The sequence below is a fragment of the Chionomys nivalis genome, chromosome 14 (assembly GCF_950005125.1).
Source record: "Chionomys nivalis chromosome 14, mChiNiv1.1, whole genome shotgun sequence".
In the NCBI taxonomy this organism is placed as follows: Eukaryota; Metazoa; Chordata; class Mammalia; order Rodentia; family Cricetidae; genus Chionomys; species Chionomys nivalis.
In genome coordinates, this window is record NC_080099.1 from 9,520,903 (window position 1) to 9,665,081 (window position 144,179).

The 144,179-nt window shown below is 45.8% G+C and overlaps 2 protein-coding genes across 5 annotated transcripts; both read left to right on the forward strand.

Moving 5' to 3' along the window:
* The first annotated feature begins 19,432 nt into the window (after positions 1–19,432).
* Positions 19,433–72,380, forward strand: Slc14a2 (solute carrier family 14 member 2). The gene is made up of 19 exons (XM_057788801.1): positions 19,433–19,606; positions 21,437–21,617; positions 22,622–22,811; positions 28,808–28,936; positions 32,815–33,007; positions 39,851–39,998; positions 41,174–41,308; positions 41,653–41,702; positions 42,216–42,390; positions 57,321–57,446; positions 59,685–59,767; positions 60,398–60,557; positions 61,248–61,437; positions 61,616–61,744; positions 62,819–63,011; positions 65,487–65,634; positions 66,233–66,367; positions 68,539–68,588; positions 72,180–72,380. Exons 1-19 carry the CDS (start codon positions 19,433–19,435, stop codon positions 72,378–72,380), a joined length of 2,790 nt encoding a protein of 929 aa, XP_057644784.1.
* A 20,504-nt stretch (positions 72,381–92,884) lies between these two features.
* Slc14a1 (solute carrier family 14 member 1 (Kidd blood group)) lies at positions 92,885–115,919 on the forward strand. Of its 4 annotated transcripts, none has more exons than XM_057789324.1 (10): positions 92,885–92,995; positions 95,715–95,800; positions 99,159–99,315; positions 99,798–99,987; positions 101,986–102,114; positions 103,814–104,006; positions 106,255–106,402; positions 106,600–106,734; positions 112,342–112,391; positions 113,544–115,919. In XM_057789324.1, the coding sequence occupies exons 3-10, from the start codon at positions 99,174–99,176 to the stop codon at positions 113,715–113,717; spliced, it is 1,161 nt and encodes a 386-aa protein (XP_057645307.1). In that variant the 5' UTR covers positions 92,885–92,995; positions 95,715–95,800; positions 99,159–99,173; the 3' UTR covers positions 113,718–115,919. The 4 variants fall into 4 exon arrangements, with proteins under 4 accessions (XP_057645307.1, XP_057645308.1, XP_057645304.1 ...); XM_057789321.1 differs by lacking the exon at positions 92,885–92,995 and adding an exon at positions 93,158–93,212 and having other exon boundaries at positions 95,590–95,800; XM_057789322.1 differs by lacking the exon at positions 92,885–92,995 and adding an exon at positions 93,186–93,212 and having other exon boundaries at positions 95,649–95,800.
* Positions 115,920–144,179: the final 28,260 nt, after the last annotated feature.

The following is a 144,179-nucleotide window of genomic DNA, read 5'->3' on the forward strand; positions in this document are numbered from 1 at the left end:
GGGTGACGAAGGACAGCAATTGGAAAGGAAATGGCACTGCCTTTCCAGGTGCATCTGTGTTTGCAGGATCCACATGGAGGCTCCGTGACAATCCACCTTCTCAGCCCTGAGATAACTTGTTTCCCAGTGACAACAAGTGGAGATTTGAGTATATTTTCATTCAAGTCCAAGTCTTTTTTTTTTTTTGTAGCTAATTTTTTTTTATTCTTTTTTAATTAAAATTTCCAACTGCTCCCCGTTTCCCATTTCCCTCCCCTCCTCCCACACATTGCCCCCTCCCCCCACTCCCCTCCCCCATCCCCACTCCTCTTCTCCTCCCCCCAGTCCATTCCCCCTCCCTCTCGATACTGAAGAGCAGTCCAAATTCCCTGCCCTACAGGAAGACCAAGGTCCTCCCACTTCCATCCAGGCCCAGGAGAAAATACGATCCTTAGTGAGGTAACCCAGACCCAAAAAGAAGAACATGGGATGTACTCACTCATAATTGGTTTCTAGCCATGGATAGGGGCCACTGAGTCTATAATTTGTGATCCTAAAGAAGCTAATCAAGTCCAAGTCTTAATTAAAACCATATCCCAGTCAGCTGGAGAGCGTGGGAGCCGAGAAGGAAGTACCAAGTGTGGAGAAACACTCTACTCATTCCCACTTGGGATTCTCATCTGTCCTTCTGAGATGCTTGAAATCTATATTCCTTCATCCTAGAAAGTGCTCTCCTCCCCAAGTAGCTGTTTGTTTTGTTTTTTACTCTTTGGGAGCCAGTTACACAGCACCCAAATAAATACACAGAGACTTATTCTTACTTGGCCTTAGCTTGGCTTGTTTCTAGTCAGCTTTTCTAACTTCAATTTTCCCATTTCTCTTTAATTGCATTTTGCCACTGGACTTTTTACCTTTCTTTATTCTATATATCTTTCTCTCCTTCTTACTCTGTGGCCAGCTGGGGGCTGGCCCCTGGCATCCTCCTCTCCTTCTCCTTTTCTTCCTCTTAGTTTGCTCTAGATTTCCCCTCCTATTTATTCTCTCTCCCCCCGGCCCGGCCTGTTTCTCTTGTCTGTCTTGCTATTGGCCATTCAGTTCTTTATCAGACCAGTCAGGTTGTTTTAGACAAGCAAAAGAACACAGTTTTACAGACTTAAACAAATGCAACAGAAAACAATGTAGCACATCTTTGCATCATTAAACAAATTTTCCACAGCATAAGCAAACGTGACACATCTTAAATAGTCCACAAAATCCCCAGGTGCCTTTCTAATTACCCTTTCCTCCCATTCATCCCACAAAACACTCTCTGGTCCCTTCCTTGGAACTGACCAGTCGGGATTCAGCATAAGAAAGAGAAACTTCTAAGTATTATAAGCAGAAATGGATTCTGGGTATTTAAGGGCTTCGAAAATTTGGAACAGGATTGCAGGGAGCCAGCATTGGACTACTGTACTTAGAGTTCAGCCAGTGGATTAGAGACTGAAAAGCAGAATCGCTTTCCCTCAGCCCCATGGACCCGATGACCGTAGTGAGATGCAGAGATGCAGGGAAAGGTCGTGTATCCATGGGCCTCGTCTGCTAAGACAACAGACAGCACAGGAAGAAGCCTTCCGCTTCACCACCACTTTCTCAAGTGTTGCCTAATGTCTACAGTCAGGGCTGGAGAGATTCTCAGCTGTTAGAAGAACTTGCTGCAGAGAGGACCAGAATTTGCTTCCCAGCACACACACATCAGTAGGCGCTGGTGCCTATAACTCAGCTCCAAAGGATCCAATACTCTCCATTGGCCTCTGAAAGCACACACACACTTACCTGCACACATGCACACACAAACACATGCACAATACACATATTCATGTGTACACACACACACATAATCAGGCACATACACATATACACACAAACACACACAAACACACACACACACTCACGCACACACACTGAAGAGAATCTTTACATACCTATATTAAAACAGCCTGATTTTCTTCTTAAAAGCTACCTAAAAGGAAGCTAAGAAATGAACTTCAGAGGCCGATACCAGAGCATTGCAATATATCCTAAAAGGAGGTCTGAGTTAGTCAAGAATCTTTCTCTTTTTAATAGTTTTTATTGAGCTATATATTTTTCTCTGTTCCCCTCCCTTCCTCCCCCTTCTCCTTCTACCCTCTTCACGGTCCCCATGCTCCCAATTTCCTCAAGAGATCTTGTCTTTTTTCTACTTCCCATGTATATTAGATCCATGTATGTCTCTCTGAGGGTCCTCTTTGTTGTCTAAGTTCTCTGGGGTTGTGAATTGTAGGCTGGTTTTTCTTTGTTTTATGTCTAAAAGCCACTTATGAGTGAGTACATATGATATTGTCTTTCTGGGTCTGAGTTACCTCACTCAATATGATGTTTTCTAGATCCATCTATTTACCTGCAAATTTCAAGATGTCATTTTTTTTCTGCTGCTGCTGTGTAGTACTTCATTGTGTAAATATACCACATTTTTCTTATCCATTCCTTGGTTGAGGGGCATTTAGCCTGTTTCCAGATTCTGGCTATGACAAACAAAGTTGCTATGAACATAGTTGAGCACATGTCCTTGTGGCACAATTGAGCATCCTTTGAATACATACCCAAAAGTGGTATTGCTGGGTCTTAAGGAAGGTTGTTTCCTAATTTTCTGAGAAATCACCATACTGATATCCAAAGTGGCTGTACCAGTTTGCACTCCCATCAGCAATGCAGAAGTGTTCCCTTTACTCCACATCCTCTCCAGCATAAGTTGTTTCTATTTTGTTGATTTCAGCTCTCAATTTGATTATTTCCTGCTGGATAGTTCTCCTGGATGAGTTTGCTTCTTTTTGTTCTAGAGTTTTCAGGTGTCCTGTTGACTCACTAGTATGGGATTTTTCCAGCTTCTTTATGCAGGCATTTAGTGCTATGAACTTTCCTCTTCACACTGCTTTCATTTTATCCCATAAATTTGGGAATGCTGTGTGCTCATTTTCATTGATTCTAGAAAGTCTTTAATTTCTTCCTTTATTTCTTTGACCCACTGATGATTCAGGTGAGAATTGTTTATTTCCAAGTGTTTGTGGGCTTTCTAGAATTAGTGTTGCTGTTGAATTCCAATTTTAAACCATGGTGATCCGATAAGATACATGGGGTGATTTCAAATTTTTTTTGTATCTGTTGAGGTTTTTTACCTAGTGTGTAGTCAATTTTTGAGATGGTTTCAGGAGGTGTTGAGAAGAAGGTATATTCTTTTATGTTTGAATGGAATATTCTATAGATGTCTGTTAAGTCCACTTGAGTCAGAATATCTGTTAGTTCTTTATTTCTCTGCTCATTTTTTTGTCTTATTGACCTGTCCAGTGGTGAGAGTGGAGTGTTGAAGTCTCCCATTATTAGTGTGTGGGGTTTAATGTATGATTTAAGCATCTGAAGTGTTTCTTTTACATATGAGGGTGCCCTTGTATTTGGGGCATAGATGTTCAGTATTGAGGTTTCCTCTTGATGGATTTTTCTGTGACTAATATGAAATGTCCTTCTTTGTCCCTTTTGGTTGATTTTAGTTTGAAGTCTATTTTGTTAGATATTAGAATAGCTACACCAACTTGTTTTTTAGGTCCATTTGATTGAAAAATTTTTCCCAACCCTTTGCTCTGAGGTGATGTCTGTCTTTGAGGTTGTGATGTGTTTCTTGTATGCAGAAGAAGGATGGATTCTGTTTTTGTATCCAATTATATTAGCCTGTATCTTTTTATAGGTTAGTTGAGTCCATTTATATTAAGGGATATTAATGACCAGTGATTGCTAGCTCCTGTTATTTCAGTTTTCATTGTTGGTGATGTTATTGTGTTTTTTCCTTTCTTTGGGATTTGCTGCTGTGAGATCATATATTGTCTGTGCTTTTGTGGATGTAGCTAACTTCCTCGGGTTGGAGTTTTCCTTCTAGTACCTTGTGTATGGCTGGGTTTGTGGCTAGATAGCCAAAGACTCTTTCTGCCACATGCTATGCCATGCCCATGTATCTAACTACCATCAATACCCAAAAGTCAGGGGCCATGGACATCACATCTTTCCACCACAAGCCTTGCAAATGGAAGAGACTCACTAAAGATAAACAATTAAATGGAAAAGCATTTCGTTTTCAGTTCTGTCTTATTTTCCTTTTGATTTTTTTTCATGTGCCCTATACATTTTACCTCCTTGAAGGCATTGTACATTAATATTACTTGGCAATGTTCCCAAAGGGGAGCTCTGGGGTGGGTATACACTTACGTCCCTTAATTAGAGAACTGAATGTATATTCCAAACTAATCACCAATAGGTTTTCTCCTCCCAAATGGTATCTCTATCCCATGAGATCCAACGAATAGACAACTAACTTCAAAATTGAGAAGACAACAGTCATTTCTTACTTTATCATCCTATTTTAGCTTTATAATGTCTCCAGTGGGCAAATATTTTTTGTACCATTTTCAATTATTAATCAATATTATTATCAATATTATTGATTAATAATTGAATATTGGTAATTAATCAACTAATATTATTACTAATCAAGAAGATAAGTGGCCATATCTACCTCATAGTAGGTATTCAATAAATAATAGCCACTTTCTTCTCCACCAAACTCTCTCCTTTCATTAAAAAATAGACAGGCTGGAGAGATGGCTGGGTGGTTAAAAGCACTGACTGCTCTTTCAGAGGACCCAGGTTCAATTCTCAGCACCCACATGGCATCTCATAAGTGATTGTAAATCCAGTTCCAGGATGATCTGACACCTTCACACCATTGCACATAAATACATCACTAAAAAATAGACATATCTGGGTTCCTGCTTAGAGATCCTCCAATCTAACCCTTGAGGGGGTAATAGCAGCTTCTCTCTTGTCCTCTACATGTGACAGATTACTGCTCTTAACAGCTTAAAGCAGCAAACAGTCATGTCTCACTGTGCTTGAATGGAAATCCAGCAGCAGCATGACAAGATCGCGAGGGTTTAGGATACCCAGGGCAACTGCATGGGCATGTAAACATGACGACCAGGGATGCTGCCGCCTGTCACTTAGGCATTCGCTGTCAAAGTGGCTCACACGGGACTGACGAGCTGTCATGGGCCCCAGTAAAGTCCCCAGTTTCTCTTCATGAACTCAAGAATCTTGACTGTGGCCATGACCTGGAAGCAGCCTCTGCCAAACCCAGTGACCGGAACACACTGCTAAAGTGGAAATGTCTTTCATAATTTAAGTCAAAGTCACCGAATAGTCTTCCCACCGTTTCCTGCTAGCTACAGAATTCAACTCTATGAGCACCAGAAGGCAAGTGGAGGGAAGGCCACCTTGTTGGCTGGCTGTCATGTCTAAAAACAGCCTAAATTGACTCTTCCAGGTATGCTGTGGGAGAGAATTTGAATTTTTTTTTCAGTTATTTTTCAGATGGGTGTTGAATTTGTTATCCTCCCGCCTCAGGATCCTAAGTTACTGGGATCGCAGGTGTATGTCACCACGACAGGCTCTGGCTTTAAATAATTTAATTCAACAATGTGAGGCATCATTGAAGATGCTTTTATCTTTGTCGGGAGCTCAGCTCTAGAGCACATGACTCGTCCGAAAAACTATAAATACTAAATAATTTTATCTTTAAAGTAACTCATACTATGCCCAGAAATGGTTCTAATCAAACATAGGATCAGTTCTTTCAATGATAGACATATATGGGGATGTGTTATATATACATATATGTGTAATAAAATTTTGTCATGTATAAAATAAAATTATGTAGGTATATGTAAGGTCTGATAAAAAAGAACTGTAAGGATGATCACTGAATTGTTTTACAAACACATGTAAATCTACACATGTACACTACGTGTGTGAGAGAAAGAGAACTGTGAATTATAATGCTACAAGAAAATTATATATACCTTTTCAAAAATTAAAATAATAATTGGACTGAAGGTGTTTCTTTTCTCAAAATTAACTTTTAAATGACCATCATTAAATAATAAATTACTAAATAATTTCTTAATAATTAAAAAGTAATAAATCATTTTATTTTAATAAACAAAATAGATAATAAATTAATAAAAAATTTTAAAATATAAGAAAATTATTTTTGTTTTTCTTGGTATAGAAATTATCATACTTTTTTAAATATAGAAATTGAATGTTTTATACAAGTATCAAGTTCTCAATGTTTTTCAAAAATTTTTCTGTTTTCCTATCTTTATAGGGTTATAAAAACTAAAACTACTGCTATGAAGAAATAGAAATTTCTCTAAAGTTTTGCAATTTCTTTAGCTTCATATTAATTCATCCCTCTTTAGATAAAGTCATGTAAAATTAAATATAATAATTCATATATTCCATATAATTCATATAAAAGCTGGGTGTGATCGTTAAAGCAGGAAGCTCAAGAGTTTAAGCCATCTTTAGCTATACAGCAAATTCAAAACCAGACAGGCTACTCTGTCTCAAAAATTAAAATTAATTTAAAATAGTTCATAAGTTGCGCCCCCTTCCCCCCCCCCCCCCCGGTCTGGAAGACTATTGCCAGCCATCCACCTTTCCTGCTGCGTGGATTATGAGCAAAGCACAGTCTGTGCTCTCCCCGTGTCCACAGCGGCCAATTCTGAATTCAGAAAACTGTGATGGGTTGCGTTCTCTTTGTGTCCTCTTAGATCTAAACAGAAGAATAAGAATACGCTCCCTTGGTGGGCTGTACTCTCATCTTACCTTCCATGTGCAACCCTTAGAATGTCTATACCTAAAGCCACAAGTGTCAGCAGAGATGTCATAGGTGAACCACTGGGACTGAGTGGAATACTGCGTGCCCTGCTGAAGGAGAGGTCTCCCTGAAGCCAAAGATGGCAGGTTTATATCTAAGTGAATTGCATGTCTCCACTGTTTCTGTGACCCCGCCCCGTCCTTACTCTTGGCCATAAATGGAGTGCTCACGGAGGAAACTTGTGGATCAGTGGGGTTCCCTCCAAACTCCTGATCTTTCACTCTCTTTAGCTCAGAGCCAACTGCCCCAGCCTTAAGTGTGAAGGAATTAAGAACATTATCGAAATGACAACAAAGTCAACCCTTAGGAGAAAAACGCCCAAGGAGAAGAATGTGCCAGTCAGAACTGAAAACTATAAAGAAATAGAACGCAAGAACATTTCCTAGCCCATCCAAAGCTCTCTTAAAAGTTGGTCTTAGGGAATGATATTAAACATCTTTTTAACAGATGTCTTCATGACTGTTGTTTATTCATCCATTAATTTTGCCAAGTTGATTGCTTTGAAAAGTACCCAGGAGACGAATGAAGCACACCTCCAATGTGTCTGCAAGGGTATTTCCAGATCTTGAGGACTGTGGCATAAAGAATGGTGTTATCCTCTGATGGGTTCAAAATCCTACAAGTCTAGTGGGAGCTGTGGAAATGTGGAAGGTGGGGTCTGGTTGGAAGAAGGGAGCTGCAGGAGCTTGTCCCTAGGAGCTGCATTGTCGCCTGGCCCTCCCCTCTGCTGCTGTCTGCCATGAGGTGATGTCTACAGCCCTCTCCAGTCACAATGCACTGTGTGAGCAAGATGCATCCTTCCTGCTCGGCCATGTTCCTGTCACACACTCTGTCACTGTGACACAAGTTCTGACTAACACACTCATTCAGCATTTTGAGTGGGACAATCTTTTGTTGCACAGACATAACCTACACATTGCAGGATATTTGGCCTCTCTATGTTCTACTAAACAAATACTAGTGATATCTCCTGGGCATGGCAACAATTAAAATGTCCTACCCCTATCTCCTACCCACTTCCATCCACCTGTGGGAACCATTGCAGCAAAGGCGATTTTTTTCTTGCTCATTTTTTAATTCCTTGTGATTGGTACACTTAATAGGTATTCATCAAACCCTCTTCAATGACTAGTATCCAACACAGGATTTATTGTGGAGAAATCGGTGCTTTAAAAAGATTAGCCTCCCTAAATATTTATTCTAGCAAATCCTCTCATTAAATCTCTGTAGTTAGAGTCTTTAGAGCTGGTGAGCAACCCCAGAAAAGGCTGAGAGGAAAGTGGCCAGAGCTGCCACGTGCTGACAGTTGCGAGATACCAGTGTGCCGGTCCTCCACACACTTCCTTATGAGGCAGTTTTCAGCATCCCATGTGAAGAGGGATCTGAGGCCAACATTGCTCATAGCAAGTGATAGGGCTGAGTTTGACTGGACTCTTGGTCCCATGTCTTTTTGTCTCACTACCATGACTATCCCAGTGGGTTTTGTTTATCAGAACTCACCCTGATTTTAACAAACCTGTGTTTGAAGATTTTTAACACTCGATTTATTTTCCAGTGATATCCAGAACAACTCCATCTTTTCATAGTCTTTGATATTTAAACACAGACAACTTAGAGGTCATGTGGGTGAGGCTAGATGACAAACACATTGGCAAATGTCTTTAAGGACCTCCAGAACATAAACAACCCTTCATACACAACTCCTGCAGGCCAACCCTAAATGACTCTTTTGAAAATCTGAAGGAACACATTTTGGAAACCTGGTTAGTTAGGCATAAAGGAGAAGGAACTGATAAAACTGAAATTGCTAGGTCCTCAGTTCCGTCCCTAGTCTTTGAGTTTACCTCTTGGGTAAACTGGCCCAGATCTCTCTATTTTAGAACCCCGCTGGTTTTCTGGGAACCACAGGGCAGTGGGAACAAGGACTGACTTTTGCTTTGTCCTTAACAAGATTCCTAGAGAAAAGGGCAGATGAGAAGGGGCAACTGCCCAGGGAGTCTAAGCCTGAAGGATGTTGCCCATTAGAGCAGGATTCAGGGCTTAGGGACGGTCTCCTGTGTCCCTCTGCATCCCTTCTCAGCCTGTCCTTCAGCAACAGCCTTCCAGCTTCTCCTCTGCAGCACCTCTCCATTGCCTTTCTCTCCTGTCTTTTCTATTCCTTCCTCTTTATTCTTCTTCCCTTCCTTACTGGAACTTTCTGAGTCTCCCATCCCTCCTGTCTGTCAGTTTTAACTATACTTCTCACCAGTGCACAACATCCATTTCTGCTCCGGGTGGGCTTCCTTTCTTCTCTCTTTGATATTACACAAACTCTGTTTGATTACTAATGATCTTGACTAATGTTCTCCATCCAAACTCCCAGCACCCTGCCGAACTTGATAGCTATACTTCATAAAATCTCTGTGCTAGCCGGGCGGTGGTGGCGCACGCCTTTAATCCCAGCACTCGGGAGGCAGAGGAAGGCGGATCTCTGTGAGTTCGAGACCAGCCTGGTCTACAAGAGCTAGTTTCCAGGACAGGCTCCAAAACCACAGAGAAACCCTGTCTCGAAAAACCAAAAAAAAAAAAAAAAAAAAAATCTCTGTGCTGGTTAGCTTCTTGTCAACTTGACACAAATGAGGGTAATTTGGGCAGAAAACTTCTCAGTTGAAAAAAAAAAAAACGGCTGCTAACTGGTTAGGTGGGCATTTTCCTGATTAATGATTGATGTGGTAGAGGCCCCGCCCACTGTAGATGATGCACCCCTTGGACAGTGGTCCTGGGTTGTGTTTCAAAGCAAGCAGGCTGGACCAGCCATGTGAGCATGTCAGGAAGCATTCTCCCACGGTCTCTGCTTCAGCTCCTGCCTCTAGGTTCTAGCCCCGAGTTCCTGCCATGACTTCCTTCCTAATGGACTATAACCTATAAGTCAAATACATCCTTTCTTTCCCCAAGCTGCTTTTGAGCAGTGCTTTATCCCAGCTCTAGAAACATCACTAAGGACCCCCTACCAGTAAACTCCCCAATCTTGAGTCACCTCAACTTAGGTCCAGGGGCCTGTGCATCTGTCTTCCTCAAGGCTAAGAGTGTCAACAAACCATCTGTCTCCTCTCCATGATTGCCTCTGGTTTGCAGAGCAAAGGGTGGTCCGTTACGGAAGATGTGAAATTACTGAAAGAGTTCCATTTCCATAAGCCACACACACTCTTACGTCTGAGATTGCATACTACCTGCAACTGGCTTCCACGGGAGCACGCTGTTCGGGTGTGACCCCCAGAAGGCTGTGAGGGAAGCACAATTGAACTTCCATGGGCCATGGCACACTCTGAAATTGCTGGGGTGTTGGCATCTCGTTTCATCTGGAGATGGAGGATGCAAATAGTATTTACAGCCATGAGCCGAGCTTTTGTTGTGTTTTGGTTTTGTTGTTGCTAAATGAAATCTGGTTTTGCTTATTTTCTGAATGATTTGACCACTAAGCATAAATTGTGGAATCCATGAAGATTGCTTCCATGCCTCTCCCTTCACCCCACTTCCTCTTGCTTGGTGGCTTTCGGTGGCCAGGATCCCAGGTTTCATCTCCACACCTGTGTGAATGAGCTGAGGGGCGGTCTGACTCCTTCACACACAGACCCTGCTTCCCAGGTAGCCCTGCGAGCCTGCCTGCCTACCTACCCTCCCAGGTGAAGCAGGTGCTCAGCACTCACCTGGAGTGGGCGGGCACCAAAATGTACGCGGCCAGAACAAAGACAGACCTAGGGCAAACTCTTCAGACTTGATTACACATTAGCATTACCTGTGGTGCTTTTAAAACTCCTAGTGTCCCCGTGTTGGAAGACACATTAGTTCAGGATCTGTGGAGAAGAAGACCTGATAACAGTAGGGGGGGTTGGTTTGTTTTGCTTTGTTTTATTTTTCAAGACAGACGTTCTCTCTAGCCCTGGCTGTCCTGGAACTCACTCTGTAGACCAGGCTGGCCTCAAACTCAGAGATCCGCCTGCTCTGTCTCTGGGATTCTGCCCTGAGAGCTGGAAGTCAGGAGCAGTCACGTGGAGCTGGTGAACTTGCACTCTCCGTCACGGGCCAGCAAGTGGAGTCCTGTAGTTCTCTCGCTCCCTTGTGTGGCAGGCTGGCTGTGGGTGGCCACGCACAGCTGGCATCTTTCCCCGCAGGTCTAATTTTCTCTACCTCTGACTTCTCAACACCTTCAGATCATGATTAGAGTCACAGCCTCTCCTCCTAGTCACCTACTGTGCTTGCCACCAAGTCAGGCTAAGCGATGATTCAAGAGCATAGAAAATGTCACCTGTAGCGATTTCGAAGAGCTGTGGGTTTCGTGGGAAAATTCACTGCCTAGAAGGACTCCTGCGGATGTCGTGTCATGCTGAGACACGCCATACACAGGCAAGGAGGAGGCTCAACCCCTGGATGCTGTGTTAAGTTAATCAAGCCCTGGGGTTCCTTCTGCTGGTACTTAAAAGAAACCATTGACTGCCTCCCCTAGCTCACCTAACGTGACTCTAATGCCGTTATAAGCACCGCATGCTCCTGCAAGAGAACCGTCAATAGTCTTCTCTTTGGTGTTCTCTGAACTAGAGGGTCCTGGAATGGCACCTGCTGAGCACTGTCCCAGGTCCCACCCACCCAAGCTCAGTCCTGCCTTCCCACTCTGCCTCCGTGGTGCTTTTTAAAAACAACTGTGTGCAGAAGAAAGGATCAGCGTTTGGTTTGGTTTGGTTTGGGGAAATAAAGGTGGCACTGTTTTGTGACAGATGTTTTCCCTAGAGGAGATGTCACACACATAGTCTACTCGCCCCAGAAAGGGAACCCTTGACAGACCAAGTCCTGGTTTCAACAAGTTTCAATGCAGTGGACCAGCGACACTTTATTGGCTTATTAACGGGAGTATGAGTAAGGCATTGCTTACAAGCAGCGGTGACTCAAAAGCAGCGATGTCACTGGGAAGCTCATCCAACATGATGGCTCTGGGAGCTGCCCCTGCAGACTCTACAGCATTTGCAGGCAGCTCAACAGTCTAGGGCTCCTCTGCTTCCTATCATTTGGCTGCCCAGAATCTCCTCCCCAACAGCGGCTTGCTACTCTTTATGCTGCTGGGGAGTTGCCCTCCAGAATCTTGCGAGTTTCTATTCTTGCAGACATAACACCTTTGATTACCTCCTGCATCTCAAGAACCCTCACCCCACCCCCTCGAGGGGATGCTTCTCTTGGAAGGAGAATACTGTACAAGTACTCAAGGATGAACAAAGTCCTTGGGTCGAGTTCAGAAAGGCTGGAGTGAGGTAAGGGGCCGTGGACCTGAACACAGCAAGCCGTCTTCTCCCCATAGTGAGAAGGAGATGTGCTCTTACACATGGAATCCAGGGTCACCAGTTTCAGCTACACAGAGCTGGACTCCAGAGAGCGTTAAAGACTGAGCAGCCCATAGTCCCTGTGTGAAAGAGAGACATCTTCAGGGAAGGGTCGAGGACCTGCAGCAAAGGAGTTGATGATGGCATTGTAAAAAGGGGCCCAGGGTTGTGCACGAGGATACTGGGTCAGTTCAGGTCCTGGGTCTGCTTTCTATGTGTCTTCATGCAAGCACTCTCATTTCTCTAGGCCTGTCAACTGAAAAGAACAGTGTCTCCCCGTCACCGCTGCCTCTGCCGATATGGGGATAACCTTAGGAAGCTGCTGTGGGGGCGGAGTGGGGGTAAAACATGGTGTCCATGATGATCTAAGACATTCCAGAGTTTGGAGTCACAATCTCCTACCTCCAGGCATTACTTCATTCATTCAGCCAGTAAAACCTATTTAATAAGTACCTGCTATGTAGACAATGCTGGCTGGACTACAAGGAAACTGTCCTTCACCGTTTCCTATCTATCTATAAGAGACGGCATATAAACAGCAGTGGCAGAGAGATAACCCATGGCATAGTCACTGATTTTGTCTATGCCTCATGGATGAAATAACCAGAGACAGAGAGAAGATGGGGAACTTTCCCAAGACTTGAACCAGTAAGTCTGACTCTACATAATCCCTATTCAGCAACATCAACTACCCAATGCCACCAGGGTACAGTTTCATTCAAGTAATGAAATGAGGGAAGGGGGAAGGAAAGAGAAGGAGGAAGGGAAAGAGAAATGAAGAGGAGAGAGAGAGATTCCCAGGCCAGGGGAGAATTAGGAGTGCCTATAAGAAGTCAGGCCCTGTGGGAGAACCCAAAAGGCACAGCCACAGACCCGCTGGTCACCAGCTGTCTCTAAGTCCAGACAGTCTGCAGCTGGCCCAGGAAGACTATGCTGCTTCTGACCCTGTCCCTCCCAGCCTGAACCTCTGGCCAGTAAGTTAACCTTTCTGTCCAGATTAGATTTGGTGAGCTGGAGCTGCCAAGAAAAACTGAGCATCCCTATAAATGATGGACCCTAGCCAGCCTCTTACACAATCCCCGCTGACAAAGGTACAGCTCACCCTGGCCCAGTTACTAAAATGTTCACTTACTCTATCTGCCTAATGACTGACCAGAACAGCAGGGTCTGGGGCCTTGTCTAGAGCCAAATCAAAGGAAAACCAAGAGGGTTGCCGAAGAGAGAGTAAGGCTAAGGATCAATCAACCTTTAACTTACCTTTAAAGTAGAAACGTTTGTGTGTTGACATGTAGGCAGAATTCGAACCGGAAAGGATGAAAGCATTGGGCGGGGGGCTGTGTTAGCCTCATAGATCCAAGGACTTTCACTAATGTGGCCTGTTCACTTTAAAAAAAAATCAGCCTCATGGGACCTGTGGAATCTTCACCAGTAGGAGTAGCTCACCTATCCGAAGTGCTAGGACATGGAAGGGCAACAGGAACCCCCAGCCTTGGATCCTAACTAAGGTTGTAAATGGAACTCTTCCCTTCATTAGTTGCAAAACCAACCAATCCAACACATATCCTCAAGAACCCATGAATCATTCTTCCTTCTCCAGAGCAGCGGCAACCTCAGAACAGCATAAATGGGCTATTTGAGATTCAGCCCATATCTACACTTAAACTAAGAGACCATGATGGCAGGAGAACCTTGACTCCAAGTAATCCTCCAAGGCCAAGTCCAGGCCTGCTCAGGGCAACAGGAGTATGCTGGGTGGAAGCTAGCCTTTCCCCTTTGGCCATGGGTATTTGTGGTTCTGTGAGGGATGAACTATCGTTTAGAGAAAGGAGCCAAGATAAAATTTCAAAATGAGAGCAGCAGAGTAGAATCACATTTTCCAAATATTGGGAGAAACACTGGGGTCTCTATCTTGTCTTTGATGGGGACACCCTCCCTATGTGCCACAAGGATCCACAGTGAGAATTCTGGCATCATTCTGGGTTGTATCTCAAGCTCTTTGACCTGGAATGTGATTTCTCTTACTTGCCCACGGATCTGAGACCTGCCGTGAACAGTGGATCTCAGTTCCTCCAGCACGAGAAGGGCAAGCTGGCCAGGCGTACCTTGTGTTGCCTCGTTTACTCTCAGTGTCCACTACCCATTGTCCTGTCCCTGCCATCCAAACCCAGCTCTTCTTAGACAAGGGGCCTTTCCACTTAAGGGAGAGCTATGAGTCACAGTAGGTACCCAATAAAAAGAGCTCTTGCAAGCAGAATGGAGAAGCCAGTCTGTTTGGGATGCCTGGCTTTATGGAGAGATGTGGGGCTGGTCCAAACAGCCTTTCTGTCGGTACTTCTGAGGGAGAAGAGAAGGTGAGGGGCAGCCAAAGAGAAAGAGAACACGCCAAGCAGATCATTATGTGTTCTTGGAAGCCAGTTTAATGGACTGGCTCAAAGCAGGGCTGGGAACGGGCTCTGAGGCCCTCAGTCAGGACGTGGCTGGGGCAGAGAGCCACATTCACTTCTACCAAATGGAGATGCCTTGTCGAAACTTTGCTCTTTGAGACTCAGAAGCACAAATATCACTTGTTTTCTCTCAGATGCAGAGTCTTGATTTAAATATAGCCATGAAAAGTAGAAGGGAGACTATGATGGAAGAGGAAGAAAGGGTAATGGGGGAAAGGAATACAATGTCACGTTTTTCCTTCATATGAAACCTAGGGGTGTGTGTGTGTGTGTGTGTGTGTACGCACACACATGTAAAACAGGAAAGCAGAAGGTAAACTATTTGTGGGCAGGATGGGAACTGGCAAGGGGCGAGGAACAGGGGTAGGGGAGAATATTGGGGTGGTGAAAAAATAAGCCAAATACTACAATACATATGTATGAAAAGGTCATAATGAAACGATTTTATGTACTAAATGTAAGAGAAAAGAGGAAGGGAGGGGATGAGGGAAGAAGAAAGAGATTGGTTCTGTTTGAGATCAGAATTCTTGTCCCTGATTATTCTAGCCATCTTTCTCATCGATCTGGAAGCACTAGGGGGAAAATTAAAAGGCACAAACTGACTACCGTGTGCCAGGAACTAAGTCAGCACTTTTATCGTCCTAAGTTACCCTTTGAAGAGGGGACATGGAGGTCCGTACTGCGTAAGCAGCTGGGCACTTTCCAAGCATAGAGACCTTCTCTTTCTTCTCTTTACGAGGCCGTTTTTTTTTTTTTTTTTTTTGCCACACATCTCACCACCGCCCTCAAGCCAAAATTCCCCTTGTTTTCACAGGATAAACATTCCCATGGCAGAGGAACACTGTGTTCCCGAGAGGAGATGCAAGCACCTCGTTCCTGCAGAGGCCATGTGGGCTTATGAAACCGAGTGCTGGGCCGAGGTCCCGGACAGGGGCCTAGGGCTCGGCATCACATCAGCTCTGCAGACCTCAGCTGGGTCCCATCAAGGCAACGAGAGTGACAGGGGAGCTCAGGTTGGGGTCTGGGTCGAGTCCTGACATAGCAGCAAACCGGCAGTGCTGTGGTCTCGTTCTCGGGGAACTTCTCTGGCAAGTACAGAGAGCGCTACTGAAGGTGCCTGAGAAAGCCTTGCTCTCTGGTGTTCTGCACCTTGACTTTCTAGAACCCTGTCGGCATTCAGCAGGGTCTGGGGCAGAAAAGAAAGCAGCGTCTTTGGAGAGTCACACTTCCCTTACATGACCATCAATCAAGAAACATATAAAAAAATTTGATTGGCAGTTTCTTTTCTCTTGGTGGTATACAAAATGAACAATACATATCTTATAGTTGATAGCATCTTAGAGTCAATAAGATATAAGGTTTTAAAAAACAAGCGTTGTCATTATTCTTCAATGAGACCATTGGTGGATTTTGCATGGATCTTTTCAAAACATCCTTAGTCCACCCAGATGCATGAATGCTCTCAGGTCTGAATATCTGTCTCCCTTGCTATTGTTTCCGTTGAAATGTTTACCGAGGACCCAGAGATGCAGTATCAACTTTGGGCCACTAGAGGGGGAGAGACCATTGAGAGACAGATGCCCAATCTCCTCCCGCTGTGGCTTCTGCTTTCTCCTAAATCCAGTATGCCCCTCTACAAAAGCCTGTCTGCCTCTCACTGGAACCCCGCCTGCAGGGTCAGATCAGGAGAGGGACCCCGTTCCACATGGACAACATGGTCGATGCGGACTGAATTCTAGGTTGCAGAGCCACATAAAACTCAGCCCTAGTTTAATGAGCTGATCTTGCGAGCAGAGAAAGGTACTAGTCATGGCCAGGGCTCTGCCTGCTACAAAGGCAGAGCTGAGGGGTGGCCACCTTATTCGTAAGCCATTCGGAGACTCCCAAGATCCACAAGGATTTGTGACGCTTTCTAAAGAAATGTATTCACTTTTGCTGTCACCTGGAGCCTTCCTTAAAATCCCTTCCTCTTTCTTCTTTCCCTCCGTCTGTCCCCCCACCCTTCTTCTCTTCCTCTCTACACTTAGTGGGAATTATTGAATACTTACTATATGCAAAGAACCGTGCCAGGAGCAGAGACATCGAAGTAAGGAGAACTAATCACTGTCTTTATGAATATTGGTTCTGGGAGATTTAGACAAAATCCACAAATCAGCTATAAGGAAAAATAGTGGCCCCAAGCAGTGCTTGTTTCTATATCAAACTTTGCAGATCCTCTAGGGTCTCAGAGGTCTCCAGCAGGCTTAGAGTGGCCACTCCCAGCTGTGTCGTCAGGAGGTAGATCCTTCTTGTCACGACTAGGGGCTGTTCCCACTCCACGGTGTATCCAGGAAGGTTTCTCTGACGAGGTAACTGAAACAAACCCCACCAAAAAGTGAAGGACCGAGCTTCCAGACCCCAGACCTTCCCTCTCAATGCTGCCACAATAGAAGGAAAGCAACACCACCCACTAACCAACAAAAGCCTGTGGGAGCCCAGAGCCACGGGCCAGAGATGCTTGGGACAGCTCCATCTGTGGTAATTCATAGCATAGCATAGAGCCCTGCTTGTGCGCTAAAGATGTGAGTTTTGTTCTGAAGGCATCTGAAGTTGTTTTGAGGGAGGAGGGCCATAGGTTCGTTTGCTCGGATTTTGTTATTGAGAATGATCTCCAGCTGGTCTGGTCCTGGTAATATAACCCAAGGTCAAAGTTGCGGGGCTCCTCCTGCCTCAGTCTCCCACATGCTGGGATTGCAAGAGTGCATCACCATGCCCAGCTTCATTGAGGCTTTAAGTACAGAACCATCTTTGGTGGGTTGGCACTTTCTTATAAAACTGTATAGACCATGACTTGGAGAATCAAGAGGCTAGCAGACATGTCCAGGTGGTAAAGACCAGAGAAGAAGCAAAGAGGATGAGAGCAAGCTAATAGTGACTGTCACCATAAAACTATTTTTTGAGGACAGAATTGCTAAGTTTGAAGAGTGACAGAGGAGGGACCAGTAAGTCTGACTCCAGGCTTTTCGATGAGGTGGCTGAAAATGAGAAATCGTTCAATAGGGGCCCTTGAGGAGAGTAGGATTTGAAAAAGCTGGGGTTTCACTACACAAGCATAAGAGAGGAACAAGGGAATCAAAGAGGTAAGTGACAAGCCATGAAACCTAACTTGGTCACTAAGGAAAGGTGGAGCCAGTGGGTCAGAGGTCTCTAGAAAGTCAAAGGGCTGGGTCATAAGGGGCACTTGGGCAAATGAGTTGAAAGAACAAGAGATAGGCACCAGAAGAGAGGTACAACTTTGAGAGTTCATATAGGAATAATTCCAAATCCACGCTTCGACTGGACAACTGTGACTGGAGAGATTAAATGGAAACAATTCCCAAAGATGAGAAGCCAGAGAAGGAGCAATGGGCATTGAATTAGCATCAGGAGGAAGATGCCTGGTTGGACCACCTAAAGCCATCCTCAGTAAAGGCTTTTGGTGCTCCAACCAGGCATCTTAGTTAAGTTAATAAGAGCAATGAGCAGCTAGAAAGGAGATGCTCAGCCTGAGCCACAGGGAAGACGGCTATTGTGCACACAAGGGAAATGGTCGTCTGGAAGCAACTGTAGAGGGCGAGAATGGAAATAGCCAGGGAAATGATGCTGATGCAAGGACAGACATGTCTTGATCCCTTCCAGAAGGGACTTGTGCAAACCTGGAGCAGCACCTGTGATAACGAGTGTGAGGAATGGCAGCGCACGTGTTAGAGATCTGCAGTCTGTGTCCTGAGCAGATGTCCTAAAACTTGGATGAGGCAATGAAGAGCAATGGGGAAAAGCTAAAGAATAGCGAGAGGCGACTGTGTTCAAGGCCACTCTCAGAATACAGGAAAGTAAAGTAAATAAAGACGTGCAGAAGGTTGAGGATGTCAAAGAGGAATAGACAGAATAATCAAATGGGAGAAAGAGAGATGTTATGTGTGCCATTGCCAGAGGCAGCGAAATAAAACAAGAAACTGGAGGCCTGCAGCAAAGGGCGTTTCTGGAGCAAGCCACGGTACAGCCCCGGCCTTAGCAGTGAAGGAGAAAGGAGGCCCACATGGAATGGAAAGACCTTTATCTGGGTTGACCACAGCTTCCAATAGAGCATGCCAAGGCTTTGTCTCTGTGTGCTCCGAGGAAGGACAAAAAGAGACAAGAACAGTCACAGGGGACACGGGGGAAAGTAAGGGGACTAGAGACCAATTGAAACAACATGGTTTCTCTAGCAACACAGAAAATGAGTTCCATTTAGACCCCACTGCTGGATTCTGTGGGCACTTGCCAGGGTAAACAGAAATCGCCAACTGACTACCACATAAAGATAGCACAATGGACCACATGAATGCTGGAGAAATATATATAAATATATATATACATACATATATATATATATATATATATGATAAAAAGAAAAGAGACTTGGCCTAGATTCAGGTAAACCTTTACAACACAAAAGGACTTTGTTCTGGACATTGGAAGAATAGGAATAATTTTAAGGTAACACTATTGTGGATGGAGCATTGGCCTCAGGACCTTCTGGAAGCACCAGCTATAGGCACATGAAGCCCTACCTGGGTCTGGGGATCTAACTCCATTGGTAGAGAGTTTTACTAGCATGCTCAAAACACTGGATCATGATCCCATAATCTCACAATTCAAAGGGTAGAAACAGGAAGACTCGACCCTCGGCCAAGGTCATGCTTGGCCAAGTTGAAGGCCAGCCTAGGTGACGTGAGAGTCCATCTATATTCCATTTCTGTAGCTTCTTACCACTCCAGGTCAGATGCGAGGCCTCCCCCGTGACTGCCTGACCTCAGCCAAGTCCCCTATACCCATCCTCATCCATCTGTCCTTTCTCATTCTCTCTCTCCAGGAAGATGAGTGACCACCCGCTGAAGGAGATGTCTGAGAGCAACAGGAGCCCTCTCCTGCCAGAGCCTCTTTCCATCAGATACAAACTATATGAGTCAGAACCAAGCAGCCCTACCTGGCCTTCCAGCCCCCAGGATACACACCCAGCCCTTCCCCTGCTGGAAATGCCTGAAGAAAAGGTAAGCCTGACCTCATTACCCCCGCTAAGATGGTTCTTGAGCAGTCAATCAGAGAGCAAGGGAGTGAAAGATGATTTCAATTCTGGTACATTTCCATATGGATTTTAGGATTATAGTTTCCATTTCTAAAGGAAAAGAAAAGATGACAAGCTTCAATAGGAATTATATTAAATCTGTAGATAAATTTGAAAACTATTGCCATTGTAATAAGACTAAATTTTCCAATCCATGAACATGGACTATCTTTCCATTTATTTTGAGCTTTATTTTCTTTCATGGAGTTTTCAATGGGTATCACTTGCACATTTTTTAAGTTTATTCACAAATACGTTCTACTTTTTATTTTATCATGAATAAAATTACTTTATTAATTTTAATTTTAGATTTTTAAATGCCAGGGCATAAAAATAAATTTGATTTGTATCTCTATTCTGTAACTTTGCTAAACTTACTCAGATTTCTAATAAGACCTTTGCAGGTACCTTAAGAATTTTCTATACAAAAGAACAGGTAGGGATACAACCTATGTTTAACGTTTTTCTTTACAATCTGTTCCTTTTGTCTCCTTTTCTTTGCCTGTTTGCTTGTGCTAGAACACAATGTTGAATAGTCATGGCAAGAGCAGAGTCTTTGTTTTGTGTTTGATCTTAGAGAGAGATTTCTAACCTTTCACTATTACATGTGGCATCACTCAGGGTCTTTAGTAGATGTCTTCCATCAAACTTAGAAACTTTTCATCTATTCCTAGTTCATTGAGAACCAACCACATTTCAAATGCTCACTAGATGCTGTCTTAAGAATTACCATATTGAAAAGCATGACTTTAAAGGAAGAAGCCTCCTTGGCCAAGCATTACACATGTGAAACTGAGGAGCAAATGAACTGGGGTGAGGGAAATAATCCATCATTATATCTACCAATCCCCAAATGGCATTTACCTCAATTACAAATAATATAAGCAAGGAGTGGTAGTCACATTAGTAGTACCTGAGATTTCTATCCAAGCTGACACAGGCCAGATTCCCCAGGAGTTGGACTTTGACAAAAAGATTTAGAAGAAAGAAGTTTCCTGGGGTGTGCCTTGGGGAGCCACACTTACAGATGAGAAAGGGCAGTAGGACTAGGCCAGAGGAGAAACTGAACTATGCAATGGCATAATAAAGACCAGAGTTGCTCTTGTGATGGGCTTTGGATCTGAGATAGCCTGAGATACAGAACTGCCCTGAGCTGGAGGGGGAAGGTCCCACATACCCACACATCACTGATTTTAAACTTTATAGCCATTAGATAGAATGTTTACCTATGGATCACAATTATTTTAAATACTATAATCACTGCATTTCAATATAATTTTCTTTGTACTTATTTTGTTTTAAACATTTCTAACTATTCATTATGGAAAGAAGCCCATAGGCATCATTAAACTGCCAAGAGGAACCCCTTGTCACAAATCATTAAGAAAACCTCGTGTGCAGAACCTGAAATAGTCTTGGGATGGGCAGGTTCATGTTGGGTATAGCTTTAGGCAGTAGGTGTAAGTCTCATCTTTTCCCTCATGATCCCACATCTCTATCAGAATCCCTGACAGTGCCCTCTGTTCCCAATTTCCCTACTTTCAAAAGGACATCGTTTAAAACTGTGTTTGCTAACATGTGCTCACAATCCCAGCACTCAGGAGACAGAGTGGAGAGGATTGAGAGCACAAGGCAGCTTGCTGAGCCTTACAGTGAGTTCAAGGACAGCCTGGGCTACCAATGAGACCCTGTCTCAAAGAAAGATCAATACGCGAAAGGCATGCCATTTAATAGTTTCTCCTTTCTTTCCATAAAGGATCTCCGATCACCTGATGAAGACAGCCACATAGTGAAAATCCAAAGACCCAATGAAAGGAGCAAAAGGAGAGAAAGTGAGGTGCCCCACAGGGCTTCTGCAGCCCAGGGAGGCTTCAGCTTCTTCCAAACTGTGGGCTATCTCACTGGTGACATGAAGGAATGCAAGAGCTGGCTGAAAGGTAAGCAAGTGTCCAAGGGAGAGCAGGGGGCAGTTCAGAGACAGCCTCTCCTCCAGCCTGGCCAAAGAAGCTGTTCCCTCTCTCTCACACAGCAGGGACAGACACAGTGAAGGGAAGCTGAGTTGACCCCAGGTGGGCATGAACCCAATTAGCCTGCCCTTCCTTCTAGAATTAATACATTTCATTGATTTCAGTCCTTTGCCAGTCATTCACCCTGTGCGGAACTGATAGAGGGAAACAAATTAGTGACATACGATCCATTTCCCGAATGAACTGCCTGGCCATTCCTCCACTTCTCCCACACCGTTCATGATGCCTATTGTGTGCCAAGAAAAGACCGGCATCTCCCTCCCCCAGCTCCAGGGTTCTTTCCTTCTCACCTCTTTCTGAACTTTAATGCTTTAGCAAACACCACACTCTCCCCTCAGTCCCTACCTGCCCCCCACCAGCATGGTTGTCCTGGAAACCACACCAGAGGAGGCAGAACGCATGTCCCCTCTCCTACACCTGGCTTCGTGTAGGCCCCAATTCAATAATGATTTTCACAGCTGGGCTCTAACAATTTCTTTGCCAACATCCCTTCTTGAAGCGACTTTCTCTGCTGCTCAGATACCAGCCCTCAACTGAGTCACACAGCACTACACAATGTGGGACTTTGCTTCCCTCCCCACCTCTTCCCCTGGACCAATAAATTTCCCATGGAATGCTCCTGGGGCTCCTTGCCAACCAAGCCAATGGCTGGAACTCCTTTAAATTGGTCTCAGCGTGTTCCCTCAGTTTGTATGACAAAAACTACCACCCGCTGGAGACCAATTGCTGGGCCACTCAGAGCCTTGGGCTGAGTGCCAACACCCACTCCCAACCCCTTCATTCCCCCACCTCAGGCCAGGATGAATGAGGAGAAATACCCTGGCTTGTGCATCTCTGTGCACCTCTGTTCCCATGCCAACCAGCAGTCTGATACACAGATACATCCTGCTGATGACACTGTCTGTCTCTTGCAGATAAGCCCCTGGTCCTCCAGTTCCTAGACTGGGTCTTGCGGGGAGCAGCTCAGGTGGTGTTTGTCAACAACCCCCTTAGTGGACTCATCATCTTCATAGGGCTCCTGATCCAGAATCCCTGGTGGACAATTGCTGGGGCCCTGGGGACAGTGGTCTCCACCTTAACTGCCCTTGCCTTAAGCCAGGACAGGTACGTGCTCTCTATGGACCTAGTGTATGGTGCATGGCAGATAGGCCAAGTGTTTGATTTAGTTGTAGTCAGAGACTGCGCTTTCCTTTTCTGGCCACCCAGACCTGAATAATCACATAGAAACTATAGTAATTACAACAGTTTGGCTGATGGCTCAGGCATATTTCTAGCTAACTCTCACATCTTAAATTAACCCATTTCTATTAGTCTATGTATTCCCATGTGGCCATGGTATTACCTCATTTTCTACATGTCTTGTTTCCTTGGTGTCTGGCTTGCATCTTGTTTCTTCAGCAACTACATGGGGACTGCCTGACTCTGTCTTCTTTCTCCTTGCATTCAGTTTAGGTTTCCCTCCTACCTATATTCTGCCTTGCCATAGGCCAAAGTAGCTTCTTTATTAACCAATAGTAATAAAACATAATCACAGCATACAGACAGAATCCCACATCATCTCCCTTTCCTGCCTAAACAAAAAGAAAGGTTTTAACTTTAATATAGTAAATTTACATATAACAAAACAAGTATCAAGCAAGAATTACACTTACAATATTTATTCTATTTGTATCTGGAAAGTTTCACATCTAATTTACCTTTTATCATAACTAAGGAAAACTATAAATATCTGTCTTCAGCTCCATCAAAGACCCCAGAAGGATATAATATTACCTAAGTAAACAGGAAGTGCATTGTAGGCAACTTCCAAAACTCTAGAATTGACAGAGACATCTTGCTTCCTAGACAGTTACCCAAAGTTCTTTTTAATGTTGGGGCATCCATCTTCGACCTATAGGCCCATAGTATCTGGCAGACTTTTCCATGAAGCAGGAAATTTGAAAATCTGTTCTACCTTGTACTGGCAAAGTTCAAAGAGTGATCAGCCACCTAAAACCTCTCTTAGTTACTTTTCTACATGCATGACCAAAAGCAACTTAGGGAAGAAAGGATATGTGTAGTCGACTATCTAGGAAGTCAAGGCAAGAACCTGGAGGCAGCCGCTGGAGTAGAAGCCATGGAGGAACACTGCTCGCTGGCTTGCTCTCATGGTGGGTTCAACCTGATTTCTTAAACTATCCAGGATCACATGCCCAGGGCTGGCAGTGCCTCCAGTGAGCTGAGCCCTACAGGCATGCCTAAAGTCCAATCTTATGGAGGCATTTTCTCAAATATAATTGCTTCTTCTTGGGAAAGTTTAACTTGTATAAAGTTGACAAATAAATAAATAACCCTGGCAACTGTTCTAATGTCAACTTTTGAGCAGGTCACTGGAGACTGCTATGGAATTCCACTGTCCTAGCCCAGGACAGCAATTGCATCACATTGAGCTTGGCTATGGAACCTTCTGGAAATACTCCTTCTGAAGGAGATATAAGGGAATACTTAACCTATTGCTCTCAGGGAGGTTCACAAACTGCTTTTAGGAGGCAAGATTAATAAGTAATAACAAGATAGCATATAGTGGAGAGCTTGAAGAAAACAAACATCTCCAAGTACTGGGAGGAGTGGAGAGATGCACGTTTTGTGTGGGGGATGAGAAGGGAAAGGGAGAATGGTATGGGAGGGGAATTAAGGATTTGGAGAAACAGAAGCAATGGGAAGACGCATGGAGGCAGCCTGGCTGGTGGGAAACGAAGTAACACTAACAAATAGCATTTGACTCTCTTCGGACTTTGTTAGATGTTGCTCTGACATTCATTCCCCCAAACTTTCCTGATGTTCAGGACCACCTGGGGCATGACTTGAAGAAACACTCTTCAGTCCCACCTGCTTCCCTCCAACCTGTAAATATCTAATGAAAGACAATCTTTTCTTGCTGCAATGACTGATTTCTTATTGAGCACTTACTGTGTGCTAAGCACATATTTTATTACATTTTGATCTATTTGAACCTTAAAATTTATGTTCTTCTGGGATAGGCATATAACTAGCAGGAATAACTAGCAGGAAGCATTGGTCTGTTCAGCTTTATTAAGACCTATGCAAGGAATATGTGTACCAAGAAATAGCATATCCTTCACAGAGGAACCCTTGATGTGCCCATACCCATCACAACAGCACCATATTCCTCTGGTGACACTCACCGGGACCACCCCCCTGCATCTCTTTATCCTCTCTTGCTCTGGCTAGAACATGCCTTGAAATGTTTAATCTATCGCAAATAACGTGACTGGGAGCCTTTTGGGCACAGATTTTGGTACATATTTGCTCCATTTTGGGAAGAGACTATTCAGTCTCCCAAGAACTTCTTATGATTTAAGAAATCTGGAAAATAAATACTAGATTATCCCATATCTTATGCTTTTCAATTTGGGGTCTGCAGATCATGAGCCATCAGTAATTTTTTTTAATTAAACCACTCAGTAAAATACAACAGATTAAAGTTATTGGTGCGGAGTAGAAGTAAATATAAATTTTTGTTGTATTTGTGGTATGAGAACTAGATCATACTATAAAATAGATTTCTTTACAGTGGGTTTCTCAAGAACAATTTTTACCAGTGTGCCTGGATATTTGTGACTCTCAACATCACAACCAGAAATAGCCAATGGGTGAAACAGAGACTGTATTTTATAATTGAGGGACAAAGGAAGAGCAGACACAAGGTCCCGCCTAAATTACTGTGTGGGACTGATAGGACACAGGCTGACCCACACCATAAAGCTCGCTTAGGCTCCAAGCCACGGGGCTGTTGTCACTGCACCTGGACAGTGTGGTCCTAGGCCTAGAAGAGTGGCGACCAGAGATCATTAAGCCATCAGCACATCCTGCTCCCTCCAGACCCTGCTAACCTTCCACAGTCCACTGAGGTCAATGCATCAATCAGCTTGTCTCCAAGAGGCTGTCCCCACACCTCCAAGTGACCTTGAAGGACGGCTTCAATCCTAGCAGCAGTGAGGCCACTAAAAGTTGTATTCTTGAGTGTGCAGGTCTGGTGAGCTACTTGATAATATGCTCCTATCAAGGTGCAGCGTCTGCTTCAGCCAGTGGACCTCAGTTCTCCTTCCAATGTACCCACCATTGTATGGCCGGCTAGCATAGAACCCATTCCTTACTGATTGTGCTGCCTAGTTTTATGTCAACTTGACTTAAGCTAACATCATTGGAGAGGAAGGAGCCTCAGTTGAGAAAATGCCTCCACAAAATCAAGTTGTAGCAGGCCTGTAAGGCATTTTCTTAATTAGTAATTGATTTAGCAAGGTCCAGCCCAGGGTGGGTGATGTCATCCCAGGGCTGGTGGTCCTGGGTTCTATCAGAAAGCAGGCTGAGCAATCCATGGGAAGCAAGACAGAAAGTAGACCCTCCCCAAGGCCTCTACATCAGCTCCTGCCTCCAGGTTCCTGCCCTGGTTGAGGACCTGCCCTGACTTCCTTTGATGATGAGCTGTGATGCAGAAGAGTAAGGTGAATAAACCTGTTCTTCCCAACTTGCTTTTTGGTCATGGCGTTCATCACAGCAGTAGAAACCCTGACCAAGATACTGTTTTACCAAAATTCGCTGGAACTGACCTTGAGGCCATTCAGCCCATTGCTGTCCTCATTTTGTAACCTCAGACAAGCATGCCCAGCTTAGCGTCATCACTCTTGCCTGTAAAAACCTATGGCTTATGGTAGATGAGCCCAAGTTCCAACTCCCGAACTGTTGCAAGAGTCACTTCATTCATTACTACTTCCACCAGAGGAGGCACACACTGGGCCCACCTCATCCCCCAAAATACTATGATTAGAAATCATCAAACAAATAAACATCAAATAGAAACCCAAGCCCTGAACGTGACTTCTAAAACCTTAGGTAATGTCCCTTTCCTACCAAGAGTTTGCTTCGCACCAGTTTGTCTCTGTCATTCCTACTAACTCTTATTTCCCTGTCTACTTCCATCATTCCTCCAAGTCTTTCTCCTCTGGGATGACTCCCTAATTAGTCTCCATGAACTTTGAACCTTTTGTCTCTGAACAACTACACAACATATGCAAACTATCATATCATCAGCAAATAGTGAGAGTTTGACTTCTTTTTCAATTTGTATCCCCTTGATCTCCTTTTGGTATCTTATTGCTCTAGCTAGGACCTCAAAAACTATATTGAATAGATATGGAGAAAGTGGGCAACCTTGTCTTGTTTCTGATTTCAGTGGGATCGCTGTTTCTCTCCTTTTAGCTTGATGTTGGCTGTTTATTATGTTTAGGTATGTTCCTTGTATCCCTGCTGTCTCCAAGACCTTTGTCATGAAGGGATGTTGTATTTTGTTGAAGGCTTTTTTTCAGCATCTAAGGGGATGATCATGTGGTTTTTATTTTTCAGTTTGTTAATATGGTGGATTACACTGACAGATTTTCATATGTTGAGTCATCCCTGCATCTCTGGGATAAAGCCTACCTGATCATGGTGGATGATGGTTCTGATGTGTTCTTGGATTCGATTTGCCAGTATTTTATTTAGTATTTTTGGATAAATGTTCATGAGTGAGATTGATCTGTAATTCTTTCTTAGAAATGCCATTATGTGGTTTGGGTATCAGGGTAGTTGTAACCTCATAAAAAGAGTTTGGCAATGTTCTTTCTATTTCTATTGTGTGGAACAGTTTGAGGAATATTTGTATTAGTTCTTCTTTGAAAATCTTATAGAATTCTGGCTGAAACCATCAGACCCTGGGCTTTTTTTTTTTTTTTTTTTGAGACTTTTGATGACTGTTTCTATTTCTTTAGCAGTTATAGGTGTGGTTTTTTATTTTTTTTGGAAATTTAAAAGACATATTTTTAAGAGGATAAAGTAAAACTACTATGAAAAGTACCAGAAAGGGGTTGACTCAGGGGAGGTGAAGAAAGAAAACTGAATAAAAAAAAAATGAAGAGTTTGGGTGGCTTTCTTCTATGTCCTTGAAAATTAGAGACTGCCGTGTCTATGCAGGGGTAGGAGAGCCGGGTGGGTCTCAACCCTCTTTCATGTGCTGTGCTCTGTAACCGTGCTGAGCCTGTGTGGTGTGAATGCCATCTAATGTCTGCTGGACCTGTCTCCATTTTAGAAGTCTCTCTTGTTTCTGTATCTCTACTAGCCAAAATGAGGTGTGTAGCCCATGGATTACACAAGCTCTTTTCACCTCTGAGAGTCCCCAGTTCATAGCCCCTGGGGAGGCTAATGTTCTGGCTGGAAGGTGTCTCCCTCGTATGCTGAAAGTAATGGAAGCAACTGCAGCCTTGGGTCCTACAGAAGCAGGCCTACCTTTTGACTATCGGAACCCACAAGCAGCAGTGGTCCTGCTAGAGGGGTTAGACTAATAGAACTCAGTGTGCTGGAGCATCAAAATGCTCCACTAGACTCTTGCAGCAAGCCACACCGCCGACAGGTGTCAGCCTACCAACTGAGACTCAAAGGCCAGAATTATTCTCAGTCCATGAGGTCTGCTCCCAGACAGCATGGCTGGTGGACTTCCTTCCCCTAAACAACACACTGCCTTGGGGGAGAGTTCAGCATGTCGGTGTCAACTCCTCCCCCTACAACTGTCTCATGGGACTGGGGTTAGGATAGATTCTGTACCGGCTTTCTGACTTGTGATTTCTTCTTTTTATAAACCAACACACACACTCACTATTGTGAAAAATAGGTTCCCTTTCAAGATGGCATCCACTACAGCCCCAAGCCAGAGAAATTTCTCTACCACTGATTCTGTCCTGCCAGAGAAGTCATTGTCAGCAAGAACCACAAATTATCCTCAGCCATCTTGACACTTCGTTTTTTGGGTTTTTTTGTTTTGTTTTGTTTTGTTTTGTTTTTATTTCTGAAGTATTCCTCTCTTTCTCTTTGGAAATGCTTTATTTTCTACTTTACCCTGACACTTCTCCTTCTGGGCCATCTACACTTCTAGTCCACCATCTTACCCAGCGTCTCACTCTCCATCTGTTATTAAAGGAATCATCTAAGACATGCAGATTCTAGAGTTTCAGTGAAAGCTGGACATGCACCACCAAATGCTAAAGCAAAATAACTTCCACCCCACCCAGGTCCACCATCGCCTCTGGACTCCATGGCTACAATGGGATGCTGGTGGGACTGCTGGTGGCCGTGTACTCAGAGAAGTTAGACTACTACTGGTGGCTTCTGCTTCCTGTGACCTTCGCCTCCATGGCCTGGTGAGGTGCCTTCCTATTTCTGCTCACAGAGACGCTCACTCGGTAGGGATGGGACACATGTACTTGTGTAGCCCAGTGTCTCTCCATAAGCAAATGACTTTGTCTAGCAAGATACCATAATAGTCCATAATAAATTCATGATTTCAGAAGCAATACAATGGGGTTAAGTAGAGATATGGATTACCAGAGACCCTGTAGAGCAATAAAAGACCACATGTTTTATTGAGTTGTTAATCTTCCTTCATAAATAATAAAGGCTGACATTTATTTAATAGTTCGTAAGCACCAGGCACAGTGCTAAGCAAGGTGGGGTTATATTTGGTCCTAGCTTGCAGAGAGAAGACTAAGACAGAGAGAAAGTAAGTAACTCATTCCAAGGTCAGACAGTCAGAGGTTTTGAGGCTGGCTTTCTGAATCTAGAATCTGCATTATTAAACTCCAGCCTACATGGGAATCACCCACTGTGGGGCCTAACTAAGCCTTCAAATCTGAAAACTCATTCATGATAGAATCAAGAAGCCTTCTTGGAACAGGAGGTCGGGATGCAAAGCACAGCCTTTGAGCTAGAACTTTCAGTTGAGAGCTTTTTCAAGAGGGAAGAAGTAGGAGCAGAGGTGAATGCAGAGGGTGCTTAGCCATTCACACAGACGATCTTAATTCTGTCTGAATTTGAAGAGGGTTAGTAACGTGTCCAAATGGCCCAATAGCAGGCCAGCTGCTGTGTGAGCCTGTGTCTCCAACTTTTCACGTGACAGGTCTATACGGCCCTGCTCTCAACCCCTCTCAGACATGGTGATTTATTCCTTTTCTCAGCAATAAATCAGACGTGGTGATTTATTTTTAACATCTCCAAGAAGTAAATGTCTTTCTTAGGTTTCAAAGTCTGGAGTTACTAAAACCAGTTAGTTCAATTTAGCTTAAGTACTGTTTCATTGCTTTTCAGTGGCGCTCGCAAATAAATTACTACATTAGGCATTCTGGGAGATTTATTTTTCTTCTTGGGGTTTCTATCTTCCTTGATGCACTGGGACAAAAGATAAGATGGTCATTTCTGTGGGGGGTTTTCTTAATGCTCCCCACATGTCCTCCAGTGAGGAGCAGAGCTCATACTCATTTGCATGCATTTGTTTTTAAACTACAGAGATTCAAGCCCTCAACACAGCCTCTCCACCATATGGCACCGGATGGCTGCTTAGACTTCAATGCCCCCAACCCCCATTTTCCAAATTAAAAGGCAGAAAACACTGACTCCTGCTCCGGGCGGAACTCTGAACCTTCTACTCTGGTGTATTCATTCATCCATTCAAGCAGCCCTTGGAATTCAGTTCTTCTAGCCTGGGGATCATAGCGCTATTTTCAAGATTCATCCAATAATCTGAGTGCCTGAGATTATTCACTGAGCACAGGGACTGTTGATAAGTGTGGATAAGGAGGAACCTCTATTCTCTTGGGTTTATGTTTTTTCTTTATTAACTAGTTTATAGGAGGTAAACTTATTAACTAGCAAATAAAATTCCTTCATGATGTGTTTAGTGCTTTGAGAGAAGCGAGAGTGACTCCAGACATGGACGGTCAGGGAAAGACACATTGCAGATGCGAAGTTTGGCTCACCACTCTTACGACAGGAAGGCACGTACCAACTAAAGGTCTAGGTGAAGGATGCCTCAGATAAAAGACTCCAAATGGAGAATGGGATGCATCCAAGAAATAGAGGCAAGACCAGAGAGACTGAGGCCCTGAGAGGGATGGAGATGTGGCAGGGGGTGAAAAGAGAGTAGATGATGTGGGGCCCTAGCACAATATGCATCCAATAAATATTCTGGCTTTTATTACATCTGTGATAAAAATGGAACACAGTTACAAGGTTTGAATTAGAGCAATGATGTAAACTCAAAGCTAAATAAGCTTCACCACCTACAAAATGGAGAATGGATTTAGACAGAGCAAGAGTGGTTTCATAATCATAATAATTTGCTAAAAAGATCCACAGAGACAGGAGTGCTTGGACTAGAGTGAGGTCCATGAATGTTGCCAGAAAAGACTGGGTTTCTGGTTTATTTAAGGAAGACAAAGGCAACAAGACTTCCTAAAACGATGGCAACAGGAAAAATTCGGGGGAGAATATCCAATACACAATTGTAACCTGCTTGAGTACATGGGTCATGGAGATGTCTAAGAGCAAAACAGGGAGACAGAAGCAAACTTCTTTCTAGACACAGAGTGTGTTAGACTTCCAAGCAGAGGTGTTGAGACACCAACTGGACACACAAATCTAGAAGCTAATAACAGAGTCAAATTTGAAAGCCAGAAGTACATAGAGGGTGTTTCATTTAGGGGACTAAAGAATACCACCCAAAGGAGAAGACGGAAGAAAGAATCCAAGTCAGAACCAAGGAATCTCCCAGTTGGATGTCTGGCAGAAAAGAGGGAATGTCATGGAAGGGAACTTGAGAAGGAGTAAGCAGGCAGCATTCTAAGAGAGCGCAATGCCGTAGTAGCCCACACAGAAAGTATTTCCATACAGTGCAAGATTCCAACTTCAGATTAAGAGAAGGGGGGGACTGTGAACTCGCCAGGTGAGATGTCATTTGGTGAACCTGATGAGAGTCATGTCTGTGCTGTAATTGAGAACACACACCTGACTGGATGGGGTGCAGGGACGATAGGAGCAGGGAGGCTGGGATGACAGAGCAGTCGGTCTGAGGAACGCTGCTATGGAACAGCAGGCATGGGAAGGAATGGGTGCCGAGTCAAAGGGAGACAGCATCTGGATTAGACACTGCGAAAGTGTACCTACCATAGCCTGACAGGAACGGTCTGGAGAAAAGAGGTCTGTGCTGCAGAGACTGTCACGAGAGTGAAGCCCTTGAGATGAATCCAAACCAAAGAGCAGGGGAAGGAGCTGATCTGATGAAGGAATGGGGACACTTCCATCAGATGTGGGAGGCAGAGAGGCAATGTGGGGCAAAGCTGGCAGGGCGTGGGTTTCTATGGTTGAGAAAATGAACTATTTCCCATCCCATCACTTTTTTATGAAGTAAATAAAACCTTGCGGTTAACCCAGACAGAAAGGGATGCAGACAGTAAGAATTCAAAAAGAAAAGCAAACACGAGGCAGCTCTCAGCGTGTTAGAGTTAGTTCAGGCAGGCCTGACTGCCCACGTGAGAGCCGTGGCCACTAATTAAAGACAGGCGGTGCTACCAGGTCACGGAGCTTTCTGCCTTCTCCAGCTGCCTCTGAGCTGAGAGATGTGTGGGGTATCAGGAGTGGCTAATCCCTTCCAGGGAAGGCTGAAGCTGGGAGAGATTCATTTCTTAGCATTGCTCACTTAGTCTCTGCTTTATAAGAGCCTGGATTTGCATTCAGCTCCATCCGTGTCCAAGATCCACGCTCTTTCCCAGGAATAGGCCAGAGGCCAAAAAGGCAGAGTAAGCAAACAACTCAAGATTTTGTTTTGTCTAGCAGTCCCCAGAGTGGCTCCCGGAGTCCAATCCCGCTCATTGCCTACATGTCCTAGTATCATCCATCTAGAAGGTCAGACCCAAAAAATGCTGCCACAGCCCCAGGCGACAGCTGGTGCACATCTGGATGAGCCAAAGGCAATAATGGTATTTTATAGAGGTCATGTTTTGTTTGGTTTCCTCAGTTGAGGAAACAAAGACGTATTTAAATCATTTCAGAAGGTATTCCATTCAAAGTATTGTGTACTTTGCTTTCTTAAACTGGGAAGCTTATTCCCAATCCTACCTCAGTGAACCACCAGAATCCCAAAGGAAGCACAGAGATGGAGATGGTAGATGGTCCAATGGCCAGAGGTAAGACAGAGTCAGCTTAAGGTTAATCAGGGTGATGAATGCTTTCTCTCTTCTCCCTGCAGCCCAGTTATTTCCAGTGCCTTGAGCAGCATCTTCACCAAGTGGGATGTGCCAGTCTTCACACTGCCCTTCAATATTGTCTTAACGCTGTACCTGGCAGCTACAGGCCACTACAACCTCTTCTTCCCCACAACGCTTGTCAAACCTGTGTCTTCCGTTCCCAATATCTCCTGGACAGAGATTGAAATGCCTTTGGTGAGTTTCCCAGTGGCAATGAGTCGAAAACTCTGGGCTGTACTGTGGACCCTTTCACTTGCCAGCTGATGTGTTAGCCAGGTTCCATCCTTCATTAGAAAGCAGATGGGGTTGGTCATGGTGATGCCTACTTTTATTTCTAGCATTCAGAGGAGGTAGAAGCAGGTGGGTCTCTATGAGTTTGAGGCCAGCCTGGTCTACATAGGGCTCTCTGGGCCAATCAGGACTGCATAATAAGAACCTGTCTCAAAAAGAGAGGAGGGGGAGAGAAAGAGAAAGAGAGAGGGAGGGAGGGAGGGAGGGAGGGAGGGAGGGAGGGAGGGAGGAAGGAAGGAAGGAAGGAAGGAAGGAAGGAAGGAAGGAAGGAAGGAAGGAAAAAGAGACCAGATGATGGTCTCAGCATAGACCAGAATGGCTTGCAGCCACATCCATACATTCAGCAAGTCTCTATTAGACATCTAGCTCATGCCTGAAATTTTCAGATTCCAAGAATACACTTGAAAGAAGCCAATTATGAGACCTACATTCTACACAAGAAAAGAGACAACTCAACCATGAACTATAAGTGTGAAGTTGGCAAGGCAAGGTTGCTGTGGCTGAATGAAAAGCATCAGATGAGATAGCCGATTTGATAAAACAGTAAGGGACTAACATAAATACTTTTAAATAGTGTTTAATTAGGTATTACCTGTAGAAGAAGACAGGATGGATTCTTTTTTTTTTTTAACATACTCTCTGTATCAATAATTCTCAAGCAAAGAGTAATTTTACTACTCGGGAACTTTAGTCAATGTCTAGAAATGTGTTTTATTATCAAGCATGACCAGTGGTTAGTTTGGCTCGGTTTGCAGAGGACATGCCAAGCGTATACGAAGCCCTGGGTTCAGCCCTCAGCACCATATAAAGCTAGTATAGAGGCACATGGTTGCAATCCAACACTTGGAAGATGGAGGCAAAATGAGCAGGTCATCCTCAACACCATATCAACCTTGAGGCCAGCCTGCATAACATGCCTTTAAAAAGAGAAAGGAAGGGAAGAAGGGGAGAAGGAGGGAAAGGGAGATTAAGAAGTGAATACTAGACCAGCGAGCTAGTTTAGCAGGGGGAAATGGTTGCCATGCACGTCTGATAATCTAAGCTCATATGAGTTCAGCCCTCAAAACACATACTGGGGGAAAATAACCAAATTCCAGTGCTTGCTTTCCTCTGACCCTCACACATGTGCTGTGGCACACACACACATACACACGCACATACACACACACACACACGTGCACAATGATAATAATAGAATAGAGAATGATACTGGCATCCACTGAGTAGAATCCAGAGATACAATTAAAGATCCTACAGTGCACAGAACAGCCACAACTCCCCCAGCAAAGAATTAGACAAACTGGGATGCTGGTAGAGCCAGAGTGGAGGGTTTTCTTTATAACCAGCTTACAAATGCGCATGCTCATTGACTTTCCTGATGTTTGCACATAAGGATATAGGAACATGATAAAAATCTACCGTAAGAGTCTAAAAGTATGTAGAATTATAAAACCTTAGCCTTGTCACTAAACATAGAAATAGCCACCAGCTAATACTTTTGTATCATGTATAATACTTTCATGTGATATAAATGCAAACTGATTGTGATTATGTATCAACACTCTCCTACACCCTTACTATAGTAACTCATTTCACCCTGCAGGAATTACAGGGTGATACCTGGTTAAGTCTTTTACCATTACTTCCGATTTACAGATGAGGAAACTGAGGCACAGAAGCAGCTGTCCAAAGCCAACCTGTAGCTAGCACCTAGCATAACACCTCAGTAGGTGTTGCAGAACCCTAACTTTGAACCACCATCCCTTACTCCAGGGTGGATATGTGTCTTCAGCCTGGGGCAATCACATGCTAAAACTTCCTGCTTCCCAGCATGCCCACAGCATGCCCGGAAGCTTCACTGCTTCCCGGAAGGGTCCGCCTAGCAACAGGTCCCTTTAGGTATAGACTTGCCACCCTGGCCTTGAAAATCCATCTCCCTTTATATGTGACCCACACTTCTGGTTCTACTTCCTAGAGTGCCTCAGATTTGCCTCTGTCATGGTTTTTTCAGTGTTTGAAAATAACCCAAGTCCTCAGCTAGAAACAGGTTTGCCATCCAGCCACGGCTGTGGCTTCTGCTGGTGCTCAGCTCCATCATCCCTGGGTCTTCCAGGGACAGTCACACAAAACCCTGCCTTTGCAGGAAGCCTCAGCTCCAGAGGCAAAAGGAAAAGGAGCAGGAAGAAAAGCTAGACCCATTGTCAATGTTCAGCCATCTGACCGGCAAGGGGAACACACACACACACACATGTGAGTGTAACACGTACATGTCTATTAGCCCCAGGCTCATGGTGGCACAACCTAGAAAGTAATGATAACCAAGGAAGGCCTCAGCCCACATGCAAGGCCAGACACCTCAGTGCTGTGGTAGCCAGTGTGGTATGGGTCACAGAGAAAAGAAGCCTGCCTACACACAGCAAATGGTTGAACACAAATCTGGGTACCTCGACACCCAAGTTCACCCTCTCACCTGCCAAAATCTACTACTCTTGACAACCAGCAAATTCCCCCCCCCACACACACACACACAGCGTCTTGAAAAGTCAATTCCATTTTGCTTTTACCCTGCAAGAGAGGGGAGGACCGGCTTCTTACTTGGCTAAGCAGCCCGTGGGTACCTGAGAACCACAAGAGGAAGGTGGATGCTCGGTAAATTTCCACTGTCCACCTGACTGCCCTTTACCTCGGGTGTCTGCTGTAGCAGGGAGCGGCAGCAGTGCGTAGTTCACAAGCTAAAACACGGATCCCCGCAGTGGAGGCGCTTCGCTCCGAACTCAGGCCCTATTCCAGGACATCGCCCTCTCAGCCCCCTCATTCTTGACCGTGTAGGCTTACAATGTGTGTTCCCAGATGGATATGTGGAAGCTGGGCTCAGCATTCCACATTCTTCAGGTGCGGCCATGTCATCGGACATCCGCTGACACTTCCGGTTCACATCTTCCGGGTCCTTGGAGACAAGACTGGGCCCCAGGCCCAACCCACCATCCCTTCCAGACACTTGTGACAAAGTGCAGCTGTGAAAAGGCTCTCATTAGGAAACAAGAGATTCCAACACTTGAAAGTTCTCTGTGAGAACTTTTTACTCCCTAAAGAAATCAGACGTTCTAAAACCAAATCCTGTAGCTGACGACAAAACCCCGAGACGGACAAAGCAATTGCCCACATGTGCAGCGGGTGATCTATGAATCCAGTAGAAACCAAACTGCAGCTTGCAGCCAGGGAAGCCCTCTGGCTTGTCATTGGATGCCCTGTGGAGAAGCCAGGCTGACTTTATTGCTTAAAGCTCCCCTGGGTGCCAATGGACACAAAGTTTGAGAATCACTAGGCAATCGGTGTATAGTTATTAAACACCTGTTGTATGCTCAGCCACAAAGGGCTCTGGTCTCTTAGACTCATACAACCTAATACAGAAAAGAACTACAGAATCTTTTTTCTTCTTTTTCCTATCAAAAATAGGATTTTTTTCCCTCACATACTATATTCTTATTATGGTTTCTGCTCCCTCTACTCCTCCCATACCCCCCACCTCCCCTCCCATCCTGATCCACTCCATTTCTGTCTCTCATTAGAAAACAAGCAGGCTCTTAGGAGATAATAATAAATAAAATATTAGATAAACAAATGCATCCAAATGGGACAAAAGAAACAGAAGGAAAGAGCCCAAGAAGAGGCACAAGAATCAGACCCACTTAGGAATCTCATAAAAACACTAATGCGGAAGCCATAATATGTGCGCACAGGACCTGATGCAGACCCTGCAGGTCCTGTGCATGCTGCCTCAGTCTCTGTGAGTTCATCCGAGCTTTGCTCGTGTTGATTTAGAAGGCCTTGTTCTCTTGGCATCCTCCATCCCCTCTGGCTCTTATATTCTTTCTGTCTCCTCTTCTACAAGGTTCCCTGAGCCATGAGAGGAGGAAGTTGATGGAGACATCCCCTTTAGGGCTGTGTGTGCCAAGGCCTCCCCCTCACTGCATAATGTTGAGCGGTGCATTTCTGTGTTTTTTCATCTGCTTCAGGAGGAAGACTCCGTGATGATGACTGAGCAAGGCACTGGTCTATGTGTGTAGAAGAATGTCATTAGGAGTCATTCAATTGCTATATACATACATACATACAGACGGACGGACGGACGGACAGACAGACAGACAGACAGACAGACAGACAGACAGACAGACAGACAGATAGATAGATAGATAGATAGATAGATATAGTAGAACAATGGTATTTGGTTTATTTGGTTTTACCCTAGTCTCTGGGTTTTCTAGTATCAGGTTCTTGGTCACCCAGTCAGTGTCAGGTATGGGTTTCCTCTTGTGGAGTGGGCCATAAGTCCAATTAGATATTGGCTGGTTCCTCTCACAAGCTTTGTAACACCATTGCCCTAATATATCTTGCAGGCAGGACACCATTGTAGATCAAATGATTTGTGGCTGGGCTGGTGTTTATGCTACTCTTTTGGTAGCATGCAGAATACCTCCCTTGTCAAAGACACTAGAGTGTGTGGTGAAGGCTCTGTGTAAGCACCAGCTCAGCTTTTCCATGTTCAGTGGGTTGTGTAGATGTTAACTTCAGCAAAGGGGCATTGCCGTCAGTTCGTGCAGAGCAACCTATAGTCTTTCCAACACCCAGGGTTGTTTGAGGATTCCCATGGGATCCCTTTGACCAACAGTTCAATTAGATGTAACCCAATCCTGGTACTGGAAGCTTCACTTGGTGCCAGGAAAGGGCCAGTTGGGGCTCTGTCTCCCCCATTGTTTGATTATTTTATTTAGATCACCTTTGAGTATGTATATATTTTAGGAAATTTCTACTGTGTTAGGCTTCCAATACTACCCCTCCAATGGCTGTTGGGGAATATTCTTTTAAGGTGTGTTACTTTTGTTTATGCTGCATTTAACTCCGTGAATCTGTGTTACTGTGCCTGCCTAAAACACCTGAGGGCCCTAATAAAGAGATGGACAGCCAATAACAAGGCAGGAGTAAGGATGGGCGGGGTTGGTGGGCAGAGAGGATAAATAGAAAGAGAAACAAGGAGGGAAGCAAGGAGAGAACAAGGAGAAGATGCTATGGGCCAGCTACACAGCAGCCATGGAGGAAGAGCAAAAGTGAGATTACAGCAGTCAAAGAAGGAGAAAGCCCAGAGGCAAAGGTAGACAGGATAATTTAAGTTTAGGAAAGCTGGCTAGAAATAAGTCCAGCTAAGGCTGGGCATTCCTAACTAAGAACAAGCCTCCATGTGTGATTTATTTGGGAGATGGGTAGTGCCCCCTCCAAAAAAGAGTAAAAGGCCAAAAGAGTAAAAAACTACAAAAACCCTTAAATTTTAGCTATTTCTTTCCTAATTCTCTGCCTTTCCCTTCCCCCTCCCCATTTAATCCTCCCGTCCCATTACAGCCTCATTTATCCATAACGATCTATTCTATTTTCCTTTCCTACCAAGATCTATCTGCTCCTCCCCCCACCAGTCCCTTACTCTGTACCTAACCTCTGTGGTTCTGTGGACTACAGCTTGGTTATTGACTTAACAGCTAATATCCACATATAAACAAATGCACGCCATATTTGTCCTTCTGGGTCTGAGATAGTTCGCTCAGGATGATTTTTTCTATTTTCATCCATTTATCTGAAAATTTAATGGTTTCAGTTTTTCAATGGCTAAACAATACTCCATTGTGTAAATGTACCACATTTTTCTTTATCCATTCTTCTGTTGAGGGACATCTAAGTTGTTTCCATTGTTGGCTATTATAAATAGAGTAGCAATGAACATCGTCAAGCAAGCTTCTCTGTGGTAGGATGAAGCATCCTTTGGGAATATGCCCAAGGGGGTTGCGGCTGGACCTTAAGGTAGATCCACTCCCATCTTCCTGATCAATCACTACACTGATTTTTGGTAGGGCTATACAAGTTAGCATTGCCACCAGCAATAGATGAGTGTCCCCTTACTCCACACCTTCACCAGCATGAGCTGTCACTAAAACTAGAGAATTGTTCTAATTATTTATATGTATTCATCTTATATGTGTGAGTGTTTTACCTGCATGTATGTGTATGAACCACAAGCATGTCTAGTGTCTATGGAGTTCAAAAAAGGGTACTGGATCCCATGGAATAGGAATTATAGACGGCAGTGGACATTATGTGTGTCCAACAAATACTCTTAGCTACTGAGCCATCTCTCCGGTACCCTAGAATTTTAAATTTGCAAGGTCATTAGCTAGACCAAGCTCCCTCAAACAGGACAAGCCAATAGCGTCTTGAAAAGGTTTAGCCTAGGAGTCAACTCCAAAGGCTCTACATGCTACACTCGTCATTTCTCAAATCATTCGTGAGAACAGCCTAGAATACTTGCAATATTTCCAGAAAATTCCTAGGACTTCCAGAAGTCTATAGGAAATACCCAGGTGCCTTATACCGTGGTGGCAATCTAGGAAGGAAGTGCATTCTGGCCTCCTCCAGGTTCCTCCCCTCAGAGTAAAAGCCGTGTGTTTCCCAGAATCAGTCATGCCCAGCACTGTTAGGGGCTCCACCTGACTGCGTGATGGATGCTGGATGCCAGGTAGGTGGTGGACTGAGGAAGTATTTGTTCCAGCTTGTGCCTTCCTTCTCCCATTCTCTCTCATGCTGGAGGGCCCAGCCATCCTTCTGTTCCCCTTCATTACCCACTGGCCTGGTTTTGACCTTAATGCCTAGGTTTTGCATTATCTGCCCCGCTCTCCAGTGACCTGCTTTCTGTTGACTTTGCAGCTGTTACAAACCATCCCTGTTGGGGTCGGCCAGGTCTACGGCTGTGACAACCCCTGGACAGGAGGCATGATCCTGGTGGCCATGTTTATCTCCTCCCCACTCATCTGCTTGCACGCAGCCATAGGATCCATCGTGGGGCTGCTAGCAGGTAAGACAGAACCCTGGTTTTGTAGGAAGATCTCTAGGGTTGTCTATTGTGGGGCTGCTAGCAGGTGAGACAGAACCCCGGTTCTGTAGGGAGATCTCTAGAGTTGTTACCCTCGCCCACTTTCCTCAGCACACAGCAACTGATGGCGCAAGTCATAAACAATCCCACACCAGTCCATCCCAGACTTGTCTTTACTTGAGTTTAAACACTGTCAGGGGTAGGGTGTCTATTTTTCTCTTCCTTGAGCATCCTCCAGAGAGAGCAGATTGAAGTTAACAGAACATGTGGAGAAATGCAAAGGCCCTCGGTATAGAGCCCAGCAGCAGAGGGAGCTGGAGGAGGGGAGCAGTGATGGCCCAAGCTGGGGTACGCATGGTCCAGCACTTGGAAGTTTTGGGCAAGCTAAAGGAAAGCTTCCCTAAAATTGGACTGGCATTTCTGAAGTGTAATTCCATATTCTACACATATGTATGTGTATGCACACACATTTATATATGGATATGCTCTTTCCCACAATAGAGTCAGAAAATGGGGAAGGGGGCCCTGGGAGTCAAGGACTATTTTTGAATTATTCTAATGTTTTGCCAAGACCTTTGGGAACAGAACTTTCCAAAAAAGAATTGTAATTGGAAATAATTTTAAATTCATCAAAATTGCAAAACGGCAATGCAAGAAGCACTCACTCTTTACCCAGATTTACCTGCTATTCCCACTGGCCCCTGAGGCTCTGACATGCAGAGCTCTGTCTATGGCCATCTACGTGTCTCTGAACTTATTTGTTCCGAACCCTCTGAAACATAATTGAAATTGCTGATGATGCAGCTGCTTGGACTGAAGGCGGGTGCTAATGTCCCTTCCTAGGCTGCTCCTTATCCCAGATGTCATCACACATGCATGCATGCACACGCATGCATACCCACACACATGCATGCATGCAGAAACACACCTGTGTGTACATATACACGCACACAGGCACACTTCTACACACCACTGTGTGAACCCAGGACTCCCTCACTGTTTGATTTCCTGTGATTACTGGCTATTTACAGAGACCCCTCTGATAAGCAGAGCTGTAGGTCTATGACGAAGGCCACCTTGAGGCCTGGCAGCGGCCATGGGAAGGCCTTTCTTCTGTGGACCAAAGTTACCCAGAAATACCACACCTTCTTTCATAGCGTTGACTGTGGCCACACCCTTTGAGACGATCTACATGGGCCTTTGGAGCTACAACTGTGTCCTCTCCTGTATTGCGATCGGAGGCATGTTCTACGCCCTCACCTGGCAGACGCACGTGCTGGCACTTGTCTGCGGTAGGTTTTTAAGAAAATGACAACCAAGCCCCTCTGCTATTGGTTGTATGCCTGTGCTAACTTGTTAGAATTGGTGGAGACAAGATGAGAAGGGACTATCAACCCTATGAAAAGTCACGATGAAAGTGCGGAGAGGATCAAAGGATACACAAGCTCCAACTTCTTGACCTCAGAGAATGCATAGTCGGGAGAAATAGTTGCAAAGTAAAGACTGGCATCTGGTAAATGCTGGTGTTGGCCGCCAGGGTTGTAGCAAAGCCAGCTCTGGGTCTGGACCATCCTGGTTTACTAGGCAATGGCTGAAGGAGAAGGATGCTGACTCTGCTGGTCTTCTTCCTCCACAGCCCTGTTCTGCGCGTATATGGGAGTGGCCATCTCCAACATGATGGCAGTGGTAAGTCTGGGCTAGCTGGATACCTGCCTAAAGTATTCCTCCCCATCAGAACTTCTGGGCACTTGGGGGCTTAGAGAAGACTGGAAATGGTATAGGGTTAATAGAATCTGGTCCTTTACCCAGTGTGTGTGTCAAGGTTTATCCATGATTCATCCAAAGGAGAATTCTTTGCATGTAATTCTACAGTATGCATGTGTGTGTGTGTGTGTGTGTGTGTGTGTGTGTGTTTGTATGTTGAAAGAGCAGTGGAGAACAGGGACAGACAGATAGCACTCTAAGGCTGGGAGTCAGAACCATTCAAGCCCAGCATTAAAAGATTCTGAGTTTACCCAAAGAGAACAACACCTCAAATCTTTGACCAGCTTCTCTAACACTGAGTCCAGAAACACTAATGCTTCACGTGGCAGAAGGCAGGACTCCCCGTGCTCAATTCCTATCATATCCATCTCCCCAGGTTTCTGGCCCAACACAGGAGCCTGGAAACATTCTTCTATCTCCTGTTTGAATTTGCAGGTTGGCGTGCCACCAGGCACCTGGGCCTTCTGTCTCTCCACCCTCACCTTCCTTCTCCTGACGAGCAGCAACCCTGCCATCTTCAAGCTCCCGCTCAGCAAAGTCACCTACCCCGAGGCCAACCGCATCTACTTCTTGACCCTGAAGAGCAATGAGGAAGAGAAGTCCCCCAATGGTGACTAGCCCAGCTCCAAGCAGAAACACGCTTGCCTGCCTCCCTGTGTTCTCAACTCTGGGCCAATCAACTTAGCCCACTTCCTTTGCCTCTCCTTGCACCTGCATCAAATCAAACACACCTAGCCCTCCAAACCCTGAAGCTGATTTGCTCCCTCTGCTCAGATCTTTATAACAACCCATGGTGCAACCATAAAGGAGGCTGGGACACCCTTGCTGGTGTTGGAAGTGAAGAGTCTGATTTAGATGTTGTTGGCATAAAACAAAAACGTTGCTTAGTCTTTGGAGAGAAGTGGGAGAGGACGCTGGCATGTCTGAAACAATAGATGTTACAGGACCGGCCTTGCGGAGGGGTTCCTAGACAGGCAGAGCAGAGACACGTGAGAACATGTAGTAAGAAGTAAAGGCACCCTAGTTTAGAGTTGGAGTTGATGGGCACAAAGAGCTTCCCACAGAAGAGGGCTTTCGTGGTAATAAAATAGTCAAACATGAAGAGCTGGAGCCCTGGAAATATGCATAAGGCATCTTGAACCTTCAAACTTTCCCTGCCGCTAGCAGTTAGACAGCTTCCCCGGCACTTGAGATATAAGCCTATTTCTTCATCGTGTATAAACAAAATACCTAATGACTAATCCTAAGATGTTCCACCTCTCCCAGTCTGAGACCCTAAAGCCTGTATAGATAGCCATTCTCTCTCCCCCTTCCCTAATGCTCACTTCTAAAAGACTGGTGTTTGGAGCTAGTCATCATTTTTAATAACATGCCTCTTGTTTTTGCTAGAATCCTAGTCAAGCCCATGTCATGCCTGTCCCTTTGAGTTCCCTGCCAATCCCAAACATTGACTTCTGATCATTCCTTACACCTATATTCACCATCCTGTCTTGCAAACGTGTGGTCGTCCATGTGTTACTTCTTTAGAAGGCTTCCTTAGGGATCTTCTTCAAATAAGACCTGAAAGAAGACAGGTTATAGGTTCTCCAGCTCTTCACATGACCACATCTAGACATGGGATCCCCAGTTGTCCATAAATGTCGTTTCATTTCCTATCTCTATTCCAAATTAGAAACATGATTCCTTTTTCTTTGATAACCTTCCTTCCTAGTTGTGTGCTCTGTTTATAAACTTGAGCCTACATGTCCTTTCGTATCAATCTGCCTTTCAGCCTGTAAACCCAGGTCTCTCTTCCCCTCAGAGGGTTGCTCCAACCATTGGCGTGATCGCCCCTGGTATCCCCTTCCTAGCTCTGACTCGTGTTTTTCCCCACCCCACTGTTAATCCTCCGTGACTGCTGTTCCAGGCCACTTACCTCCCCTTCACAGTTTTCAGCACTGGTCTTTTGCTCTGTTCTGAGGTATTTCTTCCCCATCAGCTACCAGCCATGGGTTCATTCCTGCAACTTAGCAGGTGCACTGAACTTGGGATTCAGAAATCAAAGTTTGGATTCTATGAAACCTTTGGGGTTGGAGATGCACTCGAACTGCCATGTATGTTCATAATTTTTGGTTGTCTGTTTCCCTTTCCTTGAAATCTATGTGACCCCAACTTCATCCCATTCCCCCTAATCCCATTCCAGCTGGGCTTTCATGTTGGTGACCGTATACGATCTGCCAATGCTCAGAGCCTGAGAATTCTGCCTTGTGGTCTGACCATATTTGCTCATTCACCCAGATTTTTTTAATACGGAATTATTAATATGTTACTCAACCTTGAGCTTGACAATAAACCAGGAGAGAATCAGCCCCATCCCTGCCTTCAAGGAATTTGTTTTATGGGGATTTGCCTAGCCAGCTGAATAGCATTACCTGAGACAAGGATGCTGGCCAGACAGTCCGAGTGCATTTAAGTTCACAGCACCCGTTTTTATAATGAGGCATTTACCTGATCGATAAGGACTCCAGGAAAATTTCTATGCCTCTTCTCCTCCTGCCCCCAATGTTTCCCATAGCTGCTACCCAAGCATTCCCAGTCATCCCTAAGGTTTGGAACCTGTTCAAATATAAACAGCCCTGGGCTAACAATGGCGTAAGCATGGTCGGTCACTCGCATCTTAGGTGGTTGGTGTCACTTCTGAGAAGAGGTTTGATTACAAGGGAGGGGAGAGTACCATGAAAACACAGGCAGCATATTCTGAACCTGTCTGTGATAGAAAGGAGCACGCTGATATGAGGCCAAGTGGGGTGAAGAGGGGCCAAAGCATCCCTATCCCGCTGGGCATGGTGATAGACATGCCTTGCAGAAAAAAAGCAGACAAGAGCCTTAGCTGTCTGCAGTGGGAGACTCCGAAGCACAGAGGTAACAGAGAGCGCAGAGGTAACAGACAGCGGAATTAGTGAAGGAAGTCTCTTTGTAACAAGGCAACTCACCTGAGCCATGGTGTCTGCTTAGACTCAGTTTGCCACCCAAGCAATGCAGAAGCAACTGGAGACCTGCAGAGTCACTGTTCAGTGGGCAGAAGGCTGGACCAGGTGACCATTGCAGTGTTCCTCTTTCAACTCCCAGTATCCATGATTCTGGGACCCTGAGTTCACCCTGAAGAATAAAGATCACTAACGCGGCAGAAACATCAGAAGACAGAGATAAGAGTTACCAACATATGCTATTATTGCTTTCTAGATTTTTCTAGAGTTTCTCAATCAGTCATCTGGCCAGGTTCCCAAAATCCTCACCTTGGTTACTTGAGAGAACACGGTGGAAGAGTGAGCATCGGTCACCTGAGCTTTCCCTCACTCTGCCCCTCCCAGTACCTCTTCCCTCTGAACTCTAAGACCCAACCACCACTTGGCCTTCTCAAACTGCATTTGTGACTGCATCAAGCCAGTGTTTCCCCATAAGCCAGTGTGCTTCCTGTATGGCTCTGAGCCTTTGTTCCCTCCGATCACAAACCTTGTGAGGGACTGGAATCATTTGCATCCAAAGCCAGGTGGGATTGGCATTTTCACTGTGGTCAGGATTTCCACCCAACAAAACCACACACAGTCTTATCTGGAAACTCCTTTAAAAGAAAAGAATCCACATTTTGTGCACGTGCTCATGTGTGTGTGCATGTTCAAGTGCGTGTGTGCTCATGCACATGTGTGTGCATGTGCGTATGTCTGTGTGTACTTGTGCACATGTGTGTGTGTGTGTTCTACTTGTATTTCTTCTGCCTCTAGCCATTGCAAGAAGATAGAAGAATCCATAGAGACCCTTTCTGCCTCAAGAGGAACTAAGAGTTCTGAAACCTCAAGGACTGAGGTGGAAAGGAGGATAGCAAGTCCCCTTGAACACACCCGTTATGAGGGATAACTCAGTTTCCCCAGCCTGTTCTTACAGTCAGGGGTAGGGGCTGCTGGAATGTGGAACAATAAAGCAAAAGAGACCACAACTTTGAAGCCCAGAGAGCTTGAACTTGAATTCCCTCCACAAGGAGCATGGCCCTTTCCGCAGAAGAATCTGCTTACCACTTAGGCCCTGGTATTAGCTTTACTCTCCTCCTTCAAATACGGAAATGCAGAGTTGTAGGAAGCTGGAGCACTCTGAAGAAAACTTCATTCTGAAGTGACTTCCGATTAAGGGCCAGTCTAGTCTAAAGAGCTCCAAGTGCCCTTGGTAGTGCTGGAACCTGTTAGACACAAGAGTCCACAGCTCGTTCTGCTTCCTAGGACAGCTGAATGCCTCGTCCTACGTGGGACCATGTGTATAACATGTGTGGCTGAGAGATGCAGGGCTACGCCATGGTTCTGTTGTCTCAGGAACCCTGTGTGACCTTCATGGACAGCTTCTTCATGGGTGGCTTCTTCTCTTTCCGGCTTAGCTGGCCTATCCTTGTTTATGAGCAGCACCTCCATATGTGTCTGAGTTAACCAGGATGGATGCTGGAAAAGCAGGACTGAGCTCACTACGGAAAGTTCGGGAGCCCTTCGGAGAGGCCGGGGCAGGAACACAAAGGACAAGCGTCTAAGATGGAGCTGAGAGACAGACAGGCAGGGGGAAGAAAGGGTGGGCTTAGCTATGGTCAGTAGCCTGCTGTGTAAGCCTGGAACTGGCCTACTCTCCTACGGCTCCCTTCCTGTCCCTGGAATGTGGGGGCACCTGGGCGCCTCCCACCCCTTCTGTTTGCTTTTCACCCTCCTTGATCAAGATCCGTCTTCGGGAGCCCCAAACACCTGGGGTAGGAAGGGACCCTTTGACGTCAGCAGGAGAGTTTGTCTACTCATGTGGAGCTAATGTCCTTGGCGTGAGGTATGGTCCCGATCCTAGGGAGGACGCCACCTTCCACCCCTAAGTGTGCGAGTGTGGCGTGCTGACCCATCATGCCGAGGCCAAACAAAACATGTTTTGATAGTCCGCCCCTGCCAAGTCATCCCAATCAGATCCATGGCTTCATGGGACTTTCGAGAGCCAGCCTCCCTGATATATAGACCTCAGGGTATGTTTTGGCCACAGTAGTTAGGTCATGCCCTTCTTAATCTGAGAGGGTCCTGGTGAGCGACCAAGAGACCCTGGTCAACAGGTGTCAGGAGGAAAAACTCGGAATTTTTCCACAGAAAGACATTTAGTACTAGGCAAAACTTTCCATTGAGACACAGGTGCAGGCACCTAGTCCCCAGCCTGTGTCCTGCCTGTTGGGGAATTAAGTGCACTTATTGGGCTTGGAAGGCAAATTGCCCCCCAAGGAGAAAACACTGAGGTAACTGCTTAAAGAAAAATGCTGGAGCCAGAGTTCTAATGAGAGGGGTAACGCCTGAGGAGAAAACAAAGAAGCAAGAAGACAGCTGCCAGGGCTGCACTTTAAGGAAAGTGAAGCTGCCTGACCCAGCTGGCGTGGAGACCATGGCAGCTAGAATACATCTTCCCTGGGACGTTTAGGAAGCAACTTTAGTCAAGAAGGCCAGGGTGCAAGAGGGCTGCTGAGAGGCATTTGTCTTCTTCCTCAGTTGGCAGACCCTTGCCAGGCATGGGCTTGGGGATCAGAATGACTGGATTTACAGGAAGTTGTCAAGAGGATGGGCTGAAAGATGCAGGGAAGTGAGGGGATTCAGGTCTAGGAGACAGCGCAGCGCCCGGAACTGAGGACGAAAGCCACTGGAGAGAAGTTCCTCTCGAGTCTGATGGTCTAGATTCCTCCAGCCCTGTCGAGGAATCAAAAGAAGCCCAGGTAAGAGATGCTGGGGCAGAAGTGAGCCAGGTAGATGCCAACCTACAGGACCACCTGGCTTTGCAAGAGGAAATCTGGTCTTTCTTCCACTGAACTGTATCTGTCACGGGAGGGGAAACTTATTAAGAATTTGGGCAAAAAAAAAAAATCTAGTTCTTGGAAACTTAACATTTAAAAGGCTCTTAAATATTTGCAGTGCAAACCCCTTGCTTTGGCTAGTCCAGAGACTTACCCCAGTGATGAGTGAGCGTGGGCCAAACTTCAGGTGTGTGAATTGGCAACCTGAGCTGCCTGTCTCATGCACCTCGCGGCAGAGCCAGGGAAACCAATCAGCCAGCGGATCCCCTTTCCCATGAGTGAGCCATGTGCTTTTTGTTAGCCAATCCACGACTTTTCAAACCTTATAGCTCTGACATCATAGGGTCTCCAGGGACACACTGGCTAATGAGATGGTCTTGAACACCTTCCTCCAGGGAGTCATTACCTGCTGTTTGCAAAGACCAGCTACCTGCTCCAGGCTTCACCTACCTCTTTGTATCCAGTTCCTTTTCGTAGACACACCAGTAGAACTGGGTCATCCTAGTCCTGGTGTGTCTACACATACCAGCTCCTCAACAAGCTGTTTCCTTGGTACCCTCATATATACCAATTTCAATAGTATAGACTTATTCCACATGGTTATAGAAAGGAGTATTTCTGGAGGCCATACCATAAGAAGCATTATTCCAGGATATTGAAGCTATCTGATTGAAACATGAACAATTTTACAAAATATGTGATTTGTCTCAAGACCAAAGCATGGGGTAAAAGTATTTATCAGATATGAATTGAGATAAAAGTATGTTTGTGTTCCACATGTATGCAGTTGTACGTGTATACATGTGTGTAGAGAGCTAATGTTGACATTGGGTGACAATTATTCTATATTTACTGAGGCAGGATTTCTCACTGATCCCAGAAATCACCAATTTTAGCCAGTCTGGCTTGACCTGATCCCCTTTCCTGCCTCCCAGCTGCGGGAATTCCAGGCTCCTACACCCTTTGGCTTTTCTGTGGGTCTAGGGATCCAAATTCTAATCTCCGTGCTGTACTGTCAGTGCTGTATCTGCTGGGCCAGCTTCCCAGGGGCCAACACGACAGTTTTAATACAGCGTTCTAAAGGTTTTACTACACAGTGAGTAAATTCTCAGAGGAAAAGAATCGCCTCCCTGGGAGAGAACGGGGTGCAGTAATATCAGGTAAGAAAAATGACCCGGACACCCCTCATGGGCCATTTTTATGGGGTCACATGTAAGTGGATAGGAAGCTGGCAACTCACTCTCAGGGTAGATAGTAAATTTTATGACTCCTTTTGTCCTTCCTGGGACTGTTCATTCGAGATGGTGGGGGGGGGCACTGGGAGCTAGGCTATCTTTGTTTTTAAAATACAGTTCACCGGGTCAAGCACTAAAAAAGCAGTTGGGATCTGACCATGAGAGTAAAGAATTTTTAGTTTTATTGGGGGAGGGCTTATTTTTGACCTTTTTATTTCTACATTTGCCCTGGCAGATCGACACGGTCAAATCATTAACAAAGGGGGAAAAAAGTCTCATTTCATCTGGAATTATTTGGGAGCCGCAAAAGAGCAGCCAGGGAACCCAGCTGACATTGCTGGTCTGCCGCATATTCATAGGCCACATGACATAAAAGGCTCGAGCCTTGTTTTGAAAGCTAGACTGTGACGTCATCTGGAGGTCAAGAGGTTCCCAGTGATAGAAGGTGGGTACGGCAATGGTCGCCATCCCGAGGCAGTGTCATCTGGTGCCTAGTGACCTATGATCGGGGAGATACCAATTACACCAGAATGTGAAGGAAGAAGGGGTGGAAGACACGGAGTAGAATTAAAACACTAGGAAAGGGACTACGAGCAGGAATGAGAGAGAAAGGAAACCTACGGGGCTTGAAAGCAGCTCCACAGAGTGATTTGAGGGAGACAGATAGGAGTTCAAGAGTGATTACGAGCATGAAGAGGAGCCCTGTGCCCAGTCTAGGAGACCAATAATAATACTGGGGTAATAGATAAAGGCAGTAGTTACCGTTCGAGTCACGAGCCGGGTCAGTTAATAAACTGGGCTCTGGAGGAATCTGGACGTAGATCTCAGCTGGAGCTGGATGCACACAAGATGGGGATTCCCAGGTGGCTCAGGGGAAGAGGTGAATTTTAGGGGGCAAAACCTTCTAGACTCTGATGGTTGGATTCACAATGGCAGGCTTATAACTTGGTTCCAGTTGAGGACATGACCGAGTCAGGTGCAGACAGCTTCAGATGACTTTCTATCCTGTGGTGGGTTAGAAGATGGACTCAGTCTCCCAAGTTAATGTGACATGATCCTGGAAAGACTTTCCCAGAAGATGGGGGTCACCAGGCTGCATAAAGAAGTACTTAATTCTGAGAGCCTTGCTCATTTCCTAACGGTATTGGAAATGAAAGTCGGGCCAGACTGCAAGGGAGCCCAGAGTGGAAATACCGTGTTCTGTGGCGGCTGGCTACCTCTGAGGCCCTTTCCATTTTTGTGAGGAGTGCTCCATCCGCCCAGCTAAGGTATGCACTAGAGCTGGCAGATATATCCATCCTTGCACGAGGAAGGATGTCAGTGGAATCTGTTCGCCAGTCTACCAGCACTGTCCCCGACTCTGGACAGGCTATAAAAGGAGACGGAGTCTAACTGTTCCTCTGGGATTGCCCTGAAGAGTGGGGTAGACTTTGGAAATAGACTGTGTGCAGAATGTCTGAGTCTGTGAGCAGAGGCCTGATTAGGATTTGGAGAGCTTTATCCCTCAGATGTGCAGGCTGAGGAAGATCGTTGGGGGACCGCCAGCTTATTTTCTGGGCTCTGTGACCATCCCTCTGGGGTGGCTATAAAGCCCTGGTCTGAAGTCTGTTGAGGCTCTTGATGTGTTGAAAGTGGGGAGGGGACACTGAGGCCCAAGCAGGATTGAGTGGAAGCCAAGATTCCTGTTTGGCTTGTCAATCAGCTCAGCTTTTACCCAGAGAAGTGTCAAAGTGCTGCTTTAGGTGAATCTTGCAATGTATGTAGTATATACATGATGGCCACCTGAGTTCAAGACCAGATAGCTCCTAGAAGGCCCGTGACGTCAGGGGCATGTTTAATTGGGTATCATCAACAGTGAGAATAGCTCTTTGTTTCCTGATGGCTGCATGGGTGTGGGTCACGTGATAAGAACAGACCAAATCTGGGCCGCTATTTCCTCTGATTTCTGACCATAAAAACTGTCAGGGTCTTTCAGAACTCTGTGACCAGAGTGGTTGTTAATGGGTGCCCAGGAGTGGAAGTATTCCATTGTTTACTAGGGACTTGCTGGGTGGTGATGGCAGGGAAGGCCTTTAAAGCTATAGATGATTCTGGACCGTGATGGGGTAGGGACTTGGTGTGGGGCACAAGGGTCATAGAGCATGTAGAATCTTGTTTATCATACAGATTAAAGGGGATGTGAACCAGGCTGGTGGTGTTTGCCATCAGTACCAGCAAGGGGGACGGAAGACCGAAAAGTCAAACTGCAGACCACACTAAGGGCTGAAAACTTAGCCCCCACATCAGAGAGAAGAGTGATTTTTCTCCCTGTCACATATAGACTTCTGCAAGGGCCATCACAGACCTCGAGAACACAGGAGCTTTCAACCCCAGAGCTACATATTCCTCAAGGAGAGGGTGGGCCTCCTTCTTTGTTTACGCCTCAGAGTCAAGGACCAGAGTCAGGGGCATTTGTCCCTCCTTGGACTCGATCCCTCACTGGGAAAAGAGAGACTCTCTCACTTTCATCCGGCCTCTACTTTGCAGATTGGGCATGGCCTTGCATGAGGCCTGTAGCCTGGTAGCCTTGGGCACTCTCGGATGAAATGGCCTGGCTGGCCACAACAGTAGCAGGAAAGAGTCCTTTCACTGGAGACTAGGCTAGTTTCCTTAGACTAGGTCAGGTCGCTACAGATAGAGGCCTAAGATGTCCCGCTGTGGGCAGGGAAGACTATTGTCGTAAGTGTCCTGCCTCTTATCCCTTTCTTCGGCCAGTGTGACCTTTTGGGCCAAAGGTCTCCTCCCAATTATTAGAGAACTTAAAGGCTGCGCATGTCTAATAAGTAGAGGATGGAGTCTGCAGCCCATGGTCTTGTGTCTGAAGCTTTTTAACTCCTGTTTAGAGAGTCTTAGCTTATCCAGCTATGGCCGGGATAGCTTGGCCCTCTGGACTCTCAGGACTAAGGCTAGTTTATTTTCATAGACACTTCAGTTATTCTAGAGAGCAGGGTGCTCAGAAGCCCCTGTGTTGTCCTCCACAGATTATAATTAACAGCTGTAGTCATGGCCCTTTCCAGGATGGAGATATAGCTCAGCAGATTAGGGTGCTCGCTGTGCAAGCACAAGGATCTGAGTTCGAGCCCCAGCACCCACATAAAAACAGGTATGGCCATGCATGCAAGCAAACCCAGTACTTGATGGGAGACAGAAACACAGATGGGAGGCTTGCTGGGACTTGCTATCCAACCAACCTGCCCCCCCCCACAAAAAATAGTGAGCTCCAGGTTCAGTGAAAGGCCTTAAGTCAGTAAGGTGAAGAGTGACATAGAGAGACAGTGATGGCCTCCTCTGGCCTCCACACTCCCACCAGGCACAAACACACACTCACCTATAGGTACACATTCACACCACCCACATATACACATGCACCTCTATCTCTCTCATGTGCACGCACGCGCACGCACACACACACGCACAGCCTTTATCACCATCTTCAATAGATATATGATTATGTGTTTCTATCAATCCTCCCTCTGTCATTCCCTACACCAGTGGCCCAATATGACCAGCATAAAATGATTAATAAAAACCCAGAGACAGATATTGGGGTTCAGCTTGAAAGTCAAAAAAGCAAAACATGCAGCCACCGGCTCTTACCTCTGCCTCAGTTCAAAATGGTGACCCTGCCTCCAGGAACCCTCAGAATGAGACTGTGTATGAGAGCTGATTTTGTCCCTGAATCACATGTTGAGAGTGAAGGAGGTCCCAAAAGGAAGAAAAGCAACCCCTTATTACTGAACAAGTGAGCCAAAGTGAACTCCTTAGTTCATACCTTAATGGGTGACAGCTGTGTGAAGTCTCAACCCAGCTCTCACTGGAGAACAGCCTCAGAGGATTCTCAGGTGCCCACTGACCACTCTGCCAACCACCATAAGTGAAGAGCAGCAGAAAGGGAGGGAAGATTCCCTGGCTGAGCCACTGAAGTATCCTGCCAGGAAAGGAAGCCCAAGGCTCGGAGGGACAGCGTTTACCAGACCAGAACCCACCAAAAACTTTCAACCAAGAGTATATGCTATAGACAGGAACACAGCAGCCAAATTCCGAGAGACAGACTCGCTCCCCTAAGGGACAGTGGGGCACTTTAATGGCAGTTAAGAGAAGTTATTCGGCCTTTTCTCATGGGTCATTTGTCTCATGAGTCATATCTGAGTAGATAAGAGGTGGGCAGCTCTTTATCTTGCTAGGTAATAAATTTTATAACCCCGTCCTCCTTCCTGGCCATTTATGGAGAAGCTCCAAGTATCATTAGAGAGGGGTTATAATTGTTTATATAAAATATCACAAGTCCACTGGGTCTGGTTCAAGTAGTTAGAGCCTTATTAATAGACAGGAGAGGATTTTGCCTTTTTTACGGCCTTCTATCTTTGGCTTTTTGATCTCTCTACTGGGAAATGGCACTCTGTGACCCTTAGATATCTCTACCTGTGGCCTCTGCCTACTGTCAACACCACACCCAGATATACACCCACTGTCAAGGATGTACCCCACCGATACCTTCCATAATGTTGGAAAGAAAAAAAATTTTGCCCTCAAGGGCCAACTCTGATTAGTATTAGATGTTTGGATCATCGTGTTAAGGATTCTGAGGGTGTGTCTAAACTTACCCGCAAAGGTCTGCAGTCAATTAGCTATGTCTTCCTAAGGAAAAGGGGAAAGGCACGAAAGGCCTCGGTGTGTGGAAAGAGTACGGAAGCTTTGCCTAGAGAAGAACCTATGACAATGACCCAGGACACTTTGTTCCCAATGGTGATGCTTATTTTTGTAGCTTTTTTGTTATTCTTTCTAATAGAAGAAATAATTTTTGCTTTCTTTAAAAAAAAAAAGTCACAAGCCGATTGATTTCATGCGAAAGGTTCCAGCTAACTGTAAGACTCCTACATTGCTGGAATAAAATTCAAAACGAGGTCATACCTGGCTTCATAACTGACCAGCTATGTGGCCCAGGTGAGACACTTCTCTCTGAGTCTCAGTTTCTTTCTACCAATTCTTAGACTCAAAGGTCACTTGGTTATGGAAGAATTGGTCACTCGGAGTATGTTAATTAGGTTGAAAATAATTATCAAAAACATTTCACATGTGTTGCAACTGTGGGTGTACAATATGAGCTGATGTGGTTGGTGTGTGTTGATAACCTCAGGGTGCAGAAGGCAAATGCAGGACAACTGTACAATTATGCTCTTCCTGAGATACATAAAACAAAACAAAAAAACTCTGCCACAGCCTAAACTCCAAAAGGCATGACCTATAACCCTTTGTGAAAACTCAGAGAGAATTCAGAGAATGGATGGACCCGTGTGAAAAAACTAAGGCAAGGGGAGTTTCATGGAACATGTAGAACCCAAACAAGACAGAAGGGCTGGGTACAGCTTAGCTGTGGGGTGGAGGAAACACTGAGAAGCCATGAAAAGCTAGCATGTCACAGCAGAACCTCTGTTAGAAGGAAAAATATGAAGTTGGCTAATAACACTTGTCCTATTAAAGAATATCTAGAAAGCCAGGTGGGGGAGCTAGGGCATTATGGAGCTATGTAGAGTATTGAGTAAGAAAGTGGAATTTAACATACAGCTTTAGTTGGAATACAGAATGGATTAGAAGAGCACAGATCAAACTCAGAAAGACTGGCCTCAGACCACGGTTCTGAGGGTGTAGATCGGATGGGAAGAGAGCGCAATGTCATTTTGAGGCAAAATGAGCCAAGAATTACCCATGTTATAGTTGACCTTTCGACTCTCCAATCTCATTTATGAGATTCTCATAAGATTTCATGAGTTTAAGTGAGGTGTTAGCTCATTTACACGTATCAATATCTTCCACGGAGCGAGACAAAAGAAATCAAAATTTTGGCATGTCCATTGGCCAACTAATGACCTATATGGGGAAAAGAGAGGAGTTCAAAGTCTCAACTGTTAATATGAGTCTTACTTACATCATTATTACAAAGAGTCATACATTCCCCACATTCATAAAAACTGGACCGTCGGTCATGTGTTAAGAGACTGGTATCCCAGATAACAAAGTACCCTCATGAACAAATCCTCCTCATCCAATCTGCCTTTCCGGCCACTGCTCAGTCCAGCAGTGTTAGGAAGTTTAGGAATGTGTTTTCTTGAGAACAGGGAAGAAGCAGCTAAAAGAATAATGGATTTTAGAATAGCCGTAGTAGGCCGCCACATCTGGAAGCAGAGAACGGGTAGAGGCAAATTCCCAGTCCGTAAATCTGGAAAAATCTGGAAAATGAGAGGACCTGACCAACGGATTTCAAAATTCTACTTTTTCTTTTCCAATTCTAAGATTCAAGCCCTCTATAGTGTATAGCATAATCTTTGAAAACATTAACTTCAGTTTACATAGCCTCAAAGGGAAAAAAAGCAAGAGCCACCAACTACACCAGCCGTAGGTACTTACCCAACGACTTCAAGTCACAAGCCACCAGCTACACCAGCCCTTGTTAATTTATTCACCAGCACCCTGAGCACTTATCATCTGTCTCCAGGATGTGTGCTAGATGGTGGCAGTGCTGGAGAAAATCAAGTATCTCACTAGCCAACAACTCTGCCTAAGGCACAGTTAGGTAAGAGTCTGTGCAGGCAGATGGAAAATGGAGACTGTTCACCAAGGAGAAGGAACCATCCTGCCTGGAGCAGAGGAGCTGGTGCCTTCAGCGGGAAGTGTCCTCCCTGAGGAAGTGTCTGGGGTGTGAGCAGCTATAATTCCTTCCAGAGTGTTTCCTGAGCGTTATCTGGTTTTGTTACAGCATAGGGAAGACGTGGTAGAGAAGGGTTGAGAAGGTTGGCCCTACAGGGGCTGTATATTTCTTTCTGGAAGAATTACATACTGCAATTAAGGAAAGTGTCAACGAGGTTACGAACGAGTTGCAAAATGCCAAGCATCCTAGCCAGTGTTTCTAGGCTTTCTCTCATACTGCACGGATGGTACATCTCATTTCTACAGCCGTGGACCCATGTTCTCGATATCCTTGAAGTTACTGTTATCTGCCCAGAGTGTTCTGAGAGTGTTTCCTAGGTGCCCAGAGTAATCTTTTGCTCTGAGTGTTCTCAAGCCTTTGGAAGTCGGTTGGTTCATTTTCAGGCTTCACCACTTTCCCACCTCTCTCTCTCAACTCTTGGCTGGCTCTGCTAAGGGCTGTGGACCCCAGGATGCTCCTTCAGTGTCACCGACATGAGAGAGGTCCTCCTTTTGCTTTGCTGTGATTGAGCCATCAGCTCCACAGTTTGACCCTGCCTCTGTGTCAGTGCAGAATCTGAGTTACTCAACACAAGAGCCCGGATCATCATGGGATCTGCCTGGTAGATGAGCCCGGTCTCACTAGGCATCTCTTAGCCACCCAACCCCCCAAAACCTCTATCAACAGCTACCTCCATTCCTCTGGCGAAGTGTTTAGCCTCAAAAGTTGGATATCTTAACAAAAACTTCCCTTTTCATATGGAGCCTTGGTTTATTAAACATATGCACCCTCTTTGTATATATGAAAAATACTACAGGTTGATGTGTGTTTTTGTTGTGAGCTATGATATCCAGGATCAGGGCCAAGCTAAGAGGAAAGCCCTTTTCTTATACCAAGCAAGCCTGTGCTGTACCCAAAGCCTCTGGTCCACAGACCTGGGGCGGGCCCAGGGAGCCTGCACTTCCTTAAGCAGCCCACGTGATTCAATCCCACCTGTTCCCAATCTACACCCTAGAGGTCTTATTCCTAATTCAAGAATATTCTCCCCATAATGTGATGATGAAGACGGTGGGGACAGTAAAGGATCTCTTGCAGCCAGGAATGTGTCCCAGACTTTCGGCCTCTCCTATGTGGGGACTTGCAAATTTTTAATATAACTCAAGTAGGAGGGCCTATTGAAATGCAGATTCTTGTTCTGGGGTTAAGGCTGGAATCAGGACTTTCCAACAGCTCTCGACTGATATGAGGGCTGCTGCAAGGACCAGACTGAGTAGCAAAATTCGCTATCAACGGTTCTCAGCCCAAGCTGCATACACGGCCATCTTTTACCTTTTTCACTGGTCTGGGGTGGGGAAGGCTCAGACGTTTTTTCGAGACTCCAGGTGATCTAATATGCGGCTAGTTTGGGAACTCCATCAGAAAGGTCCAAGTCATTTGCTGAAGCTTAGTGAGTGACTGTCCAGTCAGTCCAGGGTCTGCCTTACTCCCTCCAGTGTGGTTAAAAGGGCCGACTCCTGGTTCGTTCATCCCTTGACCAGATGTAACTTAAGTTTCTGTGGAGAAAGGAAGTGGACGTTGTAAAGGCAGGAGCAGGGCCATGGGGCGTTTTGCACAAACTCAAAAGCAGTTGCTCCTCCAGCATCAAGCTGCGTCCCTCACATCTCTCTGGCTTCTGTGTTCTTCTCGCCTCCACAGCTGGGCTCTCAGAGATGCAGACAAGGTGGCATACTGACTTGTCTCTTCTCGCCCCTGGCTAGGTGGCAGAGGAGAGCAGACCCCAGGAGCAGGCCAGTGGAAGGCAGAGGAGGGCTCCGAGACTGTGCTCCTGAGACGGAGGAGTGTGTTCCACATCGAGTGGTCATCCATCCGGAGGAGGAGCAAGGGTGTGTACATTGTCTCACACACAGACCCAGCTCCTTGTGTCAAAGTAGACAACCAGGCAGCCTCTACACAGTGACAGTACCCACCGCACAGTGACAGTACCCACCACACAGTGGCAGTACCCACCACATGGTGACAGTACCCACAGCACAGTGACAGTACTCACCACACGGTGACAGTACCCACCGCACAGTGACAGTACCCACCGCACAGTGACAGTACCCACCACACAGTGGCAGTACCCACCACATGGTGACAGTACCCACAGCACAGTGACAGTACTCACCACACGGTGACAGTACCCACCGCACAGTGACAGTACCCACCGCACAGTGACAGTACCCACCACACAGTGGCAGTACCCACCACACGGTGACAGTACCCACAGCACAGTGACAGTACTCACCACACGGTGACAGTACCCACCACACAGTGACAGTACCCACCGCACAGTGACAGTACCCACCGCACAGTGACGGTACCCACCGCACAGTGACGGTACCCACAGCACAGTGACAGTACCCACAGCACACAGTACCCACCACACGGTGACAGTACCCACCGCACAGTGACGGTACCCACAGCACAGTGACGGTACCCACCGCACAGTGACGGTACCCACAGCACAGTGACGGTACCCACCGCACAGTGACGGTACCCACAGCACAGTGACAGTACCCACCGCACAGTGACGGTACCCACAGCACAGTGACAGTACCCACCGCACAGTGACAGTACCCACCACACAGTGACAGTACCCACAGCACAGTGGCAGTACCCACAGCACACAGTACCCACCACACGGTGACAGTACCCAAAGTAGAAACACTTAGTCCTACTTTGGGTCGGACACTGCAAAGTAGAGAACTGGCCCCTTGGTTGGTGACCTTCATGTCTCGTGCCTCCCAGAAGCTTCCTCAGTGTCTGGCTGTCTTTCTGTACTTTCTCCAATCTCATCCATTCATACCTAATTCAGCCAAGTTAGAGCAAGCAGCCTAGAGTTGTTATGGGAAAATTTGCGCGTAGAGAGAGTTGTGCAGGTCTTTGAGAGGGGCCCTGTCCATGGGGGCCCAGGGTAGTGCAGCCCTGTGCAAAGAGGCCTGGGATGGGGAAGTCTCTGAGAAAAGCTGAAGCCTGGCAGGCTGCTCCAGACAGAAGCGGAGGTCAGAGCCTCAAGTTCAGGGGCATTTTCTGTTTCCTACCCCTTTTTCCAAAGCTTTTAAAATTAACTCATCTCCAACTACGTCATTCCAAACCACACTAGTGTTTGTAGCCGCTGCTTCTTCACAAGTGGGAACAGGGTACCTTAGGTACATCCCTTCCAGTGCTTAGATACCCTAAGGGGAACAGCGGACTGCAAACAGAAAGGCAGAGTCCAGCCTGCCGTTCTCACACTTGACCACAGGAGGGCACCAGAGTACCAAGTCCAAAGCTTCAAAGGGCCTGCTGTTTCCCAAGAGTACTTAACGGAAAAGGATCATCCTTAAAAACAAGCCAGCCTACCAATGACAGATGTTTAGAGTCACATTACAAGAGCTCTATAGAATTACTAAAACACAAGGACATCTCAAAACCTATTTAAAGTGACAGCATGGATGTCACGTGCCCTGATCCAACCTATTAAAATGCCAAAATTCAGACAAAAGCTTGTTAAAGCATTTTCCTTATTTTCTGAGTGTAATTAGTATTTATTTCCCAAGCGTGGTGTGAGGTTATTTACCAGAGGAACAGAAACGTATCAATCTTGGACCACAGAGCAAAAGTGTGGTCACCATTAGGTTAAAATCAATGTCATCGTCGCCAGGCTTGGCGGCAGTCACCTTTAATCCCTGCACTTGGGAGGCAGAAGTAGATCAATCTCTATGAGTTCAAGGCCAACTTGGTTTCCATAGCAAGTTCCAGGCCAGCCAGGACATGTAGTGAGACCTCATCTCAAAAACAAGAACAAATGCCATAATCAAAAGAGGGAGGTTGGGAGGGAGGGATTTTAAAATCCTCTGCACGCGGACAATCATTTCCAAGTTCAAACATGACAATACACACACCCCCAAAGAGAGGCCCTAAATGGGCCTGACCCTTAAAGGAAAAGAAGGACTCTTATCCATAGACTGCAGTTTTACGCTTCCTCTGTGGAATAGAAAACAACACATGGTATAACTCGAGTTTTTGCAGAAATTACTGTAAAAGTGTCAAAGTTCAGGTGTCTGAACTGATGACTCTCTCTTTCCTCCCACCTCCAGTGTTTGGAAAAGGTGAACACCAAGAGAGACAAACCAAAGAGCCGCTTCCCTACCCATACCGGAAGCCTGCAGTGGAGTTGCTCGTGAGTGTGGTGATCCCAGACCAGAGGCGGCAGCCTGCAGCCCACAGGAGGGTGGGGAGACGCCGTCCATCGGGGACGCTCGGATGGATACAGTGCATGGATAGAAATATCTCTCTTTCTCAGTTCACTTTGGGAGCTGCCGTACCTTCGGCTATGATTGATCTTCAGCTTGCATTTAGGAAATAAAATTGTGCCAGTGTGCTTTTTGTTTTTGTTTTTTTTAAGAGTCTTTTCATTTAAAATTTGAAACCTTGATTGCCAGGTGGGGATATAGTTTCTTTTAGGTAGAATGTAAGGCGTAGCTTTTAAGAAAATCAAGACAGGTGTGGCTGTATCTTCATCCTGCTGTTTGATGTTGATCCTTGCAATAAGAACTCCTGCATGCCTGAGTCCCCATCCAAAGGCAAGGGTGATGGTACCATCTCATTCTACATCCTTGAGGTTGAATATATCAAAAATAACAACGTGTCCAACAAAACAACCTAAAGAGACAGGGAGCTGGCTAAACAACAGTTTAACAAAATCTCAAATTCAGACCTTAGTTTGGTCCTCCGAGAGACTTCAGATGTCACCTGGTGTGGAAACCACAGCACTGTGGACAATTCTCACCTATTTCTGGTCCCTGGACAGGATATGGACACCATGGAGGAGAGCTCTGAGATAAAGGTGGAAGCCAACATGGCCAGGACTTCCTGGATTCAGAACTTTATGACTGCTGCAGGGAAGCGAGTTAGCAAATCCTTGAGCTACATCACTGGAGAGATGAAGGAATGCGGAGAGAGACTTAAAGGTACAGTCTGTGACATCAGCCCTTGACAACCCCCAAAGCCTTGCTTGCCCCATGGAAACACGCTGCGGGGATTCTCTGTGGGCCAGCTGGATATCTCTTTTGGGGGCCTCTCAGAGAAGCTCCTTCTACCATTAACACGGAGGGTCTCTTGGGACATAAACACCCATATTTGTAACTGTACTGTGAGGATGGATAGTTGTATGTGTTCTTTTGTTTGTCAGTAGCAAAGTTCTGCTGACCCAAATATACCACCTAATGTTTCAGACGAGACTGGGATTCTGAATCCAGCATCCTAGACAAACAGGTGCTGGATGGCTCAGGGGAACTGTGTCTACTGGGGCTGGGGATTCTCTCTAGAAATCTCCACATTGCTTGGCTCATGGGTTTCATACCCTCTCTGTGGCAATTTCTGGAAATTTTACACCACTCTCATGGGAAGCAGAATTAAGCTCAAGGTAGGTACCTGATTTCCCACCATGGGAAAAGCAACCTAGAGACGAGCAGAGACTGCACTGGCCTAGCAATGGCTGGCAAGTGCTCTGGGCATTCAAACGCATCCTGGTGTTCTTTGTTTAGCTTTGTCCCTGACTGATGACAATGTAGGCTGGGCCCCTGAAGACCTCCACTTCTGCTGCTACCTGAGGCCCAGCCCAGGCCTGAGTGTCCGCCAACTTTGCCCTATCATTTCAGACAAATCTCCGGTGTTCCAGTTTCTTGACTGGGTACTTCGAGGCCTGTCCCAGGTGATGTTTGTGAACAACCCTCTCAGTGGCCTCCTCATCGCCCTAGGCCTCTTCGTGCAGAATCCCTGGTGGGCCATCTCGGGCTGCGTGGGCATTATTACATCCACCTTGACCGCCCTCATCCTGAGCCAGGACAAGTACGTCCCAAAGGCCCAATGTTGACCAATAAAGACTAGACAGGTTATCTTTGCTTCTTGTTCCCTGCTCCCCAAAGTGTAGCTTGTTTGAGGATGGGTTGTCAGGCCCCAAGTTAGGAAGCTGTGATTCTAAAATCACAGGGGTCTCCACTCCATCTGCTCATCCTTGTGCCCCCAGGTCGGCCATCACAGCAGGACTCCATGGTTACAATGGGGTGCTTGTGGGACTCCTGATGGCCGTGTTCTCAGACAAGGGCAACTATTACTGGTGGCTGCTGCTCCCTGTCACCGTTATGTCCATGACTTGGTAAGTTTGCTTCTAAAGTCCCCCGTGAACACACACACGTGTGTGTGTGTGTGTGTGTGTGTGTGTGTGTGTGTGTGTGTGTGTTCACCTGTATGGTCACAGTGGAAGCCAGGGCTTGACTTCAATTGCTCTCAACGTCATTTCCTGAGAAAAGGTTTCTCACTGACCTTGGCCACTGCCGCGGTGGGGCTAGTTGGCCTGCCAGATCCAGAATTTTGCCTGTCTCCACCCTCAGAAGTGGGGTTATAGACACATGTTGCCATGCCCAGCATTTTACATGGGTGCTGGGAATCCAAACTCAAGTTTGCCTCGCACTTTGCCGGCTGAGTCATCTCCCCATCCCAATCAGTATCTTCTTAAACCAAACCTCAGAGCACCTTTTTTACTTCCGTTTTCAAGCATTTGTCATTTGGCTTGAATGCCAGAAGCACCCACAGGAGGCAGTTCCTAATGACCTGAGAGCATCACCATCACGCCAGACCATCTGTGTACAGGGCCTCCTCAGCTACCGCCCTTTGTCTGAGCTCTCAAAGGGCCTCTGGTCCTGCCCTGGCTGAGTACAAAGCAAGAAACTGTTGGCCACATAAGCTAAGAGCTGCAGGGCCCTCCCCGGGTCTGAAATCTCATCCCTCCTGTTCCCACGAGATTTTCTCCTTCCTTTAGACTACTGACCAGATTGAGATGCTCTTTCAGGGTGGACTGAAGGCCACCCATGAGGCAGAGACCTCCAAGTACCAGACTTCTCCTTCATCTCCAGAAAATGGAGGGTACTCTGTCCACAAAGGCAGAATTCTTGGCCACTCAAACTATATCAATGACTATAATTCACACCCAGTCTTCTCCAGACCCTCCCTCACTCCTCCTGCCAAAACCCTGAGGCTCTCCTAAGGCCATCCTTCTGAGGCTGAGTTTGAACCTTCCCCGGCCTCTGTGTCCCACTCAAGAAAGAATCTCAAGCAAAGGCAGCCAGGAAGCTACTTATCTCTGGGAGAACCAGGGTTCTCTGCCGCCGTGTGGTCTAGTGCCAAAGCAGGCGAGAGCTGATTGATAGGTTTCCCATGTCTCTTCCACCAGCCCCATCCTGTCCAGTGCCCTGAGCACCATCTTCAGCAAGTGGGACCTCCCAGTCTTCACACTGCCCTTCAACATCGCAGTGACCCTGTACCTGGCAGCCACAGGCCACTACAACCTCTTCTTCCCCACGACACTGTTACAGCCTGCAGCCGCCACACCCAACATCACCTGGTCAAGCATCCAAGTGCCTTTGGTAGGTGTCATGAAAGAAGAAAGGATGGTGTTTGTACAAATTCATGTGCTCACTTTGCACATCAGAAACACAAGAAAAAAATAGCTGTTCACAAGTATACAGTACGAGGCATTCTACGTATGTAACCTGTGAGATCCCATCCTTGTCTCCTCGGGGCTAAAAGTTCTGTTTCTGGCCCCCACCCTATGATAACACAAAGGAAGAAACCAAAGCCAAATTAAAAGACCCACCCAAGGTTCCACAGTGGATTAACGGAGAGCCAAGTCCAGGCTAGAACTCTGACCCCCTGATACGTGGTCTGGGATCTTGGCTTCTTTCCTTCATTTGGAAGCCTTTTTGGTCCTTAAGCCCCATTTAAACATACTAATACTGTGTATTTTTTTTCATTCATGGCCCGGAACCATTAAAGTATACACACCACACCGCTACCCACCAGCTTCAGAAGTCGTGGTAGCCTATTCTGTTCTCTCCGTGAGCCTTGTTCGTGTTTTAAAACACCAGTTTAACCTCCATTAAGAAACAGAGGTAGAAGAGGTTTTCATCTTTTTAAAGTATTTTATGTATGACACTGACCTCTGGAAGCCTGCCAAGATAGTGAATAAGAAGCAATATTAAAAATATTAAACAAGATGGGGAAGTGTGGCCATTAGGCTTCTTAACTAACTAGGCACTTTTTTTTTTTCTAAGACCTCCTACTTTCCATCACACTAAAGGACTTTCTGTCCCAATCTATAGCTCAACCTGGAGCTTCATTATTGGCGACCCGCCGCCCCAAAGTCATTGGGCTTGTTAAACAAAGTTTCAGAAATAATGACGCCCAGTGCCTCTCAGCATTCCATGGTGTCGTTGGCATAACGTGCAAACACACTGAGAGGCGTCATTATTCAGAAAAGACTTTATTCAGTCAGCCTCATCCTTGGCCATGGCCAGGCGGAGGAGGGACATTCATGGGCGAGCCGTGAGAGGAGGGGCTGATTTGGTGAAAACTCTCGGGAGTTTTCCTGCTCATGGGATTTACCCAGTCCCTATCTTTTGGAGGCAAAATTGTTCTGCTCGATGTGCTATGCAAAGATAATGTTAGAAATCACAAGATAAAGCTCATTATATTCTCAGTTAAAAATAGTTCAGACTTTTCTAGAAAAAAATATTTTTAATTATCTTATACAAATGGTTAGACCACTGCCCAAAGATTCAGGAAAAAAATCAATTTTGGGCAGTCATTCTTGAAGAATAGATTTCTGGACTATGATCGGGATTCATGTGTTGGGTCCTCTCCTAATTAAAACGTGTACTTTGCAATTCAAGGAAATGAGCAATAAATGTCAGAAAGAAGGTCTAGAGATTGCAACGGTGCTGGGTGATCACCGAGGAGATGCCCAGAGGGCACAACTGGGGTGTGTGGGAATAAACAGCCATGTGTTGTTGTCTGTGCATACTCTCATGCCTGTCCCCTCGTCCTGGCAGGCCAAGGCTGAGCCCTGTTCTGTTCTCTGCCCCGGCGGGGTGGGAGATTGGGCTAACCCTCCGAGGTTACAGGGTGGGAGATTGGGCTAACCCTCCGAGGTTACAGGGTGGGAGATTGGGCTAGCCCTCCGAGGTTACGGGGTGGGAGATTGGGCTAGCCCTCCGAGGTTACGGGGTGGGAGATTGGGCTAACCCTCCGAGGTTACGGGGTGGGAGATTGGGCTAGCCCTCCGAGGTTACGGGGTGGGAGATTGGGCTAGCCCTCCGAGGTTACGGGGTGGGAGATTGGGCTAACCCTCCGAGGTTACGGGGTGGGAGATTGGGCTAGCCCTCCGAGGTTAGCCCACCTGGCCTGGCCTCCCATCTGTGTAGCAGTTCTTCCCCTCACTGTCATCCTACCCAGGACCTTGGGGTACTTGCAGGAAGACCTGAGGCAGTTCCCAGACTCTACTGCCCCTGCAAAGCCTTTCCGTAGATCCCAGACTCCAGCTCCTCGGCCACACAGGACTATCGCCACAGCCAGACATGAGCATCTTGGAAGCACAGAGGACCATTTTCCTCCTGACAGGCTTCTATCATTTTGTTTTTAAAAATATGAGAGTTGTTTTATCAGATATATATTACATTTCTAATAAATAGTAAATGCCCTTCTGAAAATTCTTCAGTTTCACTTTACAAGAGAATAAATCCCCCACATTGATGTCTCTGAATGAAAGAAACTCAACATCCTAACTACTTAATGCCCCGAGAACTCAAAATTGAGAGGATAAAGAGGATAAAGCCCTTGCTCCCTTCAGCATTAACCTACGTGAGCAGGAATGTCTTCCGTGAGTCCTGTCGTAAAACGTTAGTGTACACTCAAGGGGCTGAGGCAGGAGGATCGAAACTCCAAGGCCAGCTCGAGAAACACAGTAAGACCCTGTCCGAAAAGCATTCGCGTGGGACTTTGGTGTGGAGGTGTGAGCTGTCTGTCTACTTCCATAACCAATGCGTGACCCTGTCGTTGTACAGCTCCTGAGAGCCATCCCGGTTGGAATCGGCCAAGTGTATGGCTGTGACAATCCCTGGACCGGAGGAATCTTCCTCATAGCTCTGTTCATAGCTTCACCTCTCATCTGCTTGCATGCAGCCATCGGATCCACCATCGGGATGCTCGCAGGTCTGTCACTGCTTTGGATGCCATCCTCCTTATGAGCTGTAGGGGGCAGTGCTGGGGCCGGCTTCAGAGTCATCATCCTGCTGATTCTGGAAGCCTCCTCTTCCCCTTGCTCCTGTCTCCCTCATTTTGGTGCTAGTGCCCTCATGTTCTTATAAGCAAAAGCTATCCACAAAAAAAAGACTTGGTCATCAGCATAACCTCAGCACAAATTTAAAATCTGGGAGAGATTTTTCCAAGAATATTTGAGTGATATCCAATGACAAAAATTGGGACCCTGTTTACAACTAAGATTTATATGCGTGTGGCAAAGGATGTACTCGGTGCTGTTTAAATCAGAACTCAGAGTCCTTACTCCAAGGATCTCTTCAGCTCGTAACAGCTTAGCCACTACTGTTCTTGTGGTCCTGCCCACTTATTTCCTTTACGTGTATTTTCACTGAAAGGCTGAAATTCCTCTCTGTGAATACCTGCCTATGATACCGGTAGCTGATTCTGGCTTGAAGATTGGGTTAGGTGTGAGTACACCTGACAGGCGTGTCTCAGGAGGGGCGGTGAGCGCCCCACGACCTCACTCAGTTCCGATGCTCTCCTTCCTCAGCACTCAGCATCGCCACACCATTTGATTCCATCTACTTTGGCCTGTGCGGCTTCAACAGCACTCTGGCCTGCATCGCCATCGGAGGCATGTTCTACGTCATTACCTGGCAGACCCACCTGCTCGCCATTGCCTGTGGTAGGTACCACTCCCAGAATACCCTCCCAAGCACAGGGAAGGCCCGTGTGGACCCCTGCAAAAGAAAACCACTCGTGCCAGCTCTGCCACTCCCAGAAGACGATAGGGCAATTGTTCGCTTTACAAAAGCTGTTGGTTGGCACTGTGTTCTGCGTCTTCAATTGCGTTCACTGTGTACATGATGTTTGGCCCTCAGAGGCAGGTGTTCTTAGGTGATAGTTTTTCATTGATGCTCAGGGCTGTCTCCCGGGGTTGCGGCTCTCCTGCCTGGTGATGGAGCTGGGAGAGCAGCTCCCTAATGTTAACCGTTCCATGCAGAACTGGGCAACGCACACCATACACAGTGACCAGAGCCACTGACCGTGCACCATTCAGATGACCGTGCACCTCTTGCCTATTTCTTCAGCATCACAGGAAGTTAGGATGTCCGTCATAACTCACTGGATTTATATATTCTCGACTTTGGGCATCTTTCATGTTCTATGAATGAAAAAAAAAAAACCCTTTGACCAAAATATTTAAAGTGGAGTTTCTATTTCAGTACAGCCATGGATGCTGAAATGTTAACAAATAAGGTTTTAAAAAATAAGTTTACAATAAAAAAAAATTAATAATATGCTTTATGGGATAGAGAAGTTTTCTGAATCATATATAGTCATATATTTGTTGATTTCAGATAGTTTGGAAATGTATTTCTAATCATTTTATGACCACCACTGTTCTACAGTTCTGGGACCACACATGAGCACTCGAGAAGCTTTGGGGAGGTCTTCTTGATACAACAGACCCAGTTAGGTTAATAAATAAGATAGCAGTGAGGCCAAGGGAGCACAGGAATTCATCCTTTGACTGTCTTCCCCACTGGGCCAGTCGGGTAGGTCTGGCTTCAGGAAAGGCCACTCTCTGAACCCCTGCTCTTAGCAGACCAAGCCTAGAGCCGCCCTGTGGATCTTACATCCCCCCAAATTCTGGAGTGTCTGTGGTACTTGGGTTGGCCCCTCTCCTCTCATCTTTCTTTAATATTTATTTATTTATATACAATATTCTGTCTGTGTGTATACCTGCAGGCCAGAAGAGGGCAGCAGACTCCATTACAAATGGTTGTGAGCCACCATGTGGTTGCTGGGAATTGAACTCAGGACCTTTGGAAGAGCAGGCAGTGCTCTTAACCTCTGAGCCATCTCTCCAGCCCCTCTTCTCATCTTTCTAACCGCATAATATCCTGAGGAGCTGCAGTTCTGTGTGTTAAGAGTGCACCCTAGGGATCAGCTGGTCAGGGCTCTGCCCAGTCAGACGCAGTCCCCAGAAGTCACCTCACACCTTGATGTCTGACACAAGCAGTTGTAGGACTGTGGTCAAAAGGAAATCAGGTGAATGACTGATGCAAGAACGGTATTAACATCTAGGAAGAGCCTGGAAGGTTCAGGTCTGCTTATCTGTAGTCAAGGGAAGGATGTTGGGGGCTCCAAGTCCTCTAAGAGGATTTATCATTTGGTGGTGGTACGTGTAATCAAGACAATAATACTTCTTACTTATAAGGAATGATGAAGGATATGGTTGGTGAGTAACACTATGACTAATATTTTAGGGACAATTGGAACACCCTCTTTGGAAAATAGGCCCAAAAGCCAAGCCCAATTTTGTTGGCCCACTTTAATGCCTTCCATCTTCTTTCAGTGCTTGGTTCTTCCCAGCATGCAACTTGTTCATGGCCTTCTCCACCCAGACTAAAACACAAGGTGGTAGGAGGTTTGGTCTCCCCCAAACTTACAGGATGCTGTTTCTCCCTAGAAACTCATGTTGTGCTAATAGCTCCTGATGGAATAGTCCAACAGGGAGTTCTGAGACTCGCTTGCTTTTGCTTTATTGTACAACTTTCATTTATGGTTTATGCTATTAAATGTTCCTTTACTGGAAGGCGTGATGGCGAGACCCAAGGGAACTGTCACAGCTGAATGCTGGCCCTTCTAATGAAGTGCATCTGCTCTCTTAGCTGCGCTGACATTTCCATGGAATTTCATGCTTTCAAAGCTGCAAGACAGAGGAAGTGCGACTCAGTGTGTGCAAGAGATAGCATTTGAGACATAGCATCAACCAAGAGGGCGCGAGTGCACTAGGCTGAGCTGCCGTTAGACCTTTACTGAGCTGTTCACCTTGGTTCTTTCTTCCAGCGCTGTTCTCAGCCTATCTTGGTGCCGCCCTGGCTAACGTGCTGTCCGTGGTAAGTTGTGTGGGCTATAAGCCACATGCCCCACTTTCCAAACACTCCATCAAATCCCTCTGCCCATTGGCTCACATCCTGACACCCGCCTTAATACTCACAGGAAGGAACTAGGTCTCAAAAACTTATTATGTCAACTTTGGGTGGACCAAACCCATCACCGGCGGCCAATGGTGCACTTTAGAGAGAAATCTTTCAAGTATAACTCCGTTCTAGTCTACCATCCTATAGAACTGATTTTTAAATCTTTATCATTTAACTTGCGTTTGCATGTAAATTATCTGCCCACCTGGAATGTGGACAGTGTACAGCTTTATCCCATAGCAGATAGTATATTCACTGAGAGGGGTATTGGCATGGTTTCAGGGAATGGAGAGAGTTGTGATCTCCTCATCCAAAGAGACTTCAGCTCCGGAGTTTATGGGCACACATTGTCCCAGATCCTCTTCTTTGCCTTGGGCCCAGTTTAGGGTGGCGTGCAAAGCAGGGGCTGCCACTTCGCTGAAACAGGCCCCCAACAGAGTGCCCAGGGCTTACTGAACAAATGGCTGCACCCAACCCCACCTAAGCTAAGAGCACAAGGGAAACTGCTCATGGGTAAGGGATGCTCTATGTGGGGTCACAGTCTATATACCAAGAAGTCATTCTTGAGAAGTGAATTTAAAACAATCAAATTAATAGTAAAAATCAGGAAAAGGAAATGTGTTCAATGTGGTCATGATGGAGAGAGGGGAAAAAGATTCAGTGGCACTCCCGCAGGTCCATCTTTCGGGGGTCCTGAGGTGAGATGGGAGTCTCCATAGAGGTCAAGGGGTACATAGATCCACGTAGTCCCAGGCAAAGTGCGCTCCTCCCAACTATTGGCCCGTCACTGTGTGGACGCTGGCCCCCTTCTGGAAGGTGGCCCAACAAGTTGTGAATCTCTTTCCTGACGACAAGGCACCACCCCCATCCCCAGGCCTGGCGTCTTTTTCAGCATGAGATTCTTAGGGAAATTTCCATTTCTTGAGGTCCTTTTTTATTTAAATATCCCAGCAGAATGGGAGGTGTAAGTGTCTCTTTAGAATATATTCAGTTCTGCCAAGCCTGTTATACAAGCAGGAAAAGCCATAGATCCAACATCTGCAGATGGAATAGATAGAGAAGGTGGCACTTAGCATAGGGCACTGTTTTCTGAGCAGCCAAGTTGGCCTTTTCTGACACTGTTCTGTCTCTCCCAGCAGACTGAGTCCCCTCTGCTTCTCATCACATGCTGGGTATACCCTCACTACAATACTTTTATTTATTCTTTTTTTAGATTGATTTTATTGAGCTCTACATTTTTATCTGCTCCTCTCCCTACCTCTCCCCTCCCCTTCAACCCTCTCCCATGGTCCCCATGCTCCCAATTTACTCAGGAGATCTTGCCTTTTTCTACTTTCCATGTAGATTAGATCCATGTCTGTCTCTCTTAGGGTCCTCATTGTCATCTAGGTTCTCTGGGGTTGTGATTTGAAGGCTGGTTTGGTTTTTGAACCACTTATGAGTAAGTACATATGATAATTGTCTTTCTGGGTCTGGGTTATCTCCCTCAATATGATGTTTTCCGGATCCATCCATTTGCCTGTTCACTACAACACTTGACACACATCCATCCGTTTGCCTGTTCACTACAACACTTGACACAGCATCTGTAACAACTTCAGTCCCCATCAGTCCACTTCCAGCTTAGCCCAGGGACTGCACGAGAGGGCCCTTCCACAGCCATATTTTAATCCTGGAGTTTTATGACAGAGGAGAAAGTGAAAGAAAGAGATAATGAGGGGATGGAGCCTGAAGGAGTGAGCACACACAGCAGGGAATAATAGAACTAAGCAGAGAGGACCTCAGAAACACCAGGTGGAGGCAAGAAGCTGGATTATGACCTCTCGGGGCCTCATCCATCCTAGGCTTTTGTCATCAGTTCTGGCACCAACAACTTACCTGATCCGTCATTCAATAAATATGCCAAGTGCCTATCTCGGGCAAGGCACTAGAAGAGACGCAGGAAGCTTTTGTTCCCAGATCTAGGTATACACAGTGCTAAGTGGTCTTCCTCCAGGTGCTGAGAGCCTGTAGGTTAGGCCATTCCATGTAGACATTTCTCCAAATAAAACTACTTGTGAGGGTGATGATTGTCAAGGATTTAAAAAAAAAAAAAAAAAAAACCTACAACTTACTTAGGAGAAGTTTCCAACTTCTTTGAGGATCACAATATGAAAGCATTGAACTTCATTTATAAAACTTCATTCAATAACTCCTTGGAAAGGCCCGAGAAGCTGTTATTCTTTGTCTTTCTAACCAGAATATGTGTATGTAAGTCCTGGCCTTCAACAGTGCTGTTATCCGCTTGATAATGATGGCTGGGCCCTGAGGACCATTTACGGGGTACTTGGCATGCACTAAGCAACAACCAAGTCTCTGAGTAGGCGGCAGTACACTGTTGAGAGAAAAGGTCTCAGAAAGATGCAAAATCCATAACGAGGTAATCAGAACTGAGGTTTGTCTACCATGGGGCTTCTACGGATGCTTCCCAAAACACTTTATTGCGTCTTATTGGAGCTTTGGGAAGACTTGTTGAGTGGAATCCGTCACTCATGAATATGTATCCCTTCCAGCCTCCATCTGGTATTATTCCGGCACTTCCACGTCTTGCTAACAGTGTGGTCTTTGGGCTTCCACACGACCAGCAGCGTGATGCCCTGGCACCAGCTGAGCCCTCTACTGGTTATAGTAAAATGCTGGGAGGCTGGAAGGATGGTTTGATCTGCCTCATAATTGGATCTGTAGGCTCTTTGTAAACCATTCACTTGGCTGTCTCAGTGGAAGAATGGGGAAAAGTGTAAAAATGGTATCTCCAGGAATAAAGGCCAGGTCAATGTGGTGAGAACGAACAGGACGGTAGGTGAACCCTTGAGGAGAGAGGTGGCTGGCCATCGCCTCCAGCCCCAGGGACAGACCCAGCACTCCTCGGCTTCTCCCCCTGTATGCTCATTTCCTAGGTCTCTCTACAAAGGACTTCTGTTCACACAGCTTCTAAATCCCCAGCTACCACCTCTTGGCTCCTCTCCAGTCCTTTCAGGTCCAGAGAACTATTGACACTGTCTCTGTTCCTTTCAATTCGCATTCTCAGAAGAGGATTCTATAGGCTCATGCCATGTGCCTATTTTGAACCCGGGTGCCGCCTATCTCTAGGCCAATTAACCACAACTAGGTCTTTAGCTACGAAATGGACGCCAAACGCATCCCTTCAAAGGAGGCTGGTAGAGGAAGGCATACAGTGGCCATAGTTCCTGGAGCTGTAAGCATAGACTCACCAGGTTCCCCAAGACAAAACAAGTCTTGTATGTAAAAACCACATTTGACACCTTTAGAGTTCCAACGACTGTATTTCAGAAGGTGTGTGCTTAACCTGTCACAGAATAAACTAACGGCCTGGTTTTCTACATATTGGCTATCAGTTAAGAAACACCCTCACTGATTGATCAGCCCTTCCTCTGCCTGATAAAGACTATTTAAACAAACATTCACATCTGATGTAACAGAAATTTCTCTTATCTCCTCCCCCTCCAGTTTGGATTACCACCCTGCACCTGGCCCTTCTGCCTCTCTGCGCTCACCTTTCTTCTCTTGACAACCAACAACCCTGCCATCTTCAAGCTCCCACTCAGCAAAGTCACCTACCCCGAGGCCAACCGCATCTACTTCCTGTCCCAGGAGAAAAACAGAAGGGCTTCGACGATAACCAAGTACCAGGCCTACGACGTCTCCTAAGCTGCCCTTTCGAAAGCATGTCAATTAATGCAGCCTCCAGCACACAGTCTGCACCCTCCCTTCTATCTGATGTGCACGTGGTCACCAGCTGGGACACTGCCCACCCCCCACATGCTCACTAAGATCCACAGTACTCATCAAAGCCTTGTTAGTTTAGACAAACACCCACCGATGATTCTTTGGGAACTCTCTTTGTGGGGAACTTACAATCACCCCCTTCAGTTACTTAGTGGAGCAAAGAATGAAGCCAGGAAATGTTTATTAGCTTGCAAGGCAAGAGGGCCTGGTCCCTACCTGCTCTGCCTCAACCAGTCCTTGTCCAATCTCAGTCTGTTTTCTCATTGCCAGAGATTTCTTTATGACAAGGAAGGACACCAAAGTCCTTCTACCTGCAAAATGTTTATTCTTTTCCATTTCCTGTGAACTAATCAACTAATTATGAGCAGCAAGGAATTGTCCCGAGCTGAGCTACTTATGGGAGGGCTCCCAGAGGAGAGAGGATAGTGTTCTTGTCATGGAAGTTTGGTCTTGATCATGAGAGATGCCCTCCAAACGTGGGGCTAGCAACTTGAATTCATTGAAAATGCCAGTGTGCCCTCTTTGCACCAAAGAAATATTTCCAGAAGCATCAGAAGGTAAAAACTGATTTTTCCAACATCCAAATCATTGTATAAACAAATGTCTTTATTTGCACAATATTCAAAATCATATTCTCATTAAACTTGAAATTTGCAAGTTGGTATCTGGGTTTTCTTAAACTGGGACTTACCGACATGCTCTAAGAGTGCCCTAAGTGTGTGTGTGGGGGGGGGGGTTCACACTCAATCATGTGTCTGGAAAGAGGAAATGGGGGGGGGGGACGGTCAGAAGAGAAGTCAATTTTCCTGTGGAGAGGTTTGCAGAGACGGCCGTGCACTTTGCTCCCTGCGGTGCTGGTACAGATGAACAGCCCCATCCATGTCAGCATACAGTCAGTCCTTCAGCCTTATGTACCAAGATTGGTAGCCCAGCCCTTCCTGCGTGGCCAGTCCCATGTAACCGAATGTGGCCCTACTGTGCTCCCAAGTTACCGTCATCCTTCACAGGAAGCCACTTGGCCCAGCCTTCCAGCCTTCTCCAGAGGAGCTGAACCTCTCCCAACAGCAGAGAGACCTCCACACACACATTTCCAGTTCAGCATGATGAGGCGCTGAGATCACAAGGGGCCGGGGCTGGGGAGATGGCTCAGCCAGTAAGCACCTGATGCACAAACACGAGGGTCTGGGTTTGGATTCCCGTTTAAAAAGCTAGGTGTGCTGGCATGCACCTGCAACCCTAGCTCTGGGGAGGCAGAGACGGGCAGATTCCTAGAGCTGGAGGTCCAGCTAACCTTGCCAAATTGGTGAACACCAGAATCACCATACAATGATAAAGAAAGACACCCAACTTCAACCCCTGGCCTCCCCATGCACCCACCCACACACATGTAAGTATGCATGCATACATGGGGTGACAATGAGAAAACAGACTTATAAATGCCGGATAAAGGGAGCATTGCCCTTTACCAACATCCATTTTTTAAAAAGAGCTCGTTTCTACATTTATAATTTCATTTTGCTGTATGCCAGAGATCCCAGCCATCGTTTAGATCCACCAACTCAAGAGTTCAGAGATGTATATTTCCCTTCCAGACCCTGTCCAGCCTTTTATGACTTTTCCAGGAAAGTAGAACGCTTCTCCGAGCAGAAAAGTTCTGCACAGAGGAAAAGGAAGTGACTCACACTCCGGAGCTACCTCTGAGCTTGTGATCACACCTCGAGGCCAAGGAGGTCCCAGGCTGTATTTTAAAGACTGTGGAGTTATGGTTCTCTAAGGATCAAGCGTTCAGGAATTTCACCCAAAGGCTGTTTATGCTCGAAGCTCACTCAGCTGCCCCTCAACCGCCACGTGATGACGTCTAAGCATTAAAGAAGGGGTCCCTGTGTGTTTCCACCAAAGCCTTATAATCTGATTCTAATGAGCGTAGGAACCCCTCCATGTGTATGACATTCTGATTACCAATCACTAATAAAATCCTTCAGCTGCTCTGAGTATTCCAATAGCCTCACCTATAAAGCAAGCTGAGCTGGCCCAGAATTCCAAGCAAGGAGGAAACAGATGGGGCAAAAGAACTCCTGTGAAAATATACGAGGTCTGTGGGATCCCAAAGTGGGCTGTCAAGTCTCGCACTTCAACGCACGAGCCATAGAGAGCTGGAGCCGGCTTCGCCAGCTCCAGGGAGACAGCAGTCTATGTGAGCAGGTCTTTTCCAAGCCATTCAACAGCATCATCCTGAGCACGCGGAAGCAGTCCTGGTTTTAAGTTCAAAACACTTGAGTTTTATTGAAAATAATGAAATACAGAAAAACCAAATTCTCATTTTTAAAGCAAAATTGACACCACCTTCCAGAATGTTTTCAGTATTGTCTGGTAAAAGTTTTATAAAAAAAAAAAAGAAAGAAAGAAAAGAAAAAGAAAAACAAAAATGGCAAAACTCAACAAATCTGAGCATACACACAAAGCAACACCATTTGTAAGCACGAGAACAAACAAACAGCATTATTGTGATACGGGAGAGGAAGCATGGTAAAGTATACAAATAAAAAATATGCACACTTTTGTTCTTTCATGAGACAGTCCTTGCATGAACAGTGGGGTTGATTTGCCCAAGGCTAAGCCACATGATTAACTCGAGTCTCTTAGGAAACAGTTACTTGGGGCGGACGCTGCTCTTTTCGCTGTTGTCTCTGTTTCCTTTAAACCTGCCTGTTGGTGCCATGTCCTAGCCCTGAGCCAGTGCTGATCATTGACTGACACATGTCTCCACTGCCTTGCCTTTGACAGCATCCATTTATCTGTCCTGGAGCGGATTTGAACTCTGTGCTGCACACAACAAACACTTATGTGCACACACAAGTCTTTCCAGCAACCAAGCCTATGAGTCTCACTTCCAGAGCTCACTGCCCTGATCCTCCTTCCAACACTTACATATGGTGTTCAGGCAACAACCTACAGAACGGTCCGTACCAGCTAACCCCAAGCTTGTGGTCAATTCATGAGCAATAACTGTGAGCCCCTGTGCAGCCTTCCACAACCATCCTTTCCCTTCAGAGCCACAAAACAGGGTGTGACTCAGTGGTTGAGCACTGCTTCCCTCACGGTCCCCCATACCTCAGCCTCCTAAATCTCAGGAGAGACAGGTAGGTGGTATATCGGGGCAGTTGGAGTTCAGCGTGTGCTGGAATTGTTTGGAACTGTGTAATTAACAGAGATGACCCAGCAGCCTGCAAGGATTTGATCTGGTGGTAGAGGTGTGGGAATTGGCCGCTCTGTTAATTCCCAGGTAAGGGATGCTGTGGATCTGGAGCCACGCTTTGAGAAGCTCTCACATAGATTTACAAGTGAGACACTGCCTCCAATAAATCCTTTCCCTTTCTGTGCACACTGCGAATCACTCCTGGAGACTGTTAAGAATTCAGTCCCTATCATCATGAGGCATAGTGAGGAACAGAAACACTAGGTACCAACAGGCAGGAGGAAGTAAGAAACTTCCAAAATAAAGTCTCTTTCTCAGTAATAGTTGGGGGCTAGCTCTACACTCTAACGGAAACCAAAGAAAGATGAAACCACTAACCAGAAACATCCGGCTCAAGAAGTCAAACAGAAGCAAAGTTTTGCATTGGCCCCAGAAGTCACTGAGTGTGCCCATTGACCCTAATGGAAAAGTACAGGAGTGCAGGAGTCAGCAGCCCCTCCAGCCACACTGCAGGGGCGCAGTGGAAGTCAGAAGAGGGCATGGCAGCCACTGAGACACAGCAGGTGCACCTGTGAGCAGGTAGGAAGGGAAGGTTGTCCCAAAGGTGTGGCTAGAAGATGGGAGAGCTGTGGGGTGGTGACAGCAGCCACTGTAGCAAAAGGAGCTTGCCCCATGAACACAGGCATGCAGGAAGTCCCAAGTGACATAGTTTGAGATAAGAAGCCAAGGAGATGGAGAAAAGCAGGGCACAGGAGACAGGAGGAAGAACTAGAGGTCTTGCCTCTGGGTGTGTGGTACCAGAACAGGAAGGGGGGTGTCATTAGGATGGGAAAGTGAGGGTGTTCCAGTCTCCTGAGAGAGGCCTGGTTCACTGAGGTGCAGCCGAGGATGACAAGGATGAAGGTGGATCTCAATCCTTTCCCTGGCACTTCTTGGGGGGTCTGACCAAACTACGAGGCGCAATGCTGCAGGACAGTCTGCCGTTCTTTGACCGGGCTGAGCAGTGCAGAAAGGAGTGTCAGGAGACAAAGATGCAGGCAGCTCTCGTGGGGACCACGTAAAAACCCTGGCATTCAGGTCCCAGCCTGGCCCCATCAGGATCTCTAGGGTGTGTCCTGGCGTGAATGGTTTTCAAAACTCCCAGAATAGGCCCATGGGCAATCAAGGTTGCCGCACACTCTTAGAAGGTGAGGACAAACCTCCGTGTTATCAGCATTGGGAGGGAATCTTCCAGAAAAAGGATCCCAGGCAACATGATTTTTTTTAATTGAAAATAATTTTTTCAGACAATATATTCTGATCACAGTTTTCTTTCCCTCATCTCCTCCCAGACTCTCCCCACCTAATGTAGAAGCAAAAGACCAGTAAGATTAAGGAAGTATGCCCAAAGAAAACATGATGAAACAGAAAAGGAAAAAAACAAAACACCATTGAGTCATTATGTGCTGCCCATCTACTGCTGGGCATGGGGCCTGCCCTAAAGTGTGGTTTGTATACACAGGAGACTCGCTTGAAGAAACTAATTTTTTTCTTTGTGAACAGTTGTCAATTGGAGATAGATTCTTTGGTAGGGATAAGAGCTTGTCTCTACTTCTCCTCTCAATGCTGGGGCCCATTCTGGCTTGGATTGGTACAGAACCTGTGCAGGCAAGATAACTTTTGTCATGGAGAAGTCGTTCTTATCCCTGAGGTCAAAGGTGGTTTGTGACTGTGAGATTCTTAAGTTCTTGGTCTGGGCATGGAAACCAGGCTTCTGGATCCTCTAAAGACCAGGTGAAATGCCAGAATATTGGCACATGCCTCTGATCCCAGCACTTGGGAGGCAGAGGAAGGAATATCTATGTGAGTCCAAGGCCTGCCTGGTCTACAAAGAGTTCCAGGTCAGTTAGGGCTACATAGTAAGACCTTGTCAAAAGAAAAGAAAAAGAGAGAGAGAGACAGAGGCAGAGAGTGGAGGAGCCCAGTGAGATTAAACCTCAGGAACCCAGCACTCAGGAGGCAAACAGACCCATGTGAGTTCAGTGCCAACCAGGGATACATAGTGAGATCACCTTTAAAAAATAAATTAAAAATTAAAGATCATGGAATTCAACTCTGCTCATTTGTGGGTCGTATCTGTTCTTAAACCTCCTGAAAGATGTAATGCCCAGAGACACTGCTAGTACTCTGGCCTAGAGCAGGACAAGATAGAGCTGCATCCTAGGCTGGCCCAGCACATCTATCACCCCTCCTGGACTTGCCAGCTGCTGCTAGGGGTGGCTTCCTCCTCCTTGACATCAACCTTGCTCCTTGACCACAGCCCCAGGCTTTAGATGGGAACAGTTTCAGCGTGGGCAGGAGTGGGTTTCACATTATCTGGTTCTCTGTGCTGCCCCCATGGGCAGTAAGAGAGGGTGTGCCATCGAGAGAGTGTACCAAAGAGAGAGTGTGCCATAGACAGAGTGTGCCATAGACAGAGTGTACCATAGGGAGTGTGCCATAGACAGAGTGTACCATAGACAGAGTGTGCCATAGACATGGTGTACCATAGGGAGTGTGCCATAGACATGGTGTACCATAGAGATTGTGCCATAGACAGAGTGTACCATAGGGAGTGTGCCATAGACAGGGTGTACCATAGAGAGTGTGCCATAGACAGAGTGTGCCATAGACAGAGTGTACCATAGGGAGTGTGCCATAGACAGGGTGTACCATAGAGGGTGTGCCATAGACAGAGTGTACCATAGACAGAGTGTGCCATAAGAGAGAGTGTACCATAGAGAGAGTGTGCCATAGAGGGTGTGTGTGCCATCTTCACACACACACACACACACCTACTGCATTCCACATTGAGAGAAAATGTTTGTTTTCAGCGTGTGGTTTGTTTCTTCCATTTAGAATAATCACCTCCAGTTCTATCAGTTTCCCTGTAGCTGTCAAATTTCCATGTATTATTTTGGTTTGGTTTTAAAGTTCAGTCCAAACTCACCTGAATCGCAATCATTCAGGCATGGTCAAAACTACAAATTCCCAGGGAGTCTTTAGACTGAGTAGCTAGAGTCTAGGACTAGAACTCACCTTAAGCTGCACCCTCGAGCCCCTGATGATTGCTATGTGCGTCGAAGTTTGAGAACGGTAAGCCCCTTCCATTCAGAAAGAGCCCCTCTCCACTTCGGTGAAAAGATGAGGACCCAGGTTACAGCTGCCCGGGACTAAAAAGCCCTTTCTTTCCCCTCACCTGCCTCTGCATGGCCCATTTCTCTTGGTGACACATCCTAGGGAAGCTACATACAGTCCCCGGGCCCAGGCGTGCGGCATGCACTAGAGGGCACCAAAGCACCTCCAAACGCCACTGAAGGCCCCTCCTTGTTCTCGTCAGTGGCTAGTGTTCATTTGTCCCCACTTCCCTGATGCCGCGACTCTTCAAGGGACACTGGAGTGCATGCAAGTGCACAGCCGCTAAGAAACACACCTATTAATTCTGGAGCTGAGGGACCTCCCCACTGCCCCAAGCCCTTACTTCTCTTCCCAAAAGGGATCCGCAGACCTCTAGGTTATTTTCACAGCTCCTTGGTCAGCTCCCAGCAGTCTCCTAACACCAGGCAGTGGTTTACATTGCTAAGAAACCCGAGACCTTGAATCAAAAAGTCAGGTTTTAGCATTTTTATTATTGATTCATTCTATGAGTACAATTAGAATAGGTAGTCTGGTGGTGGTGACGGCGAAGGAAGCGGTAGTATTAGTGATGAACTGGTGACGATGGCAGCATTGCGGCAGAATTGTAAATGGTAGAAATAGAAAGGATCCTGGCAGAGGGCCCATCTGGCTGGAGGAAAAAGGGAAAAAGCCCAAATTCTTGAGTTGTTATGATCCAACTCATGATCTCTCTCTGTCTCTCTCTTTCACACACACATGCAGAGAGAGAGACATTAGAATACTCCTGAGTCTTGGTTCTAATACACATTAATTTTCATCTCTTTCTTTCACTTTCCTTTGTAAATTCTTCTCTATCAGTGGTCAATACCCAGCTCATGAGTAGCTAACATCTTTTATGAGGACTTTTCTGGTTTTCAAGGCAAACTTGAACACCTTTCTTCCACACATATGTGCTACTTGTGTACACTTCGTCTTTAGTTTTTCTTCTAATTTGGCTTTTAAGAGGATAGCAGGATCTCTTTGCTCATCAGAGACCTGGCAGCTGCCTCAGGCTGGCCTGTCTTCACAGTCTCACATGGCCACCATGAGATCAGGCGGCAGAGAAAAAAGCAGAACGTACTCCGCATTCAGACAGCCTGTAACAAAGGTTTCTGTTTTATTTTGGCTTTTACGTTTTATTAAGGTATAATGTGTATCTAGAATAGTGAACCAATTGCAAGTGGAGCTCTTCGGCAATACGTTCCCCATAAATTAACACGCCTGTGTCACCACCACCAGGCTGAGACACAGACCATGACCAGCCAGCTGCCCTCCAACAACTGTGCTCACAACTGTGTTTCCATTTAACCTTATGCTGTGAGAAATGAGCGATGAGATTTCAAATATGAGAGCAGACGTATCAGAAGTCGCAGAGATCCAACTGCTCTGTCTAACCAAGGGAAACTGCTGGCGATGGCTGGAAAACATCACCGTTGATGTGGTCATCTCAGCAGGGGGTTGTGAAGTGAGACCAGCCACAAACGGCCATCTGCCACCTTCTGCTGGTCCCTGGGCTAGGGTCCTCACAGGTGCTGACTCAGCGGTGCCCTGGAGGTGTCCACCTCATTTTAAAGCACAGGAAACTAAGAGAAGTAGAACTTATCCTGACATGTTATTATGCTAAGAAGTCCCAATGCCAAGACTTCAGTCATCTGTCTTCCTGGAAGCAGCAGCACAGACGTGGGTAAGCGTGGGAACAGCTGGCCTAGAGCACTTCCCTCCAAGGAATTTGACATTTCCACGTAAAGTCTCAATGAGTGACAGAGTTAAGATTGGAAGAGTAGGGTAGAGGCCAGGTCCTGAACACAAGCTAACCAGGAGCCTCACTGCCCCCTGCTGTTCAGAGCTGTACATCAGAGACACCTGGAAGCAGAAAGCTGAGGGGGTCCCCTTACTCCACTCCTAATACTGTACGGTTCACCACGTTCACTCTTTCCTCAGTTTTTCTTTGTTTAATTGTTTATTTTGTTGACGGAGGGTCTCGACCAGCCCAGACTGGCCCTGAACACACGAGGCAGAAGATCGTGACCTTGAACTACTGGTCCCCCTGCCTCCACCTCCTAAACGCCGAGATTTTAGTTCTGCTTTACCACGGCTAGCTTGTTTCCTCCACCTTGGAGAAAAGAGGCTGGCTTGCCTAGTAGGTGTAAGGCCCAAAATTGGATCCCAGCATCTTTACAAAGGAGAGGTGTGTGGGACGGGGGCATTATCTCCTGAGAGAGAAAGGAGCATCTACTCCCATCGTGTTAAGAAATAAGCCATGCGGACAGTACCCAAGCCACTGTGTCGTGGGTGCTGAAACGGTTGGTCTCTAAGGACTGGCTCATGAACTCGGGACCCCTCCTGTCTTCATCTGCCCTCCTACTGTTCTCGTGTCCTGCTCCCCTCTTCGCTGTCATTCTCTTCAGATGGTCCCCAAGTTGGGTGTATGCAGCCCTGATCCCCTCCAGACCAAAATCATGCATTGCTAATCACATCCCGGATTTACACCTGCCTCTCCAGGCATCTCAAATCATCACCCCGAAATAGACTCCCAGCTGCCTTTGCTACACTTTGCGTTGTCAGTCTATCTTTTTTATAAAGCGTGATAGACTTAAACTGAAGTGCGCATATCACATGTATGCTTCCTAATGAATATTCATAAACCAACTTGCCCAGGGAAGCAGCATCTGAATAAAGAAACAAATGTGGCCATCACCCATGCACCCCTTCCAGTAGAATCTAAACCTTGACTCCTGCAAGTTAAAGCCTGGCTTTGAACTTGGTACAGTCCCCACTCCTCTGCTGTTTTCCTTCAGTTTCCTGAGAGCCATTTACACTACCGGGTGGAGCCGCAAGCCCTGCCTCTCCTGCTGTCATTGTTTACCACTACACTGCTGAGGGCATTTGACTCATTCCCCCTGTGGCGCTTACACGCGTGTCACTACTGGGCATTGCTGTGTATAGTTCTGGGAAGGAACTGTCTGGCCACAGAACACATAGATGCCCTTTCTAACTCCACCCCTCACCAGTATGCAATGTCATTTTGATTTCCCTTCCCTGTCACCCATGTCTGCCAGCAGATCTTTTCCTCCCCAGTTAGTCCATGCTCTCGGCCCTTCCTCTGTACTATCTTGCCCTGGGGACTGTGGACCACTTCCACATAATCCCCTCTACACGGCAACTCGCCGAACTCCACAGTTCCTGGTCCCCTGGCCCTTTAGATCCAGGTCTGTTGACATTCCCACCACAAATCTGGTCAGCAATCAAACCAACCCCCATCTCTCCTTTTGAGACTGTCCGCTTTAATTTTTTCCCAATGCTTTAATCCCTCTTCTGGTGAGTCTAGGATACCAGCTTCCTTGGCAGGAAAACAGTCCTCTCTATTAACAGTCCTTCAGAAATGTCCCTCTGAAAGACTCTAAATACATTTGTAAGCCCCCTCAACCCTAAAAAAATGTAAAACTTTAAAAAAAATCTAAAGCCATTTCTGATGACTCTCAGTACTTCCCCACCTCCCCTGGGAACCAAGGACATAACAGCTATGCATGCACGTACTGAGATGTTGAAAACTTTCCATCTCCCTAAATGGGGGCATGATAACCCTTAGGTTATGACTCAGTTACTGATGTTTTGACTTAGTCCCTGAGAAGGGGCAAAGTGACCTTCAGAAGTTTCCCTTTACCTCATCTGATCTGGCAATCACTCTCCAGCTAATTATTGGTAATAGCCTTTTTAAATAAGCCAATCCAATAAGTTACAGGTTCCGCCCCCTTGTCTCTGTGGTTTTTTGCTTTAAAAGATGGGCTGTAACAGCTATTGATGTCCTTCATATCCCGAACCTGAGGGACCCTGTCATGACAGAATAAAAAATCCTCTTGCTGTTTGCATCCGCATGAGTGGTCTCGACTGATCCTTGGGTAGGGGCTCTCTCCAGAAGAAAGACATCCTTCGGGGGTCTTTCACCTCTTCCAGGCCACAAAAGAGACTCGGTGGCAACAGGTTTCAGAGGTGAAAGCTTGTCTCAACACTCGTGTTCTCACAGAAGCCTTGAGTTGTAAAGAGCTTTTTAAAAATCCTAATGATTTGGCCAAACGCTCTGTGAGTTTTTAAAGTAAACCGCTCTTCTTTAGCGGTGACCAGGTTTTGATCTGAAACCAGCAGAAAGTGGGGCGTTAACTGGATGAGGGGAGAGCCAGTAACAGAAATTCCAGCTCCCCACTTTCCAAACTGCTTCTCCGTGAGATCAAGGTCCTCGTCAGGTACAGCTGTCAAGCATCTTCCTCCAAGAGAGAATGTTCGAGAACGCCTATCATTGTCCAGAGCCAATGAGGGTGGGGATAAGTGGATGGGTGGAGGTGGGAGGGTGGATAAACAGCAAACAAACTTTTGCTACAATTCACCACATTTTATGGAGGCAAATTAAACTGTCATGGTTCACACTTGCTCATGGTTTATTACAGTTATTACATAGGCAAACACATGGTGCAAGGGATGCTAGGCATTGATATTACCCAAGTTTTGTAATTTAGCAAAACTTTGCTGTCTTATATGTCCACCAAGACTCACACTTAGGCCTTTTCTTTTATATGCAGCATTTTGTTGTGTCTACTTTTCATTGAACGCTGTTTTTCCAGGGCAGTGGGGGAGGGGCACTCTATACCTGGTCACGAAGTTGTCTCACCCGGGTGAATGGCCGGCGCATGCCTTCTGTAAATGCAAAGGGGCGTTGTTTTTGTATGGACACATCAGGGACAAGATTCGTGGGCCATGACTCACCCCACACACCCTACAGGTTGATTACAGGCTGTCAGTGACCCCACATCACCCCACATCACCCTGCTTCTCTTAACCTGGCATTAGGCCATCCCCTGTATTACCCCCTTCACACAGTGCAGCTCAAATGTGAAGTTGACATCTTTGGGGTCTCTCCACCTCTCCAGGCATTCCTTATGAAGAACTCTTTAACCCGAAGTCATGCCAGTGCTTTGTTGGTATTGGTTAAGATGTCTGGTCCTCTTTGCCTGAAGCCTGAAGCCTGGGCTTCCTCCTTGATGGATTATATTATAACCCCAGCTCAGATCTGTTCCGCGCACAGAATAATCGCTGATCACGGGATCTTGGCTTTGACACATGGGTACCTGTATCCCCTTGCTTTGCCAGACACAAGAGCTGTCTTACACACTTCATCTGCCAGGGACCAGTGGGATGGGAAACCAGAACAGGACAGATGATGGAGGGGCCTGCAGGTGGCCGACAGCTGACAAGAGAGCTGAGTTTCAGGCACTAAGCAGTAGTGAGCAGGGCAGGGCAGTCTGAATTGGAAGACACAGCTAGGCTACAAAGGGAAGAGAGGCAGCAGTACCCCCACAGTGAGGCCTCGGGGACTCCGGGTCTTGTGTTTGGTTTGGCCTGTGTTTAGTAGCTGGGATTGAGACTATTTTATAGCATCTCATTGATCTAATCAAGGAGGCTCTGATAAGCCATGCTTCCTCTCTATCTACTATCCTCAGAATGGTCTAGGTATCCCCAGGATGGGCCAGTCTACCCAACTGGTGCTGGAGGCTCAGCCCTTTGCAGCTGTGGCAAGCCAAAGCCGAAAGCTCAGCGGCGAACCGTGAGGCTAGAGTACTGGTGTTTGTGCCCTAGACTGTTGACCTGAGGCAGGGGCATGCTTCTCTAGACTATATGTCCTTGGCATTATGCTGTAAGCCCCTTACCTGGACCTGTGATTGGGAGAAGTCTGGCCCCAGGCTTTGCTTCCTCTCAGCACAGCACAAAATCTCATTCTAGCCCTTCAAGTCCCCAGAATCATCCACCCATTTCTTCCCGTGACTCAGCGAATCAGTTCCTAAGAATGTCAGTGGCTAGACACTGCACCTAACACCAGGACGAAGCAATGTGTAAAACCAGTGGAGACTCTGCCCTCTGGGAAGGTTGCAGGCCAATAGGCAAGTATAATAAAGCAAAATTGTCTAACTGTAAATACTGATAAACACTATGGCAGAAAAGCAAGACACTCTGAGTGTTACAGCGGTTACAGCTGTGGCCTGAAGGTTCAGCTTTTCCCATCAGTCAGTCTTAATGGGAGCGATGCGCCCACCCCTGAGCCCACCCTGCCCTGGGTGTGAGAGGCAGCAATTGGGAAGACAGATGTTCTTTGCCAAGGGGAATTCAATAAATCTATTGCTGTAATGTAGAGCTGTACAGAATGTGTTCCGTGAAGTTTAGGAGGAGATTTTAGCCAAATGAGTGATACACTGAAATCAGGTAGGAATGACTACAGGGACCCATGGTTGAGATGCCAAGAAATACAAAATATTGGCAAGGCACGTGATGTCAGTCCTAGCACTCGGGAGGCAGAGGCAGGTGGATCCCTGGATCCCTGAGTTCAAAGTCAGTCTGGTCTACAGAGTGAGTTCCAGGACAGCTAGGGCTACACAGAGAAAAAAAAAAAGGAAGACAGATAGAAAAAATAAAGTAAGAATAGAAGCACACCCAGAATATATTTGTAAGAAATCTCAGAGTCTCTGGGGGACTCTAACGCACTACAGTGTCAGCCCCATAGATGGGCAGGGCACAACGGCCTCTGGACAGACCATAGGAGCTGCTGCCAGGCTCCTGGGGCTGAAGCAAGCCCTGCTCCTCTGCCTGTGAGCGGCAGCTTCCGTGACCTGTGGTAATCTCTCTTGGTGATTGATGGCCTGACACACCCACCAAGCCTAACCCGGCAAGGGCGAGCATCGTGGAGACTTGATGGCATCTAATGGGATGGGGGCTGATGGGCTTTAGCACTGCCCTCCTCAGGCGTGCCCTAACCAAAGACAACATGTTTCTAGTGCCAACCGCTCTGACTCACTTGGACTCACCAGAGTGTCTCTAAGTGAGACCTTGGAATTTGTCAACTGTTACCACCCCAGGAGCCCGAATTCACTCTGCCAGTGACCCCTGCTAAGTCTCAAGAAAGGGAGAGGCCTTAGAGCAGATTTCAACTTTCTTTTTCTCCCTTCTCCCCTGGACAGGGATTCTCTGCATGGCCCTGGCTATTCTGGAACTCACTCTGTAGCCCAGGCTGGCCTTGAACTCAGAGATCCACCAACCTGCCTCTGCCTCCTGAGTGTGGGATTAAAGGTGTACACCACCACCACTCCCTAGATTCCAACTTTCACAAACGCTCAGGCTCCCTGGGAATGTGATTGAAATGCAGGTTCTGATTTGGAAGGCCTCCTACAACGGCGAATTGTTAAGACTCTTATCCAGGATGAGTGAACATAAGCCTTCGTCCCTGCTTCATGGGGGCAGAACAGACATTGATCTGCCATTTCCCTCCTCCACCAAGGCCGGGCTAACCTCAAACCTGTGGTCCTCCTGCTTCAGCCTCCCAAGTGTTAGGATTACGAGGTGTGGGTCGCCACACCTGGCAACAAGCAATCTTCCGAGCCTCAGAATTGAAATGCAATGGCACCATTGGCAGAAATAAGGAAACCAGAGACAGGGACTGTTCTAAGAATAAACTGATAAAAGTTACCTTTGCTCAAATGCCTAGTATGTGCTTTGGCCACCTAGAACCTTTGCATTTGGGAAAGCGGACATCCTTAGTCTCCATTAATTCTATAGGAACGTTGACGTTCATAACAGTGAACTAGCTTCCCCTGCGGTTTTATTGCTGACTGGAATTTGAACTTGGTTTGTCAAACTCCAAACCTGAAGCCTACTTCCCTGTTACACCAAGCGAGAAATTAGGGTTAGGTAGTTCCAGCCCCATCTTCTCCACCTGGCTTACCACTGGAATAACCGAGACTTTCTTGAGTGCTCACCACCCCAAACCCATTGCAGATGGGGGAGCAGAATATTGTTAAAGCTCCCCCAACCCACAGCCACCCGTGAGAAGCCCTGATTTAGCCAGGATCTATTAAGCGGGGCAGCTGAAATGCTAACGGGTGAACGAGCAATCTTGTCAGAGTCCAAGCTCGTACATCTCCATGCCTACCCTGGGACTCTGTCCAGTGGACTAGCCAAACAAAGTGATGTTTCAGGAAGATGCAGAAGGGGAGGGGGTGGAAGTGGGGTTACCAAGGGAAACTGTGGGGAGAGGCGCTGAGAATTCAAGGCGATATGAGTAGCAACACACGTTTAGGAGCTGCAAGACTCAGAGTGGCCAAAAAGCGAGCCAAGCCCAAATCATGAAAATTAAGAACCCCCTACTCCTCTATGAAATATCTGACACTTAGCCCACAGGACACAGCAGCTATACGGGAGGCCGAAGCAGCTATACGGGTCAAGAAAAATGTCATGGGTCTAATGGACAAGAAAGTTCACAAACCAAGCACAGAAAGTCACTCTGGGGCCGAGCAAGGGGATGATGGCAGGAGACTTTGCTTCATACAGCACAATCAAAGTAGGACGAGAGCAAAGAGCCGCCATTAGAGACCCAGGCTTTGAGATTTTACTCCTAAGATTGGGATTGTTTCCAGCTAACGAGATGAACTAGACCAACTGTATGGGAACAGGTGAAACAAGTGTTTGAAAAGAAAAGGACCTCTTCTAGGGACCTCAGGGCATCAGCTCTTGCATAACTAAGTTGAGGAGCTGGGTCTGCAAACATCTTCTCCAATAGAAACCTCAGATATAAACTGAAAAGGGTCCCATGCCCTACTTCTCTACCCCCTTCATAGCCTGTCAAGAGTGTCGTTTTAAAGTGTATTTTTACTGTTTAAATATTTGAGATAAAAAGATATCAAAAAATTGTTGAGCTTAAATGGTAGCAAAGTCTCTCTAAGATTACAAAGGCCTAGAGTTCTATAAAAATGTGAGGTCAAAGGAGTCAGAAGATGTGGGGCATTCCAAACTTTCCATGACTATAACAAAATACCTGAGACAGCAGGTTTTATAAAAATAGCAGATCACCAAAGAAATAAGTGTTCAGTCCAAGAAATAATGAGGTAATGATTGCTCCTCTTTCAAGCTGATGGGAAGGTGATACCACAATCAGTTGCTGAGAAGTTCTGCCTGCTTTGGCCTTAACACCAGCCTTGACTAAAGTCAACAGCAGGGAAGAGGAGAAAGATGAGAAAGAGGAGAGGAAGATAGTTCCAAAAACCATGAAGGGTCCTTTAACTCAGGCTGTATACCCAGCAGATATTAAACCCACAGCTGGAACAACCAGGAGGGGCCCAAGACAACAGCTGCCTCCCTGGCTTCAGTCTGACCACACCCTCCTCACTCCAGCCAGACTCTGGTGAGTGGGACCCCAGGTGCCCAGAGAGTCCCATTTGTCTCCTATCTTCTTTTTCCAAACCATTTGCCAAGTAAAGCTTCCTCAGCGCGGATTCAATATCCGACCTCATGTCTCTCACAAGGAACCATCCCAGGGGCTGGTGAGTTGCCCTCAAGACGGGGCTCAGAGAAGTTGTGGGCTGTCACTCCCATTCTTCACTTCTCAAAGCCCTAATCCCCCTCTCAACTTTGTCTAACCAGATTGAAGACATTCTCTCCCTTCTTGCTCTTCATTGAGAAACAGCATTGTAAACAATTGCAACAAATAAATAAATAAATAAACGCATCAGCAGGACATTGCTCGTTAGCACCTCCCCTTCCTCACAGGTGCCACAATACCCCTCAAGACACTCTTTTTTTTTTTTTTTTTTTTATTTTCGAGACAGGGTTTTTCTGTAGCTTTTTTTGGTTCCTGTCCTGGAACTAGCTCTTCTAGACCAGGCTGGCCTCGAACTCACAGAGATCCGCCTGCCTCTGCCTCCCGAGTGCTGGGATTAAAGGCGTGCACCACCACCGCCCAGCTTCCTCAAGACATTCTTGCGCCATCTGCATGAATCGTATTTCAGGAAATGCATAAATGTTAGTGATAGCCCCTTAGATGTCGTGAATTTGTACAGTGTGTAGTCTTCACAGCTTTAAGCACTAGCCAAAGACTAATTAAAGAGACCTAATTAAAGGCTGCTTGTGCGTATCTGAGGAAAGTCGGAGGTACAACTGAGGTTCCTGATTGTTCCGATTTGTGCTAATCGGAGCTAACTTCTGCACTGCATTGCAGAGGGAAAAATTGCGGGTACATCAGTGTCCTTGCCTCCAGCACGCTCCTCTAGCAGGGGCAAGGGCGGGCAATAGAGGCTTCATTGAGACCTTTGCATTGTGAAGCTGCTGTCCCCAAGGTACTATGTCTAGAGAGCGCCTTCCACAATGGGCGCCCACATGACGTTCTGGGTCAGTGATTGATTTAACTCTCACCTGGTGACTTCTTGTCTGCTGTTTTGTTTACCAAGCCCAAATACCCTCGGATCCAAACACGCTGTGTAGGACTGTGTCACTGCAGTCTTTGCTTCTCTTGCGGGTTGTGGAGGGCGAATGAGAAAGAATGTTTGTCCCTGCCCTGTCCCTGTCCCGATGCAGAAGAGCTGGGAGAGGCGTTCTCTACAGAATCCCCTGTGGCTGCTGCCCCACTACATAAACAGAACATTTACAAAGTTAAACTGCCTGTGGAAAAGATCAATGTCAAGCAGTGACTGGAGGAAAATAGTGTTGGAGCAGGTTCTGAACCAAAGGAGTCCTTAGGAACGTGCATGCATGCATCATGTGCAGGCAAACATAGCCGCCTCTGGCCAGTTTTGTCCTCCCCTCTTCCCATTTCTTCATCCAATCCTTATCTCCTCTCACATTATATATTTAATGAACTTTCCTAAAAATCTTTCTGGAAAGAGAGATTCATCATGAATAAAAAGAACTATCAGGTCCTGATCGTGCTATCCAATCCCTTCAAACCCAGGTGAGATTGAGCAACATTTAAAAGGCCAGGAGTGTTTGAGATAGTATCTCATTGTGTAGCCCAGCCTGGGCTCAGGCTCACTGTCTTCCTGTCTCAATGTCCCAACCTGAGGTTCCAGGAGTGTACAGTCACACCCAGGAAGTATTTAGAAGACAATACCAGAATAGTTGCTGTATGGCTGTTTTACACCTGGCCAGCAAGGAATACGTTGTTTTAAGTTCATGAGAAATTCAAATAGTTTTAGACAGAGTCTGCGTAGGAAGAGACTAGAGAGAACTTTCTGGGGCAGAAATTCCAGGAGAGAGGAGAACAGAAGAAGAGCTCCGTGTTGCTTGGAAGAAGACGGGAAGAGGTGGGAGTGATGTTAGGGGCTTTCAGAGGAGGCATGGCCAGGACGGCAGCGGGCTATAGCGTTCTATGGAGGAGTCAGTGGGCTATAGCGCTCTATGGAGGAGTCAGGGCTCGGCAGGGCTGGTCAATGGCACCGCAGGAAGTCCTGAGCTAAGGCATTGAGCTGTGCCATGGGAAGGCTGTCTTGAGATACCAGGAGCTCAGCCAGGCTCCCAGCAGTTCCAGCTGTCTCTGATTTTCCTATAGGTTCTCCCCAAAGCTACAGCATCTGCAGAGACCTGGTGTCTTGATAGCTTGCAGAAGAGAAGTTAACAAACCCCAATGGCTACCCAAGAACTTTAGTTTTGTTTGTTTTTGTTGGGGGTGTTTGTTTGCTTGTTGTTTTGTTTTGTTTTTTTCTTTTTTTTTTTATTCTTTTTTAATTAAAATTTCCAACTGCTCCCCGTTTCCCATTTCCCTTCCCCTCCTCCCACATATTGCCCCCTCCCCCAGCTCCTCTCTCCCTATCCCCACTCCACTTCTCCTCCCCCTAGTCCACTCCCCCTCCCTCTCGATACTGAAGAGCAGTCCAAATTCCCTGCTCTACAGGAAGACCAAGGTCTTCCCACTTCTATCTAGGTCCAGGAAGGTGAGCATCCAAACAGGCTACGCTCCCACAAAGCCAGTTCATGTATTAGGATCGAAACCTAGTGCCATTGTCCTTGGCTTCTCATGAGCCTTCATTGTCCGCCTTGTTCAGAGAGTCCAGTTTGAACCCATGCTTATTCAGTCCCAGTCCAGCTGGCCTTGGATAGCTCCCAATAGATCAGTTCCACTGTCACAGTGGGTGGGTGCACGCCTCGTGGTCCTGATTTCCTTGCTCATGTTCTCCCTCCTTCTGCTCCTCATTTGGACCTTAAGAGCTCAGACGGTTGATCCAAATTGGGTCTCTGTCTCTCTCTCGATCCTTGTTTTGTTTTTTGAGATAAGGTCTCTCTCTGTATCCCTGGCTGTCCTGAAACTCACTATGTAAACCAGACTGGTCTCAAACTCACAGAGATTCATTTGCTTCTCCTTCCTGAGTGCTGGGATTAAAGGTGTGAGACACCACACCTGGCAACTCTGGAGTTTTTGACATCGTTCTCAGAACTGCACCCAGTCTGAGACAAGAGCAGGGATCCTGGGAGCCAAGCAAGTGCTGAGAGATGGGTAGGCAGAACAGAGGACTCCATGACCAGGGGCAAGGTTTTACATACATACCTCCTCCTTTGTGACAGTTCCTAAAGGACATGAGTCTCCCCACTTCACAGTGAGAAGTCCAAAGTTCCAAGGTGACATAGGGACAAAAACCAGGATTCAAACTCAGGTTTGGTTGCCTTGGAAACACATATCCTTTTGTTTTCCTGACTCAGGGCTGCATTCTGTGACCTGCACTTGAGGTGTGGCTTTACAGGACTGGAGCAGAGGCCAGGGAGGAAGGGAGAGTGCTGGCCGGAGAAAGTGGCTCTGTCCAGGAGACCTGCGACTAGCTCACTCCACTCACCCAGCCTGATAACAGCAGGAGACAGAAGGCTGCCCGGGTGCTGGAGGCTGCAGCTCCAGTCTGTATGTACTACATGACGATCAGGACGACTGAACTCATGAGTGAATTAAGCAAACAGAACAAGCAGAAGTTGGCAGTAGCGGAGGGTGCTAGAGTTGCCCACAGTCCAGACTTCACACAAGTTATTAATAAATAAGTCTTGGTTTCCTCACTTGCAAAATAGGAATAAAGACACCCTATAGGGTTTTGCTTGGTTTCCTGTTGTTCTGTTGGGTCTTCAGGGTTGTTTGGGCTGGGGTTTTTTTTGGGGGGGGGTGATTTTTGAAGTACTGGGACCTAATGCCTTAGGGATGGAAGGCAAGCCAAGCTCTCTACCAGTGAGCTAACACCCAGCATTCCATATGTAATTTGAGGTGATCAAATGGCTCATGCCTGCCAGGTGTTTAACAATGCTGGCAACCAGAGGAAACACTCAACCCCTTTTAGGTCATTCTTATCATTTTTTATCACTATAGTTTATCATCATTATTATGGGAAATTGCGGTTCGTTTATTGTGGTTCGTTATTCATCTTAACGAACACCAGAAAAGAAAAAAAAAATTAGAACGATTTCTTTCCTTCCCAAAGCTGGCCTCACACCAGCGGCAGGGGGACTAGGAGGGCTCATTTGCTTCTTGTTTTACCAGGAAAAAAAGGTGTAAAGAGAGATTTGCCTGAATCTCAAAGTTCTCATAGTGAACTTGATCTCATGGGCTCCCCCCCCCCCTGGGATCAGCCCCAGGCACTGGAAGGCCCCCCTGCAGAGAAGAAGCCCAGTGATCTGGCAGGCATCCAGCGGGTGGAGCCCGAGAGTCCTGAGCTGCCTGGCAGAGGGCCGATAAGGCGACTCTGCACATCAGCCAGCGTGCAGAGGAGACCCTCTTGGAGCAGGAAGAGTTTTCTTTTCTTTTTTGTTTTTTTCCTAATTCTTTGTTCACGTGGTACCCACGACTTTACTGTATTTCTGCCATAGTGGAACAAGCCACAAAACTGAGGTCTGAAGAAGAATGGGGACGAATGGGACTTTTCGTTTCAATGTTAGATTCTGCTCTGTACCTCCGTCTGCTAACATTTTAAAGGCTGTGCATCCCGGGCTTATGACCCAAAAGAGGAACAACCAGGGAAGCATTTGTGGGTTTGTTTTTTTTTTCCTGCACAGGCAACAGATAGCAATAACTTGTGTTCCCCTTGTCCCTGCCCCCTCTCCCACCGCCCTTGAGCCTTGTCCTCATATTAGAGCAGAAGTATCAACTCCAACATACTCCTATTGCAAGAGAAGCTATTTGCTGTATAAATGGCACTATGTGGATCCTTTCTGGTTACAAATCTTTCCAAAAAGAAAAAAAAATTTCAAGGTGGAGGTAGGAAATGGCATAGAAGAGAAAAGATGAGTTTGAGTTTGCTTATCACCAAGTAAAGACCCCGGGATGCCGTGGAGACATCACAGAACCGTTGGCACCATGTCAAAAGAAGAGAAAGCAATGGAGAGACTTGAGGTACTGAGACCAGTCATGCCCCCACCCCTCACCCCACCCCCGTGTTGTTCTGGCATTGATGAAGTGGGAGGAGAAAGCCAGTTAGTTCAGAGACCTGAAGAGCAGACTGTGGGTATAAAAGGGTGAGGTGCCTCTCCTGCACCACCTCTCCCTTCTGAGAGAGCCTGGCCACTCTTTATCAGGCCTTGCCTTCTGCCACCGGGAAGCCAGCTGCAGGGTAAGTAGCCCCCTCGTTTGTTAATTCCAGTTATTCTTGTTGGAGCTTGTCTTTGTCCTCTTAATCTTGTCCCTTTTCCTTTTTAAAGACAGAACATGAGTTTGAGCATAGTTGTGTCTAACTCCGGAGACTATACTTTGTATTATTATTTATTATATTAGGTATTTTAATGATACACGTTAATGAACTTCATCGCAATATCTATATACATGCACAGACTGTATTTAGATCATGTTTGCTTTCCTTTCTGCCCTCTCTTACCCTCTTGCCTTTCCATGCCAACTCTGCTCTCCTTTAAATGGTGAACTGTGTCTCTAATTGTTGGAACTGAATAGTTGAAGCTCTGCTAGTCTAGAAGGCTATTCACCAAAGCCACAGTCCTCTTCCCAGAAGCTTAAAAAGCAATGCCTCTGCTATGATTCCTGGGGAGAGTGGGAGCTGCTCTGGGCTGAAGTGGATGAGCCTTCCCACGGGACACTCGCTCTGTATACTAAATGACCTGGCCTAATCGACACAATGAGAAGTTTCATCAGGCTGCACGCTTGGAAAGCATGAAGCAAAACTGGCGGCAGCCATTTTTATGACTCACAAGATGTGGGGTACTGGGAACAGCCCTTTCCGGCTATGGGCTTGGGGCTCCTGTGCGTGTGCTGTCCTGCTGAAGGGAGTGTGCTTGTGTGCCCATGGGGCACTCCGATCAGTCACAAGCGTAGACAGAGATTTGGTGGCTTCCTGCAGAGCCCCATGCCTGCACAGTTCAAGGCTCTGAGGAGTGGTGTCTGCTGTGGAGGGAAGTGTTTTAATCAGGAGGCAGAAATACCTGACAAGGGTTCTTTGTTTCTGATTACAGCTCTGAGGAGAACTGAGCAGTTCCTGCCATTGTGATCAAAAATGACCTAAAATAAAGATTAGACAAAGTAGCAAATAAATGTCCGCACAGAAAGTCTTTTTTTTTTTTTTTTTTTTATCATGACAAAACACAAAAACGTTTTAAGAAACCCAGATCTAACACTTGGTATTATTTGAAGCAATACTCAAAGCATGGAAAATTGAGGGCTTTCAGGCCTCTCCAATTGAACCCATTACTAATCCATGCCTCAGAACAATGGGTTCACTGTGTGTGAGAGAGTAGGGAAGACAGCAGACGTGAGGCCTTCGCGTTTGTCTCAGGACAAATACTGAGCACTACCTCGTTCCACTGGTGACTTGGCCTCTCAAACACGCTTTCCAACTCCCGGCAGCAGGTTCACCATGCACAGCTTCCAGAATATTCCTGAAGTCTCACTGATAGCCTTGTCAGTGGTGCAGGAGAGAGGCTGGCTTTGAGGAACCACTGGTATTGCTTTGAACAGACAGTAACGGATCCCAGAGAGGGCACAGAGCCCCTTCTTTGTCGTTGTTTGACCCGGTGGTCCAGAGTTACTTCACGGTGACTGTGAATTCAGAGTGCTGTGGCCTGACACCCACTTCAGATCCTACCATGCAGAAGCTGCTACTGCCATTGGTGACTTAAATAAAACCTTGGGTGACACCAGCTTGCCTGGCCCCAAACCGGAAGACAGAAGCACAGGTCTTAATGCCTGCATAAGCTGATTCTGACTGCCGTGGACTGGGTAGACTTGAGAGGTACCACTGAGCCTCATTTTCTATAACATGGAACCTTGCAATCTCTAAACCGTGAGATTGCAAATATCCACATATTTGTCCAGTTCTGTCCATAAGATAATATTGATGCTGGCCTTGTGGAAATAGTTCTGTGGGCTGTGTGGGCTGAGGAAGGCAGACAGAGAACAAAGGAAGCAGTAGGCGCTCATTCTGAGGAATCGTGATCCTTCCCCTCCTGTTTTCCTTTTCTCTCTTTCTTGTCCCCCACTCCTTAGCATAGTAGAAGATTTTTGCCATTGGGACTGCTCGGTGTTGTTTCGTACCAAGCAAAATTGCCGATAATGCAAACACCAGGAATACTAGTACTAGCCAGATAGCTTGCCATAGGTCAAACACACACACACACACACAAACACATACACTTTTTTCCCATAAGATAGGTCAGAAATATTTTTCCACAGCTGTGGATTCTTCAGGTCTCTTTGGTAAAGTTTCTATGTTTCAGACCAAGTCAGTAGAAGACTCTGAAAATAAAGTGAATGATAGAGAAAGAGACAAATATCACACATAGAACATTCTAGAACTTCTGGGCAAAGAACTGTCTTGAATGCAATGAACACTGCCAGTGTCCTCTTTCCTCCCTCCCATTGGAAGCTCCTCAATGAGTGGGGACCTCTGCTCTAGGGCACCAGGGCAGGGAAGATTTTTTATTAGCAGAAACTCCCACGGGCCTGTCTGTCTCCCCTGATCTAGCTTTTCCTGTGCTCCCCAGAGCCAGGACATATCCTGCTGATTGACATCTCTTTGCCCTTTGTCATATATGGAAAAAAGGAAGGATGAGTGAACAGTCTTTGATTGGTGGTACTGATGACGTCCATCACGGTCTTCTTTGGATAGACCCCTTTGGAAATAAAGCTCGTGAGGCAGCATCAGGAGGCTTCAGACGGCTAAGCTTGGCTCTGGCACACGGGTGGAAAGAACAGGTAGGCTCCCTTCCAGCAGTTTGGTCCTTGGGGAACCTTAGAGCCTGTTTCCAGCTTGGTGTCTCTTCTGAGCCCAGGCTGGGCATGGGTAGTCAGCAAGGTCTGCTGGGTATGGTATGTGGCCTCGCTACCCCGACAGGTAGAGGCTCTACCCCTGAGCCAGGGCATTTAATGGGCCTTGGAAAAGCCAGGAAAGCACAGCTTAGAGCTTATGATTCTCTTGCTTGTGTTAGCTTAAGATCCCCCTCACTGCCCTCTCCCCACGGAAATGTAATGTGTGAGCATCAGCTAGAATGTTTCTCTCCTGGCACAGTATCCCGGTTCCCAAAAGAGACACAGACTTTGTAGGATGATAACATTCTAGAGTGAACAAGATTTAAACTACTGATTTCTCCTAACGGGCCCTCATGCTGGCAATCTGGAACAGGTGTCAGGGCCCTCAGGAGCTACAGGAAGATGAGCCGTTTAGAATAACTGGCTCCAGGGCCTCTGGGATGTAGCCACTCTGCGCAGTCAGGATGGGCCCTTCTCTGTGGTGTGGAGCAGTGGGGAATGAAGTTACAGCCCTCCAGTGCATCCCAACAATTAAGGCACAGCTCTAGGTTGGGCTGTGGATTTGAACGAAAATAGGTTAGTCTTAACTTGGGGTGGTTCTGCAGGGGACACAGGCCATTCAGGTTCCCAGTCATGTCTGGCCTGTTACACTATCAGGTTTCGAATCTCTGGGGTGATGTGGTATCCGAAACTCTCTTAAATAAATACAAGCTGGACATTTTGAGAGCATGCACTTGTGTTTTCTGGAATTGATTTCTGTGGTGGATGGAAATGGCCAATTTCAAGCCTTGACATGTTCGATTACAGCAACTCAGGACAATTGTCCTTCAAGCTTCTTCGTGTCATGGCTGAGACTGAAGCCTGGTGCCTCTTATAACCAGGTGTGACTTTGAAAATGGGTTGCTGTCGCTAAGGGTATAACCCCACAATATTTTCAGTTATGAGGTTTGAGAGGCCGAGGTCTAAAATAAGTGATAGCCTCTGCTTAGATTATGAAATAGAAGACCCTTTTCCATAAATGCTGGGTTACTTAAATGCGTTTGTAAATTTTAGGCATAGAGCAGAGTTATGTGAGTATAGTTTAGGTTCCATAGCTCCAGCACTTTTCAGTGTGAAAAAGGAAGTGTGAATACGAAGATTCTCTGAGAGACTCGCAAATGTTGGTGTTAGGTTGAGCGTTGCCAAGGTACAATGACCTTGGTCTGGAATGCATTGTAGAAATGGCTCCAACTTTGTATGACGATCAATAGTGCACCATTGTTTAAGAAACAGGAAGACAGCCAGGTGTGGTGGAATATACCTGTCATCTCAGCACTTGGGTGGCAGAGGCAGGAGGATCATAGTGAGTCCAAGGCCAGCGTGAGCCAGAGAGAGAAGTAAAATTGTTATGCAGTAATAAATCAGTAATGAAACATTGATTCTGTACTGGGATTAATGTAAGTCAAAACTAGAGTCCATATTTGTAAAAAAGACATCATTTTATTGGCTATCAAATGCTAGCTGGTGAATGTGGCAAATAGAAGGGACCAGAATGAGCTGGAGGAACTTTGTCCATGCCCTGCTGTAAGGAGAGGTGGGCTGGTGTATCGGTGCAGCTCTGGGCACTCCCTTGGTCTTGTCTTCTGTGGCTGTGGTTTCCACATAGTCTCTACTGAAGGCTTGTAAGGTTGACGATGGGGCTGCCTACTTCCTACTTACCTGTCTGCGCTGTGCTTTCTTCATACAACCGGGGTGACCTGGCTGTTGTCCTTCTCCCAGTGTCCACCTCTAGGAGTGTATCGGTGGTAGTCCTCGCATCTGTGGTTGGCTCCATGAACTCTTCATGTTGTGTCTGCAGGGTACCAACCCCAAGGATGTTGGTTCTCTCTTATTATATCCTCATCGTAAGAACTAGGTAACCCTGTAGTCAACACACATTATGCCTCTAGTGTTTGGGTTCTGACAAGACATTCTGACTATGATAAAACCCTGTGCATTCTTATAGCACGCAATCGTTCCATCACAATCTTTGGCTTTTGACAGCCTTGTCCATTTCTGCCTCTCTAAGTTTCTAGACCAGCGGTTCTCAATCTTCCTAATGCTGCAACTCTTTAATACAGTCCCTCGTGTTCTGGCAACCCCCAACCATAAAGTTATTTTTGTTGTTACTTTATAACCATAATTTTGCTACTGCTATGAATCATAATATAAATATCTGTGTCTTCTGATAGTCCTAGGCAACCTGTGACAGGGTCACGCATCCCCCAAGGGGCCTCGACCTACAAGCTGAGAACTTCTGTTCTGCATCTTTGTGGTATATCTTTCTTACTTTTATGCATTTATATGACGAAGTCCAAATTACAGACCCTCGGAGGTAACTGCCTAACATAAGAACAAATTCAACCAATCCTATTCTTGGAGACTGAGGTAGGGGATTCTTAGGCTGTATCAACACACACATACTGTTTTTTTTTCCTTTTTCAAAGAATTCTTAAATAAAATAAGTAGTTTGGATGCTTCATATGTTGGTGTTTTCCTGGGACAGAATCTCATGTAACCCAGTCTGTGCTTGAACCATTATGTTGCTGAGGTTGGCTTTGAACTCCCGATCCTCTTGCCTCCAGCTCTCAAGTGCGGGGATTACAGGTGTGTGCTACCACTCAGACTTCTAATTACTATTTTGTAAAAAACAAAAATGCAAATTTTTTTATTTTTGCATAAGTTTTTTAAAAATGCAAATTTTAAAGTTACATATTTTGGGCTGGAGAGATGGCTCAGAGGGTAAGAGTACTAGCTACTCTTCCAGAGGTCCTGAGTTCGATTCCCAGCAACCACATGGTGGCTCACAGCCATCCGCAATGTAATGAGACCTGGTGGCTTCCTTGCCAGCAGTACATTGTATGCTTAATAAATAAATCTTTTTTTAAAAGTTACTTATTTTAGCTCTTTCTATATTATTTAACTTATTGTGTTGACTTTATCTGTTTTTCTTTTTCTTCAACACTGCTAAGTCCCCTGAGTACAGGAAATGGGGGCTCAACAAACACTTGTTAAGTTAGAACCCAAGCCTTCTGAGGGTACAGACAAGAACCTTTTCGTGGTAGCATTAAAGACATCAAGGACAAAGGCTGATGTTTGATTTGGACAATGAGTTCCTCAATGGTCCTCCAGGGGGAAAGAAGAGCAAGTTCTCGGCCCTCAGTACTGCCTCGGTCTAGGCGAATGCCTCCAAACTCATCTTCCAAACAACTGCACAGCCTAAGTTAGCCAACCCACAGGGTTTTTGTTCAGGATGTTTACAAGCTCTGTCCTTCCTTCCTTCAAGGACCCAGAGGAAGAGATGGCCTTGGAAGACAGTCCCACCATGGTTAAAGTAGACCGGGGTGAAAACCAGGTTTCATCATGTCGGGGGAGACGCTGTGGCTTCAGAGTGCTTGGCTATGTCACTGGTGATATGAAAGAATTTGCTAACTGGCTTAAAGGTATCTACACATTCGTTTGGTGGGAGATGAGAGAAGCAGCTTCGAGGAAACCCTCTGCTTGTGCTTCTGCCCATGTCTTAGCTCTGCTCTCAAGCCGTCACTTCAGTTTCCTGCTTTGCATCTTCTAACTTGCTAACCTTTTCACACCTTTGTGTGTGTGTGTGTGTGTGTGTGTGTGTGTGTGTGTGTGTGTGAATAGTGGGGAGTCTGCATCCTACAATCTCAGTACTTAACAAAGAAATTTTCCCTACTGATAATTCATTGTTTTGGCTTAGTCTGTATCTCAGCACGGCAAATGGGAGCCTCAGCTGATTTCTGAAGCTTGACTTCCAGTAGGGGCAGGGTGGACAGACTATAAACAAGCCAAGGGATCAGAGGGAGACTTCAAAAAATACCTGAACGTTTCAGCTCCTGCGGGTTCTGGTGGCTTTGTTCAGGGTGACCTTGTTTCTTCCTTACCTCTGCTCATCTTGTCTCTCCAGACAAGCCCGTGGTGCTCCAGTTTGTGGACTGGATTCTCCGTGGCATATCCCAGGTGGTGTTCGTCAGCAACCCCATCAGTGGAATCCTGATTCTGGTGGGACTTCTGGTCCAGAACCCCTGGTGGGCTCTCTGTGGCTGTGTAGGAACTGTGGTCTCCACTCTGACAGCCCTCTTGCTGAGCCAAGACAGGTAGGCAAGCCCGCACATGCTAGCTCCCTTGTCTTTCTGAGCTACTAGCTGGGCAGCTACCATGGGCAGTCATAATAAAGCCACACCCTTCCACGTGAAAACACCTTTATCCCACAGAACTCTCTGCCTTTCGTCAGAGGCCAGAGGATCACAGATAGTCTTCTATCCTTCTCATCTGAATAAGGGACCAGTCTGAGTCTTACTGGCTGTGTCTGGTAGCCAGGACTCATCTAACGCCAGGGAAGAGCCTGCTGAAGTCTCCTTTACTGATACAATTATTTATTACAACTTGAAGCAAAATGCTTCTGAGTTCCTGAAAAGAGGCTTTAGCAACCCCCGTTATACCTCGTGTCCCTCACTAGTGTAACATAGTTATCTCCTTCCGTGAGCAACGCAAGCCAGTTCAGTTCCCTGGCTTATGCAAAGCTCAATCCCGGGAGTGAGGAGCTCTATCCCTCACTGTTTTTGCTGCAATGAAGCACGATTCTGGGGTAGTCATGCAGTTCAGCGGCAGAGCACTGGCCAAGCATGTACAAAAACCTGCGTTTCATCCCGAGTCAGAACGACAATTCCATTTAAGTAACTGAATCGTCCTGTGGCTGGCACTGGGGCATCTCCTGACTTGTAAATATTGCCATTCATTTTCCACCAACAACGCTGAGGGAGGTTCAGTCTGAAGAGCTCCCCACTGTGCTCAGGGATAACTCCAGTTTCGGGAGGATTACTGAAAAGAGACAAAGGACTTTGAAACTAGAGGCCGACCGCTGGTGTCCTCACCGTGCTGAGCAGATATGACGCCAGCCTATTGGCTGCACTGGCACCTTTGTGCAAAGTCAGATCAAAGCGGGAAACTCTCACACCACTGCAGGGTGGCTCCTTCCCTACAGGCCCTGCATCTGACCGAACTTCACAACCTTTACCCCCTAGGTCCCCACAGTCATTATCTCTGAGCGTCAGGCTGGAAATGGAACTTATTGTCCTTCATGATGCCTTCATCTCCAATTCTCAGAATCCAAAAGGAGGGAGCTTGCCAGACTAGGGCCTTATTCTACAGAATATTCCCATTGCTTACTTGTGGCTTCTCATTCCTGACTGTGCCATAGATTCCATTACAGCCAGAGTGGAGGCTGACATATGGCACTCTAAAAGTGATGGTAAGGCCAGGCAGGGATGGTGCGCACCTTTAATCCCAGCACTTGAAGCTCTCAGAAGAGGCAGGTGGATCTTGTGAGTTTGAGGCCAGCTTGGTCTACAAGAGCTAGTTCCAGGACAGGTTCCAAAGCTACAGAGAAACCCTGTCTCGAAAAAAAAAAAAAAAAAAAGAGAGATGTTAAATAGTAAGCACAGAGCGGGCGTATTTGTCAGGGTTCTCTAGAGGAACTGAGGAGACAGACTGAATATTTTACCATCCCAGAGAGGTCTCAAAAAGAGGGGCTAAGTGTGCACATAATTAAATAGGTGCTTGGGCAAGTAAAAATCGTCATTTTTATCTGCAATAACCTGGGGATGTACACTTAGAGTCCGCAAAGTAGAATCCCAAGAAGACGAAAATGTCCACTAATTTAACATTGAATGTTTCTATGAAAGGACTTGCCTTCCTGGAATCATGTGTTTCTCACTGAGAAATCAGAATTAAGACTGCTTGAAAGCCCTGTTTAAGTCAAGGTCCCCAGTGATTTAAAATAAATAAGACTTTCCTCGGGAAAGGCAGATTGTTCTACCCAAGCCCCTCTCCTCCACCAGATGCCATCCTTCCTGTGCCTTGTGGCAAACCCTAGAGGGTCTTGTCCCAGGTACACATTTCAGAGTTTTATCTATGTAGATTTCCTTATACAATTTAGTTGTGTTTGCATGATTCATGAAAGGCTTTGGAACACATACCCAGGTAAGACTGTGTTTTCTAAAGCAGATGTGATCTCTAGAAGTTACGCTTGTGTCTATGTCTGACCCTGACTACGTCCACTCAGGCAGTGTCTGTGCTGTCCCCCATGCCTGCAGGTCAGCGATAGCAGCTGGGCTCCACGGTTACAACGCCACCCTCGTGGGAATCCTCATGGCTGTCTTCTCAGACAAGGGCAACTATTTCTGGTGGCTGATATTCCCTATATTTGTAATGTCTATGACTTGGTAAGTTGTGCTTGGTCTTCAGAATGCCTGGGGCAGGTAGAAGGAATGAAGGGTTGGTGGTTAAGGAGCACACGTTTGTAAGGTGACAATTACCCTGTGAGTCAGTGGTAGCTGTGCACCACCGTCAATGTGCCATTGACCTTTACACCTTAAATAGTGAAATAGGGCCGCCAAGTTGGCTTATCGGAAAAAGACACTTGTAGCCAAGGATAACAATCTGAGGTTAACCCCAGGAACCCACATGGTCGGAGGGAGCTGACTTCCCAGTGTTCCTCTGACCTCCACACAAGCCTCTCCACATAAGCCCACACAGTACACCCACCCACACAAACACAGGTTAAATGTAAGATAAAAGGAAACTAGTTAAGTGGTGCCAGCTACCGAGGCACACACCTATAATGCCCGCATTTGGGAGGCTAAGTGAAGCCGATTGTTGAGTGGAAGGTCAGCCTGGACTTATAGTAAGTTCCAGGCTAATCAGTCTAGAGAGGTTCTCTAAGGGGGGAAAAAAGAGGCAAAGCATAATAATAATTGTAATGTCACAAATTAAACAAATACTTAAAAAGTTAGAACCAGGTTATACCTTTGGTCATGGAAACTAAAGCAATCATCTTAAAGGTGTGGATTTTCTTACAGCCGGTTATTTGTCCTTATATCAAAGCAGCTGCACCTCCCCTTCATCCAGGCATTCTCAACCGTAACTACACACTTAGCGCGTACACCTGCTCTGTGCTGTTGCCTAGATGCTGAGGTTTTTACATCCCCCAGGGGATTCTAAAGTAGAGCTGAAGGTGCCCACCCCGTCAGTGGGGTCACCTTGTGTACTCAACCAAGCTGCCCAATTCCTCTTTTGTTTTTTTCTAAATTCAACCCCATCTTTATAAAACCTGGATCTTTAAAAACTGGCTTCTGTGCCCCAGCCATAAAATTATCTCATTGATACTTCATATGTGTAATTTTTCTACAGCTATGAATCGTAATGTAAAATATCTGTTTTGCAAAATATCTGATATTCAACCCCTGTAAAAGGGCTGTTCAACCCCTGGAGGAGTCGTGACCCACAGGTTGAGAACCACTGATCTCCACCATTCAAAGCAAGTCTAAGCTTGCACACCATGGAGTGAGGAAAAGAGTGTGTGTGTGTAAGGTGTAAAGTCTCAGGGTGACCAATAACAGCTCAAGGACAGACACTCTGACCACTCCTACAGAATCCGTTAGTCCCCAGCCTCAGCGCCCCAAACCCTAGTCATTTCTTTTCTCCAAAATAGAAACCTATAGAGAAGAAAGACAGAGTGCTATCTTCCAAATTCAGGACAGTGGCGAACCCTGGGGTGGAGGACAGACCCCAGGACCACAGGGCACTAACTATGCGGAGAAGATTTCTCTTTATTACAAGCTCCAAACTTGTTTTTAAAACCTTGATTATAACTTACTCTGAGCCACTTTTGGGGTATTTTTTTCCCAAAAAAGTCAGCCAAGAGTTGATTTTGTGGTGTGTTTTAGATAAGTTGTTGTCTCTGAGATGGGTCTGATCCCAAGTCACTGACCGCCACCCCCCCCAGCCCCTATGCCCTGTGGAAGGTTTGTCAGCGTACTATTTCAAAGCTTGTTAGAACTGCAGCAGGCTGCCTCGTGGAGAGGCTGGGGGCTCAGCCTGACTGCTCGCACTGATTCTCATTCCTCTGTGACCTTCCTTAAGCCCACTCTTCTCAAGTGCACTGAACTCCGTGTTCAGCAAATGGGACCTCCCTGTCTTCACGCTCCCTTTCAACATGGCGCTGTCGATGTACCTTTCGGCCACGGGACATTACAATGCATTCTTTCCGAGCAAACTCTTCACACCTGTCACCTCCGTGCCCAATATCACATGGACCGAGCTGAATGCCCTTGAGGTAAAATATCAACTTTTTTTCCCCCCTAAAAATCTAGAACAAGAATTCCCAAGGACAGTTCATTGGAGATCAGACACTGTGGAAAGCTTAGCTCTTGTCTGAGTGGCTGAGACAAGGCAGGTGATCTCTCACTGCGGTTAAGAGCATTCATGAGCAGCTTCCCCTAGTCAGAACTGTTAGACTTTTTGGGCTCTGCAGAACCTGGCTGTTCTGCCTTCTTACAGAATACGAGGGGCTCTCAAGGTAGAGTGGGGCCTGGGAATCTGTATCAACAACCTCCTCCAAACAGTGCTGGTGGACACAACTTGAGATCCGCTGAGTCACCGGGTGTGGATATGGTTCACCTCCTTACAGATAGGTGCAGAGAGAGCCGTGTTTTTAAAAAAAGTTGTTTCTTGCAAATTGAAATCCTGGTTCTTTCCATACTTGTTTCTATAAGAAGTCTGCAGAAGGTTTCATGTGTATGTGTGTGCATGTGTGAGTGCATGTGAGCGTATGTGTGTGTGTGCGCGTGTGTGTATACAGATTGCAATAGAGCATCATACATGCCAGGCACTCTGCCAATGAGCTGCGTCTTAGACCCTTTCTTAATGTTTCTTAGTTTCTGAAACTAAGGAGATACTTGAAATCAAAGAAAACAAAAGAGGCTTGCTGGTTTGGGTTTTAGTTCAATGTGCAGACTCGCTCTCCAGCTGTCAGATCAGATGTGCTCTTCACCATCCTCTCTGCTGAGAGAGAACATGGGAGGCGTTTACATAACATTTGCTTTATCTTTGACCCAGTAAGCAAATGGCAGCACTTGGAACTAGCCCCGAATGTAAAGAAAGCACATACTGGTTAAAAGTAGCACTGGTTAAAAGTAGCACTGCCAAACTGTATCACTCTCTCTGACTACATTGTCTCACAAGGCACTCATTAGCCCCATTTGAAGTTAGATGTAGATGCATTCACAACTCTGTTTCTCAACTTCATCTGTCGCAATTCAGATTCTCAGTAACTGTGTGGCTAGTGCCTGCTGCCCTGGAGAGCTCAGATAGGGACTATCAACAGGAAGGTTCTGAAGGTCAGTTGACCTCCCCCGATTCTGAGCCTCTTTATGTGATAGCTCACTCAACCTTCCCACCCCTGGCTACCCAAGAGATACATAGATACCAAGTTCAGAGAAAAAAAAAGTCTATCCATTCTCTACCTGTGCAAAGTTCCCAGGTCTAGAAGAGATGGGAGATGGCCATCTATAGATAAGACTGGGTACAGAAAGCATTTAGAGACCACCTTAAGGTAGACCAAGTCTCGGTGTGGTCCAGTGCACTGAACAAGAGCCAAGAGTTTGGAAGCCCAAGCTGGGGCTTCCCCTGGCAGTGAGAATCATTGCTTCTAGGTTTCTTACCAAAGGATCCGTGAGAAGGTAGAGAGGCCATTATGTTTCAGGAAATGTTTTGTTCAAAGGGAGAAGCCATGTGTGGTTATATTTTCCTGGCCCAACCAAAAGTTTTATTATATGGAAACATCATTTGTTTGAGCCAAATCCTTTCCCTTCCTGAGAACTGTCACTCTGTAAACATTTCAGGTAGATTCAGGTTTCTACCAGAAAACAGAATTGGAAGGTCTGTGCTTTCGTGTCTTCAGATCTGATAGACAGGTGTTAGTGACTAAAATAAGCCAAAGGTATTTTTATTAAATGGTACACGTTCCATTCGGGGTCAGCCGGGCAAATGTGGTCCTGACTCATCAAGCTGGCTATAATTACTTCTACATTATGGATGAGCTAATCTTATTTCGTTCACTGGCCTTTTAATCTGGGCAGCCAACTCAATTGTAAGAGTATTTCTACAGACTGTGGAACAGCATTGATTCGCTGCCAGCACTGATGGACAGCAGGAAATAACTGAATCATGTCCTGTGTCCCTGCCACACTAGGGAAGGTAGAGCAGGTCATCAGAGCCAGGGATCATGAGACCACACTGCAAGCCTCACAACAGTGGAAAAGTTAGCGAGCACAAGAGGCTTGGGAGAGCTGTGCTGCTTGGCAGACACCTGAGCAGGACTGGTGTTCCTCTCTAGAGACAGCTAAAGAACAGATGAGATAAGAGGGTTTTTTTTCTGTACTAATGAAATATTGGCACTAATCTTGATGGATAAAACATGCTAATTCTAAAAATTGCAACCTGTAAGGTTGTTGTGTATTAAGTGTGCTGTGGTCGTCTTGTCTGTTGTTTGAGTGGCTACAATTCTGTTTTTTCTATTGCAGTTATTGAAGTCTCTTCCAGTGGGAGTTGGTCAGATATACGGCTGCGATAACCCATGGACGGGGGGCATTTTCCTCTGTGCCATTCTCCTTTCCTCCCCACTCATGTGCCTGCATGCTGCTATTGGATCACTGCTGGGTGTCATCGCAGGTGAGTATAAGACTCGCAACCTAACATTGGCATCTTATCCGTCCCGTGCATGTCTCAGGCGTCTTTTATACTTCAGAGCTTTCCCGAGGTCTCTGGGCAAGGGGAGTCCTTAGGATATTTCCCAGGACCCCACAACTCACTGCACAGCATCCTGCTCTTTGTCCCAAGCTCTGACCACTCTTTTTTTTTCCCTACAGGACTCAGTCTTGCAGCTCCGTTTGAAGACATCTATGCTGGGCTCTGGGGTTTCAACAGTTCTCTGGCCTGCATTGCAATTGGAGGGATGTTCATGGCACTCACCTGGCAGACCCACCTCCTGGCTCTCGCTTGTGGTGAGTAGTCGACATATGGTGTGGGTGCCCATATGTAGGGGGTGCCCTGAGGGCTCGATCAAAACCATAGAAAGCAGTAAACAATGGCACAAAAATATATTTAAAGAATCATATGAGAAATTCAGACCGGGATTGGAGTTTGGGTTTCCTGTGAGTGGGGGCAAGTGATGCTCCTCCTCTGGGAGAATTAAAGTCATCTTTACCTGTCACACTGGTTATTGTGAAGGAAGAGCCTGTGAAATCCTAGTAGCCATTCTAGTCGATATAGAATATCAAATACACACACACACATATATACATACACACATATATATACACACACATATATATACATACACACATATATATACATACACACATATATACACATACACATATATACACACACATATATACATACACACATATATACACACACACATATATATACACACACATATATACATACACACATATATACACACACACATATATATACACACACATATATACATACACACATATACACACACACATATATATACATACACACATATATATACATACACACACATATACACACACACATATATATACATACACACATATATATACATACACACATATATACACACACACATATATATACATACACACATATATATACATACACACATATATATACATACACACATATATACACACACATATATATACACACACACATATATATACATACACACACATATATATATATTAATATGGAAGCTTGTGTGTGCTTATTGTTATGCCCCCAAAACCTAAAAAGAAATACTTTGTTCTACTAAAGCTATGTTGTTTGATGAACCAGGCAGGGTTTCGTGCGGTCCTTTGAGGGCTGGTTTAATCAACTGTTTTCAGACCTGAGCCTGTACTGAAATCACTAGGAATATTGGTGAATACACAGATTGCTAGATCGGCACAGAATTAGGGGCAGAGGGAGAAACCTGTACTTCTGACAGGGAGGCAAAGAACTGCTTTGTTAGCCTTCATGACCCCCAGCAGACCCCACCTGCAGAGCTAGGCTAGGCCCCAGCTCCCTCAGATCCATCCTTCTCGTTGACCTTGGGTCAGGGAAGTGCTGGAGGACTTTAAGTCCGGGAGGAATAAATCCTCCAATCTTCCCCACAGCTGCTCTGCTACCCTGGGCTGCTTCCTGGCTGTAGCTTTCAGACTGTGTGTCAGCTCCTTAAAGTAAGGTGGGCCTCAAGAACTTGGGAAGCTGGTGGGCCCCCACAACCTGATGATGAGGGACAGACATTCACCCATAGCCTGTGTCGTCTCTAGTCCCACACAAGTAAAAACATGAAAGATATTTCTAGGGTGGAAAGAGTGACACCCTAGGATACGGAAAGGTAAAGGGGTTGTGGATTGTAGAGGAATTCTTTCTACCCTGATGTAATGGAGGTCTAACGTCATTTTATCTCCAGACTGCTCGACCTCAGCCGTCTAACTAGTTGTCATGGTAGACCCCGTGCTAGGCAGGATCTGGAGTGCAGGAGGGGAGTGGAGGCAGAGTGTTTGTAGACACTGCTCAGTTTAGGTTGCTGTGGCATAGCTAATAGATCTCAGAATTAGATGTCATTTTGTTGCTTTGTAGTGACTCGGTTGAGCTCCGTCAATATTTGCTACTCTGCTCTTCATCTGTTCTCAAGTTCAAAGCAAAGCAGGCCAAGTGCTAGGGGACAGATTCTTAGTTTAACTGGGATAGAATCTCTCATCCTCTGGCCCCAGCTTTGTTCCAAGATTGCTTTCACACCTTTATCGCAAGTGGATTCTTTACGGTTCTGTGTGTGCAGTAGCGACAAGCGCATTAATGTATTTAGATATTCATACTGTAGCCCGGGTGGATACTGGAAAGACCTTGGATTAGAAACTTTGGGTCCCCTGTAATTCCTGAGCAGAGAGCACTGGACTAGAAGGGGCACCTGGTGATTTTGAGGGGAGGGGAGTTCTGAGGGAGGCTCTCAAGGTTTGGACCAGAACAAGAAGAAATCTATAGTGCAGGATCTGGGGTGGGGCAATTATTGTCAGAGTTATCAGGGAGTACTGCCTGGAGATGGTGACTTTTCTGTGAGCCCTAGCCCAGAAGTGGAGGCCATTTGGTAGGGAAGACGGTGCTGGTTGGCGTAGGGACAGCCTGAGTCAAGCAGAAAGCATTCTGACCACGTGAAAAGTGGATTTGGTTCTGACAGGCTAGCAAAAAGGATAGAGCCTAAGACTTTTGCAAATGTTTCCCCCAAAGGAAAATCTTTTCATTATTTATTTTATTGTAATATTATTGTAACAGTCTCATTGTTCAATCAGTACAAAGAGGTATAAAGTAGAAAGGAAGGCTGCTCCATCCTTCTCCCCCAGGCATCTTTGTAAACTCCTTCTGTACAGCTCCTTATGATGACCATGGTCTATTAACCCCATCCTGGATAAGCTTCCCACTCACAATCTTTAACTTAACCAAGGTTGTAAATTCCTTTTCATAATCACAGATTCTGGGCATCAGGATGTGGACCCCACTAGGGAGCAATTTTCTGTCTGCCGTACTTACTTTGCCTTTGATATAATTTTGGAAGGTGAGGTGAGGTAGGAGCTACACAGTAAGACCCTGACAATAATAATAATAATAATAATAATAATAATAAAATTTTTAAAAGAAAAACCCAAAACAAAGACCAACCCTGGCCTTGTTACCAGACTACCTGGAACTTATTTACAGCAGGGTTCCTAACACTGTTGAGTCTAGGTTTCCCCATTTTAAAAGAGGGGTTGTGGTGCCTCCTCTGAATTTGTCTAGGATTAAATAGTGTGTGCATACATCATATGAAACATAAGTATCCTACACTTGTTTGTTCTATTTAAAGGTATGGAAAACTTTTTTTCTGGTGGCTTTGCATAAGTTATTAACTTATTAAGAATTAACCTTGTTTTCTAGTCCTTATCAATGTCTTAACTTTATCCATACTTTTTTTTTCTAGTAGTGCCTTCTTTGCTTCAGGTTTTGACTAAGTGTTTGCTCCATTGTGTCTGTCTTTCCTAGCATTTGGTCTCTTTAGATGTCTGTCCCCTTTCTTTGTTCTAAGAATTTGTTTCCCAAGAGAGCCCAGCTGTTTGAGTGACAGCTCTCAATGGGGATTGAAAGTCAGGGCCTTTCTCTTAGTACAGGTGAACAGTCAGGAGATCATGGCTCTACCTCTCAAGATGTCAGACTTCTGTTGGTTGGGGTCATACAGATACTTTAGATATGATGAGATTGTCATGCAGGGGATTTTTACATGGCTTCTGGTTTGGAGCCATTTAAGATATTGCTCAAGTGAATGCTTTTGGTATAAATATCCAAATGTGCATTATATTAATATTTCTGCAACATGTTTCTGCAATCAAAATTGATAGTTCAAAGGGAATGGCAATTGCAATATCCACAAATGTGGCGCCCATCCCCAGAGAGCCATCTCAGTTCCTTCTGAGGCTGACAGTATGAGAGTATCAACCCCATCCCCGCTGCACCCCAGCAGATTTCCTAATACCCACACACATAAACTCTTGGGACAGACCTCTAACCCCTTGCAAGGCAAGCCTTTTGTGTAAAATGCCACAGGACGTTTCAGCTTGCCCACGTTGCCCTGTCACTGCCAAACAAAAGGCCCACCTTATCTGCCAAGGTAAATAAACAGCAGACACTGATTACAGAACTGTTCTTTTCTGCCTCCCACAAGTATCTTCCAGGGAGAACTTGGGAACCTGCAATGGTACCTGACAGGGCTGCTTTCCTTACCTGGAGATCAGGAGCCGGGTGGTCAAGGAATAGCCTTGTTTTTATGTCTTTATAGAAGTTATAAGCCTATTTTGTACCTTATCAATAGTTGGGTTACTATAGGAGCTTTCTCTCGTGCATTGAGAGGGGACTTTGACCATGAAATCCAGGCTCTCACTGAGCTTTAGGGGTCTTTTCTAGTGCGATCACAGATGTACAGTGTGTAGAAGTTTCCCAGCTCTGCACTGCATGCAAGTCTTCATGATGGCAGCCTGCCATTCATTAGTCTGACTTTATCTGTAGGGAAAAGAGCAGCATGGACTTAGAGATTATTCCAAAGCATTTAACAGTCCAAAATTCAAGAGTGTCAGAAGCGTGTCTTAGAAGTGCTGGGCCTTTGAAGGAGATAAGAGACAATAATGTCTGGTGTGCTCAGAGGAAGAGATGGTGCTAAAGAGAGCAGGCCAGAATGCAGCTTGTGCTGAGAAGAGTACCCAGGAATAGATGCTGAATGAGCGAGTTAGATCTCGAAAATGAGTGAAATTGATGAAAGCGAAGAGGGGAATCCTTCCCACCCAAGTCATGAGCATCCTTCTCAGAGTGTTACCCTAGTACCCTGCCAAGACGGAAGAGTTCACAGTTGCTCTGGGTGGATAGAAAATTTCATTTGAGATTTCATTGTCTGCCTCCCTAAAGCAGACCTTTAAGTTCTGAATGATAAAACAAAAAATTCTGAGTTTATTCATTATACAGAAAATACAAGGAAGACCGAGAATCCAAAAGTAGAACTGTGTCTAAATTAGGCCTCATTAGCATGAGAAACTAAGACAAGAGAGGATTCATCGCACTATTTAAGCAACATGGTGCTGGGGATAAATTATCGATAAAAGAACAAGGAAATGATGATCAGAGAGACCTCTCATCGTCTCTGCCATGCTCCCAAGATAGCTCATGTGATTGATAGGTATTCATTGATCCATTGATTGATTGGTGGCTGTCTAACAGTGGCCTAAAAGACTATGTGAACAACATAGGAAAGCCATTCTTCAGTTTGGGGAAAGCTGAGGACATTCCAGGTCCCTTGCCTCTTCCTCAGCCAAGACAGAGAAATTGATGGTTAGCTGGTTGAGCCCTTTGTTCCTGTTGCTTTACATGTAAAAGTTACACATGTGATCAGAACATGAATTTACATTGGTTTGTTTCTCTTTTCTTGCTAAAAGTAAATAAAAATATCAGATGCTAATTAATTAAGTTGTATGCCCACCGTTAGCACATGAGAAGGCATTACGTGAAGAGAGTCTCGGGAGTCTGTACTGCTTTTGCCATGCTCCAAGCTGTTGCCTTCTTATTTTTAGATTCCATAATTTTTGTAACTATAAAATTCAAACCATTAATATGGGGATCCTAGATGCAGTGAGACTGTAGAGAACCCAGGCTGTCTCATCTAAATTCGGTCATGTGTGTAGAAAACAACATGGCAGTTTGTTTCCCACGGAAAACCTTTCCCTAAAGTATTGCCACGACAGTGAAAAGAGCAGACCACACTGCAAGACAACTTCCATTGAACACTGAGCATGTGACCAATGTGAGCTGTTCTCCTCATGCTCACCCAGCCCTGTGAAAGAGCTGGGTCCTGTTGCTTCTGTGGTACAGCCAAGGAGACCATGAGTTCTGCAGGGGTGGGCCAGGGTCTGAACGTATAGCTTCTGAGTCTAAATTCGCATTTATAACTGGGGACCTGGGTGCTGGGCTGGCTAGTAGAACCCCGGAGTGTACGTAAACAGTCTAGGATGCTGGTGAAAACTACATCTACCAAATAGTGTTCGTTCCTCTTCCCGTAGCCCTGTTTACCGCCTACGTCGGAGCCTGTATGACACACCTGATGGCTGTGGTGAGTTCTTTGATCCCATTTTGTCCTCTGCATGACTTGTCAATGATGTGGAAGTCCACTGATGCCCGCCTGAGCAGTATCTGGTGACAGGAGCCGTGAGCACGGTTGTCATCCATTGCTCTGGCGAGTGCTGGCTCTCAGCCACTCCCGCCCTCCAACATCACAGCAAACTCTAGCCCAAACTACAATCGCCCGGCTTATCACAAATGTCAGATTGCTTGGTTTAAAGGATAACTTTAACAGTAGCCTTATCAATAACTCAATACCACATTATCATGTTCATAGTCTAACTCTGGTGTTGAGAAGTTGACTTTAGAATATAGTTTACTTATTAAGAAATCTGAAAAGATAAATAGATAACTGACTAGAGAAACAGGTGTTATTTTAAATCCATCATATATATGATAGAATATATATATGTATATATATACATATATATTCATAGGCATCATCAGTCTGTGAATCATAACTGGATGGATGGGTTAGCTAGGAAGAGCAAGGAAACTTCAGATCCTGAGGCTCCATCCCTTGGTTTGAGGATAAAGTGTAGGAATTGGTACCCTATTCCCCATCACACTTATGAGGTCCACACAAAAGACGACAGCTAATCAACATAGAATACTCAGAAATGTGTGAGTTGACATAGCAGCATTGAAGCATGGCACCTCCCCCCCCCCCCAGATATTAAAAGTCTGTTTAAGAGAGAAAATAAAAAGGAATAAGAACAAGGAGATTTCAGTGCTGGAGCAAAATCAAGGTCAGAAAGGCCACTATGGTTGACTAATCAGAGAAGCCCTTGCGGATGTGATGAGTGGTCAGGAGATTCGCTGTTTGCTGGCATCCTGTGTGCCCAGTGTCATCCTGGCACACCATGCTGAAGAAGAATGGATAAACGAGAAAACCAGACAAACATACAGAAGGGACAAACCTGACCACTGCAGAAAGACAAGTGAAAACATTCCAATGAATGCTAGCTCTAGATTCCCCGACATCTTAGACATGACTAAGATTTCACAAGGGTGCACAGCAGATACCAGAGCAATGACCCCCCAGCTGATATGTACCCTGGGTTGAAAGTTCAGGGGGTTCCTTGTGTGAACTCACTTTAAATGGAATCTCAAAAGAACGTGTGGCCTGTCTCTTTGTCCCCAGGTCCATTTACCTGCTGGAACTTGGGCCTTCTGTTTGGCCACGCTACCGTTTCTCTTGCTGACCACGAAAAACCCTGACATCTACAGGCTACCTCTCAGCAAAGTCACCTACTCTGAAGAGAACCGCATCTTCTACCTACAAAACAAGAAAAGGGTGGCTGAAAGCCCTCTGTAAAAGGAACCCCACACGATAGCTGTGGTCATGAGTCATTTCCAAGTGCAGCTCCAGAAGGCTTCCAGATTCTCAGAAACTGCTTTTCACCACGGGAACGACTTTCAGACTATCAGCGACAAACCCATGCTTTTGCTTGCCTTGTGTTTTTCTTTTTGACTGTATATTGTCAAGCACATGAGCGCCTTACCCAGGTGATGTTCTCTGGAATGGAATTTAAACCCATCTGTGTGCTGGGGGGTGGGGTAGCATGAAGATTGTAATGTATTTATAAAGTCGACATGTTCCAAGAGAAAGAAGAAATGGAAGCAGAATAATTATTATTTAAAGCTACCTTTGATGTCAGTATTAAGCGTTAAGTTCTGTAGCCATCTAAGCCTTACAGAACTCACATGCATGGAAACAAAGCCAACCCAAAAAGTCCTCAGATAAACAGTTTGCTTTCAGAATCAGGCCAAGTTACTCACAGCAGCCATGACCAACATTGCAGTGGGGTAGCTTGCCGGCAGGGCAGTGGCTTCTGTACTATAGTAAGTGTGACATTCTTAATGAGAATGATTAGATTTTTTTCAAGCTGCCAGAGCTGTGGGGAGGACTTTGTTGGTCAAAATAGTTTTGAATTGCTGCTCTTGGCATTTCAAAACTTTAGGGAGAGTTTATTTATTCTTCTTATGGAAAAAAATTTTTTTTCACTGATATATTTGTAGCTAGCCAGTTCCTAGAAATTAAATAAAATATGTATGTACTTAGCATAGTTGCTTTTACTTTAATTATTATATTAGCTTTTAGTTTGGGGGGGGTATTTGACATAGGGTCTTGCTATGTAGCCCAGGCTAGTCTAGAAGTCAGCATCCCTCTGTTTCCATTCCCTGAGCACTGGGACTATGTGTTAGTTTTTTAAGTGTTTCAGATACATGGTAACGTCATTAACCTCAGGGGCCTTTTACAGTCACATTTTTAATGAATCTGAGGACATCTAGGCACTGGCTGTTCGGTCACACACAGACTTCCAGAGTTCTTTAATTTTCTGCGCACTGTGCTCTGCTTGGGAAACCAGCGGTACTGGAACCACCTGAAAGAAATACAGGGAGGGGACTCTCCAGGTTTTCTCTTTAGATTTTTTTAATTTAAAAGTTGTAGCTTCTGTAAAAATCCTATGACCAATCACGCCAAAGAGGACAACAGAAAGTTCCACTTGCTGCCTGCCGTCTGCCCAATGAAATTTATTGTTTGCAGCTTGGGAAAGTGAAAACTTAAATCCTAAAGATTTTTTTTCCTGTTGAGTATGTTGTTCATGCCCGAAATCCTAGCACTCAGGCAACTGAGGCAGAAGAACCACAAGTTTAAGGGCAGTGTGGGCTACACTGAATGGCCCTATCTCAAAAAACAAACAACAACAACAACAACAACAAAGAAACTCTTTCCCCTCTCCCCCTTCAAGAGTCAGTGTTATCAGGGCAGCAGTGGGGTATGCTTTTAACTAGAGGCAGCTGAATCTGAGTTTGAGGCCAGCCTGGTCTACAGAGCTAGTTCCAAGACAGCCAAGGCTACATGGAGACACCCTGTCTGGAGAAACAAAAGCAAAAACATAGTAAGTGCTGAGAAGACAATACAGATTGCTGAAGGGCTGAAGTCAGGCAGTAGGAAAGCCTGGGCAAACACCTTAGGGAGCTGGTCACCCTCCGTCTCCTCAGGATAACAAACCCTGAGAACTGGGACCGTTTTTACATCCTGTGACCAAAGCCCTTTGAAGCCATGGATCTGCAACTGTCACTGGTTCCTGGGTCATCCTATGGAAAATCTGAATTTCCAGAGTTTGAACTGAAATTTTCCTGTTTGGAATTTGTGAAGTGGGGACTGAGAACAGCAAGAAGAGAAGGGTAAGCAGAGAACCCCCCAGAAGTGAAGAAGCTGGAACCTAGCTGAGCAGACTGAAGCGCTCTCCCCTCTGCCCCTGAGCCCACCTCAGAAACAGAGCTCTAACTCATCTAAGCCCACTCCGTCTCAAACCTTCAAATGGGAACAAGCTTAAAGCCTTCTATATTATTTTATTTATATAATATTAATGTCTTTAAGGTATTTTTGTTATTAAGTATTATCCTAAAGTTAAATGAAAACTCTTAGGGCTCCCTTTGTACCTTTTTTGCTACTGTCTGTGTAACAGATTCCTGTGTAAATATATGAATAAATTATATTCACGGCTCAGTTCACTCTCATGTGTCTTTAGAGTTGGTAATGTTGTTATATAGATATGAGCATTCACATACATAATGTGTGTCACTTATATTTCTGAGCCAGGATTATAACTGGCTAGACAAGAGAAAGAAAATATTCTAAAGAGAGACATGTGTGGCCTTCCTTTGGCTAGCAGACTATGGGCTCCAAAGGGTTAAAATTTTCCCTCCCAGTATGAAGAAAGGGAAAAGACAAAGCACGGTGCCAGGCAGAAGAGGGACTTGCCCCCGCCCCCAGGAAGAAATCTCCCAGTTCTAGTAACTTATTGAACCACATTGTGGGACAGGCTGATGCCCAGGCAACAATGGGTAGCGCCACACCTTGCCCCAGATTGCTGAGTTGTATGTACTTTCTACCTTCTGGTTAAACCTAAACCTCACGCCAATGCCCCGAGGTGGACTTGGAGGCCGTTGGACCTCTTTCTTCCTCTTCCCTGTATGTGACCACTTTAAACAGATGTCCTTGCATTGCCTTCCCATCTTACTGGTCTCTTTGGTGAGCATATTGCGGGGGGGAGGTGGACATGCTTAGCTTGATGAGACCGCCAGAGCCTGAGTCTTGACTCGAAAACTCAAATAACAAAATCAGATGGGTAGTTGATCAAACTCTGCTCAATTCCAGATTGGCCGGTCTGTCCCATCTTCTCAACTACTCCTCTTCCCGTTGCCATGGTTATCATATCTGAGAAACATGTTGAGAATGGAAGGCACCTCAACAAGACTCAAGGACTACTTTGAAAGAATCCCAAACAGAAAGCTACTGGAGGCACCGTAGGATGACCCCCATCAAAATGCCCTCCGCCGCAACAAAACCTCTGTCCCCTTGTATCACATTTTTCTACATTGTCATACAATGTCCCTTTCGTCTGAGAGAGAAAAGATGAGACACTTTGAGGCCCCAGACACTTTAAGACTTTACAAGCTACGGGTAACAATTTACATGTTACTCACTTCTATGGATTAAGTGTCTCATCCAAACTGCGTGTGTTAGGAAGTTAATCCCCAGCTCAACAGGGTGGAGAGGTGGAGCCTTCAAGAGATTAGTCATGAAGAGTCTGCCTTCACAAATGAATCCATGTCCTGGAGTGGGTGAGTTTCCGCACGAGTGGATTCTTAACAAAAGGATGAGGTTCATGCTCTCCCCTCTCCCAAGTGCTCTCACTTCTGTGTATTTAGAACATCTTTTGCCTGCTCCTGGCTACAAGAGCTTGGGAAAACCTGGGTATGGTACTGTCAGCTTTCAACACAATGGGTGAGCTCTACCATACTGAGAAGAAGCAAGACAAAAAACTATCGATCAAACAGACAACATGTCTGTCAGAGGGCATATAGTATCGCCCACCATACATATATGGTACGTATGTGCCCATGTTGGGCATGGCAATGTAGTGATTGACAAGACAATCTATTTCAGGGCTTTTAGAGGAATTTGAGACAGAGGCCTACAACAAACCTGTTTGTACAAAGATTAATTGTGGAATACTTGCTGGAATGTTCCCAGAGTACATTGGGATGCTCCAGCCTCAGAGAAAGGTTCTATGTCGTTTCTAACAAAATGTCAGCAAAGATGAGGTTTGATAATACTCAGACAAGGAAAGCACAGAGCCAACCCATGTTCTAAACCATTGTCTTAAAGAAATAGTGTTCATTTATTTATGTGTGTAAGAGATTGGGGGTTTGGGGAGAGACAGAGACCATCACAGAGCATGTGAGGGGCAGAGGACAGCTCTTGGGTAGCCTGTCTTCTCCTTCCACTGTGTGGGCTCCAATCAGATCTTCAGGACTGGCAGCAAGAGCTCTCTCTGCGGAGCCATCTCGCTGCAGGCCCTCTATCTTGATCTAATGGTTGAAGCATCTAAATCATTCCACATCAGGAAACCTTTGGGAATGGCTGCATTTCATTTCGAGCTCAATGAGGCACAGAAAACAAGTGTCCAACATTTTCTGGTTCATGGTCTCAAGTAAACAATGAGAAATCCCATTTCCTGTTTGGGCTGGGTCCATTGGATTCCAGCCTGACAAAGCTTTGAATTACACGGCGGTGACATGCGAGGGCTTGGAAGGGAAGAAATGAGGCACAGAGGAACATTGGAACCGTTCCAGGAAACCTGGCTAAAATTAAGTCTCCGAGGAAATAATGGCAGCTAGGCCGTGAGTCAGTGTCCCAAAGGCCAACTGCATCTTGAAGCAATAAGAGCACAATGCACAGGACTGGCCAGCCAGTCCAACAATGCGGCCTTTCTCCTTCTGAGACCCCCTCCCCATGTTGGCCTCTCAGAGAAAGTGTGCTCCACCTAATAGAACACGGGAGCAATGAGCAATATGAATAAGCTGAAAGAGGAATTAGTCCCAGTAGAAATTTACTTCAAACGTAAAGAACATATTGGATTTCAAACACTTAATGAAAAAGGGGGGTTAAAATGTCAACAAGTTTTGAGCTGATTAAATGTTAAAGTTTAACATAATACTTTAGGTTCGCTGAAATAAAATAAAATAATTTAAATTAACTTCATTTGTATTCTTTGGGGGACTACTAGCATATTTTTTTATTGATGTTTTTATTAAAATAGAATTCTATCATTTCCCTCTATTTTTCTTATCCCAACTCCTCCTATGCCCCTTTCCCTCCCAAATTTCTTGTTTTATATATGTAATATATGCATATAAATATATAGCTGCAGCCTACTGAGTCCTTCAGCTCGGCGTGTATGCGATTTCAGGGATGCGATTTCAGTTAGATGATCAATGAGGGGGCCTTTCCATGAAGGAAGACCCTTCTCCCACTCTCAGCATGCCTTAGTTGCCTGTAGCTCTTTCTCGAGGTGTGGGGCCCCACGAGTCTTCCCTCATCCATATTAGCACGTCTGTGGGTGTGGTCTGTGTCCAGAGCTTCTTCAGGCAGCCATATTGTTTCATCAGCCTGGGTGGAGCTTTCCTGTCGTTTCTAGGAGACAGGCTCTCACAGCGGACTTCCTGGTTCTCGGGCTCTTGCGGTCTTCCAGCCCCTTCTGCCTCGATGTCCCTTGAGCTCTGGGTGCAGGAGCTGTGTTGTCGTCCTATCCATTAGGGCCGGGCAGTGCATGATGAGCTGTTCTCTGCATTTTGACCAATTGTGGTTTTCTCTAGCAGTCTCTGACCGTTGCAAAGAGAAGTTTCTTTGGCGGGGCTTGGGAGCTACACTTCTCTGTGAGTTTAAAGATAAATATTTGGAATGCAGTCAGGAAATGTGCTTTAGCAAAGTGGGGGTGGGTTCTCCCTTGAGATCCATGGTATCACTCGGCCTGGGTTGTTGGTTAGGTTTTCAGTATGGGGCATGATTTCCGTTCTGCTGAAAAGACCATTAAGTTCAGTTAGACAGCGCTAGCTACTGACAAGATATGAGGGCCACTATTTCACCCTCAGAGCTATCTTGCCATGCTAGTTGTTGTGATTCAGAGGCTTCACAACCAGGTAGGGCTATTTGTTGCTTCCCTCTCTTGATAGCGTGCATAGCATCATCTGGTTCTAGGAAAGACTACCCTCTAGGAAGAAGCTTTCACATCCAGCTTGGATCCCCTGGGTCCTGCCTCTGAAGTGCATGATGTCTTCAGCAATAGGGACTTACCTTCAAACTCTGGGAGGTAACCAAGGGCAACAGTAACTCTTGAACTTCCCCTGACCAACAACTTGAAACGGGATTTCTCATAACTGGTACTTTGGTTTTTCTCAGATGTTCTATGACTCTTTGGGGAAGCATTTTCGGCCCAAGGAACTTAACTTTATTTAAACTATATGTAGGGCTGAAGAGATGGCTCAGTTTTAAAGGACAGGCTCACAAGCAAAAACAAACTATATATGTACATGTATACATACATACACTTATATGCAATTTGAGGTAAGTAGAAAATATTATGATCCCTACAGCCTTCTTCAAACAACATCCACGTTGTTTCCCCTCCTCTTTTCCTCTCCTCCTGTATGGACCCTTCCCTGTCTTATTCAGTGTCCCATTGCTACAAAGAGACACCATGACCATGGCAACGCTTATAAAAGAAAAACATTTCCCTGGGGATAGCTTACAGTGTCAGAGATCCAGTCCAGTCTCATCATGGGAGGAGCGTGGCGGCATAAAGGCACACATGGTGCTGGAGACGTTGCTGAGAGCTCTACACCTGGATCTGTACGCTGCAGGAAGAGAGAGGCACACAGGGCTTGGCTTGGGCTTTTAAAACACCAAAGCCCACCCCCAGAGACGCATTTACTCCAACAAGGACAACCTCCGAATCCCTCTCTCCTTGTGCCCCTCCCTGATGGCTAAGCACTCAACTATGTGAGCCTCTGGGGACCGTTCTTATTCAAATCACCACACTCCCTGTCCCTCCCCCATTATTCTGTTTCCTCCCTTATATCACCCTATCCTGCTAGTCCCCTCTCTGGCACTTCTCCACACTCTGTAACCATAGGATGCTTTTATTTGGCACTTGAGCATTTCAATGTGACCATTGTAAATATATTTGTGTGTCAAACTTCCACGTTAAGGCTTTCTTAGCCCAAGGTGCTGATGAGCGACAGCTGCTGGCAGGTGGAGGTGAAAGAAACTGCTGATCTTTCCACACAAGTCCATGTCGCTCTACCAAACATGGAAACATCTAGCAAAAAGACAAAGTAGGATGGGCCAGGGACTTTGCTTAATGCTCTTATTCCCACCCCACATGTCACAGAAGAACCTGGCAGGAAATAAGTCAACCTTGGGCCCTGGGTGTAAAGAAAAGGCTACGTAAGTATTAAACTAAACTCTCAGGAGACGTCAAAATGACACACACGCGGGAATGGAGCCACATTGAGCTTTATGGCTTAGCCACCAACTGAACTCACTAAATAATGTCAGTGAGAGTGTGAGGCCTGGGAAAGCCTCGGCTGAGCAAACAGGAACTTGTGGCTGTCAATTCTGAAGTGACATCTGGGTCCCAGAGCCCATGCTGGGGCAGAGTAAGCCTCAAAGCAGGGCACTCTCAGGAGCAAAATCTTCCCTAGTGTTCCTCGGAGGTGAATAAGCTGAACTGCTGAAGTATGGATGGAAGGTTCCAGAAAGGAAAGCCACACTGGCTGACCCCTCACTCCTGCTATGGGCTATGAGCTGACACACATTTGCCCAAGTTCTCTGCATTCCCAGCAGGGACATTCTCCTCCGCCACCTCCTGTACCTTTTAGAGATGAACGTCTCAACCGTTGTTGTGCCACATCGCAGTCACGCATTGGGTGCACTGTGGTGACACATCTGCTCCTTTGTCAGGGCCTGGGAATCTTCCCTGATAGAGACAGGGGAGTCACATTCAGAAGACTTGGGTTGTTTCCCATGGGGAAAGGTGTGAGCAATGTGTTATTATCATAAACAGGAACATTCTGAGCTTGTGGGAATAGGGCAGAAGACTCTATTGTCTTTGGCCACTCTGTGTTCATGTCAACCTTGACCCTTCTCATCATAACCTTTGAACCCTTGACTACAGAGAGGAGCCCACAGGGCAGGATGGAGCAATCTATCCTATTTGCCTCAGCCACAACAAAAGATTCAGAATGGAAAAGTAGCCAGGCAGTGGTGGTGCACACCTTAAATTCAGGTACTCAGGAGGCAGAGGCAGGTAGGTGGATCTCTGTGAGTTTGGGGCCAACCTGGTCTACAGAGTGAGTTCCAGGACAACCAGAGCAATATAGAGAAACCCTGTTTCTGAGAAGAAGAAGAAGGAGGAGGAGGAGGAGGAGGAGGAGGAGGAGGAGGAGGAGGAGGAGGAGGAGGAGGAAAAGAAGGAAGGAAGGAAGGAAGGAAGGAAGGAAGGAAGGAGGGAAGGAGGGAAGGAGGGAAGGAGGGAAGGAGGGAAGGAGGGAAGGAGGGAAGGAGGGAAGGAGGGAAGGAGGGAAGGAGGGAAGGAGGGAAGGAGGGAAGGAGGGAAGGAAATGGGGAATGCAACATCTGTTGCTCTGCCTGGAGCTCCTGGTAAAGACTTTCTTTCTTGATGAAGCAGCTGTCAGACCCTGAGCCCAGCGCTATCTGTGTCTCTGTTCCCTGGTGTGTGGAGGATGATCGTGTGGACTGGGTCCCCAGAGAGTCACTGCTTCCTGCAGATCTACTTTGACTGTCTGAGCAGCCTCACCTTTCCTTGTAAGCTAATGTATGTTAAACTTCTAATGTGCAACACAGGAGCCTTGAAACCCATCAACTAAACCTCCGTTTCCATTAGAGTGTGTGTGTGCGTGCGTGCGTGCGTGCGTGGGGGGGGGGGCATGCACATGTGGGAGCCTGGAGAGGCCAGAACAGCATGTCTGATCTTTGGAGCTGGACTCACAGCATCTGTGAGCCACCTGGTAACTACGCTGGGATTTGAACTTTGATCCTCACAATAGAGCAACACTTTTAACTGCTGAGTCATCTCTACAACTCCCCCCATTCTGTTTGCATATACACCAACCAAATAAATTTAATTTTGCTTTATTTGTTTTTATTGTGGCTATAAGCATGTGTGCATGCACACAAAAGAATAAAACTAAATCCATAGTTTCGTCCCGTACAAAAATCAACTCAGAGTGAACCAAAACCTTAATTTATAACCACAAATGCTAAAACTACTAGAGGGAGGCATAGAGAGTGCTCCTCCAAGGATGGGTGCAGGCAAGAGCACTCCGAACAGCTCGTCCATCACACAGGCACCAGCACCAGCAGTCAATAACGGGGCTACGTGACTATTAAAGTTTCTGTAAGCAAGGGAAGCTATCAGCAGAGCGAACAGCCAGCCACGGAATGGGAGACATTCCCATCTACACTCCAGATGGTGGGATAATAGCCAGAACTTACAGAGAACTTAAAAAGTAATGCAAAAGACAAACACCAAAACCCAAAGATGGATTAGTAAAATGAGCAGAGAGTTCTCAAAAGAAGAAACGCAACTTGCTGATATGTGTAGGGGGTTGTTGCTGTTGTTTATCTGTTTGTTTTTGATTTCCAACATCCCTAGTCATTTGGAGAGATGCAAACTCAAACAACTTTGAGATCCCAGCTCACTTCAGTCAGACTAGCTAGCAGCAGAAAGTTCGGCAGCAAATGCTGAAGAGGATGTGGGGAAAGAAGAGACCTGAATTCACTGCAGTTGCGAGTGCAGAACTAGCATGGAGATGAGTATGGAGGTTTCTGAAGGGCAGAACTACCTAAGAGCCCAGCTGTGCCACTCCTGGACATCCACTTCCTGGACACAGAGACACTTGCACACTCGTGCTTAGTGCTGTTTTATTCACAAAAGCCAGGAAATGGAGCCAGTTTAGATGTCCATCAAAACACGAGCGAATAATGAAAACGTGGTCCATTACACAGCGGGACTGCAATCAGCTGCAAAGAAAAATGAAATCATGAAATTGCAGTGGAATTGTCTGGAAAGTATAGTATCAAGCAAGGTGATCCAAACTCAGAAAGACAAAAAATGCATATTCTCTCACATATGCAGACCCTAGTCTATAATATTTAATGTATATAGTATACATGTTTGTATACAAAAGGATATGAATGCAGATGGCCTAAATAACTAGGAAAGAAATCATCAAGAGAGGGTGAAATAGGTGCTGATGAAGGATGGAGTGGACAGGACACATGAGGTATGGGGGGAAAAAGAGGCTGAAGGGGTAGGTCACCAGGTGGGGTGGGAGATCAAGGGGGAGGATAATCCCTAAAGTTCACTCTGTTCAAAAAAGCCATGATATTTAATAGTCTGTATGCTAATCTTAAAATTGAAAATAAGGGGTGAAAATAGTAGCAATAATACACAGTAGGTTCTTTTCATTCAAGAAACAAGACCTGTAAATGAATGTATTAAGCCAGGGGAGATCTCTGCAGAGAAGCAGACAGGAAAGCTGAGAGCCACAGTCCAGCTGGAGGCCCTCTCTTGCTCTCCACCTGCCTGCCCACCTGCCCGCCTGCACCACCAGGATTGACAGCCTCCCATCCTCCCCCACTGCAGTCGCAAGAACATACAGGCTGCAGAATCTAGACTCCTGCTCACACAACACCGCTGGAGCCTGCTAGAGCCAGAGGGACCTTCGGCTTTACCTTTCTTCCTAGATCAAATGCATGTAACAGATATCTACAGGACATCCCGTTCACACGCTATAGGACACACATGATCCTCAACAGTCCATGAACTTTCTCTGGAATAGATCATATATTAAGACATGAATCAAAGCGGGATGGTGGTGGTGCACACCTTTAATCCCAACACCCGGGAGGCAGAAGCAGGTGGATCTCTGTGAGTTTGAGGCCAGCCTGGTCTACAGAGTTCATTCCAGGACAGGCTCCAAAGCTACACAGAGAAACCCTGTCTCAAAAAACAAAAACAAGCAAACAAAAAGATATGAATCAACAAATATGAAAAAGTAGAAATAACTTCTTATATCCTACCCAATCCCTGTGGAATAAGACTGTAAATCAACAGCAAGAGAAATTCTAGAACACACACAAACTCATGGAGAGTAAAGGTCACACTGTGAGATGATGCAAAGGAAGCCGTCAACCAAGTGAGGAATCTACAACATGGTGGGAAACCCCTCCAGCTACACATCCAAAAGAGGATTGATCTCTAGACGATATAGAGGAGCCTGCAGCATGGTGGGAACCCCACCAGTTACACATCCAACAGGGGATTGTTCTCTAGACAATGTGAAGAGTCTACAGCATGGTGGGAACCCCGCCAGCTACACATCCAACATAGGGTTGTTCTCTAGACGAGCAAAGGATTCAACAAAGTAAGCATCAAGATAACAGAAACCCAAAAAAAATCAAAATATGGGTCATGAAACAAAACAAAGGTGTCAAAAGCAAAACTCCAAATGGCTAACAAAGTTCTAAAAGCGTTTGATATCATCCCAGCCCCTCATCCCAGGCAGAATGCCTCTTATCAAGGACACAGAGAGCAGCCAGTACAGGTGAGGGTGGGGAAAGGAAACACCCCTCAGTGATGGGAGTGTGAGCTGGGGCAGTCATAGCCACTGGAGAAATTAGTGTCAAGTTTTCTCTGAAAGCTAAAAACAAAACTACCAAATGACTCACCTATGTCACTCTAGGGCACACAGCCGAAGGTCCTCACATCTTCCTGTAGAGACGCTTGCACATCCATGGATGTGGGTATTCACAGTATGTAGGAAATAGAATCAGCGTAGACAGCCACCGACTAATGGATGCACAGTGAAAGTGTGGTTACATGCTCGTGTGTGATCACATGTGGACCTCATAATACCAATAAAGAAAGCATTCCCACTCTACAGGTGTAAAAACTAAATTGAGGCTAAATGACTTGGAACACAGGGGAAACTGGTTGTTTAAAGAGGGAACTCAAACTCCCTTCTTTCCTTCCTTCCTCCCTCCCTCCCTTCCTTCTTTTCTTCTTCCATGTTTAATGCCATCCTATCATGCTAGAGATCTAAGGTGGGGGAGTGTGAAAACAAAGAAGGACGGAAGACCCCTGCCTCCCCAGGCCCTGCTAGGTGCCATAGCTCTCGGATGGCTTCTGTACTCTATCACTTTTATCCAATCCCATGGACTCCCATGGATAGTCGTCCTCTCAGTGAGGAAGGGCTGTGAGGCTAACAAGGCGGCCGAGTCTGGCTTTGAGCATGCGTCTGCAAACACTGAGACATCTTCCCGTCATCTTCAGTGACCCCCCCTTCACTCCAAGCTGCTGGATCCTCCCCTCCCGTAAGTTCTGCCATCCATACCTACCCCTGACATCTGGCTGTGGCTCTCAACCCAGTTTGTGTCCCCTCAAGCACCCTATCTCGTGCCAGGTTCAGAAAGTCCCACCATGGAAATGCAAGTCATATGAGCTTGCCCTTTTCCTAATAGCAAGTCCTCAAAGGTATTTCTGTAGTAAAAGTCAACATGGAGACATTATTGAGCAAAACACACACACACACGAATTTCTGAAATAAGCCTGAGATTTCCATCCAGCTGTGCCTTAGAATGCTTAGAGTGCAGGAGTATAAAAGGGACTGAGCAAACAGGATGAAGGGCTTAGGGTGGAATTTCAGAACTTCTCATTTTCCCCGCTTGCCTTGCAGGCTCAGCTCACGGCCATCCCCCCGAAACTACTCAGTACCTTACTGCACCCCTTCATCTTCCTCGTCTCTCCACTCTCCCTGCAGCTCTGATTCCCTTCTGCTCATTTAAAGACGTTTTTGCCTAGAATATTAGTCAGGTCTCTAGAGGAGCAGAACTGCTAGAATATATGAAATAAATATATATATATATGCATATACACTTGGAGGTTCTGAAGGAAGGGAAATTTGTTAGACAGGCTCACAGGCTGTGGTCAGGCAGCCCAACAATATCTGTCTCCTGATGGGAAGGCCGAGAATCCATGAATTGTCACACTACTGGATGTCTCAGTCATCTGGATTTGGCCCTGGAGCCCCGGAAGATTCTGGGAGGGCTGCTCATCTTCAGTCGACATTGGAATCCTGAAGAAGTTCTCATATTGGCGAAGGATTGTCTCCACAGCAGGGTAGATGAACTCGCCAGTGAGTGAGGGCAAGGGAAAAAATCAGAAGTTCCTTTCCTCCAAGCCCTTTAATATGGGCTGCCACCAGAACGTGGGGTCCTGACTTCAGGTGGGTGTTCCTCCTCAAATAGCCCAGCCAAAAATATTCCTCAAAGGCATGCCCAGCAGCTTAAACTTACTGATTCCAGATATAATCAAGTTGGCAAGCAGGATTAGCTTTCACACCTCCCATGGAGTCTTCTAGGCTCACACTCTCTCCCGTCCACTAACCTTGTCCCAGCTCCTGTGTGGACATGCTAGTCGGCTGTGGTATCAGGCTTGTCTCCTGAGTTGCTTGATAAGAGGGACTGTATCTGCTATGTCTTCGCTCCCTCCTTCATGGAATAGATATTATTCCCAGAGAAACAAAAACATAAATATAACAAGCACTTACATCTATGATGCCTCATATCATCTAAGCCTCATAAAAATCCCACAAGGAAGTTGTCCTATTTTGCAGATATGAAAACTGACACTTAGAGACCAAGCGTCTCTTACGAGGCTACACAGGTAGGAAAGGACAGCGCCGTTCAGACTCCAGGGCCTGTGCTTTCAACCAACTCGGTGTCTTTTCTTCCCCCTCTGAGAATGACGGTGGAAATCATGAAATAACGTCCACAGGTCTGCAGATAGTAGAATCATGCAAATGACCCCCAATTTCACCTAAGTGCTGGGTTACAGCCTGTACCGCCACATTCGGCTGGCTGTGATTTACCAAACACTAGCGTTAAGTTTCACCTTTCTCCAAGCAAACATGAGGACCTTAGAGCACTTTTCCTTCACCTACCTTCTCATGATTTACAAACTAAGGTTATCAGATTTTTTTTTCTTTTCTGAGACAATGTTTCACTATATAGCCCAGGCTGGCCTCAACCCTGTGACCTCTCTAAGTAGACCTGCACAATGCTGGCATGGTAGGCACGAGCCACCCGCTCTGGCCTGAGTCTACATTTTAAGCCTGACTGGAAAGCAAAGCATGGTGGCTCACAATTGTCACCCTAGCATTTAAGGGGCTAAGGTAAATAAACAAACACTGTAGCCATTTGATAGTTTCTGTTTTCATCCCTCTTCCTTTTCCTCCAGCTCCAAGCTTCCACCTGGGATCACTTTCTCTCTACCCAAAGAATATCTCGCAGAGTTTTCTTTAATGCAGGTTTTCCAGCAGCCCTTCTTCATGTTTGCATGGGAATGACTTCATTTAGCACTGTTTCTGAGAGATCTTTCTACTGGGGGCAGAGTTCTACACTGGCCATGGATTTCTTTCAACCAAAGAAAACATCCTACCGTCTTTCCATCTCCACCTCTTGTGTTTAGGGGTCAGCCCTCTCTCTGTTTTCTTCTTCTACACCCCAGTCTGCTTTCAAGGTTCCCCACTTTGCTTTTGACCTTCTGAAGTTTGACCATGATGTGTCTAGATCTGAGTGTCTTAAATTTATCCTGCTTGAGATTTATAGGACTTTTATTAGTTTGAGGAAATTCTTAACCTTTTTCTTTCCTCAAAAGACCCACCTCACTCCTACCTCCTTCTGTCCCTTCCGTTTGGGATTCTATTCACATATTATACACATTACAGGAGCTTTTGACCTCAGTCATACCCTTTGCCCTCTTTCTGGGCTCTGTCTGTGTAGTTACTTCTTGACCCCCCTTCCTGTTCTATTTATTGGTAAGCACATTCGCTGGGACCTTCATTATCTGTTATTATCCTTTGTCTTTCAATTAGAGAGGCTCTGGAGTTTATTCAGTCTGAACAACTATTTCTGTAACTTATAGTCACTACTGAACTCTGTTTGGCCTCTCATGTCCTCTAACATGTAACAAGCAGAGTTGCTTTCAAGTCTGGGCATGGCAAGCCTACGTCAAGCATAACCTGAGCACACTTTGGCACTGGACCTGAGTTTGGCTCTGTGCTCCCAGATCAAGAAACTCACAGCTCATCTTCTGCTAATGGGAGTACAAACTGGTCCAGCCACTGCAGAAATCAGTATGGAGATTTCTGGAGAAACTAAAATTAAAACAACTACGTGAAGCAGCTGTACCTCCCCTTGGTGCGCAAAAGCAAAGAAATGGATAAGGAAAATGTGGCATATGTATAATGGAATTTTCTGCTTTTTTGATATTTAAAAACAGGTGGATGTGTGTAAGGATGCAAGCATCCATTTCCACAAGTACGGAGGTATGAAAAGGACGTTGGGAGTCCTCTATTTCTCTCCACCGTATTCTCTTGGGACAAAGTCTTTCATTAAACAGCTGAATATGGCCGCTCTTGGCTTTTTACATGGGTGCCAGGGATCTGAACCCAGGTCCTCGTGATTGCACGCCCAGCCCTTTTGCTCACTGAGCCATCTCTCAAGCCACCACAATGCATATTTTCATCCATAAAGTATGAAGTAATATCTCACTAGAAAATGGATGTTAACTGGTGATGATCACCAAGTGAATTAAGCCAGTCTCAGAGAGACACATATGATATTTGTTCCTTCATTTCTGGTCCCTAGATGTTTATACAGCTACGTAGAAGTGAGGTTGAGTAGGAGGATGAGTGAGGGGCTTATAGGAATGAGAGCGGGGAGAGGGGAGGGGATGGGGATTTGGGGAGGAAACACAATCCATGTGCAATATACACAGTGTGAAAATGTAACGATGAATTCAAAGAGAAATTTGAAAAAGAAGAAGAGGAGGAAGGGCTGGAGCACCCTCGTGCCCCTTGTCCATGCTGGTTGTTTATCTGTCTCCCCTCGCCTCGTTTGTTTACTTTTAGTATGATTCATCATATTTGAAAATGTATCTATAGAAACTATTTGAGACCTTTATAGTACCTTCTTGAAGGTAGGGTCTTCATTTGCTCTGGTAGGGCATCTAGGGGCACTGCAATCTACAATACCCTTGCTCCAAGTTCAAGGGTGCAGACTTACCGTTAGCCTCAACAACTAAGTGAAATCTGAGGAACTAAGGCTTCCTTTGACAGCAGTTTACTTTGAGTTTATGTCAGATCTACAGGAAAGCCCGGCAGGGTCTTGATTCTCAGTGCCAAGATGTTTTTCAGAGACCCCTACACCACAAAAGAAAGTGAACAATAGATTCCAACCATTGAATACCAGCCACTTGTAATTTTCAGAAATAACCCATTTCTCAGCCTCCTCTTCAGATCAACAAATGCCCCTTGGACAAAAGTCATCATAAAAATGCCAAGTTCTGCCTGCCAGTGAGCCATGCTCGTAATGGCACACCACACAAGTACTTCTAATCCTAGTTAAACCCGTGGCATTTCAGAAGGCAGGCAGCATTGTCTGTTTCCTTTAATTGCTTCCTTGTTGAGGAGCCTCCCATTCCACCTGCAGAGTCTGCCAAGAGGAAAGGGGAACCTGACCATCGATACATTCGCCCCCACCCCTAGAGCAGTGACCCACTGTCCCTGCCCCAGGGACCACCCCAGCCATGCTGGGGCCACGGGGAAGTTCAGAAGGCAGGCTTCACTGAGGAGCTGGTTTCCTGGCTGCCTACCTTCCACAGCTGTAGGTGCTGGAGCCCCTGCTGAACATGAGGAGGGCACGAGGTCGGACCTGCTGTTTAGCCAACACGGCACCCATTTGCCTCCTTTCTCTTTCAAGTTCTCTACTGTGAAGTTGAAACAAGCTGTCATTCGCTAGTCCAATGTCCCTGCATGAAATCTCCATGTCGAATGTTAGAGAAGCCTTTAAGAACATGGACAGATTTTATTTACTGTATTATTTCAAGTATACCCCATACAGAAACTAAGTGTATAACACATAAAAATCAACTTCATTTTAGGGACAACTGTCACCTAGAAACTGCCCAAAATGTTCCCAACACATCTTCAGTAATGTGTGGTTGGCATAGCTCTGCAAAATGATTTGACACTTGAAGATGCGGGGTCTCCTTGGCAGAATTGAAGCCGCTTGCTCCAGGAGATATAATAAGTTTAAGTTCTTAAAGGAAACGCACATTCTCATGGCCATCCTCACTGATCTGTTTCTTCACAAACGGATAAAAGAAGGGTGTGAATAATTCTATGTTAAACTGTATAGCAGTAGCTATGGTGGGCAGAAGAGATTAAGCGTGAGCAGAAGCAACCAAGGCAAACTGAAATGAAAGACATGGTCATAAGAGAAATAAATTTCAAAGAGATGAGTGGTGCCATCCCCAGGAGACATTTGGCAACATTGCTTTGGCTGTAACAGCCTAGGTGGGGTGTAGCTGCTAGTAGGCAGAAACCAGGATGCTGCCAGAGACCTTCCAGTGCACAAAGAAGTCCCAAAAGCATAGAATTATTTAGTCAGTAATGACAGTGGTACCCAAGTTCAGAAAACCTGGATCCCATGAGAAGCCACACAGAGGGAACGGTGTGAGCGGATGTACGCAGGTAGAAAGGAACGCTGAGACTTAAGAGCAGAGCTCAGGGCCCTATCCTCTGCAGGACGAGCCTTCATCAGTGATAACTATTTATTTGGTGAATGAGTAAATACTGACCGTCCCTGAATAGAGGCCCTAGCTCTCTGTCAGAAATAAAGAAAAGAAGAGAAACCCTCAAAGCATCAAGTCTTAAAGACCTACACAACTTAGTGTAGAGACACAACTGGACACAACCAAAATGTCCCTGGCGCTTTCTTCTGAGCAAAGACAAGAAAGTCGTCTTCTCAGAGCGAGGAAAGAGGTCAGTGCAGCGGCGTCTATATTCTTGTTCTGATTGCCTCTGCTAGACCTTCACCTCGTCTGAAGATTCACAGAGCGATGGAGAATTTACCCAGCTCAAACTCACTGATATTCTTATAGTCATTCTGTTCTCAGTCCTCACACACACCTGTGGTTGGTGTCTTGTTTCTTTAAGAATTACACAAGGGGCCAGATGTAACCCCAAGGAGAAGGCAAATGGTGGGTGGGCACTTGGAAACTGTATCCTGTTTTATATTTTGGAGACTCTTAGTTCAGGCCAAACTCCTAGCCCCCACACATGTGACTAGAAAGGAGGGTGTGTGGAGCTTCTGGTTCTCTTGTTTATGGCCCCCCAGGATAGACCCTCACGCCCTCCCCCAAGGGTTCCACCCTCTTCTTCAATAACTCGTAAGTATGAGTCAGCTCATGTCCCTTGCACACTTGTGTGTGCACATCTCAGCAGAGGGCGTGATGCATCCACTCGCTCCCCCAACCTCAATACTTTGCATTTTATTGTACAGAAAGAGTAGTCAGTGGAGCAGCAAACGTGAACTCGGATAAGCCTCGAGGTGTGTGGTTCAATAAAAACAGTGTATCCAAGAAACAGTAGAGAATTAAACAATGATCAGAGGACCCAAAGCCAGGACACTGACCACAGTGGACCAACTGAACTCCACCCTGACTTATGATCCCCAACCCACCCCAAACCCAGCCCAGCCCTGCCCTACCCTACCTACCTCCTCGTTCTGTCTCCGCTGCCCTGTCCCTTGACTTCTTAGCATTTTCAGAAGATTGTCGGTCCCTGACATTCCAGTCTAGTAAAGCTCAAGTGGCTACTGCCCCTCATCTCAGACTAAAGAAGAAGAGGCAACAAACTCATTCTGGACTCTGGAGTGCGGATGAAAGTCTAGCTTTGTATGGTGCTTGTGATGGCGTGAGGATGGGTTCTCCTCTGGGACTCCGGAGACTGCTGAACATCTGCCCTCTTAGGTCACCTTCTCCCCATTCCTCGGAAGAATGACATCTTCCTCACTGTTCAGGATCACAGAAGTATAAGAAATTGTTCTTAAACCCTGGACTGTCCCATTCAAGAGACTGAGGCTATCAAATCTCTAAGCAAGAAAAATAGGAAGTGGGACCGAAGAACACCAAAGTATCAATCATGTGGAGACCTATTAATGTTGTCATCATAGATTTTAATAAGGGAGGGTGGGAAAACAGAAGTCATTCAGCTGGGCACAGATGAATACAAACAGGCAAAGCTGGATAGGAGGCCTGGAGAGTCAGCCCCTAATCCTGTGGAGATGAGTGTCTGCTGTCTCAGCTACTGAGAAAGCTAAGCTGGGAAGACTGCTTGAGCCCAGGAGTCTGGAGACGGCCTGGGCAATGTAGCCAGACCCCTACCTCAAAGTCAAAGCTAAATATCCAGATACAGTATGCAGAGCTGCTGATGAGCAAAGGCTGTCATGGGTCACGTCCTGCTAAAATCATAGTCGTGGATAAGGCAGTTACAAAATGGAGACAACAGAAGGAGCCAGCAACTGGCTTCGGCAGTGCCCCATTCTGAACAAAAACAATTCCTTAAAGCCTGGGAAGGTTAACTTTGGAAGGCAGTGATCTCTCCCCTCCTGCTGTAAGTAGATCATAAAGTACAGTAATAAACAGATAAATATAGGCGGAAAGAAAGAAAACATCCCGCACATAAATAATTAATGAAAAAAGGTCATGAAAGTAAAGGAGAGAAGGAAGAGGTATCTGAAAGAGTTTGGGGGAAGGTAAGGGGAGGGAGAAATATAATTATATTATAACCTCAAAAGTAATAAAAATGTTAAAATATTTCTCTTTGAGTGGGGGAATTACATTATTTTACATTTTTTTCTCTTTTGGGCATTTCTGCAAATGCCCAAATATATATTGATTTTATAACAAATATATATGTTTCAAAATTAATAACAATCCAAAATTAAAAGGAGGCACTTTGAAAGTTAAGACTTAAATTATAAGGCTGGTGTAAAAAATATCCCAAAGTCCGTAATGAACATGACTTATGAAGCAAGTGCCCAGATGGGGCAGTAAAGGTATTTTCAGATGTGTCAAAAACTAAGAAAGGGAAGGCCGATGACTGGGGAGGAGGCTCTAATCGTTGGGGTTGGCACAAAGGCAACAGAGCTCCCCAGAACCACACAGCTTCACAGATTCCCTGAAGAATTCAAGTGTAGCATCAGAGTAGAGGATTCCCGCATGCAAGTGGCAAGACACACCTACCACCCCCCCCGCCCCCCAGTGTAGGGATTACAGGCATACATTACTGATGACCAGCTTGACTTGTCATTTTCTAATACACATATAAGTGGCCTTAAGCTTACTCAAGTTACAGAAAATAGGACACACAACAAGAGGGCATAACGCGAGAGAGACAAGTGTCACTTTGAAAGACCCTCCGGGAAATCCCCAGTGGTTCCCTGACTCCCTAAGGTCCCCTGACTCTTCCACGCAATGCTCTTTCTTCTCTAAGGAAGCCAGTTGAGTTAAGGACGGCCACTGTCTCCTGCTCTTCAGCAAGTCCTCTATGACAAGAAATCAGCTGTGAATGCATCCCAGGATGGAAGCTTCAGGTCAGACCCTAGACAGCCCCTCTCTCCTAAGAGGAAAGAATAAATGGCGTCTGTGTGCTAGCCAGTGCCCTCAGAGGGCAGAGGGCAGAGCAGCCTCAGTAGACCTCTGACCAACAAGGAGTGCTAGAGGGGAGTGCAGGAATAACGCTGTCAATAAGTCGTAGTTCTTATCAATAATAAAAATCAGGGCAGCCTCAGTAGGCCTCTGACCGACAGGGAGTACAAGAGCGGAGTGCAGGAATAACACTGTCAATAAGTCATAGTTCTTATCAATAATAAAAGTCAACTCTGACTAACTGAGTCAAAAAAAATGACAAAGAACAGAAAGGCTGGGCGACTAGGTGTGGCAAGCAGACTAAGCAAGGGAGACCAGGTGAGGGCACGGGATTCCTCTCCATCTTCAGTGAGGAGTCCCAATGCATCCCTCCCAGGCTCACAGTTCAGGGGGGATCCTCCACCTGACCCTGAGCTAACCTGGTAGAGAGAAGTGGAATGTGAGCTTTTGCCTCCTCCCACTAGGGTTTTGCCTCCTTCCACACACTCAGGGTTTCTCCCCAAGAGAGATGGAACTGACAAGCAGACACAGAAAACACAACAGAAAGCAGGACAGAATTTTTGAATCTACGTTCACCATGGAAATTGGTCTACAATTTTCTTTTTGTGTCTTGTTTTGTGTTTATCTGATTTTGTCATGGAAATTCAGTAAAACAAGTTTGGTAGCATTCCCTCCTTTTCTATTTTATGAGATAGTTTGAAAAGCATTAGTATTATTTTTTTAAATTGTGTTTATTATTATGCAGTGTGTATGTATGTGTGTGTGTGTGTACGTATGTAGAGAAATTGTATCTATAACTTATACACAGTGGAAATGCAAAGTACCCACCACTTTAGAAAGACCTGGTGCTTAACAGTCCCATTTCTGACAATACTTCCTACAGAAATGAGGTCTCCGCAGTAGGTGGAGGAAGACTTGATCAAAACGAAGGATGCATTAAAAACCTACGATCTTGCAACTCAAGGGGAAAAAATACTACTAAAGGGGATAGTAGGACACAGGTAACATGAAAGAACAGGGTGGGGAATGCTCCAGGTTAAAGGTTTAAATGGAGATGAGGCAGGGGGATAGAGGATAGCAAGGGGCTAGAGGTGAAAAATCAAAACTAGGGCTGCATGAGATGCCTTGTGGAAAATATACTCATTTTTAAGCTGGTTTTAAAATCTGAAAGGGGAAGCTTGAGCAGAGGTGCCCTGCATGGCTGAATAACAACACGGTTCGCAAAGACCTGGGTTATTTGATGAGAATCTCAGCACCAAGCGTGGGATACCTCTCTCTGAGTTACTGGTAGGGAGTTCTCAGAGACACCCCCAAAAACCAGAGGCTGTTTCCATCACTCATTTGTCCATCATAACTAAATGGTAAGATCCCATTGCTGAAGATACTATAAACTTTGGTGGCAGGACATTGAGAATTCAGAATTAACCTGGCCAGTAAACTCCCTGCTGGCTAGTACTGAAGGAGCTGGAAAGTGTTGTGCAGGCTGCTGGGTAAGGAAAGACACCAATGGCCGTATCCAGGGCTAGACCCTGAGTGCCACAGTACTGATCTTTCTGGTGAGGTGTGACCACTGGTGCAATAGTGGCATGACTGTTATCAGGAAACCAACCACGTTCTGATTAGACATGAGGCATTTCATGTCTGATACCATAAAGTGGGTCTAATGTCCTTGACTGGAAGGCCATAGGCCCTAGAGGGACACTCTAGGGTGTGCTGTGCTAAATGATCATGTTGTCAAATTACCTTCTTGATAATTATGTTTATGGGTGTAGAGCTGCTAACTGAAGACTGGTCAGCTCTAAGTGGATTCTGAGAGCTAAGGACAGTGAGAGCATATGAAGATGAACTGGTGGATCCTGGGCTGAGTTGGAAGAGGATGATGGAAGGATGGGTCAAAATAAAATGTATGCATGTATGAAATTTTCAAGAAATAAATAAAAATATTGTGTAAAAAAGATTTCCTGCACATTAAGACATGAGTCTTGGAACATTTGCTATTGCCTTTCTTCATAGAGTGGTAAAAATAGAAACAAATAAATTTGCCATTAGTAGAGAAATAATGGAATAAAATTTGGTGTAAACAGGCCATGGGACATTTGCCATTATTCAAAAGGAAGAGGCAGATATATAATTATATGATTTGCACCAAGACTTCTGTTGAAATTAGATCACCGTTGTGGTGGTGTAGGAACTAAGGCTTTCATTTGGAGGACCAAGCTAGGTACCAGCAGAGACTACTTCAAGGCAAAGCAGCCCTGTGTGTTCCTTCTTTACCACATGTGTCCAATCACCGAAAGTCCCTAGTTCTTAAAAGCTACCTAGTCTCAGATGTTTCACTATAGCGACAGTAAACAGACTAACTAACGTGCAACACCAGTCTTAAAGGGATCTCCAGGAAGCCCTTGTCAAGTTTTTATAACTCAATCTGTCTTAGTAAGTGGATAATCCCCAAATACTGGATCTATAAATGTTTGTGTAGATGAATACATATTCACACAATAAATAAACACATATGCACAACTGCGGCATTACATATCATGGAAAACATGGCCAGAGGACAGGAACCATAAAAAGGAGGGTGGGGGAAAAGTGATGTGCAGTGAAGAAGGTAAGATAATTAAACAGAAAAAAGAAAAAGGAAGACAGGAACGGCACACAGATGAGTGCTGTACCAGCTCACCTTTGCGGCTGCCTAGTCTGTGTTTGTGCTAGGTCAGCTGTTCAGGGATATTCAGTTTCGTGGGCTTGGAATGTAGCTCAGTGGTGGGATGTTTGTCTGGGATGCATGAGGTCCTAGGTTCAAGTCCAGTGCCAAGAGGGTCAAGTATCTTGTCTCCTCGGAACAGTAGAACTTCACTGTCTCAGCTTAGGGAAGTCATGTCCCCAGGATCCTGTAGCCCAGATGGCATAACTGGAACAAAGTGACATCTATGGAAATTTTCTGCTTGGCTGCTTGGCAGGTAATTGTGACCCTGCTGGGGTCCTACAGGCTAGAACAGACTTGGCACTGTTGCAGAATTTCTGCCTGCATCAGAACTGTGGAAGTCCTTCAGAGATAAAACCTTGCGTAACTAGTTGTCTGCTGCCCTCAAGCTCAGTAGCTAGGCACCCAGATGGTAAAGCCAAAATCTCCATCAGGGTCAGCCCACCACGCCCCTTGAGGAACCTTCGAATACCCAGAAGGCAAAAATCTCAGCATTTGGCTGTAATTTCTCACTCAACTTTGAAGTTCTGTGCTGCATGGCAAGAATAAAAGACTGAGGCTCCACACAGCATGGCTTTTGCTTGCCTCTGCCTCCCACTTGTTTGCCTTTGAGTGAGTTCCTTATCCCTTCTGAGCCATCATCTCTGCCCCCCCCCAGAGTCACATGACACACACAAAGCACTGAGATCAAAAGCTGTGACGGGTTTGTGGATACTCCTATGACAGTTAGCGGTGCCATTATTTTGAAAACAGATTCAAGACTAGTCTTGATTTGGGGCAGAGGGTCAAGGGGATGTATGACTTTCCTTGTGATCAGAGCAACAAAAAGGACTTTCCAGACCACAAATAACTTCTTAAAATAACCTGAAGTTCCACCTAGTGTTGGTGGAAATGCCAACTGGATCAAATAGAAGGAAATAATGATGTGGGGGACAAACTGACTCAAAAGTAGAGACCTGGGGTGGTAATGGGCAGGAGGAATGGCTTTAGGGGCACACAGTTATTCTCAAGCTGTGGGTAGTAATCCCCGAAAGACCATCAGAAAACACAGATATTTACATTATGATTTGTAACAGTAGCAAACTTACAGATGTGAAGTAGCAACAAAAATAATTTCATGGTTGTCACCATACCTCGAGGAACTGTATTAAAGGGTCGTGGCACCAGGAAGGTTGAGAACCACCAAGTACCTTCCAAGTGAGAATGACTTAGAGACACAGAATCTGCACATAAATAGGCACACACCTTAGACAGAATGTCATTTACAAAGATGCTGATAACTGAGCACAATGGCTCACCTGTATCCTTCCCACCACTTGGGAGGTGGAGGCAGAAGTATTAGCGTTTCGGACCAGTCTTGGCTACATAATAAATTTGAGGCCAACCTGGGCCATATGACACTGCAGTACAGCTATTTTTATTAAAATAAAGGAATAAAATGATAGTTACATGTTTTATTTTTCCTCCTGGAGAAAACCCTATCAGTATAGTGCGAAATCTAAGGTCCTGGTGTACACTTATTATATATGTTTAATAAACACATTTTCATTCAGATTGTGTACTTTGACCTTATTCACCCTCTGGACTCCCTTTCCTTCCTCCAGCCTTGCTTCCAGTTTCACATCATATGTATACATCATTGTATGTCTCTCTATAAAATTTAGGTTCCAAATATGAGAATAAAACATGGTATTTGCCATTCTGAGTCTGACTTATTTCCCTCAATATGAGCTCCACTTCCTGAAAACAACATCTCTTCATCCTTGTTTATGGTCTAGAACTCCGCTGTGTGTGCTGTGGTGGCTCTGCCTGGACGACACCCACAAGGAGGGAAGCTTCAACTGAGAAGCTGCCTACATCAGAATGGCCTGTGAGCGGGTTTGTGGGGCTTTTCCTTGATTACAGAGTGATGCAGGAGGGTCTAGCTCACTGTGGGCGTATCATCTCTGGGTACAGGTGCAGGTAAGCAAGCCAGAAAGTTCCTCCATGACGTCTACTTCAGTTCCTACCTCTAGGTTCCTGCTCGAGTGATGGCTATGACATTCAAGTATAGGACAAATAAGTCCTTTCCTCTCCCCAAGTTGCATTGGGTCATGCTGTTTATCAAAAAGTGAAGTAAATTAGTTTATTTAATCAATAGGAAAAATGAAATCATGAAACCTGTAGGCAATTAAATTGAGTTGGAAACAATAAGCCTGGGCGAAGTAACCCAGACCCAGAAAGACAAACATTGTATGTTTCTCTCATTTGTGGATGTTAGCTTTCAATATTCATAGGTGTGTGTCTCATTTGGAATGTCTATTGGGGTCAAGAAATTATTAAGAGCTTTTAAAATTATTACTAATGGAGACTGGGCTTTCAAAGGACAAGAGACAGAAGACAGTTGTATAAAAGCTTAAAGGAGAATAATGGAACAGGAAGGATTAAACTGGGGTGAGGGAATGGGAGGGCAGGATAGAGGAAGGAATTCAGGAAAGGATACAGGATACCAAGGATCTTTCAAAAACTTCATATGGAAATCTGCATATTACTCTGCACAAAGAGAGAACGTGTGTTAAGGTAACTTCATTTTAACACACATTTTCTGTATTATATAGAAGGGGTGTTGTTGCTAATGTATAAAAAGCCCACTGCCATGAACGAGTTACCTGTTTTGGAGTTTGGTCAAGTGAGGTGTCAGACACTTAGGCACTCCAGGATATTGCCAATGCTCTTGTCTGTTCTCCAGAACTTAGAACTTGACAGTAGGACCCCATTGCTGAAGACACCACATACTTAAGTCATTGAACATGGAGAAGTCAAGCACCGAGAAACCTCATCCCCGTTGGCTAGCTTTCATAGTACTAGAACGTGTATGCACACTATCATTGGAGAAAAGCAATCGTTAGCCTTATCTAGCTATGAACCCCTCAAGCCACAGCAATGACTGGCCTGGAAAGGCATTCCCACTGGCACAGTAGCAGCATTGACATCATAGGGGTAACCAATCTATTTCTTTATTTTAATTCTTATTTACTTTTATTTGCATTGGTGTTTTGTCTGCATGTATGTGTGAGGGTGTCAGAGGTCCTGGAGTTACAGACAGGAATTGGGCCTGTGTCCTCTGAAAGAGCAGTCAGTGCCCTTACCCACTGAGCCATCCCTCCAGCCCCAATCTGATGTCGGATTTTCCTCTGTATGCTGTGATTACCATTGGTTAATAAAGAAACTGTCTTGGGCCTGTAGGTGGGGAAAACTAAACAGAATGCTGGAAGGAAGAAGGCAGAGTCAGAGAGAAGCCATGTAGCCCACTGGAGACAGATGCTGGGAACTTTAGCTGGTAAGCCACAGTCATGTGGCTATACATAGATTAATAGAAATGGGTTATATTAATATGTAAGAGTTAGTCAATAGGAAGCTCGAGCTAATGGGCCAAGCAGTGATTTAATTAATACAGTTTCTGTGTGATTATTTCGGGGCCAAGCGGCTGGGAACTAATTAGCGGCCTCCTTATTACACCAACCAATTACTTTCTGATTGGATTTAATTACCACTCTACAAGATAAAACCCATACCTGGCACCATTATCAGGGCCCAAATGAACCTGTAACTAAACAGGTCATAGACCCTAGGAGAGACCCCTACTATTATTATTCTGTTAAATGGGCACAGTGCTAAACCAGCTCCTAATGACTTACTACTATACCCATAGATGAATGATTCTCTCAAGTCTCATAGGAGAAGTCTCATTTTCCAGCAAATGGTGATTAACACAGAGAACCACAATAGGTCCATGTGCAAAGAATAAGAGCCTGTGGAAAGTTCAGCCCTAAATGAGATATCTATATCACTCCTCTAAAAGTTCATGGATTTCTTGTAGCCCAGACTGGCCTTGAACTCTTGATCCTCTTGCTTATATCTCCTGGATGCTGGGATTACAGAGGAATGCTACCACACCAGTTTAGAATCCCATGTTTATGATTTTTGGATCACACCCTCTCTTACATTGCATTTGCTTTATTTCCCCTCCTTGTACTTTGGTTGGTTGGGTTTGGTTTGAGACAGTTGCAAGGCTGGTCTTGAATTCACAATCCTTCTCTCTCAGGCTTCCTGTGTGTTAGGATTATAGGTCTGTGCTACTCTGCCTGGCTCTTTTCTCATCCCCTAAGCTCCTTGCTCCTGTTCTTGAACTGTTTTAACCACAAGACCCTAATCCTTAAGACAAGTGGGTGTTGGACAACGTGCTTCCCTCTGAGGTCAATGAGTATAGCTGAGGCAGGCTTAGTGCAGGGAATGAAACCCAGCTTCCAGAACTTTGGGAGCAACTTCAGTTCCCAGGGGAAGATGTGAGCACTCCTGACCTCCAAGCACCCAACTGCCAGCTAAAGGCAGGATCCTCACCAGGAGCACACTCAACAAGAATTCTTTCTAGGTCTTGTCTAACCATTAGCTCGATGGTAGAGGATTGATGCAGAGCCGTGAAGGGTCTCACTCTCCAAAACCTATTCTTCCCTATTCCTGACTCCTGGCCTGCATGGCACTCCTGTGATGAGGGCTGATAAGGCGGTCTGGCTCATCCCTAAAGATTTATGAAGCAAGAATGGTCCTTCAGCAGCGTTAGCTATAGCCAGAGTGTTATTCAGAAGAGAGAGGTTTTATTTTAATGGGGTCTTCTTAGCTGCCTCAAAGCTCTTAAATGCTGGCACAGAGCTTTGAAACCTGGGTCCCTCCAGCCACTCACAAGTAGCCAACCCCATTCCATCAACCCCTGATAGGAGATGTAAACATAGTACGGCCCAATGGTACTCAGAACTTCTAACCTTTCTCCCCGTGGTCCTAGAACCGCCTTCCGTCGTCCAGCCCCAGCCTCGCTTGCGTGACTGAGTGGCTTGACTCAGGGTGTCCTCATTTGCGCATTTCTAATCGCATCTTAGGATCTCATCTCGTGCCCTCGTGACAGTAAATAAGAGTGAGCCGGCGATGACACCCAAGGAACAGGTAAATAAATCAAGGTCATACCTTTCCCAAATCAGAGTCCGTTTGTTATAAATCTATTCAGCTCACAGCCAGACATTAGCCTGATCGCTTGGTCACTTCCTCCAGTCTCCTAGGTCACCGTGAGTCACTTCATGGGGGCTGGCTTTATTCATTGTGAGTCACAGTGTTTGTATACACAGCCATTATTTTCTCTTATCTAGAGAGGAAAAGAGTGCTGTAATTTGAAAAGCAATGGCAGAAATCTCCCCCCCAGCCATCCATTGTATCTGAAAACCCACCACTGGGGGCATTTTTCCGTGCAGTGACCCGTCATGGAATATCTGATGGACCCAGAACATTTCACTGCATGGTATTGATCCATCTCAGGGGTGATCAGGCGGTTATCAGAACCTGGGTGGGTTAAAGTGCTTGCCATCCAAACCCAACAGCCTGAGTTTGGTCCTCCAAACCCATAGGTAAGATTAGGTGGCCTACCTCCATAATCCCAGAGAGATGAGAGATGGAAACCTGGTGGCAGAAAGAACAGATTGTCTTCTGACCTACACACATACACACACAAACACACACACACAAAGGAATTGAATAATTCTTTAAAAAAAAATCAGGATCTGAGCTGGATGCAATGCACACCTGTAACCCCAGTGCTCAAGAAGTTGGAGAGGAAAATGTTGAGTTCAAGGTCAGCCTGATCTGTGTCGCCTCACCTGTCTCGAAAAGTAAAATAAAATGAAATCAGTATATGAACTGAGTTCCGTCTGAATGTAGCAGAGTAATCCCTGACTGTACCAGCTTCCTGGAGATGGGGATAAGAATAGGGTGGCCTGAGTCCTGGGTAGCTACACACTCGGGGATAGGAATAGGGTGGCCTGAGTCCTGGGTAGCTACACACTCAGGGATGGGGGGCCCTGGAGTGTATTCAAAAGCAGACAAAACACTGTAGGGAAGTTGACACTTGGAAGAGGGAATAGTACAAGGTGAATCTTCCTTTTTTTTTTTTAAAAGGACTTTTTGCCAGAGAGAAAGCTACAGTCAATGCCCTAACAAGCAGCTTAGCCTGACTGGAGACCCCAGATTTTCTGGCCTGAAGAACAAAACAAGGATCTGGAGCAACTATATTGCCACAAGATGGTGGAGGACTCTGGAAAGAGCTAAGAGGAACTGGAGCTAAGGAATAAAGACACAGTTCAACCCCGAAGACCACCCTCAGTAAGACGGTACTAGGAAGAAGATTCTAACACTGATATTTTGCCACTTACATAAGAACATCTAGAAAATTAAGTCGAGCTTCTAGGGGAAAGGACAAACACAGGCAACTGAAGGTGTCCACACCTCCTTCACAGCTGATGCGGTTACATTGCCTCTGCTGCTCACGGTCCGTTTCCCACCTCAAGTCTTCTTGCAAGGTTTCCATCAAGCATTTGCTACTCCACTAGGTGAAGTGTGTGTGGTATTTTGTTGAAGAATTTTAAATTCTTAAGTTACCATCAAATATTAATCCGCAATTTTGGTTTTGGTTGGTTGAGATGAAATTCATTATGTAGCCCAGATTGTCCTCAAACTCATGATCTTTCTGCCTTAGTCTCAGAAGCTCTGGGTACAGACAGGTGTCACCACCCCTTTCCGTTCTGTGAGATACCTTGTTTCTTATTAATGTGTAAAGCAAGAAAGTTTTGGGGGTTTTTTGAGACAGGGTTTCTTTGTGTAGTCCTGGATGTCCTCTGTAGACTAGACTAGCCTGGAACTCAGAGAGCCACCTCCCTCTGCCACCCAAGTACTGGGGTTAAAGACATGCACTACTACTGCCTTGCTTTTTTTTTTCTTCCTTACTTTTTCTTTTTCCAAAATAAGGTCTTGCTATCAACCCCAGGCTGGCCTTAAAATTACTACATAGCCCAGACTGTCTTCAAAATTGTAGTTCTCCAGCCTCAGCTCCCTTGGTGCTTGAATTATAGGAATGTGCCCCAATCTAAGTTGGAAACTAAAGATTTGTACTAACAGATTTTAGGTCAACATGTGGAGTGCTGGGTTTTATCCTGTCTTAATATTTTGTTTCTATTCATTTCCTTTCCCCAGGGCTCTCCCTGATCCGATGACTCCCTTCCTTCCCTTGGTGAACTTCTGGTTCTGTTGTTGTTGGGTTTTACGTGTCATTACTCTATGTGCCTGCATGCGGTGGGAACAGGGCACCCACAGGGCCTCCGTGCTTCTGTGAAGTCAGAAGACAATTGTAGAGTTAGTTCTGTCTCACATCTTACATAGGCTCTGGGATCCAACTCGGTCCAACTAACAGCAAGCACTTTATCCTCAGACCCATCCTGCCAGCCCACCCTTCATCACACTTCAAACCCTTCTACCTTTCCATTGCAGGCTTCTGTCACCCTTTAATTCTCTCCTCCTCGAAGACCTCTCCCTTCTCATGCTATGATTTCTAGGTTCGTGACCTCCAAACACTCACATAAATAAGCACACTCATAAACACACACACAATTTTTAATTATGGTCTGGGTATGAGCAAAAATGATGTGCTGTTTGTGTTTTCCAGCCTGGCTTGTTTCCCTTAGCAACTACTTCTAGTTCCAGACATTTTCCTGCACATGCCAAGGCCTCAATGTATTCTTCACAACTGTATGAAATTCCTCTGCAGTACATACATGCTCTG

Excerpts from the sequence above, each read along its gene's own strand:
- Slc14a1 (XM_057789321.1), top strand. The coding sequence starts at position 95,654 with ATGAGTGAACAGTCTTTGATTGGTGGTACTGATGACGTCCATCACGGT. Across the intron at positions 99,316-99,797 it reads ATTTGCTAACTGGCTTAAAG|ACAAGCCCGTGGTGCTCCAG; the intron begins GTATCTACACAT and ends TTGTCTCTCCAG. Across the intron at positions 112,392-113,543 it reads TGACACACCTGATGGCTGTG|GTCCATTTACCTGCTGGAAC; the intron begins GTGAGTTCTTTG and ends CTTTGTCCCCAG.
- Slc14a2 (XM_057788801.1), top strand. The coding sequence starts at position 19,433 with ATGAGTGACCACCCGCTGAAGGAGATGTCTGAGAGCAACAGGAGCCCT. Across the intron at positions 28,937-32,814 it reads ACCTTCGCCTCCATGGCCTG|CCCAGTTATTTCCAGTGCCT; the intron begins GTGAGGTGCCTT and ends TTCTCCCTGCAG. Across the intron at positions 65,635-66,232 it reads CACCATCGGGATGCTCGCAG|CACTCAGCATCGCCACACCA; the intron begins GTCTGTCACTGC and ends CTCCTTCCTCAG.